General features: G+C 35.2%; 15 protein-coding genes, 2 long non-coding RNA genes and 1 pseudogene across 31 annotated transcripts in view; 7 read left to right on the top strand and 11 right to left on the bottom strand.

The window, feature by feature from the left end:
- Positions 1-5,376: 5,376 nt before the first annotated feature.
- LOC113724666 (dirigent protein 22-like) lies at positions 5,377-5,892 on the bottom strand. The gene has a single exon (XM_027247546.1). It carries the CDS (start codon positions 5,890-5,892, stop codon positions 5,377-5,379), a length of 516 nt encoding a protein of 171 aa, XP_027103347.1.
- Positions 5,893-18,169: 12,277 nt separating this feature from the next.
- On the bottom strand, positions 18,170-18,973 carry LOC113723734 (dirigent protein-like). The gene has a single exon (XM_027246709.2). It carries the CDS (start codon positions 18,940-18,942, stop codon positions 18,376-18,378), a length of 567 nt encoding a protein of 188 aa, XP_027102510.1. The 5' UTR covers positions 18,943-18,973; the 3' UTR covers positions 18,170-18,375.
- A 6,020-nt stretch (positions 18,974-24,993) lies between these two features.
- On the top strand, positions 24,994-26,142 carry LOC113724667 (uncharacterized). The gene has a single exon (XM_027247547.1). The coding sequence runs from the start codon at positions 24,994-24,996 to the stop codon at positions 26,140-26,142; it is 1,149 nt and encodes a 382-aa protein (XP_027103348.1).
- Positions 26,143-26,196: 54 nt separating this feature from the next.
- On the top strand, positions 26,197-27,636 carry LOC113724668 (uncharacterized). Its single transcript, XM_027247548.1, has one exon. It carries the CDS (start codon positions 26,197-26,199, stop codon positions 27,634-27,636), a length of 1,440 nt encoding a protein of 479 aa, XP_027103349.1.
- A 5,726-nt stretch (positions 27,637-33,362) lies between these two features.
- LOC113724669 (dirigent protein 23-like) lies at positions 33,363-33,950 on the bottom strand. The gene has a single exon (XM_027247549.1). It carries the CDS (start codon positions 33,948-33,950, stop codon positions 33,363-33,365), a length of 588 nt encoding a protein of 195 aa, XP_027103350.1.
- Positions 33,951-37,468: 3,518 nt separating this feature from the next.
- Positions 37,469-38,398, top strand: LOC113723735 (short chain aldehyde dehydrogenase 1-like; annotated as a pseudogene).
- Positions 38,399-38,695: 297 nt separating this feature from the next.
- On the bottom strand, positions 38,696-40,768 carry LOC113723736 (cathecol O-methyltransferase 1-like). The gene is made up of 2 exons (XM_027246710.2): positions 40,132-40,768; positions 38,696-39,177 (listed from the first exon to the last, which is right to left on the bottom strand). The coding sequence occupies exons 1-2, from the start codon at positions 40,695-40,697 to the stop codon at positions 38,874-38,876; spliced, it is 870 nt and encodes a 289-aa protein (XP_027102511.1). The 5' UTR covers positions 40,698-40,768; the 3' UTR covers positions 38,696-38,873.
- Positions 40,769-46,393: 5,625 nt separating this feature from the next.
- LOC113723771 (dirigent protein 22-like) lies at positions 46,394-47,218 on the bottom strand. Its single transcript, XM_027246747.2, has one exon. The coding sequence runs from the start codon at positions 47,154-47,156 to the stop codon at positions 46,566-46,568; it is 591 nt and encodes a 196-aa protein (XP_027102548.1). The 5' UTR covers positions 47,157-47,218; the 3' UTR covers positions 46,394-46,565.
- An 18,279-nt stretch (positions 47,219-65,497) lies between these two features.
- On the top strand, positions 65,498-67,438 carry LOC113727888 (transcription factor MYB61-like). The gene is made up of 3 exons (XM_027252276.2): positions 65,498-65,757; positions 65,865-65,994; positions 66,092-67,438. The coding sequence occupies exons 1-3, from the start codon at positions 65,625-65,627 to the stop codon at positions 67,203-67,205; spliced, it is 1,377 nt and encodes a 458-aa protein (XP_027108077.1). The 5' UTR covers positions 65,498-65,624; the 3' UTR covers positions 67,206-67,438.
- Positions 67,439-71,486: 4,048 nt separating this feature from the next.
- LOC113727854 (uncharacterized) lies at positions 71,487-71,947 on the bottom strand. Its single transcript, XR_003457910.2, has 2 exons — positions 71,815-71,947; positions 71,487-71,645 (listed from the first exon to the last, which is right to left on the bottom strand). It is a non-coding gene; the product is annotated as an uncharacterized lncRNA (long non-coding RNA).
- Positions 71,948-73,126: 1,179 nt separating this feature from the next.
- Positions 73,127-78,953, bottom strand: LOC113727889 (pectin acetylesterase 12). Its single transcript, XM_027252278.2, has 12 exons — positions 78,326-78,953; positions 77,190-77,272; positions 76,575-76,704; positions 76,372-76,445; positions 75,795-75,881; positions 75,583-75,707; positions 75,413-75,473; positions 74,825-74,878; positions 74,645-74,722; positions 74,433-74,538; positions 74,199-74,344; positions 73,127-73,498 (listed from the first exon to the last, which is right to left on the bottom strand). Exons 1-12 carry the CDS (start codon positions 78,543-78,545, stop codon positions 73,391-73,393), a joined length of 1,272 nt encoding a protein of 423 aa, XP_027108079.1. The 5' UTR covers positions 78,546-78,953; the 3' UTR covers positions 73,127-73,390.
- Positions 78,954-96,297: 17,344 nt separating this feature from the next.
- Positions 96,298-99,891, bottom strand: LOC113727890 (protein NRT1/ PTR FAMILY 4.3). Of its 2 annotated transcripts, none has more exons than XM_027252279.2 (6): positions 99,757-99,891; positions 99,559-99,637; positions 99,222-99,439; positions 98,515-98,937; positions 97,621-97,748; positions 96,298-97,510 (listed from the first exon to the last, which is right to left on the bottom strand). In XM_027252279.2, exons 1-6 carry the CDS (start codon positions 99,757-99,759, stop codon positions 96,505-96,507), a joined length of 1,857 nt encoding a protein of 618 aa, XP_027108080.1. In that variant the 5' UTR covers positions 99,760-99,891; the 3' UTR covers positions 96,298-96,504. The 2 variants fall into 2 exon arrangements, with proteins under 2 accessions (XP_027108080.1, XP_027108081.1); XM_027252280.2 differs by having other exon boundaries at positions 99,559-99,670.
- A 3,891-nt stretch (positions 99,892-103,782) lies between these two features.
- LOC140036050 (uncharacterized) lies at positions 103,783-105,508 on the bottom strand. The gene is made up of 2 exons (XR_011839945.1): positions 104,777-105,508; positions 103,783-104,336 (listed from the first exon to the last, which is right to left on the bottom strand). It is a non-coding gene; the product is annotated as an uncharacterized lncRNA (long non-coding RNA).
- Positions 105,509-110,771: 5,263 nt separating this feature from the next.
- On the top strand, positions 110,772-118,059 carry LOC113727891 (flap endonuclease 1). 2 transcript variants are annotated; one of them, XM_027252283.2, is made up of 19 exons: positions 110,772-110,853; positions 110,959-111,075; positions 111,184-111,242; positions 111,458-111,517; positions 111,622-111,675; positions 111,783-111,831; positions 111,986-112,033; positions 112,730-112,795; positions 112,929-112,979; positions 113,200-113,319; positions 113,383-113,467; positions 114,102-114,183; positions 114,439-114,553; positions 114,644-114,700; positions 114,791-114,837; positions 114,914-114,968; positions 115,553-115,741; positions 116,817-116,950; positions 117,798-118,059. In XM_027252283.2, exons 1-17 carry the CDS (start codon positions 110,842-110,844, stop codon positions 115,724-115,726), a joined length of 1,251 nt encoding a protein of 416 aa, XP_027108084.1. In that variant the 5' UTR covers positions 110,772-110,841; the 3' UTR covers positions 115,727-115,741; positions 116,817-116,950; positions 117,798-118,059. The 2 variants fall into 2 exon arrangements, with proteins under 2 accessions (XP_027108084.1, XP_027108085.1); XM_027252284.2 differs by lacking the exon at positions 115,553-115,741.
- A 4,232-nt stretch (positions 118,060-122,291) lies between these two features.
- On the bottom strand, positions 122,292-127,136 carry LOC113723732 (uncharacterized). Of its 6 annotated transcripts, none has more exons than XM_072076407.1 (6): positions 126,849-127,132; positions 126,208-126,323; positions 125,833-125,913; positions 124,594-124,725; positions 122,976-123,084; positions 122,292-122,754 (listed from the first exon to the last, which is right to left on the bottom strand). In XM_072076407.1, exons 2-6 carry the CDS (start codon positions 126,308-126,310, stop codon positions 122,565-122,567), a joined length of 615 nt encoding a protein of 204 aa, XP_071932508.1. In that variant the 5' UTR covers positions 126,311-126,323; positions 126,849-127,132; the 3' UTR covers positions 122,292-122,564. The 6 variants fall into 6 exon arrangements, 5 of the variants coding, with proteins under 5 accessions (XP_071932508.1, XP_071932510.1, XP_071932506.1 ...); XM_072076409.1 differs by having other exon boundaries at positions 122,292-122,764; positions 126,849-127,128; XM_072076405.1 differs by having other exon boundaries at positions 122,292-123,084.
- A 1,326-nt stretch (positions 127,137-128,462) lies between these two features.
- Positions 128,463-131,439, top strand: LOC113727893 (probable (S)-N-methylcoclaurine 3'-hydroxylase isozyme 2). Its single transcript, XM_027252288.2, has 2 exons — positions 128,463-129,424; positions 130,656-131,439. The coding sequence occupies exons 1-2, from the start codon at positions 128,546-128,548 to the stop codon at positions 131,265-131,267; spliced, it is 1,491 nt and encodes a 496-aa protein (XP_027108089.1). The 5' UTR covers positions 128,463-128,545; the 3' UTR covers positions 131,268-131,439.
- On the bottom strand, positions 130,609-140,407 carry LOC113727892 (membrane-bound O-acyltransferase gup1-like). 8 transcript variants are annotated; one of them, XR_011839654.1, is made up of 21 exons: positions 140,163-140,406; positions 139,980-140,035; positions 139,007-139,188; positions 138,861-138,909; positions 138,180-138,283; positions 138,003-138,067; positions 137,145-137,215; positions 136,791-136,850; positions 136,568-136,681; positions 136,023-136,147; positions 135,875-135,926; positions 134,609-134,671; positions 134,324-134,433; positions 134,122-134,214; positions 133,957-134,038; positions 133,484-133,561; positions 132,744-132,819; positions 132,620-132,669; positions 132,472-132,530; positions 132,112-132,382; positions 130,609-131,219 (listed from the first exon to the last, which is right to left on the bottom strand). XR_011839654.1 is itself a non-coding variant. In XM_027252287.2 (20 exons), exons 1-19 carry the CDS (start codon positions 140,263-140,265, stop codon positions 132,474-132,476), a joined length of 1,590 nt encoding a protein of 529 aa, XP_027108088.1. In that variant the 5' UTR covers positions 140,266-140,405; the 3' UTR covers positions 130,609-131,219; positions 132,472-132,473. The 8 variants fall into 8 exon arrangements, 1 of the variants encoding a protein (XP_027108088.1); XR_011839658.1 differs by adding an exon at positions 139,331-139,473 and having other exon boundaries at positions 132,112-132,530; positions 140,163-140,242; XR_003457934.2 differs by having other exon boundaries at positions 132,112-132,530; positions 140,163-140,405.
- A 626-nt stretch (positions 140,408-141,033) lies between these two features.
- Positions 141,034-142,464, top strand: part of LOC113727894 (nuclear pore complex protein NUP98A-like) — an 8,325-nt gene continuing 6,894 nt past the window's right edge. The window contains exons 1-3 of the mRNA XM_072076411.1: positions 141,034-141,317; positions 141,666-141,974; positions 142,111-142,362. Coding sequence (XP_071932512.1) covers positions 141,287-141,317; positions 141,666-141,974; positions 142,111-142,362 — 592 coding nt within the window. The 5' untranslated portion in view covers positions 141,034-141,286. The remainder of the gene's footprint in view (positions 141,318-141,665; positions 141,975-142,110; positions 142,363-142,464) is intronic.

Consider the following 142,464-nt stretch of genomic DNA (forward strand, 5'->3'; position numbering starts at 1 on the left):
CAGACCTTCCATTTTCTGGTTGTTCTCCTCGAGTTCCGTTCGCAGCTCCTCGCGAAGCTGCTACTGTTGGTGGTGTGAAGCCTGCAGACTCTCTATAACCTCCTGGAGCTTGGAATCTTGTTTCTTGATCTGTTCTTCCAGAGTCTTGAACCTGGTACTCTCCGCCATTGCTGTTCAATTCCAAGGATTCGACAAGCTCTGATACCACTTGTCAGGCTCCTACGACCATAACCCTAAATTGGAGAAGGGAGAAAAGCTCAGAGGAGCTTCGTGAGAGAAGACTAAGAGGAGTTGCAGAGAGTAAGAGAAATAGAGAGAGAAAGTAGAAAAGAGGGAAAATGCAATTGTTATTCTCTGATAGTTCCTCCGCCAATCAATTGTGTACAAATAGGATGAATTAACTACCGCTACCCAATTTCTGTTACAATCCACGTGACTCCCCTAACTAACTCAGCCTTCCCTACGACACCGTTCCACTTATCCCCTTTAATTCCTATCATTTCACAAAACATCATCGCTGCACTACAATTATTCCCCAAACGTCACTGTTACAATGTATCCTAATTTTAGCTTATTTCTTCTGTCCTGACAAAATGCTTCCTTTCTGCTCTAGTTACCGGCTTTACCGTACCATGTTCTGCTTTTAATTTGCAGTATTTAGCCACTTAGAATTGTTTCAGGAACAATGAAATTAGCAGCATTATGGATCTATACACTATAAAAATTTTTTAAAAAGATAACGTAAAAGCCATTAAAGATACAGACAACATATAAAGCTAATAATGAAGAGATCTAGAATATTTTTACTCTTAATAACCGATTTGTTGATTTCCTTTTTCTGCTGCAAAGTTGAAAACCCAATCTTCTTAAATCCGCTTCTTCGTTATGTATTCCCAAAAGAAGAAAACCTTACATTAAAGAAAACGGAAAAAAAGGTGTGCGATGGGAGAATTTGTTGATACTCCAGTGGTAGAGATTCTAGGGGAGACGGGGCATCACCGCATCAGACGAGCGTCGGCTGCTGATAGGGATAAAAGAGTGTGCTTGTTTTCAATAAATTAGGTAGGAATAGATCAAAGAGGTCACAAGTTCACAAGTTCGAGTCTCCGCTCCGCTGGATTCCTCTGCACACTTAACGTGTTCGGGTCAGAATGGGGTGCCGGATCCGAATCACAGGAAATTAATCGGGCCCCATAAAGATTGATCCGAACACTTCTGTGTCGATAAAAAAAAAAAAAAGATTAAAGAGGTGCTTTGACACCACCTTAGATTTTTTTCCGAGTTTGAAAGGGTGCAATATTAATTATGAGGTGCTGATCACAGTGAGTTTGTTTGGATAGAGAGAATTTGGTTTGCAAAATTTATTCTCACAAATCCCAATCACCCTTTTATCTTTCCAATCACCTTTTTATCTCACATATATCACATCACAAAAAATGCTACAGTAAATATCTCAAATAAATCATCCAAATAAACTCTTATCCAAACAAACTCAGTGTTATGCTCATGCATTTGCCTTCTCTGAAAAACTTTTCTGACTCCACCATTGACCAAGACTTATGCTCAATTCAAGTTCAAATGTGAACCCAATTCCCCAAATGCATACAACCACTCCCCTTCTCTCTCTCTCCTAACACCAGGTCTGTGGGGTTCTCATCGGATTGACAATGCCGCCCTTTTACCATTGGCTGGGCCTTTTGGAGTTTCTAAGGTGCTAATGTGTGTTAATTAGGCCTCGTTTTCTAGGTTGGCGGGCTCTTCCCCCAACCCTCACCTTAGAACCAGAACAAGGGCAAGCGCTGCTTCTTTTTAATCCTTTTCTACATTTTACAGCACGGGTAACGCAAAAACAAGTGCATATCAGACATATTATTGGAAAAATAAAACGTTGGCCCATATCAACGAACGTTTGCATGATGCTGAAGCTGTTTGCGGCCCTGAAAAAACAGAACCGAAAGCTTTTATTAGCTGCAGTGGTTTCACGTCTCTCAGTTTCTCTTGTTGCTTCATCTTGGTGGTGCATTTGTACAACTTGCTGATCACCAAATTTCACTTAACATATTTCATGAGTGGAACATTTCAATTCAATCTGCCATCTAAGTCCAACCATTCAGTTTTCCTTTACGTTTAGCATCAATGTGGTTCCCAGGGTGTCTGCTGATTTTTTGTTTCCACATGGTCAAGGTGATAGTCAAAAAGTATAAGCTCGTTTTCCACAGGGGAAGACCGGAAGAGACATGCAAGTCGTCTCACTTACCGTGTCTTCTTTACTTTCAGTGTATGTGCAGCTGCTAAAGGAATTGTTTTATGCATCATTAGTTGAAAATTCACATTAAAAATGTAGGTAGGATTGTAATTTATTCATAAATTTTTATCTACTTGTATCATTAACACATTATTCAACTACTTTTTTACCTCACACACATCATATAAAAAAAGTGTTACAATATTTTTTTTTGAAAAATTATCCCAAATAATTTACTATCCAAACACACTAATCTAAGCATAAGCAAACTTATATCTCTTTCAATTGCCTGTCCATGTGATAACTATTCTTTAATTTTTTTTCCTAGTAAAAGGATATATACATATATATATATATATATGTGGAAAGCATCATTAATTATTTCTTGCTTACATTGAGATAGGGAGGGATATTTGTTCTTCATCTAATATATAGAAGAGCGACAATATTTCCATTTTCTTGGCTAAATTACTTATAACCTCCTGTAGTTTTGCATAATACTGGATGACCCAATTAAGGTTTCAAAATAGCCATATGAAAAACCCTTATGTGATTTTGTGTTAATTAAGTGAAAAATGGACGGAATGCATAATCAGTTACGGCGATTATACAAGGCACACTCCAAAAGTGCACGTGATGAAATCATACTATATACTTAACCCTATGATTTATATAAATATTGACTTTATTCCTTTGTGATTTTTGCACTTATCGACGTAATCCCCTTATAATTTTACATAAAATGATTAAGCCATTGTTTGAGTTTTCATTTAAGTAAGGGCGTTATTGGTATTTTAACTAATGACAATGGATATGTTATTCTCGGTCAAGTTTTCACTTTGCATAAAACTATAGAAGAATGAAATGAATATTTTAAAAAATTAGAGAATCGTGTGACAATAAGTGAAACTATAAGGAGATTATTTGTAATTTTTTTTTGGTCTGATAGGAAATAGTTTAGGAGATGTGAGGACCCACTTCCTTTTATGGTCAAGGCAGTACCACTAGAGCACACATCTTTTGCTAACTCATGTACAACTGGTTGCCACCAACAATGGACACTTTTGGAAGGTTCTCCAACCATGCAGTTCTCCAAAAGTCAAAAGGGGCTTCTTTTGTAATTTTGATTTTGATTTTACTTTTGTAAATGCTATGCGTTGAATTCTTCTTTATAATCTCTCTTAATTTACGATTCAATTAAACCCTTTCCCAGTATTTACAGACTCTGAAGTACTAATTCATCTACATGACTGGTCCGGTCCGACTTTATTTCTTGTCACCAGATCCAAAACTCCTTGGGCTCAGCCTAGTATCGTTTCATGGGGCTCAGGGTCAACTGTCAATGGGCAATCACTCATCAGCCATGTTAAGTAGGCCGAACATCAGCCAGTCACCGTTGTTGGGCTTTCCCACTAATCATGTCCTGGATGTCAAAGTGAGTTTTGTGACCCTCTTTTGATAGGTCTTGCTTACTTTACCACCATAGTTTTCGTTACATGGTCAGCGTATATAATATTTCATGTTATAATTTTATGGTCAGCGTATATATAATATTTCATGTTATCTATACAAAACTTGAGGTTTAAATTCAAATCAAAATTAATTATCATGTATTCATACCTAATAATATATAAACTGCCAATGTATGAAAGATAAATCATTTTTTTAAGAGATAATTTCATAAACCTCCCATGAGATTTTTGAAAATCTCACTAGCCTCTCTTGAAATTTGTAAAATTACACAAATCTCCCCTGAGATTAAAGTTTTTGATAACAAAATTAGTCTAATTAGAAAAAGTAATATTAAAATAGTACTTTAAGAAGAGAGATGAAACTTTTATTTCATAAATACCCGTTACGCATATATATAAGTTGTATTTGTAAAAGAAAAAAATAATAATTAAAAGTTAGAAACAATTAATACACACATTTTACCGTTCAAAAAAGTTCACATTTAATAAATTAAACAACATAAATAAGTAATAAAATTATACTAATGATCACAAGATTCAGCAAAATAAACTAGTCATCTCTTTTAATATGATATTTGCTATGATTCTTATAATTTTAAACTGAAAAATTTTTGAATTCATACTGATATGTAACTGTGTGATGGTTACCAGGGCGTGGTGCATCCATTGATCGGCTGTAATATGGAGACTAGGCCACTATCATTTCCTCCTTTGGGTGAGTTAACTTCTAATGGCCAAATGACAAGTGTTAATTTGTCGATCAGTATAGTGAACTCGTCCACTTTAGCTTAAATGTTTTACTACCTTCTTCTTCAGACTTGACCTTCCACCAAGGTCTTTTTCTCATCTTCAGGTCCAACATCAGTTAAATTGATCCATTAAAGCATTTACTCCTCCTCCTGCCAGGTACTTAATTCTTTCCTCACGTATGAGATTGACTATGCTGGCTTTTCCATGCTCATTGGCCGGGCCGTAATTCCGAGTTGCTGTATGTTTAAGGCATTACTGCATATAATGCTTCTTTTACTTCCTCTCCTTGTTAACTTACATAGTCACACTTGGTGTTTCTGGGATGTCCAGGTCACTAGTGTGTTGCTGAATGTACAAGTCCTGTAAAGATAGAAAACGATAAGTTTTTGGTCGTAAATTTATTAATATTCTCTAGGAACGATATGGTGATAATAATCCGACAAATTTTGTTCTGAACATTGCAGTAGTAGCTACCATCTAAAGTCCCAAACTCAGTATTCTTTATGTGGAGAATCTGTATAGCGTAGATGTTGTTCCCAGAGCATCGGTCTTTTGTATTACTAATTGATTTTGTTGAAGGTGTTTGTCCGAGAGCAATATCTTGAAACATAGCTGACTTTGCTGATGAGGGGAAGGGAAAAGCAAATTATCTTGCTTGATTACTCAGGACTACAAAGTTGACAGCATGAGCATCTTCCACCAATTATTTGGTTCGTCTTCAGTTGAAAGATCAAATTGAAAAACAAAAAAATAAGATAAAAATAAAGCAATTATCTCTTGCAATCTCCCCTTCATGTGACAATTTTTTTTTTATTGTTCTTAGAGAGTCTTCAATAGGAGATATTTAATCTGGCCCCGGGTTGGCAAGCTTAGCATTTGGTCTTTCGAATGAGATAAAAATTTCTCCAATTAATAGTGTACAACCACAACGTTGTACTCAACGATATCATCCGCCGTGGTAGCATTGACAAAGTAAGTCTTGGCGGTAGCAATTCCCCGTGCCAACCGGAAAACACCGGTGCCACCAACGATGGACATTTCTCGGATGCTATGCAATCCTGCATTTCTTCCAAGGAGGCTCAGGGTGCTTCCTCTGTACTTCCCTGCTGTGAAGTAGTAATTCATGTACATGGCTAGTCCGACTTCGTTCTGGTCAGCGGATGCATAAATGCCTTGTGCTCGACCTAGTAGCGTTGAGTTCAGTTCAGGACCAACCGTCATTGGGTCATCCGCCGTATTAATTAGGCCGAACATTGTGGGCGATGCCAGTTTGGCACCGGCCGCGGTCACCGCCGTTGGGCTTTTTCCGCTAACGGTGTCGTGGAAGTAGAAATGAAGTCTTGTTACCTTCTCTTTTGTCCGGTCGAGCTTATGGAACCACTCATCAACTCCTTCGTGGCCTTGAGCAACCCCATGAACGTCCATCGGTCCGTCTAAGCCTACCAGGAGTAAGCAAAGCATGACAGCTTGAATTTGCTTCTGCATTTTAAATCAATCACATATGCTCTCGTTCTCTTTTGATTAGAGAAATTTCTAATTTTGTGATGAATTTTAAAAAAATTTTATAAAAGAGGTGATTTTGATACTGAGCTTGCATTTCACGAATGCAAGATTAGAATAGAGCTCGCATTCGGGGAATGCGAGCTCATTCCGCAAATGCGAGCTCTAATTTAATTTTTTTAACTAGCTCCCCCGGAGCTCTCTAGCAGCCTCTATATTCGTCAAAAAAGAAAGGAGCTCCTGGGTCAGAGAATGAATTCCACTTCCCTGATTAGCACCAATCGTCATGAACTGGAAAGGCTAGCTCAGACGATGGCTAGGCCCCTGTTAGCACCAAAAGCGTTAGGGGGCCCGCACTGGAGGCATCAGAGACTTCAATGTTAGTTTTCTTGAACTGCAAATCTTCCAAAAAGAAAAAAAAATTACACTTGACTCTATTTCTTTCTTTCGGGCAGGCAAAGCAAAGAAACGAAGCTGACTATCATGAATGGATGTCCGAGCTTGAGAATTTTTTCCAGAAAATAGTAAGAGCTAAATGCGAGCTCCTAAATGTTTTTTTAAAAAAATTTTGCAAATAACTCGCATTTGATAAATTTGTCCTCCAAAAATTGTATTTAACTTTTTTGTTAGATTTCGCATTTATAAGTATGACTTTCAGAAAATTAAATTTAAACTTGTTAGGAAAAAAATTTAAAATGAAATTTACGAAATTTAAAATGAAATTCAAACTTAATATAATTTACTATACATGTATAATTCTTTTATAATAAAAAAAAATTGGTAATTGTACGGTTGGAAATACTTATTTTATTATAATACATTTAAATGGGAGAAAAAGTACACATGCATAGTTCTATTTGTTACTTTTCATTATTATTATTATTATTTTTTTTGCTTGCAGGTGCTTATTGTAGCAGAAACTAGTACCACATTAAGGGCGTTGAGCTGGGTTATCTCCCTACTACTGAACCATAGGCACGTTTTGCAAAAAGCCCAGGAAGAGATTGACTCTTCTGTTGGTAAAGAGAGATGGGTAGAAGAATCTGATATCAAGAATTTAGTCTACCTACGGGCCATTGTCAAAGAGACAATGCGACTACATCCACCAGCACCTGTACCTATGCCACGCCAAGCCGACGAAGACTGTAACGTAGCCTTGTCTTGGCACTCATCCAGCTCTCAGTGAGCTCGCATTCGTGGAATGCGAAGACCTCTATTTGCAAAATACACTCTAAGAACCGTTCTCGTTGTAAAATTCTTTTTTTTTCCATCTAAACTAAGAATTCACCCCTTTTGATTATGGTCTGCACTACTATCTGTTGTTTGTGATACTATCGGAATAATTTGGGAAGACATAACTGGGGAAAGAAGGGTCCTCTGTATAAAAGCGGTGGCAATTTTTGGCAATGAGTGCATGACAAGACAGCACGACAAGACAAGACGACACGATCCGAAATTAGGTTTGTTTTAGTGTGACCGGACTTTAATGGATCATTATTGGTTAAAGTGATAAAGAGCTTACTTTATGATAATAATCAAACACTATAGATGGCATATTGACTATTTAGTAAAAACTAACAACGATCAAATATGGTTTAAAGATTTCAATTACAAGTTTTAAAAATTCACATGTTTTATATCTTATATGAAACTATCTGATCGTGTTTTTAAAAGGTTGATTGGACCTTATTTTCTAGAGAGTTTCTAAAACAAAATATTTACTTTAGTAGCTTTTTAAGATGTGATATATAGTAAAATCTCAATAAGTTAATACTTAATAACCTCTATTAAATGATAATTTTCTCAATCTTAACTTGGGCGAACGAGTTCTACTAATAATTTTGATAAAATAATAAGATTATAATTTTTTTTTTCAAAAACCTTACATAATCTTTGACCCCATTCATATCATAAATTAATAATTTACTAAAATTACATACCATATTTTCATAAAACATGAGTTGTTGATTTATGAACATCTTTTAAACGGGAAACCATAATTTAATAATGAGGTATGTAAGAAAACTTTGTGTTTATTTATATAAGAACGTTCTTTTTGTCATTTATATACATAATGTAAATCTGACTCATTGTATGCATTCAATGAAATAGAAGTGGAATCTATCATTTAATATTTTCCAGTGCTTTTTACCTCTTCATAATACAAAAATGATATCCGTTACTTAGGTACATTGACAACATCACTAGAATTAAATTATACTTGCAAATCAAGTAGATATGGATTGGTTTATATTTCTTAGACTTTTAGTCTCTTTTATTAATAGAATAACTCATAATTTTTATAAAGTAAAATAAAATTTAAGTTAATTAAATGAGTGTTTCGTTGAGTTATAAGTACATTTGATAAATTAATAAGTTATTAATTTATCGATTAATTAATACCTCTTTAAATTAATAGAATTTGAACAGTCCCAAAGCTATTAATTTATAGAGATTTTACTGTATGTGAAATAAAAGGTGATTGAAAATGTGTACAAGGAATATTCATAGAAAATGGAGAAGTTTTTCAAAAAAATATCAATCAAAATAGGCTGACTTTATAACTTATATTATACATTTAAAACCTTCATCATCTATTTTTTTTAATGTTTTAAAAATTTTAAATTTTGTGTTGACTATATATTACAAAAAATGTATTGTGTGTTTTAATAACAACAACATTGAATCGATTACATGATCAAATGGGTTAAAATGAGTGATTAAAATGATATAGTGTTTCTAACATGGGTCAATAGGTTGATTTGAGAAAATAATGTGTCATATTAAAACTATTTTAATCGTATAGAGTATTTAACCTGGAGGATAGAGGCATTCATGTTCATGCATCTCGAGAAATCATCGCAGATCCTCGCAGATATGCATTCAAGCATGTTCCAAAATAATTAGAGAGAGAGAGAGATAGAATAAAAGTAAGAAAAAATTGAATTTTATTCCGGGCTAGTTTGTTCTGATCTTGCCTCGCTTGCGTACATGTATAGATGCATGAAAAGAAGAGAGTTGTGGCAACATTTTAGCTTAAGTTTCTGCGGACTGACTCCACTTTAAGGAAGTGTGCCGAGCCTTGCAGATATACAGTAATAGGAATCCTCTGCGTGACCTTATGGAGATCATCCATCATATTCTTATGTACATTTTTTCTTTTTCACTTGGAGGACAAACCCTAGTTGCATGGATAACATCCTAGATGGTGAAATTCACTAAATCCTTACAGAAAGCCGGCCTTACGGAATCTGGTGGTCACCGAAGCAAAAAAGGGGGCTGAACTGAAGATGAGTCCTATATATATGGACACTGTTGCATTGACGAGGAGTCACTGTAACTCACAAAATGAGTGGCTAACGTGGTTTCCAAATATAGGGTTTAATCTATTGTTACAGGTTTTACTAGGGATAAAATTGTGATGTTGAATATAATACAACCAATACTAGGTTTTTTCTATAAAATAAATGAGTTTCATAATTTATGTAATTTACTCTTTAAATAACGCTTTTTTTTTTTTGCTCTTTCTTGAAACCTTTTTCTCTCTCTTTGTGTTTTTCTTTTCCCTCTAAATTCTCTTTCTATTTTTTGTTGTTGCTATTTTCTTATAATTTTCCATTGTTGAATTCAAATCTTTGAGGAGTGTTAGTTTAAGAAATCAATTAGTGTTGGATTCGCTAAGATGGTTGAGGAAAATTTTAAAAAAAGGGTAGCACAACCAAAAAGTGAAGAAAAATCTTGTTTTTACCTGTTTTACTGATTTATGGTGAACTATGATTTTTCTCCGTATTTGATAGGCTTTTTGCTATGTGGATCTTTAAGTAAATTCAAATTGGATATATAACTACTCGGTTTTTGGTTGAACTAATATAATCAACCAATTCAATTTGAGTTTAAAGTCTTGGTTTTAACGGATATTCGAGCTCTACTTGGCTCGATATCACCCCTATTCCCTATTCGTAACCTTATAGAGATCATCCATCACTATTAGGATTACAGATGTACTTTTTCGTTTCTTTTTTCTCTTGGAGGCCAAACCCTAGTTGCATGGATAACATCTTAAATGGGTGAAATCCACTAAACTCATCTTACCGAATCCGATGGTCATTGAAAAAGAGGGCCGAAGCTGAGTCCCATACATAAATACACACACATATATATATAAGAGTAAATGTTATATATATTGATGATATATACATTATTACCATTTGTATAGTGTCATTCACACTATCACTACTAGAGCTGTTAAGCGAAACGAGTAGCTCGATAGCTCGTTAAGGCTCGGCTCGATAAGGCTCGAGCTCGGCTCGTTAATTTCAATTAACGAGCCGAGCTCGAGCTCGACAAATACTCGTTTAGTTATCGAGCCGAGTAGGCTCGAACTCGATTCTTTATCGAGTAGCTGCTCGGTTGAGCTCGACAAAGAAGGGTATTTGTGTCATTTTAGCGGTCAACAGGTAGAAATTTGGACTAGGGTTGATATTGCATCGTCTCATACTCTCATTCTTCATTTCTGCCTCTCCCTCTCCGCTGCACCCCTCAAGGCCGCAACCAGTTACCCACAGGCCACAGCCGCACCCACAGCCGCACCCACAGCCCCGCAACGCTGCAGCTCCGCAACACCGCACCCAGTAACCCACAGCTCCGCAACACCCAGCACCCAGCAACCCCGCAGCCTCGCAACACCGCAACCCGCAACCAGTAACCCACAGCCGCACCCACAGCCCCGCAACGCCGCAGCTCCGCAACCCCGCAGCCCCGCAGCCCAGCAAGGCAGCAACCCCTGCAGCCCCGCAACACCGCAACCCCGCAGCCCGCAACCCCACAACACCGTAACCCCGCACTCCACAGCAAGCCGCACTCCACAGCAAGCCGCACTCCATAGCCGCAACCCACCGCAACCTCTGCCTCCACTGCCGCCCACAGCCTCTGTTTTCTGACATTAACAACCCCGTCCACGGCCAGGGCCAAAAACCAGTCCAATTTGACTGGTTTCTCTAATCCTTCGTGATTTCTGGTAAGTCTCGTCTCTTTTCGTAGGTTAATTATACTGAATGACAAGAGTTCATTCTTGTCTCTTTTCTGGTTTTAGGTTTCATTGTTGCTTACGCTTCAAAAACTTAACATGTGATGTGAGAAGGACTTAAAGGTCTGGTGACCGTCTTCTACTTGCAAGGCTTTTAAGGATTTTGCATAATTTCTGTAATTTCTGTAATTTGCATAATCAATAATGACCCGTAATTTCTGTTCTGTACTAGTTAATTTTTTAATTTTGTAATGTTTTTACATTCCAAAACGGATAGCTTATGCAATTTCAGAAAGAAGACCGTTGTCTTGAAAATCCAATTTAAGTTTGATACGCACAGACGTTATATTACACTTCAATTTTCTCTTTTTAATGTTTTTGACTGTATTAATTATGAAGAATCCAAAAATTTTGTCATTCAAATGCCAAGTTGGGTAGCATCATGTTATATGGGACTGTTATGTTAGTGCTTCAAAGCTAAAGCTGCCAAATTTGGTTTCCAATTAAGAGTTTTCATCTTAGAATTTAACCTCAACTCTGCAAAGCCTCTCTAAAGGGTGGTTCATTTTTTACTCACAAAGCCTTACGGACTTAATTTGGACAGCATACTTCTTTTTTTTGGGTAAATTTTTGATCTTTTGAATGAAACATGTCAATGTTCGTGAGCTAACTGTTGCACTATCACAGGGATTGATTGGCCTTTCATTTCATTTCATTTCAATTTCAAAGTGTTTGATTAGTTTGATATTTTCGTCTTGGGGCCATTTATGTGTGTGTGTGAATTGAGTTAAATGAATTATTGAATGAATAATATAGGCACTGGCTGCATAGAGGGATGTTTGATTTTCTTTTTTTTTTCTTTTTTGTTTTGCTGTTTTCCTTTTCTTTTGCTTCCCATCGAGGGATCCACAAGGCAGAAGCTAAACCTTGCCATGGGTGCACGACCACGTGAGAATGAGGATGGGATGATTTGGCAATTTTTTGTTCATGGCATTGCGCCTGCATCACAGGCTGGCACCATTTACTTCTCTAGATAATTTCTCTATAGATGAAAATACTTCTCTGTCTACCTTTCTTCTTTTCCTCTTTTTTCAGGAGAAATGGAGAGTTAACTAATCTTATATGTAGAGATTTATTCTGAATTCAGGTCTAATTGGCCACTAATATTGGATTCTAAAATTGTTTGTTATTTGTTGCATAAATGGTACTTCAGGTTTTATTGCTAATTTGGATTCATGCATTTGTAGAAATGGCGAAAAGCAAGCTGAAAATAGTTATTAAATATCATATGGACTTGACTGCATATATTCCTGCATATGTTCCTTATGGACTTGACTCAAGTATATTTTTCCTTTTAAATAATAGGTATGTACAGTCACCAAGGATCGTCAACAAGTCCTATTATGGAGGTTGAAAATGAAGCTGTCGAACAAGAACTTGAGGTGGAGTCTAATGCTGATGAGATGAGTGAAGAAGAGCTGGACTTAGATCACTTAGATCAGCTGAATGAAGGAACAGAAACAGGGGAAAAAGGTGCTGTTGAAGGAGCAAATCCGTTTGAAAAAAAACAACGGAAAAAGAAGTCAACAATCTGGGAGGATATGACTATAGTGAAACAGCCTGATGGAACATTGAAAGTGCAGTGTAATCACTGCAAAGAACTATTTGTCAAAAATCCATCTGGAGCTACTTCTCAACACAAGCGTCATCTCAAAAATTGCCTACAAAAGAGGCTGGCTGGTTGTACTTTTTCTTGTCTGGTGTTTGAAGTTGGACAATTTTTAAGCTATGTAGCAGTGTTTTACATGGTTATTTGGTTGTAGTTTGTGCGTTTATTTGGCTGGACAAAACCTGTTATGGTATATTGGCTCTTATGAATGTTGTCTCATATGGAATTAGACTGTAGTTTGTGTATTTGTTGACTGCAGCTCCTGGAGTTTGTGTTGTATGGATCATGGATGTTATGGTCTTATTTGTCTTGGATGAAATGTGGTTAGAGTTTGTGTATTGTTGAATGTGAATGGCATTGGTTGCCAATCCTAATATTTTTTGTTGATTTTGGATAGCCTAAATCTGGATATGCTGGAGCAGGACTTCGTAATAACTGATTGTTGAATTTTGAAATCGAGCCTCAAAATCGAGTCTCGAGCTTCGAACTCGAGTCTAAAATCGAGCCTCGAGCCTCGAACTCGAGCCTTGAGCTCGGATAGATATTTCGAGCTCGAGCTCGAGCTCGTCCGAGCCTGGCTCGTTTGTGATAAACGAGTCGAGCTCGAGCTCGAGTTCGAGTCCCATTCCCCTTTTTTCGAGTCGAGTTCGAGTGCATATTATGGCTCGTTAGCGCTAACGAGCGAGCTCGAGCTTGGCTCGAATTCGTCACGAGTCGAGCTCGGCGTTCAGATACTCGGCTCGACTCGGCTCGATTAACAGCACTAATCACTACATGCAAGATTAATTCTATAAATAACAATATTGTGTAGTCTATGTAATTCTAATATATACAAAATTGGGAATTCAGACGGACACACTATTTGTCTATTTCTTCCCCTTCAATTCCTTTCCTTTATTAGGTCTTAGTAGGTGTAAAGTTGTGAACTTTAGGCCTTGAATGATTGCGTATTTTTGTCATTTTGCCGCATATTGATAACAATGTGTGTGTGTGTGTGTGTATGTTTTTTTTTTTTTTTTTTTTAAAAAATTTGTGGTGCCGTTGAACGGAACTAGTTGTATCACTCTGAATGGTGCTTGTGTTTATCTTTCTCTCTCATTCTTAACTGGGCCTTCATTTCCTTAGTTTTTCCTTGTCCTCCCCTTCTTATTTTCTCTATCCTTCCGAATTGACATAAGGTCTTAAGTGAAATCATTTCATAGTGGTGATGAATTGGAAATTGTAGTTATTAAATCTGGCCGGAGAAGAACTTGACAAAAGAATTGGATCAACGTGTTACTGGTCCAATAATTTGTGTTACATCTTTTTGTTTCATGAGTATCAATATAATTTTCACCTTTTACATTAGTCATGTCTTACCAAAAAGCATGCTTAGACAGGAAATAGTTTTTGTATTGTTTTATAGAATCAAATTATGTATAAATATTCGGTCTCATTTGAATTGCTATTTTTTGAAATGTTTGTAAAAAAAAAAATGTAATATAACGATTTGATGTATGTAAAATAAAAAAGTAATTTAAAAATATGGTCATGAAAAATATACCATTTTTTTTTAAAAAAAAATTTGTATGAGATTTCATTCGATGAAAAACATAATTGCTTATGCACAAGAGGACCCGTGTTCTGGCCTCTTCCATGAAATTGAATATTCTCCCAAACACCACCCATCAACCCACCGGGTTGCTGCAAATCCTGCCCGTGTTGTATAAAAAGAAATACTGGAAAAGTTACGGGCATGGATGTATAATTCCATTCTTCTATTCCCCTTTTTGAACAACTCTGCAGACGTTCTCTTTTACTGTCATCGCCGTCCTGATTCTTCCGCCAGTTAATCAATTCTTTTATCTTCCTATTTCCAAGTTTTTATCTTTTGCTTTCTTCCTCTATCCTACAAAGTCGCAAACAAAAAAAATTTTTAACTCTTTGTCTTAAAACAAGAATAGGCCTTTTAGTCTACAGTTTTTTTGGGTTTTCCTTGAAACCTCTTTCTCTCTTAGTGTTTTTCATTTCCCGTTAGATTGTCCTTCTTTTGGTCTTGCTATTTGCTAATATTTTTGCAGATATACCATTGTGTTAGTTTGAGAAATCAATTAGCGTTGGATTTTGCAAAGAGATTTGATAACAAATTTTGGCTTTTATCTCAAAACTAATTATGAGTGGAGTGGTCCAAAATCTCAACGCTCCCCCTCATATTCATTTAGGTATGTTCCAAAATAATAAAAACAAAAAAAAAAAAGAAAATAAAAGAACAAAATTATATTCAGTCCTGGCTATTGTGTTCTGACTTTGCTTTGCTGGCCTAGATGTTTAGAGCTACTACCCTGCTGATTACTAGGTAGATGCATGGAGAGAAAAGGCAAGTGGGAGTATTTTAGTTTAAGTTTCTGCCGACTAATTCCACTTTAATGGACGTGCCGAGCCTTGAAGATATGCAACTAGAAATCTGTCCCTGTGACCTTACCGAGATCATCCATCATTTTTTCCTTTTCACTTGTAGTTGGATGGATAACATCCTAGATGGGTGAAAATGTGAAATCCACTGAATCTTCTTATAAAGCTGACCTTACTGAATCTGGCGGTCATTGAGAAAAGGGGCTGAAGATCAATTTAATATGTTTTCATAGTAGATACTATTGAGAAGATGAATGCATGTCTTTTAGCAATAAAAGAAAAATAACAGCAAGTTATATATGGTCTCATAAGTCATAAATATTTAAGGCATAATGTCACTACCCTCACTTACTTTATTGCAAAAGGTACCTTCTGAAAAAATATAATGGAAGCTGATCAGGTTGTATGGAAATATGCAAAAAAAATGGTTTGTTTACAAAGACCATGAAAGCAGTTCAACAACATTGAGCTAAAGTTGAGTGGTCCAATGTGGCGTCGAAGAAACCTTTTATCCCCCGATTTGCCTTTATTCTTTGGTTACTTTTACAGTGGCAAACTCAACACTAGAAGCAGATTGAAGAAATGGGGAGTGGTAAATGATGATTCTTGTGCATTTTGCTGCAATGACAAAGAAGCATGTGATCATCTTTTCTTTGCCTATCCAGTTACTTTCCATATATGGAAGCTGATTCAGAGCTTAATTGTTGTTAATTTACAGAGGTTCCTCTCCATAGGTTAGTGAGATGCATTGGCATTGTTTGCACTCCACTAGAAGCTAATGAGATTATCATTGGCACTACGGTATACTATATATGGTGGGCTAGATATCAAAAGATATTCAATAGTATGCATCAGAATTGTGAAAAAGATTGTCTCACAGATCCAAACTGTGGCCATGAACTAGAGAGGTGTAAGGAAAAACAAGGAGAACTGGGAACTCAGCTTAGCCTGAAGTTTTGACCAGTGCATTTTTCTCTAATTTTGTATCTTCTTCTGATTTTGTTTATATAGAGAATTCTAGTTTACTGATTGTATAGTTTGTTATGGTTGCACTACAGGAGTGGTAACTCAATGAATTCCTTGTGTATGTGCTTATTGCTATATCAATAAAATTTTCTTTTATTAAAGAAATTCTACTATAATTAAATAACAAATAATTGGCTAGAATAAAGGTACGATATCGTTTAACAATATAACTTATTTAGTACTAATGACAGATTCTTTGTTGTTATAAAGAATTTTATATCTTAAAAACACCCGGAGCCCAGAGGTAAACATGTGCATTCATATGGAGAACGCATCGCAAATTCTCGCATATATTCCTTCCATCTTATTGAAAGTATCGTACTTTCTATTTTGAAATATTTCAAAATTTTTATCATATTAAAAAAATCAAAATACTTTTTAATTTCTTCTTCCAATACAATCCCTTTCTTTCGTCTGCGTGTTATCATTGAAGTTTTGAATTTGTTGGAATAAGATTGGAAAGATAAGAATAAACATCACAGTCAAACCATCATCGTTAAAAAGTTAAATTTTTGAAACATGACAAACAAATTGGGACAAATGGAGTATGAATTTACATATATTCCACAATAATAAAACAAAAATTGAGAAAATAAAAGAAAAAAAATGTATTGGGTCCTGGCTATTTTGTTCTGGTTTTGCTTTGCTTGCCTACATATTTAGGTATGATGTGGAACATGTGGCGAATGCGTTTTGGAGCAAAAGGAATAGTGCGAAGAAGAGTCGCGGACGGAGCTGAAGGTCGGACAACACCCAGCGCCAATCTTGGCCGTCTGGTACTCATTTTAAAAGCGAAGATTCCATTCTATTTGTCAACGTAATCGTCCAAGGCTATTGCTTTTATACTCCTCAATTGTAAAATACTGCCTTGGAGAATCACTACTGCCATCTCGTTTTATTTTATGTGGAGACTGCACCACAAGCAGCTCGCCGAAGTAGAGATTATGCCGCAAGCAATATTTCCTCAATGAAAGCAAAAAAGCAAACAGTGTGATTATGGATGATTATCAAGCAATGGCCAGCGGAAATATTTTATCAAACAGTCACAAAATTAAGAAAGTTCATAAATAACAGCTCAAACCAAACTTGAAGGCAATTTTTTTTTCCTTTGAACCTCGCTCCTCTCCCCTATACCCTCCCTATATACCCCAGACCTGCTAGTTAGCATTCGAACCCTGATCTAATCTACTAGGTTGGAGTTCAATTCCCTAGTCACTAGCCCTCATGACTAGTGGTTCAAACTTGGAGGTAAAAGTTTATACTAGTATTCATACTGATGCGCAACTATGAGATGGTGATCACGGCATGGTGTATGCATTAATCGGCTGTAATATGGAGACCAGGCCAGGGTCATTGCCTCTTTGTGGTGTTTTTAACTTTTAACAGCCGAATGACTAGTGTTTGCTGCTTGGAAAACAGTACCTTTGTGTAATACGTATATCGATCACTATACTAAACTAGTCCACTTTAGCTTGAATGTTTTACCATCCTTTTCTTCAGACTCCACCGACTCGACCTTTCACCAAGGCTTTTTTCTCATCTTACGGTCCAATATCAGTGAAATTGAACCATTAAAGCATTTAGTCCTTCTTCTGCTGTACCTAATTCTTTTCTCGCGTACAAGATTGACTATGCTGCCCTTTCCATGCTCATTGGTTGGGCCATAATTCCGAGTTGCTAAATGTTTAAGCATTACTGCATATAATGGCATTCCCTTGAGCCATACCTTCATACTTCATTCAAACCAGAGGAAGTTTATTGAATTTTAACCAAGAATTGTATACATTTGAGATTGAAAGAAGCATAGTGTATACGGTAGAGCTTGATGCTTTTAACAATCGTAATTGACTAAATTGTAAAAGTAGTTTTATTCTTTACTAAACTTAATCATGGGTTATTGTATCCTTTATTCCTTTGTGTTGATATAGAATTTGATATATGATATGATATTTATCAAAAGATCATTGTAGGAGAATAGGACATGAAGGTTAGTTAAAATAATTTCCGCCATCAATATTATTTAACTATGGCTTTCAAATAAATAAAATATACTAAAATAATTACTACAAATACTTAGCATGGCAAATATATAAAAAGAAAAAGGGCACAAACAAGCAACTCATATATCATTGAGCACAACATCAAGAAAACAATTACAGTGCAAACTTTTACCGATACATTGTAATACTTGCTCTTTAAGATCTAAGACTTATTGAATTGGGGTACAAAGGAAACACAGTCACACAGGCTTGAAAGAAAACGAAAAGGCTGAAAGCACGTAATTGTACTAGTTAAATCACTCCCAGCACTCATGCAACTTAATATCCACTCGTAGCCGGAAGAAATAATTTCCCTCGTATGCATCAGTCGTCAAAATGGCAATGCCTCTAGCCATGAAGAAGTCACCAGTTCCGCTTGTTATCGAAACAATCCTAGTCTGGTCTACAATCGGATCAGGACCAGCAAAGTTAAGGGTACCCTTGTGTTCTGTGGAATTGAAGACGAAGGAGAAGGAAAGCCAAGCAGAAAATGCACTTAGCTGATCGTATACGTACATGCCCTGTGCTCTTCCCACTGGAGTCGAATGCAGATTGTTGTCTAAAGTGATGGGGTCGTCGAAAACCACCAGGTATCCAAAGTCGAAAGGTCCTGAAAATTCTGCTCTGTTACCCCAGTCGGGCGCCGCTACTATGGCTGAAGTTGCATTGTCCCTATTATGGCCCTTGTATAGGATATCGTGGAAGTAAAATGAGAGCTCTTTGCAGGGACGTCCACGACGATGAGTTTTGTAGCCGTGACTGGTGGTGAAAATAGATAAAAGGAGGCAAAGAAAGAGAGCCAGGATGAGGGTTCTTACCGCCATTGCTGTTCACCTTTTGCTTGAGCTTCTGACGAACGACTGACTGATGAAGATCTATCACCATTTCCTCTCCTTTTTATAGTGCAAGTGTTACTTTGATTACTAACACTTTTTTTTTTTAAAAGGCAATAAACAACATTTCATTAAATTTGCACAAATGGCAGAACTTACATAAATTATGCATACAGATACAAGCAAATCTGAAAAACAAATACTAGATACTACATATTTGAAAAATTTATAGAATATTACACTTTGAAATTTCAAAAATATCAAAAGATAAATTGAGTTAATAACACTTTGCTTCCTGAATTCTAGAAGTAGTCACACGTTGCTACCTCAACTTTAACAAATACACTTCACCTCCCCCAGAACTAGTAAACCTTCATAATCTGAACGCTATGCAAAAAAGTGAGCATTATGACAAGATTGCCATTTTGTTGCTGAAATTATTTGTAGCAACTATTATTGCCTTTCTCTTGCCCAAAAAAGAGAAACTTTTAATTTAACCTCTTTTTTTCCTCTAAATTTAAAAAGTAAGGCATATTGCACTTTGTAACAATTTTAGTTAAGTATTTAATATTTGACAAACCAAAAATAACAAGAATGTTATTTTAATAGTTTAAATAAACTAATATAATAAAAATTAGTTTTCAAGAATAACAAGTTTACTAGTATTTTATTATTTTAAAAAATTTCTAACTCTATTTGTTGGTATTACTATGCTATTTATCCTTATTGTGGGTTTCAAAGTCTAATAAATTGAACATAGTATATATAAAAGTGAAGATTAATACAATAGAAAAAATTTTTAGGATGATAAACTAAATGTAAACTTTTTTCAACTTTTATCAATTTGATATTTTTGTATAGTAGATACCGTTGACAAAATGCATGTCTTTTAGCAATAAAAGGAAAATAATAGCAAGTTGTACATGGTCTCATAAATATTTTGAGCAATAATGCCAATGCACTGGCTTTTTTTTCCCCATTTCTACTTTAACTAGGGTAAATTGTATATTTTTATAGTTAACGTATCCCACCATTAAAAAAAAAGTGACTATCTCCAAATTTTAATGGGTTTAAGTGTCAATAGCCTGTCCTGTTCAAAAGCGCCAATCGTCCATATTGCTATCATTTTCCTCAACCTGCCACTACCAGCCAATAAAAATTATTTAGGTTTTTGCAAAAATAATATGGTAGATAGAACAACAGATTATGGATCTAATTGCAGAGACTCAACAATAATGCTAACTGAAATTAAAAATAAAAACTTCTGGAGTCTAGAGGTAAACGTGCATGTGCATATGCATGTGGAGAACGCAAGTCGCGGATCCTCGCACATATGCATTTAGGTATGTTCCAAAAGAATAAAACAAAAAAGAGAGAAAAAAAATAATGTATTTAGTCCTGGCTATTTTGTTCTGATTTCGCTTTGCTTGTCTACATGTAACATGGTTAGGAAGATGCATGGAAAGAAGGGTATGCATTTAGCTATATTCCAAAAGAATAAAACAAAAAAGAGAGAAAAAAAAAAGGACAAAAAATAATGTATTTAGCCCTGTCTATTTTGTTCTGATTTTGCTTTGCTTGTCTGCATGTAACATGTTTAGGTAGATGCATGGAAAGAAGGATAGTGGCAATATTTTAGTTTTAAGTTTCTACGAACCAATTCCATTTTAATGAATTTGCCAAGCCTTGCAGATAAACTTACAGTAGAAATCTGTCCCCGCGTCGTGACGGATGAGATCATCGATCGATCATTATTAGGATTACAGATGTACTACATTTTTTTTTTTCACTTCTAGTTGGATGGAAAACATCCCAGAATCAGATGGGTGAAAATGTGAAATTCACAAGATCTTCATACAAAGCTGTTCTTACTGAATCTGGCGGTCATTGAGAAAGGGCTGAAGTCTTCAAAATTTTGGTGGCTCTTGTTCTCCTAATATTTTGTCAATGTCAGACTTTGCATTTTTTGTTTTCTTTTGGCTTTAACTTTAAGGGAAGAACTGCGAATATCTGCTTTAGCCTTTAAGAAGTGGGAGCTTGCTTATCTTTTTGATTTGCATGGTTTAAATTTTTAAAACCCTTTATCATCTTCCCTTGCCTGGCTTAATTTCATGGAGAAATATGTATATCCCAAGATTCATGCTAGAAAGCTGTTACCCTCTTTGCTTTCCTGTACTTTTTCCACACTTTCTGATGCTCGTAGAGTGTGTGCTAGCCAGTTTGATTAAAAAAAAAAAAAAAAAAACGAAAGCTGCTTGGCTAATTTGTTTTCCCTTGTCATTCATCCCTTAAAATAAGGCAAACAATGTAAGGAAAAAAGTATACGTCTTGTCTATTATCGTTTTGTAAAAACAAGGGATAATCTCTTGACCTGACATTGACAGTGTTGGTGGCCGAATCTTAAGAATAGTTGTTTATTGATAGCTGTCCGTGTCCCCATTCCCCATTGCGTTGGTGAACTTTGCATTTCGATTTGGGAAAATTTAGAAACCCAAGGGAGGTTTCTGACATTCCCACTATCATCTCCCAAAGTTTTCAAAATATCAAAAACTTCTCCTAAAATATCAATATAGCAAAATATTGTGTGACATTGGATTAGGGGACGACTAATTAGCGAGAAAAAATTGCTCTGTACGGTTGGCCTAAACAGCTAGCAAACAAGGAAAGATTAAATTACATGCAGAATGTAAAATCCGTCCTGTCATTTACTGCCCAATTTTTAGGCGAAGATTCCATGGATTTTTTTAACCCGTAATCGGCCAAGGCTCCTACTCTCGTTCTCCTCTGCCAACCACTGCCAGCCAATTACATTGCCTTAGAGAGTCACCATGGCCATTTTATTTTATAGATTCCTTTTCTGCCGTATACTGTTCAGTTTGTTTTTATATCTCACACCGAAAATTTTATTAGAAGTTTCTTCTCTTGGTGGTTATAGATATGGTGGACTTAAATGAGTTTAAATATGTTAAATGCATTAGTCCAAAAACCATATGTATTGGTCCACGAGGGTTTTAAGAGGTTTATGCCTCAATTTAAGAGAGGTTTTGATACACATCGAACCAAAAAAGTAAGTTATGGACCATGGGCCATTAAGTATTTTGTGTTATTTAATCTCTTTTGTATTTTCTGTTTTAGGTGTTTTTCGGTCTAAGAATTATTTTCTAGATTTTTTGTACTCTTTCTTTTATACTCTCTTTTTCTTATAGTAAATTTGCTACTCCTTCACCTGTAAACATAGGTCAATTTGTCCGAACCACATAAAATTCTTCATCTTTCTATTTATTTTATTTGATTTGTTATTATTTTTATTGGGTTGTCAAGAATCATATTTTCTTGTTGGTCAATTTTTTGGAACTAGACCTAACAAATTGGTATCAGATTTCAGATTTTGAGTTATTGATGACAATAATAGACTATCAATATCAAATATGGGATATTGATTTAGTGCTACAAAGAGTGAAGAAAAATTTTCCATTGGAGTTCAATCGGATTTTTGAAGAAGAGTTATTTGAATCGTTGGAACTCGTTGAGGGTTTTAAGAAAAAGATGGAACAAGATTACTATGTTCATATTTTTTTAGCCCGTTGAGATCTATTGAATCTTTTGTGAGTTTTGACTTGTTGGGACCTATTAAACCTTCTGCATCTTGGTTCGTTGGTGGCTCGTTGGGGTCTGTTGAAACTTTGATAATTCGTTGAGATCCGTTGAAATTTTTATAAAGAATGTGGAGCTTGTTTGCCATTTGTCTACTATTTATCGATGTTAGATACACGCTAAGGTGGATATTTGTTGAATGTGTCTTTGTATCTTATATTGAAAATTTTACAAAGAAATCTCTTATCTTGATAGTTATAAATATGGTGGATTTAAATGAATTTAAGTGTGTCAAGAGCATCAACTCAAATGCCGTATGTACCAAACCAAGAGAGTTTTAGGGCCCATGCCCTAATCTAAGAGAGGTTTTAGTTAGGTATCAACCTAGTTTGATTACAAGTTAAGATGGAGTTCGTCAAAAACTCATTTTCATGAGGGAAGAGAAAGTGAGGAGTTTCATTTGATTCCTAGCATACTTCATAATCGCAGTGCATGAGCAAGCTCTTAGGAAATGCTTATCTATCCTTAGCAGAAAGATAAACTATAAGGAAAAAAAAAGGTAAAAAGCAAAATTGGCTTGAGCAACTTGGCAGAAACTGAAAAAAAAAAAAACTAAAACAGAAACTGCGAGCGATGAATTCATTCACTTGCCTTTTCTTATTACATTGTTCTTGATTCAAAGAGAAATGAACAACATTTCAATTTGGAGAGTAGCAAGTGATGTCTCACTGTCTCCATTGTTTTAGACGATCAATAGTGAAGAACTACAACGTTGTACTCAGTAATGATATCCATGGTGGTCTCATTATAAAAATAAGTCTTGGTGGTAACAAGTTGATAGGGATATAATTATGCATTTTATTTGTGGTTATTTGGTCTTAATTGTGGCAGTTTAGTATGCAAAGTATTGGATTTCTGCTCATAATTAGTATTTGTGTTAATTACAGGCAATTAGTGTTAAAAGTGACAAAAGGGAGGCAAAATCCATAAGACTCTTGCTTCTAAGGCGTGCCCATGCCAGACAACACAGAGCTGCTTGAAAAAGCCGGATCGCGGGCCCAAGCCCTGGAACAACCATTCTGATTGGAAGATACCTTTTTACCATGCGTGAGATCAGGAAACCTTAAAAACAAGAAGTCTTTTGGCAACAAACAACTAAGAAAGTAAGAAAAAGGAATCCTTTTGGTAAACACAGGAGAATTGGAAACCAATTGGAATTGGAAAGCAAGTGCCGCGAAGACCTTTAAGTAGCAGAGGAAATAGAATTCGAAGAGAACTTTTGGTAACAATCCAACGGGGGAATAAAGGAAGCAAATTGTTTGAAAAAACCCACCTATTATTTCGGCTAGCAAAAAGGACGCGACGGCGCAAACAATAAAAAGAAGACAGCAATAGACTAGGAGGATTATCTTCTGTCTTGGACTTGTCTTTTTTTTTTTTTTTCTCTTGTCCTCTGGAACGCAAGTAGTGAGTGGCGGCCCATACCTTTTACTACTTCCTCAATCAACAAAAACTCCATGAAAACTCCAAATTGCTTCATGATTATGTGGCAAGACTAGTTCTTTTATCTAGTTGAGCAATAAATCAAGGATTGGAGCACCATAACTGTGAGATCGTTTTAATTGTTTTATTTTTAATTTATATGTTCATGGGTATTTGATTATTCTCTTTTTTTCCCTGAGTTATTATTGTTTAGATTTATTGGATAATTAAGCCTGTTATTCGATTGTCTAAATAATTGATAGCCAATTAAGATGTTGGCGCGTAGCCTTTAAACATCTTGATTAATGGCAAACGAGACAACTTCACCGCCTAGCAAGCGGTCTAATTTGGATCGTGGGGATAATTAATCTAGCCTAAATAAACCCGCATGTGTGTTTGTCATCTAGAATTGGGTCTTTCTAATTCCTAATGCTGTGGCTACATTAAATCCTGTGAGCGTTTCTGGGGTTGTCTAGTCACAAGAGGGTAGTTTATGAGCGTCTCTTGACTACCATAAAATTAAGAAAAGATTGGTGGTTGGGCGCGTCGCTTGACCACTATAACCAGTTTATTCGTGAGTATATGAATTGTCCCGTGTATCTGTGATCAGTTGTGTGCTTCGGTGCCAAGATTAATTCCTTAACTAGGTTGTTTTAATTAATTGTTATTTGTGTAATTTGGTTCCTGCTATCTTACTCAACTTTAAATTTCAGTTTTTATTCCTTTTTAATTAGTTGGTACTACTGCTAAAAAACCCCCCATTTTTCTGTGTGATTTGCCTACCTGTTCCCTGAAAAAACGACCCTACTCACCACTATACTCATTCAGTGTTGGTAGTAGGTCTAATATAAATTTTATTTTTGGTGATTTGACACCCATCAAATTTTAGCACCGTTGCCGGGGAATGGTGTTTTAAGTGACTTATTGCACAGGTTTTAGTTTTTATTTTTATTTTTATTTTATTTTATGCATCGATCTTCTCGTACAGGAGAATTAGAATTTGATCCAGAAATCGAAAAGACTGCAAGAAGGTTGACCAATGAGGCAAAGTTGCATAAGCAACAAGATTCAACGTCACCTTCAGAATCTGAGCAAGAGTTTGTTTCCAGTGATTCATCAAGTGAATCTGAAAAGGAAGAAGTGCATATTCCCCAAGTAGCAATGGCAGCCCCAAAGACTTTGAGGGAGTTGGCAACTCCCAACGCGAACCAACAGCCATTATGCATTACATTTCCTAACACGGAAGAGGCATTTGAGCTTAAATATGGTCTTATTCACTTACTTCCTACTTTTCGTGGTATTGCAGGTGAAGACCCACACAAACACTTGAAAGAATTTCATGTGCTGTGCTCCACAATGAAACCTCAAGAAGCCACTGAGGACCAGATCAAGTTGAGAGCGTTCCCTTTCTCTTTGGCAGATAAGGCTAAAGATTGGTTATTTTACCTGCCATTTGGATCCATCACTACGTGGAAAGAATTGAAGAGAAGATTCCTTGAGAAATTTTTCCCTGCCTCTAGAGCTGCCAATATAAGGAAAGAAATATGTGGAGTTAGGCAGACGAATGGGGAGATTCTATATGAGTACTGGGAGCACTTTAAACAACTATGTGCCAGCTGCCCGCATCATCAAATCCCTGACCAACTCTTAATACAATATTTCTACGAGGGATTATCACCCATGGATAGGAGCATGTTAGATGCAGCCAGTGGCGGTGCTCTAGTTAACAAGACCACAGACCAAGCCACGTTATTGATCTCCACCATGGCTGAAAATTTCCAACAATTTGGAGTGAGAGCTGATGAATCAATAAGAAGGGTCAATGAAGTGAATCACTCTGACTTAGAGAGTAAACTGTCTGAGCTTACCTCTCTGGTGCGTCAAATGGCAAGGGGGCAATTACAATCTGTGAAGACTTGTAGTATCTGTGCTGCTCCCGGACACATGACTGACATGTGCCCAATTCTCCAGGAGGATTCACCTGAACAAGCCAACATAGTGGGAGATTTTTCTGGACCACCTCCACGAAGGAATGATCCTTTTGCACCCACTTACAATCCAGGGTGGCGAAATCATCTTAACTTTAGCTATGCTTCAAAACCCCCTGGCTTTTAACAACATTTCCAGCCACGGCCACCAGTGCAACAACCATCCACTTCCAATTCAAACATGTCTCTTGAAGATATGGTGAAGTCACTGGCCCAAAGCACGAGTCAATTACAGCAAGAGACTCAAAGATCTCAACAGGAGTCTCACAGATTTCAACAAGAGACTCGTGCTAGCATTAGGAATTTGAAAGCACAGATGTCTCAATTGGCAACTTCTATGAGCAACCTGGAAAATAGCAATAGAGGAAAGTTACCATCTCAAGTAATTCCTAATCCCAAGGAGAATGCCAGTGTAATGCAATTACGGAGTGGCAAGGAGGTACAGTGTCCTAGGCGTGCCCACGCCAGAGAAGAAGAAGTGCTCAGGAAGGTGGAAGAGGAAGATGAGAAACAATCCTCTGAAATCTCAAAGAAAGTTGACATTCCTCCTCCTTTTCCTGGCAGGTTTACAAAAGCTAAAAAGGAAGAATCTGAGCAAGAGATTTTGGACACTTTCAGGAAAGTGGAGATTAATATTCCTTTGTTGGATGCTATTAGGCAATTGCCTAAATATGCTAAATTTTTGAAGGGCTTATGCACTAATCGCAATAAGTTGAGTCTGGATGACAAGGTGAAGGTGGGGGAGAATGTCTCAGCGATGTTTCAAAGGAAGTTGCCCCTGAAATGCAAAGATCCGGGTATGTTTACTATACCATGCATAATTGGCAATCAAAGAATTGAAAAAAGCACGCTTGACTTAGGTGCTTCAATAAATGTCATGCCTCTTTCAATTTTTAAAGTTTTGAATTTAGGACCCCTCAAAGAAACTAGGGTAATCATTCAACTAGCAGATAGGTCTAATGTCTACCCTGATGGCCTAGTTGAAGATGTTCTAGTAAAGGTCAATGAATTCATTTTTCTAACGAATTTTTATATTGTTGATATGAATGATGAATACTCTACTGATTCAGCAGTGATTCTTTTGGGTAGACCCTTCATGAGTACAGCAAGAACTAAAATAGATGTACATGAAGGGACTTTATCTGTGGAATTTGATGGAGAGAAGGTCACTTTCAATATTTTTGATGCAATGAAGCATCTTGTGGATACTGAGTCTGTAAATTTTGTTGGCATGACTAACACCATTGTGCAAGAGAATTTTGAACAGAATTTCATGGGGGACAAGTTGGACTTTGTCTTACAACAAGGCAAGACCAATTTGGAAGTGGACGACATGGAGGAGAAGGAAGTCAAAGAAGCTATCATGTCCTTACATTCACTACATCCGCTTCCAGGCAGGTTTGAAAATTCTTTTCTACCATTACCCACTTCTAATGAAAGGATTTTACCTTCTGTTCAACAGGCACCTAATGTGAAATTGAAGGAACTGCCCGAGCATTTGAAATATGCTTACTTGGGAGATAACAAGACTTTGCCTGTAATCATTGCCAATGATTTAACTGCGTTGCAAGAAGAAAGGCTCTTACGGGTCTTACGGGAATTTAAACCAGCAATTGGATGAACGTTAGCAGACATCAAAGGCATCAATCCATCCATTTGCCTGCATCACATCCTTTTGGAGTCGGACGTAAAACCCGTGAGAGAGCATCAACGCAAGCTCAATCCCGCAATGAAGGAGGTGGTGATGAAAGAGATTCTCAAATTCTTAGAATTAGGAATTATTTTTCCTATTTTTGACAGCCAGTGGATAAGTCCAGTCCATGTTGTTCCCAAGAAAACTGGAATCACGTTGGTGAAAAATGAAAAGAATGAGTTAGTGCCAATGAGATTGCAAAATGGGTGGAGAATGTGCATTAACTTTAGGAAGTTAAATGCCGCAACTCGGAAAGACCACTTTTCACTCCCATTTATTGATGAAATGCTTGAGAGGTTGGCAGGTAAGTGTTTCTTTTGCTTTTTAGATGGTTACTCTGGATATTATCAAATTATTGTTGCTCAGGAGGACCAACATAAAACCACTTTTACCTGCCCTTTTGGAACTTTTGCATATCGCCATATGCCTTTTGGTTTGTATAATGCTCCTGGAACATTTCAAAAATGCATGATGAGTATTTTCTCTGATATGATTGATAATTGCATTGAAATTTTCATGGATGATTTTACAGTATACGGTGATTCTTTTGATCAGTGCCTAGACCATTTAACAAAGGTTTTGAAAAGATGCATTGAAACAAACGTGGTTCTTAATTATGAAAAATGTCATTTCATGGTTAAGGAATGCATAGTTTTGGGCCATGTTGTTTCATCAAAGGGTATTGAGGTAGATAAGGCTAAAATTGATTTGATCACTAGTCTACCTTACCCTACTAATGTCAAGGATATTCATAGTTTTCTAGGCCATGCAGGTTTTTACTGGCGTTTCATAAAAGATTTTTCAAAAATTGCTCAACCATTGTCTCGCCTGCTTCAAAAGGAGGTGCCATTCAACTTTGGAGATGATTGCAAATTGTCCTTTGACACACTCAATGGTATGTTGACCATGGCACCAATCATCCAACCCCCAAACTGGAAGCTATCCTTTGAACTCATGTGTGACGCCAGTCAGTATGCCGTAGGAGCTGTGCTTGGACAGTGGAGTGGGAAGTGTAGTCACGTGATATACTATGCGTCAAAAACATTGACATCAACTCAATGCAACTACACCACCACGGAGAAGGAGCTTCTAGCCATTGTTTTCGCTTTTGAGAAATTTAGATCATATCTATTGGGATCAAAAGTAACGGTTTACTCTGATCATGCAGCTTTAAAGTATCTCTTGTCAAAAAAGGAGTCCAAGCCAAGACTCATTCGTTGGGTGCTCTTGCTGCAAGAATTTGATTGGGAGATCAAGGATCAGAAAGGAGTGGATAATTCAGTAGCTGACCATTTGATTAGGTTGATAAGAGAAGAGGAAGCAGTTCCCATATCTGAGGTATTTCCTGATGAACATTTTTTCTATCTCAAAGGTAAGGAACCTTGGCATGCAGATATTGTGAACTTTTTGATCAGTCATAAATTCCCTATTAGCATGAGTAAGAGTAAGAAGGATAAGATAATCCATGATTCTCGATACTATATTTGGGACGAGCCATATCTGTGGAAAATAGGCTCTGATCAAGTTATTCGTAGATATATACCTGAAAGTGAAATTCCTTCTATCCTTACTCATTGTCATAATTATGCATGTGGTGGCCATTTTAGGCCTAAGAGAACTGCTAGAAAAATGCTTGATTGTGGCTTCTATTGGGAAACATTGTTTCATGATACTTATGCATTTTGTAAAAGTTGTGAAAAATGTCAAAAATTTGGAAGTTTGTCTCATAGGGATGAAATGTCTCAAGTGCCTATGTTATTTTGTGAAGTGTTTGATGTTTGGGATATGGACTTTATGGGACCTTTTCCTAGCTCTTTTGGATTTTTGTATATTTTGTTAGCAGTTGACTATGTATCGAAATGGGTAGAAGTAAAGGCTACCCGGACTAATGATTCTCAAGTTGTTGTAGGATTTCTCAAATCCCACATTTTTAGTAGGTTCGAGGTGCCAAGAGCCATCATCAGTGATCAAGGTACCCATTTCTGCAATCGCACCATTGCAGCTCTCATGAGAAAATATGGAATGCACCATCGTGTGAGTACAACATATCATCCTCAAACCAATGGGCAAGTTGAAGTCTCCAATCGAGAGATCAAGAGCGTATTGGAGAAAACGGTTAATCCCAACCGTAAGGATTGGAGCTTGCGATTGGATGATGCTTTGTGGGCATATCGAACCGCGTATAAAACGCCCATTGGAATGTCCCCATATAGGTTGATGTTTGGTAAGATGTGTCATTTACTTGTGGCTATTGAGCATCGTGCATTCTGGGCAGTCAAGCAATACAATTTCCATGCGGATAGAGATGGCAAAGAGAGAAAGCTCCAACTTCAGGAGTTGGAGGAAATTCGTCTTGAAGCATATGACAATGCACGTTTGTACAAAGAGCGTACCAAGCAGTTTCATGACCGCCTATTGTGTGTGAAACACTTTTTCCCAGAACAAAAGGTACTCTTGTTCAATTCACGGTTGAAATTCATGCCAGGTAAGTTAAAATCCCGTTGGATTGGACTATATGTGGTAGTCAATATTTTTCCCAATGGTGTGGTTGAAATCCAAAGTTTAGAGACTAATAAGAGTTTTACGGTTAATGGTCATCGTTTAAAATCGTTTATTGATATTTCAGACATTGGCACTGTGGAAGAGGTACACTTGATAGATCCTATCTATGTCTAATTGCTCACTGTGGAGTCGTCTAGCCAAAGTCGTTAAAGAAAGGCGTTTCTTGGGAGGCAACCCAAGGCCTCCATTTTTTTTGTTATTGTTCTCTTTCGTTTTTCGTTGATTTTGGGTTGTTTTGCTTCATTGCAAGTGTTCTTTTTGGTGTTGGACAGGAGACTTGGATTTACAAGGCATGCCCACGCCTTATAAGTGATGGTCTTGAACACCGTAGAAATGCTTGGGCAGAAGACTCTGCCTTGTAAGGCATGGGCACGCCTTACAGCAACTCTAGTCCACTCTGGGGACACAGGCTTGGATTGAAGACTTCCGCTTCCATCTGAAGCAACGCTACACCACACCACCGTCAGAGGCTCCACGCTGCCAGTCCCTGACACGTCCTCTACCATGGTGTTTTGCTGCAGTTTTTTTTCATTCAGGGAAGTTTCTTTTGCTCCCTTCACTTGACTTCAACTTTTCGTTCTTACATTGAGGACAATGTAGACTTTAGGTGTGGGGGGAGTAGTCTAGCTTTTCCTTCTTACTGCTTTTCCTTCTTCTCTAAATAAAAAAAAAAAAAAGAAAACCTTTACCATACCTTTTGAATTTTTATGGTTAGCCCTGATAAGTAATGGCTAGATTTTCAAATTTAACTATTGTTACGGTTTTAGATGATAATATGTTAAGTAGGAGATGATAAAATTTTAGGATGTCTCTCTGGTAAATATTTGAAATTTTGTGACTCTAGCAATTTCTTTTGGTTAACTTTTCTAGGCATTGTAAATATTTGTCTGACATTTTTGTGTGAACTGGTTCAACTATTAATTTTAGTTCTCCATGTTAAGAAAATGAAGCAGGCTTGCATGATTTTAATTTTACTTGGGTGTTTATTTGTGAATAATAGTTGGCTATACTTCGCTGGTTATCATTGACTAGTAACCAGGGGTTTTCACCTAAAGTGTCGATTTTCGCGTCAAAAAGCAACGATAACTATGAGTATGTGGTCTTTAAGCGGTTAAAGTTGAGTAATCGGACTCCTTCATTGGAGAGATGTCGGAGTTCGCGTCAAAAGACTTGAATGGCTCAAGACTAAGCACTTATTTCAAGAAAAAAAAAGAGAAAAAAGAAGGAAAAAGAAAAAAAATGAAAAAAAATGAGAAAGAAAAAAAAAAAGAGTGTACGAGCATGAAGGTATGTGAATAATTGTATTGCCTGCGGATCCATGAGTCTTTATGTTGAGATTTTGCTTAATAGTTGGACCAGTTATTGAGAAAATGTTGGTTGGATATTTTCTACTCTTAGATTAGTTAGTCTGGATTTGAAAGAGTCATTGGTTTCAAAGGCTAGTTAGAGAGTTATCTCGTAAAATTTGTCATCAGTACTTGACAGTTATCTAAAATATACATTAGCAATAGTTGCTTTGATTAATAGCCATTGTTTTGAATTCAACTGCTGCAAAATGTTTGCTCGCTTGATTGTGTATTTAAAGTTTGAAATGCTTGAGGACAAGCATTGTTTTGGTGTGGGGGAATTTGATAGGGATATAATTATGCATTTTATTTGTGGTTATTTGGTCTTAATTTTGGCAGTTTAGTATGCAAAGTATTGGATTTCTACTCATAATTAGTATTTGTGTTAATTACAGGCAATTAGTGTTAAAAGTGACAAAAGAGAGACAAAATCCAGAAGACTCTTGCTTCTAAGGCGTGCCCACATCAGACAACACAGAGTTGCGTGAAAAAGCTGGATCGCGGGCCCAAGCCCTGGAACAACCATTCTGATTGGAAGATACCTTTTTACCATGCGTGAGATCAGGAAACCTTAAAAACAAGAAGTCTTTTGACAACAAACAACTAAGAAAGTAAGAAAAATGAATCCTTTTGGTAAACACAGGAGAATTGGAAACCAATTAGAATTGGAAAACAAGTGCCGCGAAGACCTTTAAGTAGCAGAGGAAATAGAATTCGAAGAAAACTTTTGGTAACAATCCAACGGGGGAATACAGGAAGCAAATTGTTTGAAAAAACCCACCTATTATTTCGGCTAGCAAAAAGGAAGCGGCGGCGCAAACAATAAAAAGAAGACAGCAATAGACTGGGGGGATTATCTTCTATCTTGGACTTGTCTCTTTGTTTTTTTTTTTTTTCTCTTTTTCCTCTGGAACGCAAGTAGTGAGTGGCGGCCGATACCTTTTACTACTTTTTCAATCAACAAAAACTCCATGAAAACTCCAAATTACTTCATGATTATGTGGCAAGGCTAGTTCTTTTATCTAGTTGAGGAATAAATCAAGGATTGGAGCACCATAACTGTGAAATCATTTTAATTGTTTTATTTTTAATTTATATGTTCATGGGTATTTGATTATTCTCTATTTTTTCCCGAGTTATTATTGTTTAGATTTATTGGATAATTAGGCCTGTTATTCGATTGTCTAAATAATTGATAGCCAATTAAGATGTTGGCACGTAGCCTTTAAACATCTTGATTAGTGGCAAACGAGACAACTTCACCGCCTCGCAAGCGGTCTAATTTGGATCGTGGGGATAATTAATCTAACATAAATAAATCCGCATGTGTGTTTGTCATCTAGAATTGGGTCTTTCTAATTCCTAATGTTGTGGCTACATTAAATCCTGTGAGCGTTTCTGGGGTTGTCTAGTCACAAGAGGGTAGTTTATGAGCGTCTCTTGACTACCATAAAATTAAGGAAAGATTGGTGGTTAGGCGCGTCGCTTGACCACTATAACCAGTTTATTCGTGAGTATATGAATTGTCCCGTGTATCTGTGATCAGTTGTGTGCTTCGGTGCCAAGATTAATTCCTTGACTAGGTTGTTTTGATTAATTGTTATTTGTGTAATTTGGTTCCTGCTATTTTACTCAACTTTAAATTTCAGTTTTTATTCTTTTTTAATTAGTTGGTACTACTGCTAAAAAACCCCCCCCCCCCATTTTCCTGTGTGATTTGCCTACCTGTTCCCTGAGGAGACGACCTTACTCACCACTATATTCATTCAGTTTTGGTAGTAAGTCTAATATAAATTTTATTTTTGGTGGTTTGACACCCATCACAAGTCCGCGCGCCAATCGGAAAACCCCGGTGCCGCCAACGATGGAGAATTCGTCGACGTTATACAATTCAACGTCTCTTCCGAGCATGTTCAGAGTGCTTCCTTTGTACTCTCCCGCTGTGAAGCAGAAATTCATGTACATGATTAGTCCTATTTCGCTCAGGTCAGCGCAGGAATAAATGCCTTGGGCTCGACCCACTATCGTCGAATTCGGCTCAGGACCAACTGTGAGGGGGTCATCAGCTACGTTAACTAGTCCGAACAGTGTGGGGGATGTCGAAGTCGTGTTGGCTCGGGCCACGGTGACCGCCGTTGGGTTTCTCCCACTAACCGAGTCATGGATATAGAAATGGAGCTTTGTCACCTTCTTTTTTGCCCCGCCCAGCTTACTGAACCACTCATCAACTGCTTCGGGGCCTTGTGCAATGCCACGAGCTGTTGCCACGGCTACGCCTGTCAGAAGGAGGAGGAGGAAGCAATGCATGACAGCATGAGCAATTTGCTTTGCCATTTCTTCTGTCTAGTAACCCTCTGCTTTTCTTTATTACTTTGATCTCCCTCTACATGCAAAGAGGTGATAATATTTGTTCGTCTGGAGGGTTTGAATTAGGGAAAGAGGTTTCTCTATATATAGTTGTTCCAAATTGCCAACTCAACAAGGAGGGGCACATATTACATGTAGAGAGTACACAAGGGATCCTGTCATCTGGTACCCAAAGTTTGGATGAAGATTCATGCATAATTTTCTCTGAGCGGTAGCTGGCAAAATGCGTTTGCACCATTCTCCTCTGCCCAGAGAGCGCTTGCCACTACCAGCCACGTAATTTGAAGAATCACTCCCTATCTTGTTTTATCTTCTGTCCACGATCTCTGCAATCCTATTCGTCTATTTCTTTCTCACACTTTTTTTCCTTTACTGTCGGCAATCCAAGGTAAATATGTTGACAACAGTTAGAGGAGGCAAACTTGCGATTATATCAAATATTTTAGACATTCTATACCATATTAAGCGGACATTTTTCAAGAGGGAGGAGGCGATGGCTCCCGCTGGTCCTATTTCCCTGCCACGGTATGAACTTGAAACAAAATATTGATCATAAGAAAAGATGAAAGCTGATAGAAGTTAATATGATAGTTGATGGCTAAGGTCCTGTTTGATAACCTAATTCATCATTTAAATTTAATAGATTCAGATCTTAACATATTCAAACCGTTTGATAACAAAAAATTGAATATTTGAATTAATTAAGTGGTATTAAATTTTTTAGACAAAACTTGTTTCCAAAATTAAGTGATAAAAATATTTACTTATCACTGAATGTGATATACACTCAAATGTATCAGATTTAATACTCAACAATTCAATAATTTAATGGATTCAAACTTGATATTTTAGATTTTACACTTTAATTTTTCAGACTTAAGTTTTATCAAACGCACCCTAACTCTAGAAACGGCAAAATGGATTCATATTCGCTTATCCATCCCACGCAAACCAGGATTTGGATGACTGCAATAAACTTACCGAGTTTAAATGGATAATTCATCTAAATCCACTTATGTTGATAAATTTAAATAGATTATTCATATCACCCATATATATCCACTTGTTACAAAAATAGATGCAAATGTTATATTTCAGTCAAGTGAAAACCGAACCTTATGGGACCACTTGCTGTTCCTTTTCAGATTTCCCCCTGGTCCGTTTCCATTTTAGTAAAATTTTATCTTAGTCTAATTATTAATGCATTATTTTAAAAATTATCTTAGTCTTTACGCCTTCTTGCTATGTTTTCCTTCTCTCTTTCATATGCTCTCATAGAAATTGCCGGTTGATGGCACATTTTCAGGAATTAAGAAGAGAGTATATTATCGTACAATATAAACCTAATTTTTCATTTGTTTTTATTATTATTTTATTTTGGAACAGTGGTTTCTATTGTTTGTCTTGGTATCTAGAGAGGGGATTATAGATGGCTAAATCTAGACCCTTACAATCTAATCCACACTCCTAATACATTAATAACTAATACCATGAGCATTGTTAACTTGTACCATTACTGTTAAAAGTTGTACCAGGTTTGAATTTAATGGAGGGTAGAATTTTTACTAATAAATCTTTTACACCATAGAAATGAGAACAATCACAATAATTTCTTAATCTAATTGGTAGAAGGTTGGGATAAATTATGAGTTTTGAGAATTAGAAAATTTTCATAACATTCTTTTTAGTAATACATTCTAATCAATTTTCATGAATTCTTAATTTAATTAATAGGAATAAAATACGGTAGAAATGAGGTGTGAAAAAAATTTTCAAATTGCCAAGCATTATTGGAATATTAAGAAAATGACTAAAAAAATAGTGCACAAAAACAGAATGTAAGAGACCCAGAAAAGAAAAACACATACAAAAATAAAAAGACACAAAAGTACAATGCACAGACACTACTAGTTATAGGACTAGTAAATGGTTAAATGGATAGATTATGGTTTTGCATTATCCATTTGAATCCTATCCATTTATATCTATTTATTAAACGGTTATATTTGGATTGGATCAATCTAATCCACTATCCATTAGATCCATTTATCAATCATATATTCATTTTGCCACTTATAGTTAATTCTTTGGTACGATTTTTACTAAAATAAAACACTTAGTGAGACCAAAAATAAAACTTTACAGAGTAATGTTAAAGTTATCAACGTAAAAAACAAAAAACAAAAAAAAAAAAAACCCGTAAAAGTTACCAACAGAAAAACGCCTTACTCTTGCTTTATGCATACTCTATATCTACTACTATAGACTGAGTATGGATAAGGTGAATAATGAAATGTTTTTCAATTAGAATCATATTTTTGTGTTTGGAACTGCACCCTGCTATTCTCACATGGAATATGAAATTTTTTCTGGTCATTAGTACAAAACACTGGAAACTGAATACAATTTTTTTATCCCTTTCACCAAACAATTGAGCTCACCAAGAGGGGCACTTTTTTTTTATTTCTTCACAATATTCTCTCGGGACTAGCAAAGGATTATCAAATTGTAGCAGGTTGCAGGCATATACCTGCCCTTACTAGTCTAATCATAGTCAAGGGACAAGTTGTCTCTATTCTCCACGTTACTGTTGTATACATCGAGACGGACTCAATTTACCAAATAAGCTAACCCAAAATGATTAATTCAGCGCATGAAAGCCTGCTATCTTACTTAGGAACAAGGGGCAGAGACGGTCATTAAAAGGACTGTCCCTGCATAGTTCATGATCAGAATTTGATTATAAAAGATTATATAATTCAAATTACATTTTGTATCTCAATTTTCATAACGTGTGTGAAACTCATATAATTTTGTTATAAAGTTACACGTTATAAAAACAAAGTTATGTCGTGCACAAATAAAGTTATGCGATATGTAAAATACACAAAACCGCCAGTTGCAACTGTTCCTGCCCGTGGTCCCTTACTTAGAACTTTTTTTTTTTTTTTTTTTTGTTTTACGTCAGCCACTTGCACTAATATTGGATAAATTGGTACTAACCGAAAGTTAGAACAATACAAGAGGATGGTTTAAACCGATGCTTTTTAAACTCTGGCAAGTTGATTGTGTGATTTCGGTTTTTTTTTGGGTTCAACCAGGCCAATATGTTGGTTCACCGATTTATTAGTTTTTATAAGAAAAAAATGAAAAATATTACTATTTATTAACTGCATATTCATTTAATTAGTTTTAGCCTAATTCCCGATCAAACAGGACAAATATTTATTTAATTAGTCCCTTTGGGTTAGGACCTTCGATTTTATAAACACATTTTGATCAAGATGAATGAGTCTCCTCTGAAAGTACTTGGTGGATGTCTAGTGGCAGTTCTTTCGCTTCTCCAATTATGAAGAGGTAAGTAAAAATGAATATGTCGAATATATCATCATTAAAGACTATGTTGTAAGCTTTTCCCTGAACATTTGAGCAGTAGACCAATTCTGTTGCCATAGAAGTCACGAATATCTAGCTAATATTCCTGTTTCAACAGGTTAGAAGGCAAAGTTGCTGTGATTACGGGCGGTGCAAGTGGTATTGGCGAATGCACTGCGAGGCTGTTTGCCAAGCATGGTGCTAAGGTCATCATTGCTGATGTCCAAGATGATCTTGGCGACTCCATATGCAAAGAAATCGATTCCATAGAATCCTTTTCTTATCTCCACTGCGATGTAACAAATGAATCTGATGTCAAAAACGTGGTGGACACCGCGATTTCCAAACATGGAAAGCTTGATATAATGTTCGGTAATGCGGGGATTGCAGGAAATGCTGATCCATCAATCATGGGTGGAGCTGATTATGACAACTTTAGAAAAGTCATTGACGTTAATGTGTTTGGCGCATTTCTATGTGCCAAACATGCTTCTAGGCAATGGTCCCTGCCAAGAGAGGAAGCATTCTTTTTACTTCTAGTATTTGTTCGGTCACATCTGGCGATGCCTCGCATGCTTATACTGCGTCTAAGCATGCGGTGATAGGGCTGACCAAGAACTTGTGCGTCGAGTTGGGGCAGTATGGGATCAGAGTGAACTGTATTTCTCCATTTACGGTCGCCACTCCGGCGCTGCTGAATACTATGGGAATGAAGGAGAAGAAGGAAGCAGAGGAATTCATGTGTGGTATTGCCAACTTGAAAGAGACCACCTTCGAGGCGGATGATATTGCAGAAGCTGCATTGTACCTTGCCTGTGATGAATCCAAGTATGTTAGTGGGCTAAACCTTGTAGTTGATGGTGGATACAGCACAACCAACACTGCTATGAAGGAAGGCATCAAGAAACTCATTGTTTCTTGAATTGAATTTTAGTGCCATTTTGTTGTTGCCCCAACTCTTCCTTTTGAATTTCCAATAATAAATCAAATTAAGTGTTAAGATGGAGTTCAGGCATTTTATTTTTGAAAAAGGAAAATCAAATCAGGTATTAAACAAAGTACCACTTTGTTGTTGCCCTGTTTTTCCGATTGTTTTAGGATTATTTATGTTAATTCATGAAAAATGCATTGTATCACTCACCACATATATATATATATATATATATTTTTTTTTTGTGCTTTGCCTTGTTCTTTTTATCAACCTTTTATTTCAATTGGTTCCGCAATATTTTTTTCCTCATTCTTCTATATGTATATGTAAATCGTAGAATGAACGTTAAATGAATTGACACAAATACCCCATTATACTAATAAAAAATAATAAATTTGACCGCAAATTTTGATGGAATAACTATTAATATACCACTTCTGTCAGTTGGGTGCATAATTTGAAACTAAAAATTGTTTAGTGACCAAAAGTATACTATCGCTCAATTTCTTATGAGCTGTTTTGCTGAGTGACAACGCAGCTTAATCTCACCTACCAACTTTCTTGAAAAATTATTGGTGATTCACCTATGGCGCATTTTCAATGACATTTGGCAGGTCAAAATTGATCCCCCTTATAGAAGGGTACTTTGACACAATCTTGTGGAGGGACATTCCAAGCCCACCACCAACATCAACTAATGTCTGAAGGTTCTCAAAACCTTTATATTGATGAAGCAGTTCTTTCATTGTTATAACTGTAGGACCAACCATGCCCTTATTGAATAGATCAGTAAACCTGGGATCCCTGCTACAATAGTCAAATACATGTGTACCATGGACTCTACTGAATGGAATTCCTCCTTCAAGCACAGCATTCCCCAGTTCATACCTAGAATGAAAGCTGAATGTGAGGAACCAACAAATTGCAACCGTATGAATTTTCACATATCAGATTGGATTTTGCTAGAAAAGTTTATTGATGCAGCTTGTTACTCCTTCTGTCTCATTCAAAATATTATACTTTCTTGCGAGTCTATCCCAACACTTCACATACCTTAAACGGTAAACAAATTTTTCTTCCTTCAATATGTGTAATCTTTAGCACAAGTCTAACTGTAATATATGGGTCTGATGAATCTAGGTTACTTATCCTGCAACAAATGTTCTACCTGTTTGGTGTTCCTTTCCAAAAGATTAATAACACATTTAGATGTTTAACAGTCTGAGGAGTGAGGATATCTGACTCAACTCAACCACCACAGTCCACAGTCCACACGTATAGACTTCAGAAAGAAGATTGGAGATATGGAATGGAGGGAGTTAGCCTCCTTTTGGATGGTGTGATTAATAGACAGGAGTTTTTTGCAAAAACATTAATGTATCACTTCTGGATGGGCGTGTAAGGTGATATATCAAAGGTGTTTCAAAATCTTGTTTGGGGAAAACGTGTTTTCGAAATGTCCAAACTCCAAAACAAGCTTACCTGAAACGTTTTATGGAGCCTTGTTTATTCAGGGGAAGAGGGGCTCCTACAGGCATCAATCACAATTTGTTTTTCATATTGTTGTATCAGTGTTTATAATACTTGTGTTACAGTTTACATCCTATCATGCAATTGGGACGGATGATTTTAGAAGCTCGAATCCTATCAGGCTTGTTATGGTTTAAAGATATCAGGTTTTAATAGTACTACTACTTTGTCTCATCTAAGTATGCGATCAATTTACTGAAAGATTCCGCATTCAATACTCCAAAATCCAGAACCAACAGACCTGGGAATACTCATTGGAAAAAAAAAACTAAAATTTATTTACAGAAACACTACCAAGCATTTAGGTCTTACCAGCAGTCCATCAGGACTTTATCTTGAACAAGCTCCAGGGTCGGCGCAAGTGAGTTTCCCTCCTCATCGGGTACAAAATATTCGCCGACTGGAGACAACCCGTAAACTCTTTCATATCCAACATCATTTTTGCCACCAGCACCGCCGTCTGCAACCTCGACAACGTCGCAACTGAGCAGCGAGTGGCTACTCAACAACTGAAGCATCCTGTCAAGCATGGAAGATGCATCAGGATTTTTGGTCTTGAGCAACACGGATGCGATTTTTGAAGGTGACAGTTTTGCTCCTGGGCCGGCTTTGGCTATTATTTCAAACAACTTTAGCTTGACTGCGGTGTATAAAACCATGCTGAGTGATGCTGAGGTGATCAGCTGCATGGCATAGGAGAAATGGTCCGGCTGCTTTCCTTCTTTCACATTTCCATAGGCTAATGGTGACAATGATGATTTCAGTTGGGTTTTTTCTGAATTCTCCATTTTAACTGATTTTGGATTTCTACTAGCTTTCGACTTTATATATGGAAGCGCTCCATAGACTATGCCACTATGGGTTTTCTCCCCCTCCATATCCAATTTTTCTTTTCCTCTCTATTACCATAGCGAGATGGTCTGAACATTTGATGTATATTTTACTTGGAGACGAGAATCATTGCTTCTGGATTAACGGTCGGAATATAGGAAGTCGACAAATTTGTTCCACGTTTCCTGAACAGTTGTATGCTGTGTAGCTTTCAATATTGCAAGTTGAAGTGTGAGTTAACTTTGGATAGTTTCAGATCATTCAAGTTTAATAATGTTATCTATAATGTCCACCTCATAAGCATGCAATTATGTTAGATAGGTTTTTGGTTCTTTCTAAGTGGTATCATGCTAATTTGCAGAGTGAAATACAACAACTAATACGGTAGTGTATTTTGATGGACCTGAGCAGAATTAATTCTTTAATAGCAAAAATTTTTTTGTGTGTGTAATATAGGCATAGACTCTGTGTGTGCATGTATATATTATTGCGTTTGTACATCGTTTAACTTGTACATGTTAATGGTAGTTGGTACCATTTATTTCCCGCTGGCTTTTCATTTCCTAGATAGCTTGAAGTTGATTTGTAATTTGCAAGTGATATATATATATATACACCAATAATTGAATTGCTTGTACGGTAGATAAGCTTCATGATATGTTTCATTATTCCGTTCATGGTTCTTATAGATTCAAGATTAATGTGATCAAATTACCCTCTTTTTACGACTAACTTTGGCAAAGACTTCTTCATGGGACTCATGTGATTCTAATTTATACTGCATAATAGTGGGCAGGAGATTGAAATCGGTTTACTCAAAGAAAATTTCATGAATTTCACCCCTAACCCTAATTCAACTGAAACATTCATCTGAAATAACATGTCGGACTGAACTTTTTGGCTATCTAATTAAGTGCTCTCTTTTTCTTTCTTATTTTTTTCCCTTCTGGCTATATATTAAGAACTTAATTATAATGTAATATTTCTAAGTATATTAATTACTACTACTATATACTTAGTGTTATATTTTGTAGCAAAGCAAAATGATTGTGAGGCTCTGGTGTATCTGCACGGGATAAGTCAGAACTGAGGAGGCAGCAAGCAGAAGCAGAAGAAGGCAGTCAGGGAGTGATAAATCATAAATGATAATTAGCCGCTTAGCTGAAAATGGATGGCTTGTTTTAGCTGGTAAATTTCTTCACATGCCAAACTTGCCCTTTTTTATCGACTTATGAATATGAGTTAGGCTTTTTTTTTTTTTTTTTTACTTTTTGCAAGTGGGCTGCCGGGTTCTGTCAGCCCGGCAGCCAGTCAAAGAAAACATTTGAAAAAAAAAATTTTTTTGTGTCAGGTGTGCCGGGCTATGTCAGCCGGCACCAATAGATTGATACCACACTCCTATCAAAACCCTAAATGCCCGACTTTTCTTTTTTTTTTTTGGCCAATATTTTAAGTAATTAGCCCTACTTAGTTTACAACTAATTAATTGACAACGAATCTCTTCGGCACCAACTGCCTAATGGCTTTTGATCATACAACGAATTGAAGTCTAAGTTGATTTTGTAAATTTATGTATTTTTCAAATTCTAAATTAGTTGAATTAAGGTTTGCTCTAAATTCAACCTCCAAAACATGCAACCATCTTAGTCATGATTTTTTTTTTTTTTGGTCTTTTTAAAATGAACTTATGCGGATTTTGGAGAATGATGTTGTATAACAGACAAATTTGTTAGCCAAATGGAAAAGACTTTGACAATGGTCTTAGAGGGCTCAAGCACAGTAAACACATCAAAGTATCCATGATACCAGAGGCTTAAGCAGTATTACACTAATTTGGAGAGTGAAGTTGAACAAATAAAAAGTAATTTCTTTAAGGGCCTAACTGCTATAATTTTATATCTGGGAGGGCTTAATTGAGATTCACATACTAAAATTTTCATACATTTCATATCTGGGTGCTGGATGCTCCTCTTTTCTTCCTAAATTGACATTTTCATTTTCTTAAAGTATAGTTGCCAGCTCGTGCTTGCTGTTCAATTCCCTCAATGTTTTTATAAATCGTCAACCAAGTTGGCAGTTGGTGGTGTGATCTTGTCGTTACTTCATTTGGTAGGGAGTGGGGAAACTAATATTACAACAAATGGTAGGCGATTATGGTGGTATCCCCTCTTAAGAATTAATATTTTTCTTCATGATTAATTTAGTTCATCCACTATATTAATAATTTAGTTATCCTGTTTGGAACTGTAATACTGAATTTGGCCTACACACAAAGGCTATAGCGATATAATAAGAAACGTGATAATGCATGTGAGGCATGGTATATCGTACATGAATCATAGAAATCAAGCCCTAGCCAAATTCATAACTCTCTTACAGGGTTTGAGTTTTGGCAAGATTTGTGTAACATCCAATCCATTAACATATCTACTTACACCTTATCAAATTAAAATAGAAATGGTTGAGTTTCTCTGTGTCAAAAAACTACACATGCATAGCATTTTAGCTGGCCATATTTCATTTGATATTTAGTGTCAAAAACTTCAAAGATTTCATTTGATACACTCGGGGATCAAATGTTCTTCTTACTCTATGAAATAAGGATCATAGCAAAGATTAGGTGAAGTACTTGCTGAACCATATGGGCGGCATGATCGGACTTTTTTGCCCCCTTCTAATGGAATAACGAGTCATCATTTCAACTAAGAGCATTGTTACTTTGTATTTCCCAATACAAATCCACTACAGAAAAGAAAAGCACTAAGGTTGATGAATTTTTGCAAATGAAAACATTAATTGTACCCTCTAAACTTTGAGATATGCCCTCTTTTTCCACAATTTTGCCATAAATAGTTTTCTAATACAAGTACTAAAGCGTATTGGTTCATTCACCTAAAAGTTAAAAAGTGATCCCACAAAAAACACAGGAGAAAAACTTTTAGCTTCCGTTTGGATTGATGGATTTGAATTTTATGATGAATATGTTGCAATATATTTGAAATGACTGTATTTGAAATCCACATTAACTATATATAAATAACTTGTTTGGATAAGAATTTATGCAAGGCAAAGGATTTCTAAATTAATAAGACAATTGGGGTAGAAATCAAAATACTTAAAAGTTAAGGGGCTAACATAAAATTGTAGTTTTTTGGTTCATACTCAGGCATGTGATCCTCAAAACCCTAAATCGAAGCTTTGAGCTTTCACAATCGCATACTTGCTTCCATGCCAACAGCCCTTTCACAATCTTTTTATGCCCCGTCTTTTTTCTTATTCCTTTCTATTCTATCTTTTCTTTTTTCACAAATTTTTTAGGGGAAAAAACAAAACAAAAAAAGAAACTTTAAAGAGAACTAGCAGGAGCAACCCATGCCGCCACGGAAGCAGCAGTAGGCTAGCACAGGCGATGCCACAACAATGACACTCATATGGAACAGAATAGCTGGCCTAGGGCTGTAAACGAGTCGAGTCGAGTCGAGATTTGGACTAATCGAGCCGAGTCTCGACTAAATTTTATCAAACTCAAACTCGAACTCGAACTCGACGAGTCGGCAATTTTAAAGTTTGAGCTCGAAAAAAATTAAAAAAATTATTTTATTTTTTAAAAAATAAATAAAATAATATTTTTTTCTTAATAAATAATAAAATATTAAGGATATATATGTAATTTTACTATTAAAATAAGAAAATAAAAATATATATACACTTAAAATAAAAAAATAAAAAATATTATATATATATACTCGAACTCGCGAGTCGGCTCGCAAATTAACGAGCTTAATATTTTGAGCTCGAGTTCGAGCGCGACTCGAGCTTGACTCGAGCAGCTCGTGAGTGACTCGATTCGTTTGCAGCCCTAAGCTGGCCCCGGTTATAGTGTTGATCATTTTCTTTTCTTCGAACCAGGACAGAAACAGTTTATAGACTAGAGAACAAAGAGACGTGAAGAGATAGATTTCTTTCTTTTTTTTTTCAATGATAACACTTGTATAACTTAAGCTATCCTAATCTAGGGAAGGGGGAGCCGACGGGAAACCCTATCAGAGAAAGCCATTTAAAATGGCAACCACAATTAAGTGGCAATTATATGGTGGAAGGTAAGGTTGAACCCTTGACCTCCAACCTATAATTAAAGTCTCCGTGGTAACCAATGGATTTCAATTGATATGTTTTGGGCAAATTTCAGATACTCCCAATTTTTAATACTTGAAGGATTGATGGATTTCAAATCCAAATTCATTCTTAGTTATCCAAACAACGTGAGTGTTGGTTTTTTGGGGGTATAAACTAAGAAACAACACTTTAATGTTGCAAAAAAAACTTATAAGAGACTTGTATTGAAGGTGGAAAATGAGTTTGTATTCTACATTCATCAACTCACTATTTATAGTGATTACATGAAACAAACTAGCAAAATATTCAACTAACAATTATCCTAAAAATCTCAACAAAATATAATCTTCGTCTACTAGCAAATCTTAGCTCAAATATTTGTTAACAAACCAACATGATTTTTGGTTAACAAATATCCTTATTTTTCTAATAACTAAATTATTTTGATATCAAACATAATCTGATAAAATCTGTAGGAAAAATTGACATATCTCAACAGTGACGGATTTAGGAAGAGGATTTGAAATCAAATCCACCCAAATCCCTCCATCCAAACACACCCTTTATGATTTTGTAAATCCAAATATGTTGCACATGCATATTTGCGTGCTTGGTCTTAAAGTTTTTATCTCCTCCTCTTCTTCCTCTCCTTTCTTTCTTCTTCTCCTTCTCCTTCTTCTTTCTTGGAGAGTAAGATTAGTTATATGCTTAACAAGATCATTTTCTCCGCCTCCCATCCTTCTTGGTTCTTCGGATTTTTTGATGCGTCATGTTGTCCTTACATTTCAACGTCAGACTTTGCAATTTTGTTTTCTGCTTGTTAGGGGAAAAACTAGGAAATGGGGCAGGAACGGTTGTCAAAAACAATCGTTCCTAAAGGTTCACGGCCATAAAGGTTCACGGCCACGATGTGGTCTCAAAAATTTGTGCGGCTCAAATTACAGCATGTAACTCGATTTTCACGCTATGTGTGGGGCCCACAAAAAATTGTTCTAAAGTTATTCCATGTGTAAAGAAAGTTACGCGATGTGCAAAAAATGTTACGCACTGTTGGAAAATGCACAAACCGGCACAAACTGTTGCACCTGCAACCGTTTGTGCCCCATGTCCGAAAAACTACAACATCTGCTTTGAGAAGTGGGACCTTGGTTATCTTTTTTTATTTGCATGGGTCAAATTCAAAAATCCTTTTTCAGCTACCTTTGCTTGGCTTAATGCATGGAGAAATATTTTCAATAATAATAAAAAAAAGAAATGCATGGAGAAATATGTCCATGTGATTCATGCTAGAAAAGTGTTTCCCTTTTGCTTTCCTATACTTTTACCAAAACACCAAAAAAATGAATAAATAAATAAAATGGTTGTTTGGCTAATGCGTCTTTTCTTGTCATTCATCTCTTAAATTAAGGCAAACAATATAACAGAAATTGCACAGCATGGCTTTCTCTCTGAAAACACAGAGAAATTGTCTATTATGTTTTTGTAAAACGAGGATTAAAAAAGAAAGAAAATAAAAAACGACAATGCAAAACGCAAAAGTTGTTTGACTAATTTGTCTTCTCTTTTGTCACATTCATCTCTTAAATTAAGGAAAACAACCTAATTAGCAAACTTGTACACCACAGCCTTCACTTGAAAATCTCTTGTATTCTCAATTCAAACAAGGATTAATCACTTCACAAACTCAGGAAAAAGGGTTCAAAAGAGAAGTTCATCACTTAACATAGGACCAACATAGAACTAAAAGAGACAAAAGGGAAGGAAAAAAAAAAAAAAGAAATTTCCCAAAGACATGAATATCAATAATGTACAACCACAAGGTTGTACTCAACAATAGCATCAAAGTTGGCAGAATTTTGAAAATAAGTTTTTGCAGTAGCAATTCCCCGTGCCAACCGGAAAACACCAGTGCCGCCAACGATGGACATTTCCCTAGTTTTCTGGTCGACGGCATTTCTTCCGACGAGGGTCAGAGTGCTTCCCTTATGCTCTCCGGTCGTGAAGTGGTAATTCACGTACATAGCCAGTCCGAGTTCGTTTTGGTCAGTGGAGGCATAAAAGCCTTGGGCTTTACCCAACACCGTTGAAGTAATCTCAGGACCGGCCGTCAATGGGTCATCGAACATCACAACCAGGCCGAAATATGTCGGCGATGACGTGAAAGTCGTGTTGGCGCTGGCCACCCTTACTGCTGTTGGGCTCTTTCCACCAACCGTGTCGTGGAAGTAAAAATGAAATTTTGTCACCTTCTCTTTTGCCCTGCCCAGCTTATGGAACCACTCATCAACTGATTCTTCTTGGCCGCCTTGGGCAGTATTGCCATCAACCACGGCCACGGCTATTATCAGGATCAAGCAAATGAGCAAGAAGGCTTGAATTTGCTTCGCCATTCTCAATCGATTCAATCCCTTCTCTTTGTCCTAATCTTCTCTACTTTTTGATTGGGATGAGTAAAGTGGAAAGAAAAGGGTGATATATATAGTTGGTCTAAGTTACTACCCAGCTTGGAAATTGACAAAACACAAATTGGAGAATACACAATGCATCCTGTCATTTAGTACCCAAGTTTTAGGTGAAGATTCCGTTCTTCTTCTTCTTCTTCTTTTACTTTTTTTTTTTTAAGGTGTACGGGCTATAGTTTCTTTAGACGTTTGTGAACAGTTCTGGCAAGCCCGTGAATATCAATCAGTTTCACTTCAAGTTTATTTCCAGCCAGGGGCAGATTTAAAGTGGGGGCACGGCCCACTGTCTTCCTTAAATTCCTATAATACAACTATAATTTTGATATAATTTTAAAGGTGCCTCCAAAATTTTTTTTAGAAAAAATGTGAAAAATGGGTCACAAAATTTATATCATTCACTTTCCTCCTCTAGTTCCTATTTTCCCACCAACAGGCCTAAGTACCAATTATATCAGTCATTCCTTTTGGTCTCCACTCCCTAAGTTCCCTTTACTCCTGTGGTTCCCTATTTTCCTTCACAATCGGCTCCTCTTCTTCCACACTCAAGCTAACTACTTTTTCTTTTTATCACTTCGTCCAACTATCATTTACTTCATTTGTCCCCACTCCCCAATTTCCCTTTTCTCATCTGGCTCTCGGTTGTCCCCACTCCCCAACATACCTAGGAGAGCCATTTTTTTTTCCACAACCAAAGCTTGTTACTCTTTTTTTTATCACTTCATCCTATTTAGATATTGCACCAGAATCAATTGATTTTCTAGAACTTGGATCCGCCACATTTTGCAACTCTTTTCACCAACTTTAGGAGACCATCAAAATCAGGTTCTAAACAATTACTTATTATTATTATTATTTTAAATTTGTTTGCAAATATATTTCTAGAGCATGAGACTATTACTGTTTTAAAGAAATTTGAAAATTGATTAGTTAATATAATAACTAATAAATGGGTTATTTGATAAATATTTTAACTTGTGAAACGGTGATTTTATGCATGAGACTTTTTTTTTATTTAAAAAATTAGAAAAAGAGTAGATAAAAAATTTTAGTGTTATTTTTGCCCCCACTAAGATTTTTTTTCTGGCTCCGCCCCTGTTTCCAGCCATCCTCCGCCAAGAAATCTGTCATCAACTAATCACCCAAAGTTTTTGCTATTTAGTTTTCCTCTACCTACTATTGTTCTCCTCTACCTACCACTACCCCTACTATTACAAAGTTACCTACAAACATCGCCATCCAACATAACTAGGTTAGGGCAAAAAATATCAATGGTGACTGAACTATTGGTTGGATCAAATTTTAATCATTAAATATTTTTTCATCACAAATTGACTATTAAACTAACTAATTGGTACGCTCATGATCATTGCGTTGATTAATACTCTTAATTTATGAAATAAGTAGAACACGTGGCAATGTGCAGGGGCAGTTTTGTCAATCACTTTCGCGATTAAGAGCAAAACTATTTCACGTGTTCTACTTATTTCATAGATTAAGAGCATAAATCATTGATCATGGGTGTACTAGTTAGTTAATTTAATTGCCAACTTCTGATGAAAATTTTTTTGATAGCCAAAACTTGATTCAACCAATAGTTTAGTAGCTGTCGAGATTTTTTGCCTCTATGGTTACTATGTAGGTTTTTCTTTTCTTTTCTTTTCTTTTTTTTTTTACCTTTGCAAAATACTTCACTAGGGAATCAGGCGGCCATTTCGTTTCATAACATTCTGTGGATAAAAGTCTTTTTTTGAAGGGCATGCTATTTTGCTATATTTTTTTTCAAAAGGTATCTCATCACAGAGATAGGAAACAGAATAAGCATCTAATTGGAGAGACTAACACATAATGTTCCCCAAAATGAAGAACAAGTGGAGAAAGCATCCTAGATATGATTGCGATTGTAAGGTATGGTCAAAAGAAAATAAAAGCCAAAAAAGTAGTTTCTCCTGGCAATTTTTCTCGTCATGCATGCGCTGCATGGTTGCTTAGAAACTGCTCTTGCTCGGCCATTGTTATTATTGATGCATGGACCAAAAAAGGCAAACCAACTATTAGATGCTCCAGATAAGAATCTAGAGTTCATTAAATTCATATGCTCTCCAAATTAGATTGTAGGATCCTTATTTGATCAATTGGCAATATCAAGTCAAAGACCAATTGTTATGTAGTGGCCCGACTTCCTGTTTGAATTGCTATTTTTAAAAGTTTTTGTAAAAAATATATTGTAACGATTTGATGTATGTGAGTTAAAAAGGTGATTGAAAAATATGTTTATGAAAAATATAAAAATTTTCTGCACCAAATCATAATCCAAACATGGCTGGACCAGAAATGTTGACTTCTTGTGTCATTAATTTCTGTGAAACTAAGTGCTAGTTTGCAACTTTGGTTTTGTATTCAATCATTTCTAATACACACCCAATTATATGTGTTTGGATGGGATATTATTTAAAATATTATTTGGAATGAAAACTGTCACAAGATGTATTTACAATACACACCCAATTATATGTATTTGTAATGTAGTGTATATGAAATAAAAAGATGATTAAAAAGATTAAAAAAAAAGTGTGTTGAAAAATATGTTTGTGATGCAAGTAAATTATTTTTGGCCAAATAATTGCTACCCAAATATTGTTCTTTTTTATGGACAATTCGTATGCTAAAGTTACCAAATATTGCTATATTGCACCTTAACTTTTTACTAGAAAACAGCTTGGCGCTGGTAAAGATACCAATTTATTTCGGATCGTACACTGTAGCGCAACATCATTGAAAGTAACGAATAATATATATGTGCTTTTACTCAAAGGCGTTCTTAATTCCTTCTCGATATTGGGAATTGGTATCAACAATTTAAAATGATCAAGTACACATAATTTTGTTTGTTTGTTTGTTTTCATTCACAATGTGAGTGATTAAATACCGCGACTGCGGCAAATTTTTTTTTTTTCTAAAAAAATAATCTTTGCCACATCCAAAGTTGAAATTAGGGGGAAAAAAAATTTCCTCGCGGCAACTGGGACATAAATAAAAAAATTTTATCCAAAACATCGTGACACATAATTTAAAAAAATAAAAATGATATTTCATGGTTGCCGCATTTGACATATGTAACAACGTACCCTAGGTGAGGAAGTGATTCCCATATTGAAACGCCAAAAATTAATGTGATGTTTTCTTGGACCTTTCTGTACTTAACTGTTATTTTTAATCTATGAAATGCTTGATTATTTAAAGTTTTTTCATTTGGAGCATAGCATATTGGTTGGTTGATTTATTTATTCAGTAAAAGGTTTCATCTATATATATATAAACTACTCTTCTTTTTTTTTTTTGTCGACACAGGGGTATCCGGGTCAATCCTTATGGGGCCGACTAATCCCCTGCGGCCCGAGCCCGACGCCATAACCCGACCCAAGCACGATAAGTGCGCGGAAGAATCCAGCAAAGCATGACTCAAACTTGGGATCTAATGGTCACCGGTGAAAGCTGCTACCGCTGGATCATTCACGCGGAGCTATATAAACTACTCGTTCAGTTTCAATTGTAGTTTACGACTTTTGTTGTTAACTGCATGTGTAGTTGGTTTATGTCCTTGGTTGGACATACAACATTTATATCAATCTTATTTTTAATCAATGGAATCTTTAATGACTTCAAGTTTTGTGAGCCCTTTTGTAGCTAATTAACTTTGTCTGTTCAGCATGTGCTGCTGATTGTTGGCTTATTTAATTCAATGAAACGAGTGAACATTGAGTTTATTTAGTGCAAAAGTTGGCCTTTAAATTATATGCATAGCAGAGTTGGACTTTTTAATATTTTATTAATTTTGTAGATTCTTTATTATTTATCCTATTTACTGACAGTTGTGAAAATACATACATCCTATGATTTTTTGTTTCTTGTTTTAATTTAGAATGTTTGTCCCCTTTTTCCTTGTGTGGTGCTGTGAAACAATCAGCCTATGTAACAGTTTAATATATCTCTGTAAATATATGTAAGCTTATTAATATCCAGATATTACAGCTTTTATTATTCATTCATCTTGTTAGCTGAAGAATTTTATTATTCAATCACGGACCAGGGTGTTGTAGCCTTGGCTGCTACATTGCCGTTCTTGGGCTTCACAATTTATTGGGTGACTAATGAATTCAACCCAATTTTTACGTTGACTTTGATGTGTTGCAACTTTGTATCTAGAGATGTCAATGGGTTAAGTTCGGGTCGAAATTACAAATTCCAGACCTGAACCCAGTTTATATTAAGAGAGTCAGACTCAACCCGTATATCGGACGGGTCTTGACCTTAGAAGCCTGGAATTGGGTTCGACGGGTCTGGGTTGGACCCAGATCTACCTCGAAAAGAAAATATCCAAACTTAAACATTTTAAAATTAAATCCAAAACTAATTACGAAACCAATCTCCAAATTTAAACAAATCAAATTATTTAACTAAATCACAAATAACTCGCATTAGTCAATCCAAAATTAATCACAAATCAATCTACAAAGTCATTACTAAACTATTAATTTAGTACTGTAAAAGCATATATTTAGAAATATTTATATTTTATAATTATTAATATATTATTCAGGTCCGAGTCGGATACAGGTCGAAATCCTGTATTCCGTATCTAACCCATTTTTTGTTAGAGTAAATGGGTACGGATCCGAATCCGGGTATCGGAATTATTTTTCAACCCAAATCCGTGAAAATTTATCAGATTCAGGTCGATTTCAGATCCCAAGCCCGACCCGTTGACACCTCTATTTGTACCGTACCTTTCTTCTTGGATGATTACCGGAAATCTACAGTGGTCGGAGCAATGGACAAATAAATTACAATCAACAATATCACAAACTGACCCACAGTATCACGATGCTCCTTTCTTGGGCTTAAAAATTCAGTGGCTACTTAATTAACTTCAAAACTGAATTCACTTTTAATTTTGAAATTAAGTGGTAGTTATTTTAAGCAAATACATCTCTTTATATCAGATTGTTAAAGTGCTTCTTCAATTGTTAGGTGCCTTTTCAACCATTACGTGCCTCCTACTTCTCTATGAATACAAATCATCTTCCGAATAGTGAATTTTATTCAATTGGATTATTCTTCGAACCTTGCTTTAGCCTGGAGGTAATTTAGCAAATTTTGTTGTTTATTAAAGTGAAAACCCTCCAAAGTCTACACAAGTAGTCTATTATTTTATAGCTTTTGTTGTCAAACAAATATCAGATACACTCCCTCCTCCTGTGGTTAAACGCTTTTTAAGATACCCCTTACATTTGAAAAATGTCCATTTACATCCCTTGTGCTTTAAATTTTAGTGGGAAATAGATGATGAGGGCATACTCCATTGGTGGAGATTTCACTATATGCGCTCTGATAGTACGATTATTTATTCAGTTTAGTGATACGAGGCCTTAATAACAGTTTTCTTTCAATAATGCCCCTAAATGAACATTTGCAATCTGTAAAAATGTTTGCAAACGCTTCTCTAGTAACCTATTTTGAGCCATTTTCATTGATTGCAAACCTTATCATATCAAAGAAAATCGTTACTAGGACTCCATCATATCACTAGAATCAAAATAAGAGTAAATCTTATATATACTGACTGGATTCATGACATGTGCGCAAAAATTGAATTTTAAATTCAAAGTTTACATAATTGTCATTTATCTAACGCTGATAGTGTAGAAAAGATTAATCCATCAAATAATCAGTCACGCCGTTGAAACTTGTACAATAAAATCTCAGTTAGTGAAGTGTGTTGATATCTATTTTACACTTAAATACAAAGTACAATAGGTCCATGCAGACATTTCAGAGTACAAGGAAGGTACCCTAAAAGTTGCTTAACCACAAGGATATATGAGAAATTTGCCATTATCTTTATCAACATGAGACAATCCTCGTTCAAACACTAATCGGACGTGAGGCATCGGACGTTGTATTGCCATTAACAATATGCTTCCAAGTAATAAATTGGATCGAACTGTTATGTATCTGCACCTCATGGAACTCTTGTACAGTGCAGGGAAAAAAATCAACAACTTGTTGTGATAATATTGCATAATGATATCTACCACTGATCTTTGTGCTATTTGATTCATTCTCCTTTTTGAGTCACTTGATTAAATAAATAAAACGAGGCCGCCTTCAATTTCTAGGCCAGACTCTGCACGTTCTCTCACAGAAAAGCCCAAGGGGCCTTCTTCTTTGAACAAAAGGTGATTCTGGTGATTAACATGGACCTTTGTTCACGTTGGCTTAAGAAGCCTGTCATCTCGTTTCACTTTGATCAAGAATCAAGACAGGCTTTTCTTTTCTTTTGATTCTTTTTTTTTTCCCCATGGGGGAGAAGGCCCATAATGGTTAAGGCCCCAAAAAACATTTACTAGTTCACAATGGCGGAAATTTTGGAAACCAGAAAGAATTCTTAACTCGCTAAAAAAATTAGAATAAATCTTATATATTAGTGTACAGATTTTTTAACGTTGAATCTATGACATACGTGTAAAAATTAAATTTCAAATTTAAATTTTGTGTAATTGTCAGTCATCCAAAACAAGATTGACAGAATATACGCTGCCAGTGTATAAAAGATTAATCCAAAAAAATTAACTTTTCTAGATAATGTTTGTTAAAAGAAATTTTCTTGTAAGGTTTAGGGTTTTATTTGAACTGTCTGTGAGAAATTTTATTGTGAATATCTTCTCAACTGTAGTGATTAAAATTGATCACTTTACGGCACACAAAATGCGTTCTCGTATCATTTTACCTCACAAGACGCATACAAAATGTATTCCTGTATCATATTATGATGAAGTACTAAAAGGATCAAAGGAAGGCTATATTCCTAACTATTCTTGAAATGTGTAATTATCTTTATAACAAAATAAAAAAAACACTCTTAGAAATTTTTAAAAAAGAAATTGATCTTATGATACACACAGCACTGACAATTCACCCAAACAACCATATGTTGGGATTGTTGTGAACAGTTGATGGCCTCGTTGATCGAGACTCTAGAAAGTAGAAACCAAGAACAGCTTGCTTTAGCCTGCATAATTCGGAGAATGGTTCTAATTAAGAACTGTACATGATGGAATGTCAAATGGGCTTTGGCGAGATAGATTTAACTTGGAGTGTTTTTCTTCTTTTTTTTTTTTTTTCTTTGAACTGAAATAAAGGAGAAGGATTTTGGGGGGGGGGGGGGGGGGGGGGGGAAGGAAAAAGAAAAAGAGAGAAAAACAGTGAATGGAAAAGAAACAGCAATGGATGGGGTGGTTGAGACACATGGAAGAGTGAAATTATAGAGGATATCCTTCTAATTGAACTGACAGGAAATGGATTAGATGTTAAGTGTCTCTAATAATGTCCCTCGAACTCTCTCCTCCTCTAATAAAAAATTATCATCATGACACACTGGCCCAATGAGAACTTGACGAATTTTATAGCATTGCACTGATTGACAAGACTCGACTCAACAGTCGTCCCTCATTAAGAATCTCAAACAGTCATTTTGGGGCATAAGCACACCCCCCAAAAATTTGTAAAAGGGTTATCATTTAAATGTAGAGAAGAAAGTTCTGCATCATTTGCCACTACAAAGCAAAAAAGCAAACTGTAATTATGCAAAGTTGGGAGACAAAGGTTGTATTTCAACGACATAACTTTTGGTAATTGATGTACTTAAGTTAAAGGCCTCCTAAGCTTTTGATAGGAGAGTAGATGAAAGTCGTCTTAACCAAGACCCTTATTATTATAATGCATGTTTCCTTCTTCTTAAAGTCAATCCCCATCATATATATTCTGTTCTTGCTATTCCAAGTGAGGATGTAACGGTAAGCCCACAAAAACAATTAAGCAATGAGATGTGATTAACAGCTAGAGATTGCAGTGTTTTAACTGCTAATGATTGTTTCTAGATTTTTTTTTTTAAAGTTTCTATATATAGTAAGCAAGGTCAAGTGAAGCTAATGTGTTTATATCGTCATCACTCACATTTGACAAGACAGAAGATAATTAAGTTTAGTTGCGGTATAACCAACACTTACATGATATCCATGTGGTTATGTTTCCTGCAAGTGTTAATGGTCCAGATTAATAGATGTATTAAGGTCATCTCAGATGGACCCTGCCCTAAAGTCTTTCAATTTCAATGTTCCCCACGAGCAATGTGGTGTGTTTCCACAATTCTCCTCTTTTTATTTTTGCATGCTCTATTTCTAGGTTAATTAGACTGCAAGACGGGAGTTTTTCACCTTAATCTTTTTCTTCTCTTAAAAAAATTATCACAAAGAATGTACTATTTCAACCATGTAAGCTAAGTAAAAGGACTAATTTATCTTTACCTTTGCATTTGATGCGTTTATTTTCTTAAAGCTCTGTTTTACCTTTTAGGGGTGATTAATTGAAGGAGATCGAGCATCGTGGATGGCCTAAAATCCACTGCTTCAATGTCATTATAAGAGCAATTCAAGTAAAAAAGTACTCAAAATCTTTTGCGAAGCAATCAAGTATGCTAATAAAGACTAAGCATAAAGTGTAATCCCATTGTTTGAGATATTGTTGCTCTTTCTTGTCAATTAGTTGTCCTGTGCACTTAAAGAGTGTTGAGATTAGATGGGCATTGAGAATAACGAAAAGTGGCACTTCCACTTATTCAATGACACTTAGATTATGTTCCCTCCATTTCAAATCACTAATCGAGTATGAAATTTTCAGTCTCTATTTTTACCTTCTTGATATTCCATGGAACCAACAAAAATATATATCACATCATCGTCTCTATGTCTCTCTTTTGCGTTGTAAATTTGTTTTACTTTTTTTTTCCTACTTTTGTGATCTCATCATCATAGAACTTACTCATTAAGTGTGTCATAAATGATATTGTGGCCTGTCCTAGATATTTATTGTTGTCTAATGGTCACCATCTAGCTTTCAGTGTCTTGAGATCAGTTGGGAAATGCAAAAGAATAATCTAAGCAAAAAAGTTTTTTTTTACACAAAACTAATCTAACTAAGCAATTAAGGATGGGTGTTTCTTGGTTACAAGGCGATGGCTTATTCAACCCTTTATTCACATATTCAGTACCATTTCGTCACAAGCAAAGGAGACGAGAGCATTGCAACCACTTGATTATGGAAATCTGTGTACTGCATCATCACAAATTAGATGAACGATTATATCCTCCAGTTTCCATCTCCTTGTATAACTTGGAGAGAAAAAGGCAGTTTAAGCTTATTTTATTAGACATATTGAGAATTACAAAATCTTGAAATTTTGACAGTAAAACTTATGTTAAAAGTAAAAACTAGCATAAATCTTTAATACTACGTAATTGAGATAGATGGCTCGTGCCTGAATTTTGCAATACTTTCAGTGGTATCTTACTTTGTGATGAAATGAAATAACTAATCCTAGAATTTTTTTTTTTTTTTTTGGAACTTCGAAAAGAGAGAAAGTGTTCAGATGAGTGTACATCAAAGTACATCATATCATAGATCCTAGGATATACAAGGACTCCAAAGTTGACATTTGTTTCCCTTTTCTCCCCGTTCAAATTGAAAAGGAAAGTCGCATGTTGAATACAAAATGAACACCATAAAAACAGGCAGCAGCTACCCTTTTCGCCGTTTATTATTTTGTCTTTCTTTCCGTTTTTTTTTTTTTAATCGACAGGCAGGATATAGGTTATTTTGTTGAATATTAGATCTTATTCTGCATGCAGTTCACGTAGAACAATAATTGACCTGAAGAAAGGGTTTGGTTCTTGCATTATTTTGACATAAACATATAATGTACAGAACGGACGCCCCAAAGCTTTTTGTATACATAGTTTTTCTGGAAAAATCACATAATTCCCAGCACAGAAGTTTTGGTAATAAAACCAGGAGTTTGCATTTTATAGGTCATCAAGGTTAAATATCCTTAAACAATACCCTTTAGACAAAGGATAATCAGCAAGGTTTGGTAGAAGGCAAATACTAAGGAAGGTTGATTAAAATTTTTATATCTTGTAAAGGAAAATTGTCACCATAAGATATTTTTCTGTACTAACAACTGTTTGGATGGCCTGTTGTTGGCCTATTTTAGAAAAAAAAAATTTGTTTAAAAACGTTATTAGCAATAACACTCTGAAAACACCACAAGTTTTAAAAAATAAATAAATAAAAGTACATTAAATCGGCCACCAAAGGTGGTGGATGGCGGAGGTTGTTGATGGTGGGTGACAAGGGAGGATGAAGGTAATTTTTTAGGCAATAGAGGATACTTTGAGTATTTTGGACAAACAAAATGCATTTTGGATGAGCACCAATATTTTTATTAAAAAAAATATAGTAAGTCGCACTCTATTTTTAGATAAACACTTAAAAAATACAACATCCAAACAAACTCTCACTATGAATTTTTAATACTAAATCATGACTGCTTTTACTATCCTAGGTCATAAACAATTTATAAAAGGATTCGTCTAACGTGTGTTCAGTGAACACATGTTAAGATAGAATTCAGATGTTACTCTTTTGAAAAGTAAAGTTAAATTGTAATTGTATATGATTATACGAGAGGGTAATAATTTTTGTTATGCCTATTCACAAAGTACGTTAAGTTTAATTTAGGTATATGAAGGAGTGCCACTACGTACTCACTATAATAACCCTTTATAAAAATATTGACTTAATTTTACTAGGTTTGGCTAACAAGTGTTGGGTGAGCACTCCTTAAGAGAGGGCTCGTGTATTAATTTTTCTAAAAAAGTAAAGTTGATGTAGAAAAGCATCTAAGTGTAGAAATATAATAAATATGAATGAAATGCATTCAAATAATATAAGTGTATTATTATTTGAATAGGTGTCATAAAAAAAAGTTATATTATTATCATCAACACATTTTTATGACAGAAATTCATAAACTTCAGCATACATCATGTTAAATTAACATACTATATTAAATTTTAAACTCTGGTAGAGTCATAGTACCTGTATGATAGAAATTCAACATTTTTATGAAGGGTTGTGTAAAGAGTTGGATTAAAGTTATATTTTACTAGAATATAAAGTTAAGGTACATTGGGTATCGAATTTTTAGAATTCTCATACCAAACCCTAACGCATTAACAAGCAATCATCTAATCAGATTAACCATTGAGTCGAGTACCATCGGGTATCGAGTTTTATCCTATCCGCTGCCATCCCTAAAATGAACAAATTAAGAATATATATTCCCTTTTGGGTTGGTCTCGTAAAAAATTTACGCTTAACAGTTTCAACTGTTTCCAAGGTTTATTGGTGGAGATATGATTATACTCCTAAGCCAGCAATCTGAAAAAGGTTTGTCTGAGATTAGGGCGTGCACAAATTCTTTGTTTCAAATGTATAACCAATTCCTCCAGCACAAAAATCATCTGGCTCCATTTGCTAGCTTCATTTTTTCTGAAGACTTGATACATAGCTCTTTTGCTAGTGGGAAAAGCAAACCAACAAAAATAATGAATTCGGCTTCTGAATTCACAATTATGTGCCGATTGTATATAACTTATTTCTAATTAAACATTGTTTTAAGCATTAATTTCTTAGTAAAGCTATTGTAATGCCTGGGGAAAAGTTGGATTGGATGATAAGGTAAAAGAGATTATAGGTAAGAAATCCTAAATTCAAAACCTCTTACTTATACGGAAAAAAAAGAGACTATCATAATGCTTTGAAGTTGTAGACTCTATGGGAGAAGGGTAAAATTAGTTATTAGTACAATCATTCTTGAATAGTGCAGCTTTGGTTGAACACAACATAATGTTCACGACAAGCTGCTTATATAATTCTGTAACGTAGGTGTTATATTGAGTTACTGCTTGTGTGAGCCTGTATATGTTAATCTTGAGTTATTGCTTATGTGAGTTTGTGTCTGTCAATCGCATCTGAGTTACGTAACTTTCTCCAATCATTATATTTATAGCTTCTGTCTTCTTGACACATTTTGGACCTTGAATAATAAGGGACGGTTGTACGTCCATGCCCTTAATCCAGACCTTATAGGCCAAAACTGTCCAAAGCTTTGCTAATTGGGAAGATACGAGAATCAAGTTCGAGTACCACATGAGATGAACCGAATCAAAGGCGGTACTGCAATCCAGTTTTGTCCGTCTTCTCTTGCCTAAAAATAATGGCATGAATGATCGACTATAGTCCTTGCAATATTGGCCACATGATTCAAAGTTTCAATCTCGAGACAAGAGTTTAGATGAGCCAAAACTGTTGCACTGAGGCCTCGTTTTGTGGATAAGAATGCATCATCGATGGAACCGTTTCTATTCTCGTACATAGTACAGCTATACTTCGGTCATCGCAGAAAGATTGACTTCTTGATTGTGGGTTGCTTTTGTGGCCAGTTGGAAGTTCATCAATAATTTCCGTGGCCACAACATGAAAGGACATGTTTGCTGGGTATAATGATTATTTCCTCAAAATAAAGTTCCAAACCAATCGCTATGAACCCATTGCTTTTAAGATTTTTCTTCTGAGTAAAGGGGTATAATGTTAGGCAAAAACAAGTCTTACGGATTGATTCTGTACAATGTCTGACACCATATATTCAAGAAGCTGTGTAAAATCGCGAAATTCAAGAGACAAAAGGATTTTCTGAATTGGGATTTTTACCCCAGCTACAAAAGCTGCTGATTGTAGTATATTCAAAGGTTCCTCTATACAAAGAAGAAGCATTTGTGTGGTTGAAATTAAATGTTATGAATGACAAGTCCCGAAAAAAGATTGCTGCAAATCTGAGCAAACAATACTTAATTTCAAGCTTCTAAGATGTATATATATATATATATATATGCTTGTATTGAAGATGGAAAATACTTGTCCAATTATAGGTGCGAACCATATCTGATACTATCAGAAGTACCACTTAGGAGACCATAAACCTAAAAGAACAGGCAACCCCATATCTCTTCAGAAGTGGCTCTCTCCTTAAATGGCTTCTTCTTGTTTCTATCATAAGTTAACTTAGAGATGGCACCGACATGAAGCAGTACCACATGTTCTTGTACAAAGCCTCACAAAGTCACACATCCTTTTCTCTTTCTTTTTTTTGTGGGTTTTCTATGCAGTCTTCATTAATTGCGAGGATAAATTTGAGATCCTGTTCTCTGGCTGCAGATAAGCATAGGGACCACAGGCCTAATAGCATTTAGTCTCCTGTGATAACATGCATCCAACCCTAAAGAAATCCCAGCTCAGCAACTTGCATTAGAAATAATGCACACATTAGCTAACAATACAAATTAGTTCTTGGATTGGACCATTCCCAGAAGCATCCTGTTGCCACCAATTAATGTCTCTAAGACCTTCTGATTAGTAGTATAATGTTGCCGGTGTTGAAAGCAACTGCACAGTGATGAGCAATTCTAATCGTGAGCAAGCTTCTTTTGGAGCATTCACACGCAGATCAAATTTGCTAAAGTTTGTTACTCAGTGCACGCACTTGTGATCATATGCATAAATTTACAGGTAATTTTAATCAGGAGGGTTTATCGGATATTCTATTGGATGGAGTTCGTGTAGATGAGTCAAAAATTAACAAAAATCTTAACACCTAAACACATCATGCGGCTTTGAAGTTTGAGATGAGAACAAAGTAAGAGGTTTTCAAGAGTTGAGGTTAATTAGGATTGACAAACGTGGATGGATGAATCATTTTCTTGGACATAATTCAATGTTACTTTGCCACTAAAACAATAAAAATGAAGGCATCCCTTCCCCTCAAGAACGGATTAGGAGGTCCCTCTCCTTCAATTCCTTGTACTTGGGCAGGTGTCAGTATCAAGAATATGGTGCATTTCCTTTTAACAAAAGTTTTGGGGTCATAATCAAGTTTATTTCAAGTCTCGGACAGTATGATTGAAAAGCAGAAAGACATTCACTGCCAGAAATTCTGGCATGACAGTATCTTAACCATACAAAAACGTCTTCCTAAATGTTGTTGCAATTCAATTATATAACTATATATTAATTGTAAGAATCCTCCTTTGATTGTTAACTAATTAACTTGGCTTCCAATCAACAAAAACATATATACTGGAATGTTCTTCTAATGATAAATGTCTGTACAAACACATATACTATACGATACGGAAACTGAGGTACATCACAGCAGAGCAAATCATGGCGGCAGTATTTTATCTTGTGGAAGTAAATAAAATCATGCATGTATTGGTATCCATAGTTGACTTGAAGAAACAGCTCATACATCTCCTATGGAGATAGACTCATGATGAGGTGCGGAGATTACATGTATCTCCTTATGGGGTCACAGAAATTAATATTCGTTTCTTTTTGATGGGATGTTCTAATTAGGACATGGCTAAGGTCAAGCCTCCATGAACCTTCATAATATTTTGTAGCAAGGAGACAAGCCTAGCCTGAACAGAAAGATTCAATTAAACAAGGAATCACTTATGATTATTTATTTGTATTGATTGGAACCAAGAATATCGATCAACAAGGGCTGTATTCAAACTTAAGAATCGAGCTCCATGTCTGACCAAAAGAAAACAAATAATTTAGATCCTTGACAATAGGAACAAAAAAGAAAAAAGAAATACTTACTAGCTAGAGATTCTTTGATAATTAAACCCTTTAGACACGTAACTTCCACATAGGCGACCGAGGAACATAAACAAGAAAAAAAGAAACAATACAAATTAAGTTTCCATGAATTGCTTGTAGGCATACAATCAATAAAGATTAAGCGTCATTAAAATTGGTAATGACAAGTCAAGATCAAGATGTATCGATCGACAAGTCTAACCATTAGCTAGCAGCTAAGACTCACGACCCGAAAATTATTGTTGTGTTAAACCTGGACTAGGTTGGTCAATTTCAGCTGTTGTTAGCGTCTACCCTAGAGGCTACCTGAGTTTATATTCAAAATTAATTAGGGAAGTCAATAATTATTTAAACCGGTAATTAGCTGCTAAACATCAAACAGGCCAGGCTCGATAAGTTTTTGCCCAGAAGTTTTCTACTTCATTTACACATTTAATATGATTTTTTGCACTTTTATTTTGTTTTAGTAATTACGTTAAATTTGGCTCTAATTAAACCAACTGGCTAATAAAAGATGGCCCGCCAGTGGGCAACATGGCTGACTATAACTTAAAACTCTTGCCTAAGGGATTTGATGCTAGCCTGGGCCATGAAAATCAAACTACATTTTCGAGCAAGATTTGCTACTAAGATAGGCAGTAAGTCTAACATGTCGACCACAAAAAAAGTAAACTAAAAGATTGGGAAAAAGGTGAAAGTAAAAAAAAAATGAAAGGAGGTAAAGTAAGTTCTAATTGAAAAACTAATTAACAAATTAAGCGAGATTGTCAACTCAAGGATGTAAAAGTAACTTTCGTTAGCCAAAAATGGATGGGGGGCCATACATTGGATTTGATAAACAATTATAGTGAAACATTATGCAAATATACTAAAAACTATGGACAAAGCTTTTCAAAATGAGAAAGATTTTTATACACCGTCGATGTATAAATTTTTTTTTTATATACTAATAGATTTAGATCATAGTACATAACATGAATTTAAATTTGAAATTCAAAACATATATATATATATATATATATATGCCATATATCCATAATTGTTAGTGTAAAAAAATCATTACAACATTTGTATATAAAAAGTTAATCCTTTCAAAAGAGGAAACCACCGACTGATTCCTTAGTTTGTTTCTTTTTCTTTTGTTAAGTAACTGGCCCCGAAATTTCACCATGGCTTATTCCAAAGACTAATAAAACTAGAAAGTTTTAGTGTAAAACAGTTTTAGCCTTTTTTTTTTTTTTTTGGCCCTTATGCTGTATTTTTTTAATTGGTTAATAATTGATAAATTTGACTAGGACAAAATTCCAAAGCCACACTACAGAACAATTGAGAAAGAGGCTGCCTTTTTCTACTAGTGCTGACCCCAAATATGAGAGATGGTCCCATAGTCGGCAGAGATTAGAACCACTGTATGCGTATTCCTTCACAGTTCAGTTTACAAGCTACATCTGAGGGAAAATGATACTTATTACTGCCTATAAAGGTCATGATATTGGGGTCACCACATGCATACCTGCATTTACAGCGTATGACTTGTATACCTATGCAACCCGAACTTCACAACAAGAAGAATTTCCCACTAATAGTTACAAGAAATTTGGTTTATACAGATGTACCAACAATCTTTCACACTTGTATCAAAACCAATCTTTTATGTACAATTAAGAGTAAAAAAATTTAGTATCATATCTCTTTTGGAACAAGAAGATTTTAATTAGTGAACGGATCAACTACTATTATTCATGTGTACACTTCGTTTCCACCAAAGATGAACTAAATGTGATCAATTTGCGAGACTTCTTTGTCTCTGTGCCCTGAAGTTGCTAACCAAATCTCTAGAGCATTTGAAGAACTCGCAAAGACACATATCTTTCCAAAATTTTAAAGAAGCCCGCACATGAATTTAAGCTAAAATCCGTATTGAGATTTGAGCTTTTTACCTAATTTAGATGCAAATGATTCAATGGTTATTCAGAAATATTCCGATGAAACTAGAAATGATTTCCTGTAACAATTAAATAGCTCCCACGATAATTACTCAATGAACCAAAACTACATTGCCTAGAAGAAGAAAGATGGATACTAGTCATATCGATTCATTTTTCCACCAAAATAAGAGAGGTAAGAGAGGGTGCATCCAATTTATTTCTGCCCTTCTGATTCATAATTTTCTGAGAAAACGAACTTTTGGAATATAACCCAATTATCCTCTCAATTAAAGGGGGAGGTTTTTTTTTTTTTTTTGGGGGGGGGGGGGGGGGGTGGGGGCGCCGGTTCTTGAAATATAGTATTAACTTTATTTTGTCTGTATTCTAAGGTTCGAGTAATATATTCTCTCTATTCAAAAGAAGACACAGCTACATTATTGTGATTGTCGGCTGTGCTTATACGTGTAAATTAATTAGTCTACACATGATTAGTGACAGAGAAGAAAATTTTCCTCATTGCCAAAAAAAATAATCCTTCCCAATTAAAAAAACTCCATAATCAATCATGGATTGCAGAGTTGTTTCTTATTAATCTATAATCCCTTTGATTCTTTCTAAGCAGATAAAATGATTTAGGGAGTTGGTAGACTTAAGAGCATTTTTCAAGAACACAAGATACCTTCTCCACCTCTATATTTAAGGGTATAAACTAAGTAGTCGTTCTGGTTTCTTTTTTTTTTATTTTGAAACAAAAAAATTACACTTTTCCGGCCGTTATAGTCGTGGGAGACATATAGGGGCAGTGAAAGGCACTTGCTCTTCAAGATTTTGAAACTTTTACATCTTTGGTCAGAAAAAGAAGATATTCGCATGCACTCCTAATTAAGAAAAATGTTGCGGTCATCCTCTAAAAAGATTTTCGAAATGTATTCCAAGCATCTGTTTTTTTTCATATCCCAATTCTTGCTTCGCGAGGGCAATATTTGTATTTCTCTAAAATTACTGACTCTAGATAATCAAGAGAAGGGAAAATTGGAGTAAATTTCAAAAGCCAACTGGCGTAGAAACTGTTAAAGAAAAGGAAACAGAAGTATCAGTTGTTTTTTTTGTGGATTGTCAAACATGAAAGACAAGAGAATATCTTCTGTGGAAGGCATTTGAGATCATTAACGTGTTGCAGATTACCATAATAGAAAGCTTTAACTAATCTTGGGGTTTTCTTATCTCCATGAACATACAACCCTTTCAATGCTTTGTGACTTTTTTTGTCTGTCAGAATCTTGGCAAAAATTTGGTTGAAAAGAGTGGTTACTTGAAAGATGAAACAAACTCAAAAGGGGTCTCATTGTATCCTATAAAAAGTCAGATGTGTCAATATGACAGCTTGTTTCAAATATGTGAACTTGTACCATCAAATACTTTTAATTACTGATTAGGCATCTGTTTAGTCAATTAATTACACAAGTTTATATCATGAATTCATTCTTTTCCACCCAATAAATATCTGTCTATACCCCACAAGTGCTGTCAAAGTCATTAATTTTGCAAACCAAAGTGATGAGACATATGCAAGTCACATATATTGGAGCTCCATTTCACGTTGGTAGAAAATTAAGCCAAAATGAATTTTTTAAAATCAATATACTGTAATCTTAAAATTTTGCTTCTGAAAGCCTGAATGTGACCTCCTTTTTAAGGCTCCTCCCTTTCAATTTGATTCCCGACCAGGCTACCATTTCGTTTTCTAGGCCTCTTTTTTTTTTTTCATCATCCAAAACAAACAACTCTCTCCAACCCCTTCACCCCTTCTCCCTCCAGCAATATTACTGCTAAAGTTACACTAAATATGGGAAGGCATTCTTGTTGCTATAAGCAGAAGCTAAGGAAAGGCCTGTGGTCTCCTGAAGAAGATGAAAAACTCATAAAACACATAAACAAATACGGCCATGGCTGTTGGAGCTCAGTTCCTAAACTTGCAGGTATGGGCGGTCGTCTCCCACCGGATTTCATTTATACAAATGCAAAAGAGAAATGCACTGTTTGCTGTTTTTTTTTTTTAAATCTCTTTTTGGGGATAACTTTGCAGGACTTCAAAGATGTGGGAAGAGCTGCAGGTTAAGGTGGATCAACTACTTGAGGCCTGATTTGAAAAGAGGGACATTTTCTTTAGAGGAGGAGAATTTGATAATTGAATTGCATGCAGTTCTTGGCAACAGGTAATTTTATTTGTCTTCTGCATTATTACCATGCATTAGTCTGAGGACTATATTCCTACTTTATTATATTCAATGGCCTTTTTTGTGCTTTGTTCAGATGGTCCCAGATAGCGGCGAAGTTACCTGGAAGAACTGATAATGAAATCAAGAATCTTTGGAATTCTTCAATCAAGAAAAAGCTTAGGCAAAGAGGTATTGACCCCAACACTCACCAGCCGATCCCTGAGGCTGAAAATGAAGAGAAAGGATCAGCAACAAGCAAAAATAATGAGAAAACATCCGAAGGATCAAATGATCAACTGAATTATGGTGAAGCTGCTGCTGAGAGTTCTGAACAGAAAATGGCCGTAGAAAAGCCAAAGCCATCTTCAGCTGTGACTGTGGACCGCTATCCGTTAATAGAAAGCAACTGTAATAATATGACAACAACACCCCCACCGACGCATGAGTTCTTCTTGAATAGGTTTCTTACAAGTCATGAAAGCTCCAACTCCAGTTCCAAGCCTCCTGACTTGCAGGACTATTTCTCTTTTCAACAGTTGAATTACGGATCATCGACGAACATTGGGCTTTCCATGAATCCAAATGCTTCTTCCTTCTTCAATTTAACAACCTCCAGGTCTGCTGAAATGGTTTCTGATCAGTTCAATTCTGCCATGTCAAATTCGATTATGAGCGCGCCTTCGGCACGTATGAAGCCATCCATAAGCCTTCCATCAGAAAATAATTCACTGGGTAATTTTAATGTGAACAAATTCCCGAGCTGGGATGCTTGCGCAATCAGTGCTAACAATGGTAGCACCAGCAATGCAAGCAGCAGTAGTATTGAATTGCAAAGCAACTGTTCATTCTTCGACAACAATGGCTTTTCCTGGGGAGCGGCTGATTGTGGAAAAGCTGAGAAAGATGTAGTCCATATGCACTCATCGGTAGGCGACACGGAAGATATTAAGTGGACTGAATATCTTCAGGCCCCATTTTTACTAAGTAATAGTGCTGCTGCAACAATTCAAAATCAAACGGCGCAAGATATTTACAGTGCCGAGACAAAATCAGGGATAAGTTTTACGGCGCCCGAAGGATCAGTGAGTACTACGACAAGTTGGCTTCAGAACCACCACCATCAGCAGCAACCGACAATTCAGGCTGTTGCTGAACTATATAATAAGCATTTCCAAAGACTTCCTGCTGCTTTTGGTCAATTTTCTTAGCTTCCCAATTCAATTTTGGAGGAGCTACTAATTAAAACAGGTGTGCGCTATAGAGTCCAGTCCTCTCTATTCTTATTCTGTAAATAGGTCTATACAATCATAGGAAAAGCAAATTTATGCCTGTTCATCTTCATCTTCTGTGTTATGAGTTCTTGATTCTAGAACAAGTCTTCTTCTCTTTTTTTTTTTTTTGTTAATTATTTTTAATTACCCTCTTATTCCGTGCTTTATTATTTTAATTTGGAATTACAGGTTGTAATTTTGTCTGTCAAACAATAATTATTCTGTCTGTAAAAACAACAATCAATGGCTTTCCTATTCCTTTTCAGTTTTAACCGTTGTAACCACTTCTTGTTAATTCTCCTATTCGACCTTAAAAGAAAAAAAAAATTTATTCTTTCCAAGATAGTGACTATCTCTGATGACATGCTTACCTAAATCCTTTTGGGTTTTCTGAGAAGTTGTTCCTTCATTGCTTTTTTGACATTAGTAACTAGTACTATTTATCTAGTACGGCTACATATATAGATAGATATCTCTTTCAGTATTGGCCCTTTATGATAAGGTACTATGGCTGAAAGAAAGAAGGGGCATAAATGCTTTTCTCGAACGCAAGATTCAAGGTACCCCTCATTTTTTTCCATTAATTGGTTGTCTATGAGGCTACGGTTGTCTCCTGCAGATGGGGATGGTTTCCACTTTTTTACAGTCTTTAAGTCACTTCTCCTCCCTATGTGGGCTGGATGGGTTGTTTTGAAGGCAAGAAATTATATTGTCTGCCTCTGATTTTCCATCTAAAACAGCCTACTTGGAAGAAGAAATGTGAATTTGATAGGTTGGGATGCAAGAAAAGATGGCACTTTCCTATAGAAAGCTGGAAAGAGAAACCCCACAACGCAAAGAGCTGTCAAACTACTGTTAGTCAATATATATATGTATATATAAAAGGAAAACGACTTTCAACCTTATAAAAGCCATAAGTTCCACGTCCAATTATACTTTTCATAGGGTACTAAATGTGACTCGAGAATCGGTCATCAGCTTTTCAAGAATTTCCAATTCAATATATATATATATATATATATATATATCCAATCCAATGCAAGGAGCTGACAAATTCATATCCTAAATTATTTGCAAACCACAATTTTGAAGAGGTGTGCACTGGACTCTGATGAGGTACTTTGTGGAAGTGTGGTGTGGGGAGACACTTCAAGGATTCAAGGACTATTTTAGAAGGTAATGTATTATTGGTTGCGTAGGAGCTCAAAAGAGGCCATAACCGGAATGCAATTCTATTAATACGGATACTGATTGACATGTCCTATAGGGGTCTAAACCTTTACTACTTCTGGGAGGTACACATGAAGAGGGGACCCTTGATGACACAACTTGATGCTGATATTTCAGGAAGATAAGGGAGTGGAAAGGAAAAATTCCATCTTTTCTTGGAAGCAAAGAACGTGACAGAATCGAAAAATAGGCAAAAGAGAAGGAGAGGGCGCTGCCAGCCTAACGATGGTTACATTTCTATCAAGGAGAGAGTGCTCACATTTCCTAGTTCTCATTGAACAGAAGCTCCCAACTTTTGGCTATTGTGGCTTATTACCCTTTTCCCACTAAAGCTCAAGCCATCTTATCTCCCTCTCCCTCTCCCTCACACTGGTTGGTTAGAATTATTGGTTTACACCGAGATGTGTACATAGTGTGGACTGTGGAGTCCATCTTTCATTTTCACCATTCCTGAAAGCAAATCAATTCAAACTCCCGTTTTCTGAAGTGGACTGCAGCATGCATTGCAGGGGACCATCCTACATTCCCATCCCAGGCCCCTTTTCCTCTTTAGAAAGTTACAACTCCTGCTGTGCTACTCTTACTTGAGGAAAAGCACACGGATAAGCCGCCTGAATCCTCCCTCCCTCAGGAGGCGAGCACTCGAGCACGAGCACGAGCACGAGCACGGCCATTAATTTAGTCGAAAATTTTTCTATTCTAACTTTCATGAGCACGGTAATTAATTAAATTAGTCAGAGGCGACGGTGAAGTTTTTTATTCTAACTTTTAAAGCTTAATAAACGAGGCGTGTAACGCGTCAATAATTTGTGACCAAGATCAGCTACATCATATCGTCTGATAAATTTTTCTCGCCAAATTTTATTTTGATGTTGCATTTATACACAGAACAGAACCCTGACTGAAGCTTCGGCGTGGCGTCGACCCACACTTCATCAATGCAATTATTTCTAATGCATTGGAGGCCTGAATCGATAAGGCCCCTGATCCAAAAGTACATGACTAGCAGACAATTTAATCTTGGAACATCTACCCGGGGAACTACCAAATAATTATCAGAGAAAATTTCAGCCATGGAAGCCCAGGATTTGAAGAATCAAGAAAGCCCCATCGAAAATCATGAATGAAACCACACATGAAACTATGTATGGTGGGGTAATGAGCCACAGTCACCTTCGTGTGTGCCCACGTGCACGCACAAATGGGTAGCCCCCTCCTGTGTTAATTCAATATATACATGTCTCATTGGCGGTATCTTCTTCTTTCTTGCAACAAGCCATACGGAGCTATGTAATTGTATATACTTGTTGCAGCTATGAATGCATGTGAACCAAATTATTGAGCCCTTCTATTTTGGACCCACAGTTCTTTTAAGACAGAAGGAAACAAAAAAAAAATTTATAAAATTGAAATGGGATTCTTGATCGAAGAGGGATCATGAGATGAGATGGCAACAAAGTGAATGCAAGTTCTGTTTTGAAAACTCAGGATTGAACTTTTCAAATGCAATATTTTTCTTCAGATAAAGTTTAATAAAACACAAAAGGAATCATATGATTGATAAGCTGTGGATGAGTAAAGAACTGAAGGCAGGCATGAAGGGAAAAAAAAATGAAAATGATAGTGACAATAATGGTGGAGACCGTTGCAATGATGATGGAGGTGATTAAATTCTGGCATATTTTATCATTTTGATATTCCATTCTGGATGACAAACCAACTAACAGGCGAAGCATATACAGCCAGTCTGCTGAGGAGAAGAATTCTTAAATACATAAAGATGCAGCAATTGCTAGCCATTGAAGCCATCAAGAAAAAGAGGTGCTCATTTTCACAATGTAAATTTTCTAGCCTCCTCATATTTCATGGTCCCCGGACCAACTTATATCAAAGAATGAATGTGTCAAATTAGTGATAAATCAATGAAATGTCTGCTTCAGATTCTTTCTTTTTTTCTTTTTTTTTTTTTTTTTTTGGGTGAAGAAGTTGATCGTTGTCTTGACAATTATGGACAACTGAAATTAAATTGCACGTTATTTGTAAATGTCTCATTTTGCACTTGGCAAAGAAAAGACGTCTTGGGGATAAGGGTAGGTCATACAGAGAGAAAAGTCATGTACGGACACTAGGCATCAAAATTGTGAACAGGAATGTTGGATGGATCGACCTTAAAGGTTGACTCTGGTAATAGTAATTTGTTCTGTGCCACCTAAAAAATTAATTATCTATTACTGTTGGAATTCTTCCCATTGTTGGGTTGAAGATTCAAATCCTGATCTCGCAATTGAGAACGAGAAGGATCTCTGTACCACTCAATCCATTCTTATCCGATATAAGATTAATTAGTCGAGTTATTTTTTGCATATAATTGAAGATGTATTAGTATTTTATGACTGAAAAGGGTTCTTAGAATTCTCTCAAAAATGTCAAATTCAGGATTCGAATCTTGGTACTGGAAAGGGCTCTTAGAATTCTCTCGAAAATGTCAGATTCAGGATTCAATCTTGGCACGACAGTTGTCGTGAAAAAGATGTCAACATGGTTGGAAGGTCAAAAAAAAAGAAGTACAAAATCAATTAGTCAAGTAATCGGGGATATGAGGGAAACAAGAATTATAGCTCGCCCTGCTCTATCCTGTGCCATCACGTCTTGAATCTTTTTACTTTTCATTCCACTTTTTTAACTCCAACTATTCAAGAAACTGGAAGAATTTGTATGCAATGACGTCTTGATGTAATTGACTAAAAGCGCCGAATTTGAGGCTGCCGGCGTTAATATTTAGGCCCTGCACAATAATGCCTCGTTGGCGTACATGCCTTAGTCCTAGAAACATTTCGGTAATGGGAAACTATTGCAGTGAAAAGGTTTCTTTCTGTCCTAAGCTGTGGGACTTTCCTTAGTTTCTCCCAAAAAAAAAAAAGCCATAAACTGGACCCCTGCATGCTATTTGCTCTAATGGCTGCTAGAACCCAAGAGGTTTATTACAAATTTTGCTGCCCAAAAAAAAAAAAAAAAGGCTGTAATTTGAGGAACAAAATCCTGTCCGATTCCATATTGATTTGCTCATGTAAACCGTAGATTGCGACAATCTTCTCTTCCATTTTTTCAACTATGTTTTTGCAGGGTTTACCTGCACAAGTTTATTCCCTGAACACAAGTTGTAATATGAAATTAGACATTATTATACAGTAGCATGACATTAAAAACTACAGAGTTGTACCATTATTAGCAAAAAATAATGGAGTGAATGAATACTTCATCTCACAATTTCTAATCAGAATCAAGATAACAGACATGATGACTTAGGAGACCCTACCTTTCTTGTGCATTATTTCTTCCAATTAATGAATTTTAGATGCCAAAAACCATCAATCAAACATGGAATCCCGCAAGGACATGCTCTTCTGTAGTTTGCTTGTATCTCCTTTCCTCCTAGTACTAATTTCTTCAACAAAAAAAAACAAATGCTTTTAGAAAATTAATTTAATCAATTCTGATTTACAAAAGTCCAAATCGTGCAGTCTTCTGCAACCACTCAACTTGGCTTGCTGGCTTTACTTATCCTCCTCCGTTAGATAATACCACTATTTAGTCAAGTCTTCTTCCTCCCAATTCATAATAAACCACATACAAGATTGAAGCAGCAAGTTTCTTTTTAAATATAGAGAAGGGCATTCTACAATGATATCAGACCTAAAAAAATGAGTAGCCTACTGTCTGAGTTGCCTCGAAACCACATTGTAGGGCTACCAATCTAAAATAGCACTATCTTATTTCTGCAATTGTTTAAGTGTTGAAAATGGTAAAATGCGTTGATAATGCAAGTAAGTCAGTGTATGTAAATAAGGTGCAATCCAAACACATTAGGTGTTTTCAGGGTAAAAAAAAAATGGTGTTTCCAATACTATAAAATTGTATTGAAAAGTTTTCAGTACTAAGAAATACAAAATCACTACTATTCCTTAAAGGGTAAAATTTATAATCCCTAATGATGAATTGCACTTGTGGAGGAGTATTCATTGATTCTTTTGGCGTTCCCGCTAATTGGGCATTAGAGTATTGATTGTCTTGAGTAACTTAAAAGAGTCAAAGGCACAGAATCAACTGATAAATAGTTCTAGAAACCTCAGCGTTAAACTTGAGGCAGAACCTCTGCCAAACTCTCATTTGCTATTTGATCATGGGTGTCAGATATTAGTACATATTTTTTAGGGGCTTTTCCTGTCACAAAAGGATAAACTTGTTGACAATTAGTAATTCTAGGAAAAAAAAATTGGATTTGACATCATGTCATGGCATATTAAGATTTTATCAAACATAGAATTTTGATTCAATTCCAGCTTCAAAACATGCATTTGTAATCCCAATTCAAAATCGACAAGAGACTACAGTTTGTTGCATCAAAACTGTCAGCAGGCACAGTTAGTCCATAATGGTGATGCCCTGTTGAATCCTCCTCTTGTATTCTTCATTACCATCCTAAAGTAAGCCTGTTTAAGCAAAATAAGAGCTACTCACAGTAAACTGCTGATTGATATGGAGATTAAAGGAAAGATGCCAGACCAAGAAGGTGGCGAAGCCGGTACCTGTTGGATCCTCATGAAAAGTGAAAATCCAGGGAAAACTAATGCAGAAATGAACCACCCCCAAATATTACTTGCATTTAGCCAATTCATGTGAAACAAGTAAATCTTGTCTCTCATTTCATTTCCTGTGCGAGTAAGTGTGACGTACATCCACCCTTGTAACTTACTCACCTATTGGTATCTTTATTGTCTACATGGCGATACACAAATCTAAGGCTGTAACTAATAAATGGGAGGTGAAATTTCTCACCAAGATGATTATATCAATTGAACTAATTTGATAATCTCAATGAGCGAGCATCTGGCCTATTTGAAAACCAGGTTGTGACATGTTTTATCACATGGATATGCACAGTCGATAGCCTTGATGCCTGTCCGATCAAAATACCAATCTCCAACAGCAAGTGCAATGCCCTGCATGATTTAGAACATCAGTTGAACAAAACCCTTTTAAAATTTTTACTAAACAAGAATGGTAATGCCCGCAACAGATCTCAGTCAGAGGAAAAGTGAAAAGGTAAAAGATACTGCAGATGTACGTAAATATGAAAATCATGGAGCATGTAACGTATGCAAAGTAATTAGCTAAGCAAGACAGAGAAGTCTATGAGCCCAATCTCCTACTTCCGATGAACCAGCAATAAAATCATCGATGTGACTCCTGATTTAATTGAGGAAACTCGTCACCCCATGCTCATAGATACTGTTCACTTAGCGTCCTCCAAATTGCTGCACTAGTGTTACACTTGGGATAATAACTTTCATCTCATGGTTCCTGATTTTCAGATTCAACCGTAAGTATCACAATCAGATTAGAAATAATCTTCTGGAGAGTCATTACTATGAAATTAAGCCCTTCCTGCAAATATTTTCATTAGACTACATAAATGTGATTCAATTTCACCAAGTTATCATTCATATGTTCATCTTTTCTCTCTGCTATACTTAATCTTAAAGTCGGTTAATACATTGAGTATGACACGTGCTATTGTTATCTTATCCAAGTCATTCCAAAATGCGACTTCAGTCTAATGCAAGCATTTTCATCGCAGCAAATGAGTCAAAAAAGTGGATGCCATAATAAGACCTAAAAAGTTAGTAGCCAATAGCATACCTTGTTGCCAATAGCAGGAGAGTCATCTGCAAACCATGTATCCTGCCTCTCTGATTGGCAATGAGCAAAGCAGGAATTTATGAACAACCCATTTTGTCCGGACATTGCAAAGCTTCTCACGGAATTTAGCATACGAATCCTAAAAGCTGCTAACAAAGAACATTGAATTAGTATTCAACCCTGCATCTCCAAAGCATCTAAAGCAGCTTCAGTAACTCAGTTGACAGAGGTTACCTTGCAGGAATCGGATCTGTGAAGCAGAACATTTTGCATGGTTCAGTTTACAGTCATGCCAAGTTCCATGAGGATCGGCTGCAGGAGGAGCTAAGCTAGCCTGGACCTGAATAAAAAAAAAATGAGAATGCCAAATAATTAATTTCTCATTCCCATCATTCAGAAAAATCTGCACCTAGCACAAGAAATACTCATGACAGAGGTTACATTACCTGCCATGAATCATAGGCAGCATTAAGAATAAAAAGAGGAGTTTTTACGTTGTCAATCAGGTTCTGAGGGAAGAAGCACTGAAAAAGAAAACGAAAATCAACTGTGAACTTGGAAACATGAAAATTCTCTAGTATAACAGCATTGCCACAATTGTGGCAGTAAAGATGAAAAAGACTTACTGAAGTTGGATCCCGATATCTAGTACACATACTTGGCAGGTTCTTGGCAACACCCTGGCAAAAAACGGAAGACCATTAGCTGAGTCAGTTTAACAATGAAACCAAGAACATAACTTCAGAGTGTGATCTAAACAGGACTTGTTCCTGATGTTTTATGTTTGTTGGAGTTATTTTCACAGAAACTTGCCACAAAGATGCAGAGTCTGAAAAGTCGACAGCCTTCTTTTTTTCATCACTCAACTTATGCATGCAAAATTTTTTGACTCAGCTTAATGTGTTTTACAACCAATTTGAATTTAACTTTTGACTTGTGCAAAATATGATACATATAAGTCCCTCCAAACAAACAGTAATGTTCCACGTTTCTACCAACCATCCTCTTCGAAAGCTTTAACCAAAATTATCTCCTCAAGGATGGGAGAAACAGATATGTAGCCCTAACAACTTCTATTAAACATTACAACAGGTATTGCAAACAAGAAACTGTGAAAATGTTCAATATTCTACCAGAAGCATAAGAAGAATGAAACTTTCTTAAGATGCTAGTCTTAAAGGAAATGATCAAGAAATGTTTCATTTCAAAAATACCTGCAAGTTAACCACGCCAGCAAAGAAGTTCCTCATGCTGTGCCCACCAGATACATCAATCCTACAAAAACACAATATCCAATAAAGAATTTAAGAAAACCTAATAGCTGCAGAGATGAGAAAATGGAACTTTGACACAAGAAAAGAGTGAATCAAGAAATTGACATTACGAATCCATAAACAATCCAGCATCGCTCAGGCACTTCACTTTAGTACTTGATGGAAACAACTCACGGAATTCATCACAGTGCAATATAGAAGCTAGACCACCAGCAGAGCATCCTGAAAGAAGGGCCTAAAACATAACTAAGAATTAGAAAATATAGAAGACCATAGGATATCAGAAAGGAATGTGCAATAAGATAACATTCCAAATCAATACCCTGTCAGCAGAGTGCATTCCCTTTGACATCAAATCTTCCATTGCAGCACGCCAAATTCGTTGCCCTCTAAACTGCAGCTGTGCAACCTGAATGAAGATAAGATTGTTACTAGTATAAATTACGAACGTCCACCCACTTGTACGATAAACTGAAGAAAGAATGATTACACGATTCCTGTCACAAGAAGAATGTTTAAACCATGTAGCATGAAAAGCCCCAAAAGGGGAGTAAACTTCATTTGGCTTAAAATCAACGATGCGAGCAATTCTCCAAGTCAAACACACAAGGTGCCTTCAATAGCAGTGGTTAACGAACTCCTCTCTCTGGTTAGTCAGCAAGCTCATAGTAATGAAATATAGGGTGAACATTGCTTGTAAAGGGAGTCCAGGGCAAACATTTTAGGTACTTTATGCATTAGAAAATGATTAGCAGAAAGCAAGTCACAGTGGGAATACCAAGTACGTCAGTGTAATTTCAAAACTTAGTTTTTTGTTCTAGTTCATTGATTTACTTGAGTAGTCCGCACATGTAGCAATATTGAAGAAAAAAAATTTGAAGACAAACATGCGATCACACCTTATCTTCACCCTCCCCTGCGAAAGAAGCTCCATCACAATAACGAACCTTTATTCTGTTCCAATTAAAAAAGTCTGCAAATGAACCAATTAGTAAGAACCATGCAACAACATGTAATCCATGGAATGTAAAGCAAGGACAAAGAAACATAGTAGAGAATACAAAGCAGTAAGTATATCCCGTGCAAAATTTTGGGTGAAAACCTGGATTTTCTTCTGGTTTATTGCTGAGTATTCCTGTAAAAGGTATCTGCTTTTCCATATGTGTTGAAGATCCACGTCTTGTTGTTTTCCTGTAAACACATGATCTAATGGAGTTGCACCATCCTCCACCCTGCCACAAAATCTTGAAAATTCAGAATGTGGTCTAACCACAGTGTCAACTTGCCGGGATTATTGCAGCATACAACCAACTAAGCACCCAAGATCCCAGAAAACAACTAAAGAATAATAACAAAGAATTTGCTGCTCTTGTTTTTTTGAGTGAAAGATGAGTGTACAGTTATACAACCCTAGCTTGCTGGAGAACACTAAATAATTGTAACTGAAAATGGGTACCACAATATTTTGGATAATTCGAGTAACTGGGAAGAAGATGGAGACAGTAAAACAGTCGGGAAAAAACACAATTAAAGCATAAGTCTAGTTTAGAAAACAGAAGATACCGCACAACCTGATGGAGTCTATTTTAGGCTGATAAACTAAATTATTTGTAATTGAGACAAACAAAATCAACAGAAATAAACATTTATAGACCTGAAATTTTAACATTTTTAGGAATCCATATTACTGTATCTAAATATAAGATGTCTGACGAACCTCCAATTGAATAAGCCAACTGTTTGCCCCTGATCCAAATCCGCGATGAATGTGATAACCGGGTAGTGTTCCATCCAAGCACACTGCAAGAGTGAAATACAAGAAAATTCTTCCCAGTCAAGTTGCTAATGCTACAAAGAACCTTCTTCTCAAGAAGTGCTTTAACACGTTCTCCAAAACTGAACCTCAGTTTCAGTAATAAATGTACAATATATTTCCAACGGTAAAGATTTTAATCTTCAAATTTTCAAGTTTTGGATTGCTGAATTATTCCAAATAATATTTCGCTTGCATCATAAACACTTGTTCCAATCCACCTTTTTATATTTCCAATTATTTTTTTATCTTACATACATTACATCACAAAAAGTACTACAGTAATTATTTTAAATAATATTTCAAATAATACTCTGTCCAAACACAGATTGATATCCGCCCACTGTTTATGAAAACAGCCCAAAATCAAATTTCAAGAAATTACGAAACGTGTTCAAAATGAATACGTATAGTCCAACAACAGAACCATGGATGTGAATAATGACATCTATCTGCTCACCAGTCACCATCATCTCATCTACAACCGAGACTCATATCTTGAAATTCGTCATGGTAATAGTAATAAATAAACAAGAAGACAAAAACCTCTTCATCATGTCACTTTACTAACTTTCGAGCCAAAACAAGTGGAAAATCATATCAACAAAGGAAAAACAGATTTTGAGACCAATAATAACAAAAATAACAAATAACAAATAACAAATGAAAACAGATTTTGAGACCAATAATCTGGAAAGAAAGAATCACATTACAATAACCTGACTTAAGATGGATAATCTAGCAGATAATAGCAAAGTCGGAGATCTAGAAAACATATCTACTTACCCAAGAAGAAAAATCCTAACTGGGAAAGAATAATAAGAATGCATTATTGCATTAATCAATTTCAGCTTATAGCATATATGCTTGAGGAAAGAAACCAACAATCAATCCATCACAAATATGAATAAGGACATATTTAAATGTAAAAACAGGAAAGTTTCTTGCTTATACTCAATTAAGACTTCCAAACCAGAGAAGCAAGGATAAAAACATAATCTAAGAAAGAAAATAAAAAACCATAGCAAGGAAACTTGTACCAGCCCCTTGAGCAGCAGCTCCTCGAATAAGGGTAAGGCCAACCATAAGAGGCTTAGGAGCAGCATAACCATAGCCAGACTCCAGGAATGATGATAAATTCTCAGTTCTGTTGTAAAACAGCTCATCAAATTCAAAACTTTCTACACCCCACCCGCTAAAACCAAGACCAACAACAAATATCACCACACCCCACAATCCCATGAGCTGCTGATTCCCCATGGCTCTAACTCTCAAGCTCTAAAACTCTTTCTTTTTTCGTTTTCTGAACTACCCAAATCTTGTAAAATAAATAAATTTAAAGAAATGGTTTTAGCAAACTTCTGTGTTTTTTTTTTTTTTTTTGCTACTTTGCTTTACAATTTGGAGCTCTAAATGTCGAAATTTATGTACCAATCACAATGACAAATGTGTCATGTATTGGGAAAAGATTTTGACAATCTTTTTACAAGGAAAGAATAAGAAGATAATTTATAGTAAAATTTTCCACCTTCCAGGACAGGGGAGGTGGGGAGAAGGGACGGGAGGACAGAGATTTGGTATGTGCTGTTGGGGGCTTGGGGGGGGGGGGGGTGCTGGCGCCAGGGGTGGGTGTATGCCTGCAAGGATCTAAGGAAGAATGACTATGCACAGGGGAGTGAGCAGTGGAGATATGTTTTGTGGGGCTAGAAAAAAAATTTTAACTATTTGTGCATGAGAATAATTTTTTGATGTTCTAAGAGTGTAAAGTGAAGACAAGAATATTTAGGGAAGGTTTTTTAATTTCATCTTTGCCCATTTGAGGTGGTAAAAAATTTCAATTAAATACTTGAAAATTATGATACCTTATAATTTGGCCCCCCAGACAAGAAGGCTGAGAGTGAAATTGGACCTAACTTATAAATTTAGTTGTTATTATTATTAAATGTCTATTGGAGAAATATGACTTTATGGAATTTCCTTGTTTGAAGTGAAAAGGAATACCTTTACGTTATTTTATTACCACAACGTTTAGTAAGAATACCACATGCAATGAAAAAGTGCTAAATGTGCCGATTTAAGTCCGTCTTTAAATTCTGAAATTTCAACGAAATTTCAACCTTAACCACTAAATCAAAACCTTCTTGACTAAATTAAAGAACTTTTACATATAACAGTCCCAATGAACTTTAATGAAACCACTATAATGAAACCTTTGACGAACTCTATTATTTCCTTACTTTGGTTCTTTTTTTTTTTTTGGTTGCTAAATTTATACTCACGGCTTTGACATGAGGAATAGGAAAGTTTATTACTACAGAACCTCTTTGGGTTGGGAGAAAAATGTAGGACTTCTTATTGTCGTTTGATGGGGCGAATGAGGCGATGTAACATACTAATTTTGTTCTTCGACACTCGAAATATGGTATTCTAAGGGGGATTCAACTGGACCTATAAGAGATCGACGGGAACTGAATCACCATCGGATCGCACCTGTAACAATTAATGGGAGACAAGATTTGAACCCTTAACTCCCATCTCACAAAATCTAAAAGGCTTGATGGTGGCCAGCTCCTGTGTTAGGAGTTGGTTGTATAACATACTAATTACTTGCCAAAATATTAAAGAAGTCATGGGGCGTCATTTTGTTTCACATTCCGTGGTCAATTAGTGCGTCTTTGAATTGAAAATTTAAACTCAAGTAGATTCGCTTGAGTTATAAATGCATCATTACATATGACAGCTGTATAAATACGAAGCAGACGAGAGAAAAGACAATTTATGGACAGAGGATTCACAATCCCTATCTAGCCTTCCTATTTTCTCATCTCCCCTATTTCCCTTTTGTTTTCTGCCTTCCTCAAAAAATTAAAACTATTTTGACAATATGCAAAGTAAAGTATATTATAAGAGCAATGTTGGTGCAATATTGCCATTCACAAATACAGAGTTTTCTTTTCTTTTCGTTTTTTTTTTGTGAGAATCGTAATAGAATTTTACAAAAATTAATTCTGTACATTTATGTTAAATTAACTTGTAGTTTTGTTATTTCTAGTGCATATTTATTTTGCAATTAGTGCATATTTCTATGATGTAAGTAAATCAAATCACGTCGATTTTCAGCAATCTCGTGAATAAAATTCGCTTTTTATTCCCCACATGGAAAGTAATCGGGGGTTACCTATTCGGCCGTCATATGACCGCAAAAAGACAAGTGAACCCCCTTAAAAAGACAAGTCCTTAGTCATCCGTGTATTGCTCAAATACACATCAAAAGGTGCTGGAGAAGGCTTGGTTAAGTCGAAAGGTAAGAGATTCTGGGTTCAAATCCTCTCGCCCATCATATAAAAATATTGGCTTTCAATTTTGATAGATAATTAGATGCTACATGGAAAACCATTTCCAAACAATTTTTAAATATACTTTCCGACCATCATTTTAGTTTTTAGTAATTATTTTATCTCACAAATATCATATACATCATATAAAAAAGTGATACAATAAATTAAAAAAAGTTATCGAAAATTATTTTCAATCTTAACGCACTCGTCATTCTAGTGGAGCATATGAAGCATGGATGACATCATCGTCTTTCTTTTGCAAGAACCAGAAAAATCAATATCAGAGAGGGAGAGAGAAAAAAAAAAAAAAAAAAAAGGCAGAAATTGAGCGGTGGCAGTGTAAGTGGGATAAAGGGGCACGAAATGCAGCTAGCTAGCTGTCCGATCTGGAAAGGACCTCATGATTATTATCACCACAAATTGCCGTCACACCACCATTTTGATTTTGATATTCACGTTATCATGAATTTTTGTGATTGATATGCTACTAGTACATGTTAAGAGTCGGGTCTAAGGGGTATTTCGGAATTATCCACACTAAACCCTTTAACAGGGCAGAGTTTCCCGTCCTAAAGATACTCAGTAATGGTAACACGTGGAAGTCGAACTTGAGACCTTACTCTAACTATAGACGATCAGTCCCAGCAGACCTACTCATGGGGGCCTTCTATTTATAATCAATTTGATAATTTATTTTGGCTCATTTGATAGTAATTTATGGACATCTTACGTACAAGAAATTTAGATTTAAGTTTTACGATTAAATGCATGAAACATATATAAGATTTTATTATCAATAGTTAGATAAGCGATTTATTTGGAAGGAAGGAATAAATTGGATAATTTGGAAGGTGGGAGTATAAACGGAGATCTCAAATTTGAGCGCGCTACGAATTTCCGATTCTCAGCATGATATATCCCCACTTTTTGGCTGGATAACCTTTTAATTCCCGCGCCCATAAAATGTGATGCGGTGTTGGTTTACATTTTCCACAAATCTTAAAGCCTGTCTGGACTGTTGGTTTTAGAAAATTTTATAGAAAAATGTACTGTAACAATTGGATATATGTAAGATAAGAAAGTGATACAAAAATGTGTTCACCAAAATCATAAATTTTTTTTTTTTTTCAGAAAATGACGAGCGAAAATTGCCCGTGCCGGAGGGACGGCGTTCTAGCTCCTAAAAAGCTGAAACAGCAGAAGCATGTGTCGTGTTTTTGTGTTTCTCCGTGACTTGCGGTTTCGGTTGTAGTTATTGTTGTCACATGAATTTTTCTTTCTCCTTTAATTGCAAAGCAAACCAAACTTACGGGTGGCTTTAAGACTAAGAATCCGTTTGGATTGTTAATTTTTTGAAATTTTGTAAAAAAAAAATTAAAATAATTTGATGTATACGAGATAAAAATATATTTATAAAAAATGTAAAAAAATTTTAATAAAAAATTTAATGAGTTACGTGAGACTTAGTTCAACTTATGAACAAATGAGTTTTGCTTTTAACATTTTAACAAAAAATAAGTAAATAAAAACTTACAACCAGATAATTAACGCTCCTTTTCCTTTTAAGTTCTACGAAATATTTGATAGATATTTATGAAAAGTTCTAGAATAATTGTAAGAGTCGAGTTGAAATGAGGTGGGTAGTGGATGAATTGCAACAAAATGTTCAATTTTCGTCTATTATGGATGCAAATCACGATCAAATTAGGATGGAAATTTGGATTGAATGTGCTCAGATTGATGATTATTTGTAACAAATTTATTTGCTTGCATCGCAAATTTATTTTTTTTTATCTTTTTTAATCACATATATATTTTATTATAAAAAGTGCTATAATATTTATTTCAAAAAAATCGTCTATGACATACTTAGTTGACATTTATATTAAAGTGAGATGCATGGGAGATGATGAGTCGATTTCGACGAATTGTGGCCAATTGAATTGAGATTTTTGAGAGTTGCGACAAGTTTTCCAAACTACAAACCGATGGAGTGTATGGTTCCTATGTTTTTGAATCAAAATTATTGTTCCTTCTCCAAGAAATGCATATTATGGGGGAAGGCGTGAGCAACATAAAGTATTCAGTTGACAATTTGTAATATTTTAGTAGTATTACGTTACATTCACGATTTTACCCAAAAATAATAATAATAAAAAAGAGCACAAAGATCCCACAATTATTGAAGTAATACAAACAAACTACAATTGAACAATAGTATAAACTATATCACAAATTGCCTACAAATCAAATCATGGAGTAAATACTAACATAAAGTTTTAAAAAAAAAAAGTTGCAAATATATAGAGACTTGAACTAAACCTCTCGAATTTTGCAAAGCTTTTTTTCCCTTCTAAGTATTGGAATAATGACTCAATCGGTCCAATTGATTGATAACCTGGTCAACTCGAGAATCTTCTAGCCTCGGGGATTTAATCATTAGATTTGAAGGAGAAAATTGAAAAGCAACTTAGTTCAATCCTCATGTTTTCTTTCGTCAGCTGTGATGAGCATTGCCCTTGAAAAGTAATTAATTAATGAACTTTGGGGAGGGGGCAACATTTATTAGATACAGAGTGAAATGATTCGCAGTTTGTCCTCAAATTTGGCCAACAAGACCTGAATTATCGTCGTTGCTGCTGCCCCCACAACTCTACGTTAAATGACTTATCTGATGACAGATAATTCACTACGTAAATCAGATCATTTTCATTTGCTTTTTTTCGATAAAAAAAAAAGATAATTTTATGCCAGTATCTACACTAATGACAGCAAGTAGATCAAATATGATGCAGATATATATATATATATATATATATATCAATATCAAATTATACAAAATTTAGATTTAACTTCCTGATTTTATTTTTGAGATCTTCCAAATCCTTAAAATCATCAATTGAAAAAAGACGGAAAAAAAAAAAGATTCTCACAAGAATATTTTAGGATGAAATTAAACTCTCACTAAAAAAATTTAGGAAAGAAGAATGTTTCAGTAGAAAATCCTAAGAGTGAATAATTTCCCACTAAAAAATCTTAAAAGAGAATTTAGTTAAAGAAAGAAAATAAAACTAGTAAAAGAGCCTCCTCCTACAAGGAAAATACCAAATTTGTTACGAAACAATTTAAAGTATGAATGTCCCTTTGTATTTTCAAGAGAATTAATTCATGATTTATGACTATATTATGTATAAAAGTTACAATCCATAAATCTACTCAGAGAAACTGTTTCATAAGTTTTTTCATATTCTTGTAATAGTAAGTGTTTAATAGGATTGATGTTCCTTTAATCTTGTAGTACTTATATAGAGGTATATTGACACATTTTGGAAGGACCTTTGATTAGTTGGAATAATAAGAAGATCATTCTTCATTCCTCTACTCATTTCTCTAATATTTCAATTCCTATTATAGTAGTTCATTTTATTAGTTTTACAACAGGTTATCAGCACGAGTCTCTACTTTTGAGCAAAAAGTGAAAACGGAGACTGTACATTGAACAAAAGTGAAATAGGAGATTTTGCCAAAATTCTGCCTGTATTTCTTCAAGTAACTTCTGAGATAAATTTCTGACCCACAAATTTATTTCAATTTCTTATCACTAATATTTGAATTATCGCAAAATACAAGTACCTACTGTTGAGTAACCACTAAATACAAACATATATTGTTTGACATTTTTTAGGTAATATTTCTCCTTTTAATTCTACTTATTTATCTTTATAATTATTTGTTATAAATACTTATATTCTGATGCATTGAGTTTTAGAGATGCTATTAGAGAAAATCAATTATGTTTGAGGATTCATTTGTCCTTTGAAATACTTAAAGAAAAAAAATTCGATCACTTAAAGATGGTCGTTCTTTAACGAAAATATTTGGTTACTAGAAGATGGTCATTATTTCAAAAGCCTGGTATGATAAATTTATTTGTGGCTACAAGAACATAATTATACAATTTTCAGAATTACTTCTCAGTTGAAATTGTGTCGAGAAAATTTTACTCATAAACTATATTGAAAATGATACTATCCACAATTAATTTCTTGAATATGTTCACGTAGTAACAATATTAAGAGAAATTTTGAGAAGTATTTTGTACTTATTGCATGCTAATTCTAGTCCATTCCCAGAAGTGAATACGACTAAATTTCAATTTATTAGTTATAGTTGTTGACATGACTATGATTTTGGTAAATATATATTTTATCATGATAAGAGAAAAAGTTACCACTTAAAGTGGGAAAATAATGATAAGGACAAGAAAATAAGAATTCTGAAGATAAATGTCCCGAAGTACATTTGACGAATCAAAATTATAATATCATCTTCACATGGCCAATTTCTTTAAACACTCTGAAGGTTTATGATGATTAATTCAATTAACTTTTCTTCCTGAAGAAGAAATGGATGTTAAATATTTGGAATCAAAGGATTTTGGTGATGATATTTGTCCCATCAAAATTATGATGACAATAATATGTGTTTCGTTAATAAATGCTACTATATACACTATTTTCCAACAAAAGAGACAAACACAATCAGCAGTAGTGCTTAAGTGATTGAAAACTCTAGAAGAGCCACTGTTATATTTCTCCCAGTAGGATAAAAGTTTATGATAAATAAAGCACTATTTTTTATCATGTCTCAAAAAATTTATTGAATTTGAATATCCGTCGAAATGGATATCAAATTGAGATATTAATTGAGACAATAATAGAGACCACATTTACAAATCAAGTGAAATAAAGGTTAATTATATCATAATAATCATTCGAGAGAGAAATGGTTATCGATATAGTTGTCTTCATTCTTATTTTGATTTATAATCATCAATTGCAGTAAACCAAAAGTTTACTGATCCTAATGTATATGTGATTTGACAAAAGTGAGAATATTTGAGAGTCGACAAGTATTTATACATACTCCCTTTATATTATATATGGCTCCAAAAAAATTTAAAATTTATGTTGGGTATGAATCACCTTTCACGATTAAATATCATAAAATATTGATAGGTGATCTATTGAATGATTTATTTATTCTAATGAATTACGATTCTCGATATTAGGGGGAGGAAAAGATCAATCGAAAGGAAATCATTTTAAAAAAATTGAATTTTATCGATTCTCATACAAAATAATGTGAACTAGAAGTTCAAGAAATTATTCATTTGCAGAAAACTGCAAACCAATTGTTAGATATATTATCGACTTCAGAAGAGTCATTAAACCAACTATTCCTGCAGGAAATACCTTGATTAAAATTGATGTTCCTGAAAGACATACTCAAGTGTTACAAATAAATTTAAGGCCGGCCTATCTAAATAAGGTATAAATTGATTTCAAATATCTTCGGAAATTAAATGTCATGACAAAATTCAATCTCTTGAAGAGGTCCCTCCTGAAGAGCCAACTCCTAAAGAGGACGAAATCATAGAAAATTTAATTGGAGCCTAATAAAATGTAACACTTGATATTATAAAAGTTGATGAGAATCATAAATCTAAATCGATTGATGAATGTCGGTATAGAAATGATTGGTCAAAGTGAAAAGATACGATCCAATTTGAATTGGAATCACTGGTTAAAATAAAAGTTTTTGGACCTGTAGTCCAAACACTTGAAAGTGTAAAGCTAGTAGAAGATAAATCGGTATTTGTGAGAAAAAGAAATGAGAAAAATAAAATTGTGAGGTATAAGGCAAGACTTGCACCATAAGGATTTTCATAAAGGTCTGGATTTGATTATGATGAAATGTATTCACCTGTAATGGATACTATCATATTTATATATCTTGTGAGTTTTGCAGTACATGAAAAACTAGATATGCGTCTAATGGACGTCGTTACTGCATATTTTTATGAAAATCTTGAAAATGATATTTATATGAGAATTTCCGAAGGATTCAATATACCTAAAGTATGCAAATCAAATTCTAAAGATATTTATTCTATTAAATTGTAAAAGTTTTTGTATGGATTCAAACAATTTGGACATATGTGGTATAACCGCTTCAATGAATGTTTAGCTAAAGAAGATCATAAAAATGATTCAATATGTCCATGTGTTTTTGTCAAAAAAAAAAAATCAAAATTTATGATCATTGTTATATATGTCGATGATCTAAATTTGATTGGAACTCCTGCAGAGATTCAAAATAATATTGAATATTTGAAGAAGGAATTTGATATCAAAAATTTTGGAAAAATAAAATTCCCTGGTTTACAAATTGAACATTCGAAAAGTGAATTTTTTGTCCACCAAACTGCATATACCCAAAAGTTATTAAAGCGATTTTATATGGATAAAACATATACATTAAGTACTCAAATGATCGTCAGATCATTAGATCCTAATAAGAATCCTTTTAGACCGCAAGAGAAATATGAAGAGACACTTGGTCTTGAAGTACCATATCTCAGTGCAATTGAAGAATATTGGAATGCGACGATTAAAAGATCTCAAATGATGTTTGCATCAGGGGGAGAAATTAATACACAGGAATAGTGTATTCTTTTTTCTTCACTAGGATTTTTGTCCCGATGAATTTTTCTCTAATAAGGTTTTAACGAGACATATTTTTTGTGTAATAGACATCCAAGGAGGAGTGTTATGAAACAATTTAAAGTGTGGATGTCCCTTTGTATTCCTAATAGGATTAATTCATGATTTATGGATATATTATATATAGAAATTACAATCTATAAATCTACTCATGTAGTAGAGAAACCGTTTCATAAGTTTTTTCATATTCTTGTAATAGTGGGTGTTTAATAGGATTAATGTTCCTTTAATCTTGTAGTATCTATATATAGAGGTACATTGACACCCTTTGGAAGGACCTTTGATTAGTTGGAATAATAAGAAGATCATTCTTCATTCCTCTGCTTATTTTTCTAATATTTCAATTCCTATTATAGTAATTCATTTTATTAGTTTTACAACAAAATTGTCTAATTTCTCTCCCATGTAGAGTCAAGTGAGATATTAGTTGGAAGAATTTTAAAAAGAAGAAGAAAGGTTTAGTTCTAGAGAGAAGGAAGAAAATTTCCCACTTGCTCTTTTAAAGGAGCTAATTTCTCCCATTTACTTTCAATTGGCTATCATATTCCAAAAATTTCTTTAGCTTAGACTTCTTAGCATGCTTTGATTTCTTACGTTTACTATCATTTGACCGTCATAGTCCAAAAATTTCTCTAACTAGACTTCTTGGTACACTTTGATTTCTTCCCTTTACTGTCAATTGACTATCATATTCCAAAAATTTCTTCAACTAGACTTCTTAGTATACTTTGATTTCTTCCCGTTACTGTCAATTGACTATCATATTCCAAAAATTTCTTTAACTATCACTTTTGGGTAATAGACTCCGTCATCGCTTTTGCATATATATAAATGGCATAATTTTTTTTAAACCTCTCAAATTAAAATTTCCACCTGTACACGATATGAATCGATGCTGGATTTTCTGTGTTATCTCAAAATCAGTCTTGTACGTCTCATATTTTGTAATGTGCACGCCCTTGCACAAATATCTTCAATATCTTCGCCCGCCCCTTGCGGAGAAAAGGGCAGGGCACTATTCATGACAAACACAAAAGCAGGGCACCATTGCATTCAGGGACAAAATATTTACATTCCGTGCTTGGTCTATCTAAAATAGTAGATGTTACCCTTGAACTTTCTAACCCCTATTTAATTTACCCCGTCTGATTCTTGGTCTTTTCCCACAAACAAAAGATGAAATCCTTTGGTAAACTCGTCAATCCTAAAGTAAATTTCTGTTTTATAGAATAAAATGGGAATCAATGGCCCTTAGCCTGTTGGCCACTTAAATGTCTTGGCGGGGCTAGAGGTCAAGTCAAGCGTTCCATCATTGCTTCTCGTGACTTGCAACTGATAGGTGGTCTCTCCAAATTCAAATTAAACGGACGTGTGATGCACTCATTTGATTTAATAGTAGTTCAATTCTCATCGATTCTCTTTAGTTCAGTTGAATCATTCGTTAAATAGATTAGTGTAGAAGTAAAACAGATAGTAATGTAAAAATTATTGATTAGCAGAAAAAAATAAAAAGAATAAAGTGGGTACAAGATAACCCTCTTTTTCCTTTCCTTTCGAAGAGTGCAAAGACAAAGGAAAAGAGAATGGACCAGGAGTGATAGCTAGATAAAATTTTTTTGATAGTGTAAGTGGCAACCCATCCCCTTTTTTTTTTTTTTTTTTTTTTTGTCAATACAGAAAGTATCCAACTTTACTGGACTAATCTTCTTGTGTTTGTGCATCCCGCCTCCCAAAAATACATAATATGATATGAGAGGTAATTCGAACACTCTACCTCAGGACCTAAAGAGACTATTCCGAGACCATCGGAACCAACTCCAAGGTACTGCAGCTCATCCTCTCGCTTAGACAAATTTATGCCTTGGTAGAAAAGAAAAACAACCGAACCAATTGGAAGGAGTATTAAATAGTAATAATATAACAGAACAGAAAATGTATTTTTACCGAATATCTTTCTGCTCTTGATATGCTTAGTTTTATCCTGCCGACAAACACAATAGTTAGGCCAATGCTACATGATTTAAGCATCCAGAAACCTGTGGCATGAGCTCATTCTCGAGTTTAAAACTATCATGACTTCCATAAAGAAGCTGGACCGATCGAAATAAACAAAAAGCACTTTCCTTTTCATGGATGTTTAGTCTTTAAGGCTTTTGAGCTGTACAACTTTGTTCTTGTTCCCATGGAGAGGGGGTTCTTGTTCCCATGGAGAGGCCCCCTCGATAGCTACCGTAGTCCCATTAGTCAATAGCAAAATGGATTGCATGAGATATTCGAATACATAAAATTGAAATTATTTCACGTTTGCATCATAAATACATTTTCCAACCCACCTTTTGATATTCAAAATCACCTATTTACCTCACATACATCACATCACAAAAAGTACTATAGTACTTATTCTAAATAATATTTCAAATAATACTCTATCCAAACAAATTGTTTGAATTGCTATTTTTAAAAGTTTTTTTCGATTGTTCACTTATTAACGGTACAGAAACTTTAGATGTTCTCGTATTACCAACAAAGGAAATTTTAAGTAATCCCTTTGTTGGAAAGAAAAAAACTTTTTTTTTTACATTGTAAATTCATTTTCAATTTTTTTTTTACCACCTTCATATCACAAGTAGTGCTCTAGTATTATTCTACAAAAAAAAGTTCTAAATAATCTTCTATACAAACGCACTATTCATTATTCATATTATTTGCAAGAACAAAATTAGATATTTAAGCAGAGTTTTTCGAAATTAACTAAACATTTTTCTAAGTTTATAGCAAATAATATCAAACACCGTGACAAATTATAATACTATATTCATCCCGAAACTGATAAAACCTAATAGTGTGCCCATATTATTTCGTTAGGTTTTGTTTTGCGTCAAACAAGTAGTTGGTATTGGTAATGAAGTGACACAATTCATGTCGTCAAAATCACGAAAAGCAACCACTAATGCACTACTGCTGAGTCAAAATGTGAAATTATACTTGCACCCCCTTTTTGATCTAATATCAAAGTTACAAAGGGAAATAAAGGTTATCTTTGTTGCATTTACAAATAATTGCCTAAAAAAGGATAGGTTTATTCTTCTAGGCATCCTTTTTTTTTTAATGAGAAAAGAAGAAAGAGAGAACAACACAAAATATAGAATATACTAATAAAACGGCCTACACATATTGGTTCAGTTGGTAAAAATATGTCAGTTCCTCATAAAAGATCGTATATTCAAATTTTGTTGCTGATGTGAGAATTGTAATATTGATAAGTAATCTATAAGTATTTTTATAAGTGACTTATAGTTTCAAGAAATATAATCTAAGGGTATGTTCTACTGTGGTGGTGGTGGTTGGAGTTCAAACCATCTAAATTTTCAACTAAAACAAGTAGAATATACTAGTCTTATAAAAGTAGAACTGTTAAATAAACTAACAACTTGTGAGCTCAGCTTGACTCGAATCATATGAGTTCGAGTTTGGCTCGTTTGTTTAATAAACAAGCCGAGGTCAAGCATCAAATTAGGCTCATTTCTAAATGAGTCAACTTGGTTCGACTCGCAAATAGTTCATTTTAAGTTCGTCTAGACTCGTTTATGCATTTATTCAAGGTGGTATTACTAATTTTTCTTAATAAATATGTAGATTTATCTTGTCTTGATTGTTTAGGATTTTGTTTTGTTTAAATATTAGGAATCTCCTTATATTTGGTGAAAATTTTCTCATTCAATATGCAAATTAAATTGGTTATATTTTTGGAATTTCAATATTATATAAGATATTTAAACACATTTAGGTTTTTTTTTTGAGTTCAAGCACATCTGAGCTCGGCTCATTCGTGTCATATAAATCGAGCTGGGGATAATTTTAATGAACTAAATGCGAACACAATTTTTGACTCGTTACATAAATGAGCCAATAACTTAATGACCCCATCTTGAATGCCAAAAGTTCGACTCAACTCGATCCGTTAACATCTCTACTTAGACCGGCTCTACGTGAGAGTGACTCAGAAAATGAGTGTTGTGACTTGTGAAAAAAAAAGGGAAAAAAAGGAGAAGAGTGCTGTGACTTGTGAGGAATGAATTGCTTGAGGACCCGGCCGAAGGAATTCGTGGTCCCATAGTCACATGCATTTTGATTACTTTTTTTTTGGGCGTCATATTATGTGGGTCTGTCTCCGTCATCGCAGTGGTTTACACTTCGGACTGTTGTCGTCCACTCGTCCTTATTGATTTTTTAATGGGGCAGTAGTCTCCGCTGTTTTATTAATCTGAATGAAAGAAATTAGTCAGCAAAAGACATCGACGTCATACGTAAAATGGGATACAATAATGAGATTCTGGATCATGTGATTTGTCAACGTCGGTGAAGTTATTCTTTGACCAATTAAAAATTACAACAAAATTATTAAGGATTAATCTTCGAGCTCTTGTACACCGACAATATATATATACTTTCATTATTGAATGTATAACAAATAATTTAAATTTAAATTTAAAATTTAAATTTTGCATATGGATCATACATTCAAATTTAAAATCGATCATTAAAATTTACTCAATTATTAATTGGCTTTATTTGAATTATAAATTTTCTCCAAAAAATTTTGATTTTTTATAAATATATTTATTAATTATCTGTTTACCTCACATATATCAAATCGGTACAATATATTTTTCTACACAAAAGGAAAATAAAACTCAGTGAATCAGCACAGCTTTAACCATTTTGCACAACAACATTTGTTTTCCAACTCGCCGCCTCTTAACTTTTATGTTTTTTTTCAAAAAAAATCTATAACCGGCAAAATATTAATATGTTCGGAATGAGTAACCTTCTTTTTTTTTTTTTTTTTTTTTTAAATGATGAACTTAAAAATTTATCCCCTGCCAAGAAAGGCGTCACTTCTAGTTACATGCTAACAATGATTATCCGTGAAGAAACACCTATGCCAGTTTGTATAGCCGACAAAGGACATGCAATTTTGAAGTGGAGGTCTCAAAAAAGTAGGAGGCTGGAACCTAAAAATAACAAGATGATGCTTCTGAGAAAACATTCCTAATTTTTTTTTTGTCAATCGAAACTTGTCTATTTTACGCCTACTCCTACTCTAACCTATACTAAAGGGGAGGGATTAACTGGACAATGGGAGAATCGACAGAGACTAAATTACTATCGGATCAGATAGGTATACTACGCACCTGTATGAATTTAAACCATTTAAAGTGACAAACACATATAATGGCAAGTGATGAGAGGCTACGGTGGTGGCCAACAGTTGATTACAAAAAAGTTACATCAAAGAGTACAGATGATGATCATTGGAGGAACTTAGGGGGCGTTTGGTAAGAGGGTATCGGATTCGGGGAATGGAATGAACCCCATAAATGGTGTTTGGTTCACTGGAATGGGAATTGAAATCTTGGAATGATTTCTAAAAATTTGGTGTTTCTCCATTCCCTAATATTTTGGTGGGTTTTGTCCGATTCCCAACTTTGATTCCAAGAAACAAATCCAATTACATATTATAATTATACAATGATATAATTAATATTTATATATATTATATATATTATATATTATAATATATACATATATATAATATATTATAATTATAATATTAGTACATTATATAAATATATATTATATTTATATAATATATATAAATTTATTAATATTATGTAATAATATATTTATAATATATATATATATGTATATTTAATAAATGCATATTATATGTGCATATGATTATAATATACACATGTATATAATATTAATAAATTATATAATTATATTTATTATTTTAAATACAATAATATATAATAATTACTATATCTAATATTAATATGCATTATACTTATATAAAATATGAGTACAATTAATATTTATATATTATATAATTATAATTATGTACATATATATAATATATTATAATTATAATATTAGTACATTATATAAATATATATTATAATTATTCAGTTAAATATAATTATATTTATATAATATATATATAAATTTATTAATATTATGTAATAATATATTTATAATATATATGTATATTTATAAATGCATATTATATGTGCATATGATTATAATATACACATGTATATAACATTAATAAATTATATAATTATATTTATATTTATATTTATTATCTTAAATACAATAATATATAATAATTACTATATCTAATATTAATATACATTATACTTATATAAAATATGAGTACAATTAATATTTATATATTATATAATTATAATTATGTATTTATTTTATAGCGTTTGTATAATTATAATTAATTATGTATATAACATTTAATTTAATTAGTTACAAACTTATAATAATGATGTTATTGTATTATATAATTATATATTATAATTATTTAGTTAAATATAATTATACTTATATAATATATATTATAAATTTATTAATGTTATATAATATTATATTTATAATATATATGTATATTTATAAATGTATATTATATGTGCATATAATTATAATATATACATGTATGTAATATTAATAAGTTATATAATTATAATAATAATTATTTTAAATATAATAATATATAATAATAACTATATTTAATATGTAATATATATTATATTTATATAAAATATTAGTATAATTAATATTTGTATATATTATATAATTATATAATTATATATTTATATTTAATTATATATATAATATTTAATTGAATTAGTTACAAATTTATAATGATAATATTATTATCTAAATTTACTAATACATTTATACTAATATATTTACTAATACATTTATACTAATATATTTAATTAGTGAAAATTTCTTATATCTTATTTACAAAGAGCCAATAATTATCATTTACGATGTGGTTTATAATATATTTATTATATTCCATTCCGAAAGAGTCGACGAACCAAACATCAACTATAGTAATGATACACATTCCAGGTACTTGAACCAAACAAATATATTGGAATGAATGACCTCATTCCAAACCCAAGATATCCGATTCCGAATCCAAATCCGATTCCGACGTGCGAACCAAACGCCCCCTTAGTCACATGGTATATGTAATGTTACACTGCCTTTGCTATATAAAAATGAATCAAATAAAAGGCAAGATAATGATAGGAAATTTTTTTTATTACATCATAAATACGTCTTTAATCATATTATGTCACATACATTATATTAATAAAAATCGCAACATTGTTGTTTTAAAGAAAATTTTCTAATAATCTTATATCCAAACACTTGAGAGCATAACAATCTAAAATCAGATGAACATGCATGTTGCTTGATACCCCATATGGGTAAGAAATTCACCAAGAAATAATTAAAGGTCTCCCAACTCTCATGTTAGATTCCAAAAGGAAACCAAAAAAAAAAAAAAAATTACAAATTCATATTAAAGCCAGCAATACCTGTATAAAGACTTGCCACATTTAGGTCGAATAGAACTGGCCTAGGGCAACGTATTCAATTTTGAGCTTCTTGTTTTCATTTTTTTTTTGGGTCAAATTGTCATTTGTATTCATAAATATTTGAAATCTTACATCAGTAAGTACATTAATGGCAATGGCCGAGCAAAGACCCTAAGGTAATATATAGGATGCAGTAATAGTGAATTAAATTAAATGAAAGTTATGCCTGGTGGATGTGATTACAATAGGAATTAGTGGATGAAAGCCCAACAGGTATCATAGAGTTGGATCTGAACATAATTCAATCCATTTGACATAGACAAGAAATTAATATGGGAGGGATCAACTGTACGAGCTCACACAGACAAAATCAAGAAGCATGCTTGGATTAAGTATTACTCCTCTGAAATTTATTAACAATGTTCCATTAATTCTCGGGTGCTTTTCAGGTCCATCTCTGTGGCTAATTTATGGCTTTTCTGTCGGTGGAATCCGAATGTCTCACATGATTTACCCTTCACAGGAATCACAACAGCGAACAATTTGTTTTTTTTTGTTTTTTGTGTGTGTGTGTGTGTAAGCAAGAGGACTCGAACCTGAGACCTCATGCTTACACTCTTTCCTCTCGTACTGCCCAACCCATCCCTCCCCTCACAGCGAACAATTGCTTGTTTGCTGCTGATAAGGAAACTTAGACTTTATTTGATAATTTAGTTTAGTACTTAAATTTAAAGGGTTCAGATTTTAACATGTTCATGGAAACTTAGACTTGTTTGATAATTTAATTTAGTACTTAAATTTAAAGGATTCAGATTTTAACATGTTCAGATGAACATGTGTTCAGATGAACATGTGTTCAGATGCGTTTGATAACAAAAATAGAATATATGAATTTATGAAGTGACACTGAATTTTCTAAATAAATTTATTTCAAAAAATAAGTGCTAAGTTATTATTCACTTATTACTTAACGTGATATATATTCAAATATATCATATTTAATACTCACCAATTTAGTAGTAAATTAATGAATTTAGAATGCATATTTCAATTTCAGTTTTATCAAATACACCTTAGTGTATTGCATTGAGTGGCTTTGTTTATAGCAAAAGTTCATGAAGCCCATTGATTAGTTGTTAAACATATGCACCTTTATGTATTGGGTCAAGCACCCAAGCACCTTGGAGCAAATGAATTTGGGTATACCACCGAATATGGGACAAAGGTTTGTTTCCAATCAGCCCTTACTACTTCTCGTTGGGCCAACACAGATAAAAAGAGAGTTCGCAGCATTTCAATCATCACAATTCAGGCTTCCAAATCCTGCAAGTCCGTGCTAATTGAGCCACTCCTGAATCTCAACTCTTTTTGAGTTTTAATAGCCAAATTCCAGACAATGAAATTGGGCCATTGAGTTACAAAAAGTATTTTCAATTTTCCTTGAAGTTCAAAATGAACGGTAAAGTTTTTTTTTTTTTTTTTCCCACTCTCAATAAGAAACCAATTCAAGGATCAAGAACACTGGAACAAAATTTGATGTTTTAGAGGCCAAATATAAAAACTTGCAAGTGATCAAACAAGAATAAAACTTGCGGGAAAACCGCACAACTTTGCAATTTGTATGATTTGCTCTTAAGTAGTACAAAGTTCCATTAATTAAATTAAATGGGATATCCTGGTCAAATCCTCAAACAACCACTTTTCCAAAAATCTAATTATGGCCCTAAATATATGTCAACAAGCATACAATCAAAACATACCCCAGAAAAGAAAAACCCAAAAAAAAAAAAGAAGAAAAAGAGAAAAAAAAATTTTCAACATCTTTAGACCTCCTTCAAATTTTTAAGCAACTATATGTACTACGGCATCTTCTGCCATTGTCCCGTGCCACATTTCACCAAATTATTTAGCTCTTGCCGTTGGCCTCTTCAGTACTTTTTTCATCATTGCCAACGATTCCATTTCCATTTGTTGCTGTTGTTCTTGTCTTCCTGGCTTCATTCTGATCAGCCTGATCATCAGGTTCCTTGAACAATGGCACACCGCTTGCAGACAAAGATTGGGGCGCACACATAGCGTTAGTGCTCCAGCATATACCATCTGCACTGCTGGAGACATTTTCCTGTTTGTACTTGTACCATGAAGCCCAGTACAGATAATTGAAGAAATTGAGGAGGCTCAGAATGGCCAAGAACCAAAAGAAATAATCCAAATGGTTCTCGTCCAAAAGCTTCCCATCTAACCATCCACGTTTGCTATGTGTTGTCCTCCTCGTAACAGAGTTGATGATATCCACGAAAATACTGCTCAAGAAATACCCGAAGGACTGTGTTAGCCATGTAAATGATGTGGACAGCGATCTCATCCCCACTGGCGCCTCTTTGTAGAAAAATTCCAGCAATCCCACGAGAGTAAACATGTCTGCAATGCCGAAAATCCCATATTGAAATGACAGCCAAACCACATGTACGGGCTTCCCGTATGTCAGGTCGTGGTTTTTCCTCTTGACTTCAACAAATCCAGCTACGGTCATTGAGACTACTGAGAGAACTAGCCCGACCCCGACACGCTGAAGCTGCGTGACCCCGGATGGATGGTTGGTGATCTTTCGGGCGAATGGGACGAAGAAGAATTCGTAGATGGGGATCAGGATGCTTATGAAAACCAGGGGAATCACGGGAACTGATGGTGCGGGTACTTCAAAGGAGCCGAGGACACGGTTCATGTAATAGCCTTGTGTGACTGAGAAGGTTTGGAGTTGCGCCATACATGTGTTCAAGATGATTGTGCTGGCTATGATTGGCAGCATTCTTGTCAGAACCTTAACCTCTTCGACTTGGGTAACTGTGCAAACTGTCCAGGGCGCTGGCTTGGTATTGCTGTCACGAAGTATTGCCGCCTTGTCGAGCCACCTGATTCGATCAATAAAATCAAGAAACCATCATATGTTTAGATAAACCTTAGAGGGAATACATACATATATATCAGGCTTGCTAGATTTAGCATCAGGCATTAATCTGACCTGAATTGTTCAGTGTGCTGAATCTTTTGATCTGTTGAAATTGATGATTCTTTGTCCTCTGGCTCGTAAAGTTCTTCGGGGCTACTTGGATGTTGCAAGCTTCGGTTTTTAATTGCCACAACTATAACCTGTAACGCCAAGAGAAGTCAATTTTTCACTTAAACATGACATAGCCCAGAAACCAATTAATTCCCTTTTGCGCTTCAAATTGTGGCATTTCTTTAAAAATTAAAATTTTATCTTTTTCCGATTTTCTTCAAGTGAATGAATGAGGAATAACTTTTGAAAAGAAAATTGTGGTCCTCAATGAAAAGTGTATCTTAAAAGGGCAAAGAAAAAAAAATAATCATTACGGTCAAGTAGCATGTATAACATTAATAGTCATACATACCCAATTGTGGATTTTCAGTCATGCTTGGCTAATCTTAGAAAGAAATATGCCAATTGGCCATAGCAACTCCTCACTTTAATTAGCTGTTAATGCAAAATACCAGCAGTATATTTTAGCCTTTAGGAATAAGATATCCATGTCTTCACAGTACCATCCTTTAGAATTTAGAAATACTAGCATTTTACAAATACGTCAATGCGAATTACTAGCATATTTTATCCTTTAGAAATCCATGTCATGCACAGCTCAAAGGCTCAAATGATGAACAAAATTTTAACATTCAATTACTAATTGGTGCAAACATGAAACAGACTAAAAATTCAAGGATTGCATATGCAATTAAAGGTCAGACTGGAAACTGTAATCAAGAAGTTAGACCCCCTTTCTTTTTTTTTCAAAATGTGGGGCCGAATTCAAGAAATAGTACGATCAGACTTGAAAAATATCTACTATGAACTGATTGATTGCATAGAATTGTCATGATTCAAAGGACAAAGAAGGACCTGTATAACTCTTAGGAGGGGGCTATCTCCTGGAAGTTGAAGGCGGTAGAAAGGCTTGCCCAACACAAGAAAAATAAAACCAACAAGGGTTGCAAGGAGGGATATCAGAAATCCAGGCCACCAATGTCTGTTAGTAGCCACCCAAACAATGATTGTGACTCCAATTGTTGCTCCCAAGGTAGAGCTGAGTAATAGAAAGTTGAAATAAGTGGCAAGAGCTTTGGATTCCTTTGGATCTTTCTGATTAAACTGGTCCGCACCTAGGGCAGGAAGAGCGCCCCTTACCCCACCTGTGCCCATTGCTACCAAAGAAAGTGATGCATAGAACATCACTGCTACTCTACCTGCTAAACAACTTGACTTCCCGCAAGGGCTTGGCTGCAAATCCTTGTAACGAGCTTGAACCGTCATCAGCAATAAAGCCTGCAGATATTAGAAACGTAGAAGTACATTGGACTTAAATGTCTAGTCAAGTTAATTTATCGTTGGATTAAGCAACAATTTTGCATGGCGCAAATGAAGTAATTATATACGTCCAGTTTGTTTGTGTTGTTGAAACTTACTAATCTCTTAAATTCTTAATTTTAAGGAATCATAATTAGTCTCTGAGAGGAAATTAGAGTTGAATGGTTAGTGCTGATCATGTCAATTATCAATATGAAGCAATCAATGTCTTATGAAGAGGTATTAGAATGGTAGAAACATACCGCTAATTCAAATACTCCAAAAATCAAACAAGTTTTGAACCGGTTTATGTACGTGTCCGAGATAAAGCCACCAAAAATGGAAAGCAGGTAAGTTGAACCCATGAGGTTGGTGACAGTGTTGGCTGCTGCAGACACCTTGAAATACATTTGGAGTTGGAAGTACAAGACGAAGCTCACCATGTTCGCAACAAAACCCATGTTCTCCAATGACACCAAGGCTACATTATTGTTAAAACGACACTTAAAAAATTAGTAAAAAACATAGGTCGATCGATAACACAAACCAATTAAGGTTGTCCTAGCTGTAATTGATCGCTATCCCAACTCCCATGCGTACCATAAACAAACGAGGCAGCTCTAAATCCCCCTTTCCCTTTCATGTTCGATGAATCTTGATCAGACTTCATAGCATCCTCCTGTACAGATCACATGACACAACACAGAGAAAACTATGCGATTAAGATGATTAATATCCGATCATTTAACGATGGCATTCGTGTCCCTCATTAGAGATTGGAAGGAGAAGAAGACTCACCATGGCTGCTAGGACTTGGTTGAGTTTTTTCACTTAGCAGTTAGAGAGAGACCAACTGCTGGTGGGATTTGTGGTGATGGTGTTGGCAGGAGGGAAATGCATGTGTTTTTGAACGTATGCTAACTTATAATAAGGCTAAAGGGAGCTTTGTATATAACGTTCGAGTTGGACGTGCATCAAAGTGATTGCTAGCTAGCTCTTCCTTGTTTTCACATTCTCTCCAGTCTTTTCTTTCTTTTTCTTTCTTTTTTATTTCTCTCTCTCCATGTTCACGATTCTTTGTTCATGATTAAGATATGGCTGGCAGCTGAGCTAAGTCCGTTGGTTCACTTTCACAAGAGGCCTCAGTGGAAAAGGGAGATAGATATGTGGGATGTGGGCACTAGCCACCAATTACAGTTGTTTGTTTGATACCCCATATCAGGTATCTTTTTTTTTTTTTAAATGCTTTCATTCAAATAAAGGGATTTCTTTTAATTTATTTTTCTCTGAAACATTCTCTATTTGGTCAAATTTAGGTCCATCTTCGTCTAAATCAATAGTAGCATTCAACTGAACAGTGAATAAATCTAACAGTCTTCGATTTGTTCAAGTTTTTTTTTTCTCATTTTGCACTTGTCAAATTAATATTGTCACCTCCAAATTCATAAATGGTGAACAATCTTATGTATAGTCATAATTGTAAGAATGTCCTGATAAAGATCGCAAAATTGTATGGTCGGATGATCTCTCCAAGATCTCTCAGTACATAAACTGGATCTGATTTCGATGAAGAATTGATGGCCTAACATGAAGGAACCAATCCCTTTCCATACTCATGTTTGTTCAGCAATCCCTTTCTCTCCATTTCTGCTTGGTTTGATATTTTGAAGTCAAAAGATCTTGTCTTCGATCACAAGAAAATGACTTGTTTAAATTTTGTGTATAAACCGTAACAACTTCTCCCCGAAGTGTAAAAGTATTTTACACAAGTTCTTTTTACGTTTCTTGCACTAATTTCAAAATTTAAGAAAATCTCTTTGGATTGGCCTATTTTTCACAAACTAGATTTTCAAATATAATGTTACAGTAATACATAAACAAAACAATTCTAAAAGTATCTAATCCATACAATATATTAAAAACAATTCACAACTATATATAAAAAAAAAAAAATTCTATCACCCTTTTCTTCTTCCACCTATCACCACCACCACTTGCCGCCACCGTCACTACCACCTCGTCCCTTCTCTTCTCTTCTCTCCTTCCCCTTCCCCTTCCTTTTCCTCCCCCTCCTCCTTCCCGCCCCTCCTTTCCTCACCTCACCTCAATCTGGCTGCGATCTAGTCATGACTAGATGCAGATCTGGTTGGTTGGGACAAGATTTGCATCTAGTCACTACTAGATAAGATCAGAATGAGGGAAGAGGAAGGAAGAGAGGTGGGATTTGCGGGGAAGAGGAAGGGGGGAGGGAGAGAGAAGAGAGAGGAGAAGGGGTTAGTAGCTGTGATAGGAGGTGGTGATATTATTTTTTATTTTTAAAAAATACTCCAAAAGAAATATAAATTCTAAAAGTACCCCAAAATACATCTCCACAACACCTCTAAAAACACTTTAATAACATACAATAAAAGTTTTTCACATGTATTGTTACAGTAAAATTTTTTAAAAATGTTCTAAAAAACAACTAATCCATGCATCCATACGGGGCCTATACATAACAACAAAAAAAAACACACACACACAATTTCATGCGCACATATATACTTATTTGCACATATGCACAGATGAAACAAAATGTATACATATTTGCCCTTCAATGACTTGTGTAGAATCACAATAATATTAACATTTTCAGGTCCCTATTGACTTCCACTCATAGTCTCATTCCTCTCCTGTGCATGTTTGGATTACAGTTTTCTAGAGAAAATTTTTTACGTTTTTTGTAAATATATTTTTCAATCACATTTTACCTCACATTTCCCGATCAAATAATTGTTACAATATATGTTTCTATAAAAACTCGTAAAAATTTTTCCTTTTTCTTTCAATGCTATAGTACTAGGACTAGACAGAAAGATTTTTGGCCTAGTGGAGTGAGATGCGTGCACATAATTTAAATCTCTATTTATGTAGGAACCATACCTGTGTGCCAAAACGACACCTATGTGCGGACAAGGTTAGGGATGGATGAAACATGAGACCCGTTACTGTCAATAATTACTCAAACATTTGAATGAAGGTAAAGTGAGTATGATATATGACCAACAACTATTGGGTGTTCTAGACCATCCCAAAACCATCTTTCATTATTTGATATTGGGACCTTTGAAAGATCAACAAAACAAACAAGAAAAAAAATAAGAAAATTAAAATAACAAATCTTGTTTTGTTCTTCATCCGCGTGATCCCACCAAAGGATATAAGATTACATCCTTTTTCTTCGTATATTAATCTAAACTAATCCTAAATGCTTGCAAGTGAGTGTTACATCTTTGCCATTGCAACAAATTAAGCTAATATATAATCTCTAAATTTTCTCAAGGTTTGAACATTAGGCGACACATGACTTGTATCTCAATATTTTCAATCCATTGTGCTTTGAATTTGAAAAGAGTATTTTGATCTCTAACACTCAATTATTAGAGAATTTAGTCAGTTGATCATGAGATAAAATAATTGAGGCCTAATTAAAAAAAAAAAAATCTTGCACTCCTTGTAAAATGAACATTTTATCTTCTACTACTAAACTTTGTTGGCCTTTTGCGGGAGTTTCTGGCTATTACTGCAAAGCTACTTGGCAAACTTTGATTGCTTCCGGGATACCATCAACTTTTGCAGCAGGTTGAATCTTGAATTTATATGCTCAACATTACTTTTCTTCTTAGATTTGAATACCAAGTATTAATCATAGGATGGTGATTATGACATTTTGTGGGTTTAGTGGGAAGGTTGATGCCTAATTTTGTATGGTGGCTTTGTGATCAACAAGCTATCTTTTTGGTAACCAGAATAATTTTAATATCAGGACCCCCCTACTAAAGATATGTCCAAAAAAGACTTGGAAAGGTTTCTAATTGAAGTCAAAAGGAGAACAATAGCTGGACATCGACCAAATAATTGAAGAACTAGACCCGCGATGCAAGATGCACACATGCAATTCATTTAACCCGGTAAAACGACATCTTGTATACCTACGCACGGGTTCTCAACCTGTTGGGATCCAAACGCGGAATATACGACTAGCAAATTTCCTAACACAACTCTATTAATCCGTCAGTCTACGTTCGGCCTCTTGAAAATTTTCTCCTGTTTCATGCCATGTAAGTAGCAAGTCTTGAAATTCTTCATCAGATATAGTATTCCGGTCTTTGTGGCTTGCCCCAGTAGCCAAGTTAAACTTGAATTGATTGCCTTATCCAGATTGTGGAGGAAGGGATCGTTGTAGTAGGGACATTTAAGTGCAATGGATTTAGCACCTTTAGCGCCCACCTCTACATGGGATGTCTATTGTCACAAAAGCTATTCCCTAAAGAAGTTGTTTGGGGCCAAAACATGAGCACATACAGGAAAAAGCTAATGAAATGAAAGGATGGAGAACTAAAGTTGCTCTTCTTCTCTCATCACTCTGGACCACCTTCAACCTAAAATGGATGTGGTCTTAACCTTTCCTGTATTAACAAATCAAATTATTATCCATTCGTGCAACTATGCAAGTTGAGCAGTCTCTTTCTTGGGCAAACAGGAAAAAAAGGGCTCTCCTGTAATCACAGGTATACATGCACCTCCTTTTTGTTAGGATGATGCTGATCGATGTTCATCTTCTTCTTAAACTAATAAATGCAGTAATCCACAAATCCCATTCAATGGATCTTTGTGATTTCGAATCTAAGGAAGTTGAGATATTGAGGTCAATAGCTATTTGGTGCTTCAATAATTCAAACTCATATATATTTCTAGAACTTAAATTACGACACATTGCACACGTTGTAGTTTTTTAACCCTTCATTATGACAGTGTAAAACAAGATTATAAGGACGAAATCAATTATAAGATAATAGCTATGTGAGATAAAAAGGTAATTGGGAATGCGTTAATGGAAAACGCAAAAATTTTCTAGGGAAAAATGGCTTTCCAAACAAAGCTAAGTCGTGTCAAAACATGCATGAGTGAAAACTATGTTGTATACAATTGAAAGCAATGACAACATATAAATGAGCAGATGCAGCCATAGCATTGTGAGTTCCATATATGCCAGAATGATGGAATCTGCCTCTTGTGACTCAGTTAAGGACAATCTCACTCTCAGCCCTTATTGATATCGTCATCACATAGGTGCTGGAGTTCTTGGTCATGCTCTAATCTGCTTGATTTTCACATAGAAAAGCATATTTCATAGGTTTATTTACTTCAGTTATATCATCAGACATTTGGGGTGGATGACCTGTCTTTTGTGCAAATGGTCAGATGGAACAATGTACATTCAGGCAGCTACTGCAATTCTTGCAGGTACTAAGGTAGTTGGATGTAGCTTTAGTGATAAATGTGCAAAACAAAAACGGTCTGCTATAACAGATAATCCAACTCACTGACATGTACACCTGCAATTATATATGATAAAAAAGTTTTAGGCATTTATTTGCTTTGACATCTGTACCTGGATCTTGAAACTGCAATTCTATATAAAAAGTGCTGTCAAAACAGAATCAGATGCCTCTTTTATCGAGCAGCTTTTACACATTGAAGTAAAGAAGATCTTTAAAATCATCATTGCCAATTCATGATCTGGTGCAATGACTAACATGTTATTTGTCTATTCAACATTGTACATTTCTAATTGGATTGGCATATAATTCGACAAAATCTTACAGATCAAAATCTTTGTTAATTTTTAGTGAAAAATCAAGTTGTGCAGAAATGTAAGACTTGAATATTCTGGTCATCAACAATGGTAGACTATTAAAACGGAAAAGATAATTAAACTGTTGATCCAGGATTCCACCTTAAGAAAGAAAACCTGAATATCATTAGGATCTAGTACCTGATGAACCTTTTCATGCCTTTTACTTTTCAGAAAGCAATCCACAACCAGCTTGCTCTTTGCTTCTTTTTCAATTCTCTGAGTCATTCTTTTTTTTTATTCCCCTCTTCGGAGTTCTGTCGGTTGGAGGAAGTTGGATTATCTATTTCTCTGCAAACTTGTGCATCTCGAAAAGAAAAAACCAAAATGGGAAAATATGGTTCTGATCAAGGAACTTTTACTGCGCCGGAAAGAAGTATTTTGTGTCAGACCTTAAAAACCAATTGTGACAATCAAAGAGACAAAACTGAGCTACCCAGAATCAATCTCAGACTTGAGCAAATGTAAAATGAGACAGTCTATCTGCAGAAGGCACTTTCAAGTCAGATTTGTTCTCTCTCACTGCCATTCTAAACTATGAACCTGGAAAAAGTACACACACACACACACATATTCCTGAATTTGTTTTTATGAAGAATGCTGTCAACAAAACCGAGTACAAGATATATAAAAATCCAAGCAAATTAAAACTTAGTTTTTAAGCCATGCAGAAAATCGAAAAAGAAAGAAATGAAAAACCAATGGATATGAGGTTGCAGAATAATGGTTGATTACAGTTTTTAACAATGAGGAGCACATCAGGGGATGGAATAAGGATTAGCTGCACCATGGTAAAGAAAAAAGAATTTCGCTCGTTAGTTTTTTCCATCGCAAATCCTCTCAAGAAGTTGGACCCATCAATCTAGTGCATAAACATCTAGCACAACAATGATCTTAATCCGGTAAAGAATTCCATATCCTATCATGTGGTCCAACAATAGTAGTTGTTTTTTTTAAGTAGTAGTACTTCTTCTTCACCCCACTAACATGCGCAGACATCCCCACTCTAGTGATGCATCTTATTATAGCTTAGCACGTTTTAACTTTCTTTCTGTGTTTCCTCATCCAGAATCCACCATGATTTTAAGAGATTGAAGGCCACAAGATTTCGAAATTTCATTGCCCTCACTTTCCACTAACTTTATCTTTATCAACACAATTGATCAAATAATGGGCTTTCCTCCTGTAGCTGCACAAACTTTTGAAATTAATATTGCTCCCTGCGGTCATAAGATTTCCTAGTGACATGCTTATAATTGGTTCCTAATCATGAATAATTTCCATATAAACTTTTGCTTCTGTTCTTTTTCTCACTAACAAATCTTGACAGGTGGGACGAGGACACTTGCATCAATAATGGTCATTGTTACAGTGATCAATTCTGAATAGACAGTAAGAAAATGCCAAGAAAATTAGGCAACATATCACTGTATTTAAGAACATCATGGTAGTCAGATTCTCAATAATAGAAGGTCACATGAATGCATTAAAAACAACAAGATCAATTTGGCAATTAGCTATGAAACTAATATCAGTCGACTATGACTTGATACAATACATTGACAGACCTAGAAAAACAGGTGCGGGAAGTGTGTGAAGAAATTAAGGATCAGGGCTCAGCACAGCACATTTAATTTTTTTTCCTCCCAAATCATAAATGAACTCTGTAGCTCCAAGTAATGGCATACTTGTTGGATTTATCCCATATCGTTTCGACTTAGTTATACGTGTGACCTCACCCTTGAGTTAGCGTTTGAGGTGGAAAGGCCCAATAACACCTAATACTCCTATCAGAGTTCAATTACAACAACTTCTTCTCCCGATAAAGAGTCCAATAACTCCTTCCAATTAAGATCCAAGTGTAAATAATCCACAATTCACAAAGGAAAAATGTGCAAAAATGAAGAATGTATAGAGAGGTATATGTTTTCATACACATACAATTTAATGACGACACTCATAACGTTCGATGCTGATAGCCGATAGGTGACATGAATTTCTACAAGATGGCATACTTTGGCAAAATGAAATAGACATGACAAGAGGAGTATCTGGCACTCCTAAGACCGAAAAGGAAGAAAAGATTGGAATAAAGGTGATCAGAGAGCACATGGAGATTCCAAGCATATGAAAGCTGGTTCATATTTTGGGAGAAGAAAAAAGAACTAATTCAATTACATGCGAGAGGAAATGAGCACAGTTTATAAAAGCTGATTCATCTCTTGGCCATCCTTGTAAAGCATTCTCTCTTTTAAGTACTGATTCAGAACATATAGTTGATGTAACCTTGTACTCGACCCAGTTCAGAAAAGTGCAACAAGGCCATCAGATAAACACATGAATTTCTTTTATTCTTCAGAAAGATGGGGCTACTGCCCTCCCTGCTGTGATTTTGCTTCTCACTGCCGTGATTTTGCTTCTTACATATTTTGCCTTTCTCAGCTTTTGATCACCTCTACTATGTATTAATCTGTGTTGCCAAAGAGAACCGGAATAAAGAATCTCTCCCCTCCCAGTGCTTTACCATGCTCTGATAACATTTGTTAGTCAATTAGTTGAACGAACTTTCTGTCCCTTTCTCTTCGAACATATGTGTAGCAATTGGAGTAGATCTTAATTTCAGTATGAAATATGCCTTAACAGGTTCTCTTATTTAGACCTAGGGGAGGTGAAAGAAGAGGGTGTTTTCTGTGGACTTGGAGGCCTCTTTGACCTTGAGTTCCAAGGGTAAAATTATCTGTCCCTCGACTAAAGATTGGTTCTTTCGAACATCAAACATCTATATGAACCTTCGACGCTTCTCAAAAATCAAAGTAGAAGAAGAAGAAGAAATTCGCACCTATAAGTTAGCAGCTACCCGAGTAGAATTTTTTTCTTTTCACCGCAGATATATAAAATCTTACTGGATCATTCCTGATTTACTAAGTTTTCTTTAGTTGCTGAGTGGAGCTAATCCTATGGACATCTTGATCACTTGATCAACATAACTTCAAGTTTATTTAGCAAATCAACCATGTTAGAAATTGGGAAAAGTTGACCAGGCAACTTGTGGAGCTCACAATTATTTGAAACTTTCCATTTGGATACAATAGATCCTGTAAACTTGTAGTCAACTTAGAATGGCATGAATCGTCCCCATTTAGGACAGGAATATGAATTTTTTTGGAGTATATCCCATTCGCAAACCACGTAGCTTTCTGAACCTGTTCCCTTTAACTTGTTTTCAAAGAATTGTTTGCAGCCTTATTGTACCAGTACTTTGAGATCAGACTGATTGCAGATGAAGGCCGGTACAAATGTAAAACTGTTTTGACTTTAATTTACCATACTCCCATAATCTTTCCCCTTCCATAACAAATTAACTACAATCTGCATTACTAACCAGGGGGTTGCTTTTTTTTTTTTTAAGAAAGAAAAAAAAGGCCTTACCGAGGGCCATTGCTGTACTGTGTATTTACTACGTCTAAGGAATCTCTCTCAACTCATGATGCTCTTGGTAGGTTTATATGCTGTACAGAGTCTCGCCGAAAGAAAGTTAAAACCCAAACCAGTAAAAGGTGCCATTCTCCTATTGAATCATTTTTTTTTCTTAATATTTTTTTATCCATCGTTTTCGCCTGTCAGTTGCTATGGTTTAAAAAAGGCCCAAGAGCTGAGCTGCAAGTCCATGCAAAGACACTGATCTACCAAGTCACGCAGCACAGCCAAACACATTTGATTTGCCTGCTAATGTCTATGTTGTCATCCAAAAGATTAACATGGGATGGGAGATTAAAGTCCCTCTTGAATGTATCCACATTGTATTCTACCATCCATAAGAACTGAAGACATAAGCAGGGTTTATTTTCGAGAGCAGATCCTCTGTCCAATATTTTGTGTCCAATTTCCTGTCTAATGTGAAACTACGTAGTTTCACTTATTATATTTGCTGATATGACAACTAAAAATAGGTGGCTGTTTGGCTGCCTTATACTTCTTTTTCTTTCTTCTTTTTTGAGTTTCCTTTGTTTACACAACTTTATTACAATTCTCATCTTTTTTAAAACAAAGTATCAAGGATTTCAAATACAAAAGAATATTTAAAAAAGATGGGAATTGTAACAAAGTTGTGTAAACAAAGAAAACTCAAAAAAGAAGAAAGAAAAAGAAGTATAAGACAGCCAAACAGCCACCTATTTTTAGTTGCCATATCAGCAGATATAATAAGTAAAACTACGTAGTTTCACATTGGACAGGAAATTGGACACAAAATATTGGACAAAGGATCTGCTCTCTTTATTTTCTCCTCCTCATCCTTCTCAATTTTATGAGTATGCAAGTCTAGACCTCCAGGACAGTTGACAAAAAGAACCTAAAACTACTCCCTACCGCAGCTCTCTATTGCAGATCAGTAATGCCATGCAAAACTTTGCATTCTATTGCATAATAATGCAAAGAATGCTCATTAAATTAGAAAAACTTTGGAATAGATTGCCAACTGAACTCAACTCAAAGCATTTTTTTCCAAGAATCAGACCTAGACAAAAATTTTTGCTAACAAATGGTATCAAGGTAAAAAGCAGATAAATTTCAAGGCCAAGACTTCAAGAGAAACCCTTTTTTAACCTATATCTATTCCTTTTAAGGTAAGGCAAAGGGTTGGATTGGACGGTAATGTGGGGGAAATTCTTACCTATAAAAAAAAAGGAGAGGAATGAGATTTAAGGGGCGGAGAAGGGGAAGGAGATTAGAACTTAGAATCTTTAAATCTTGAAATTTTAACCTTCATCACCAGATCAAAGTCTTGCTTTTTAAAACAAATGTTGATAATTATTCAAACAAAACACGTCTGTGACATGAAAACTGTCATGATACCGCTTGCCTGCAGATTGGGCTTGTTGTCCTTAGTTCGGCCTATTATTACCACTTGGAGTCCTCATTCAGCCAAGAGACCAGACGCTACCATACACTAAAAACAGGCCTCTGTCAGACATGGACCGGCCGAATGAAATAGAGCACCACGAAAAAGGAAAAACAGCCGAGTTAACGCATCATATGAATGAATGAATTAGGTATTTTTGAAAATTTTAATTATAGGGATAAATATAATTAACTTTTATTGTAGATAATTAAGTGTTCTTAAGATGTTTTTGAGGGTGTTTTCGATGATTGATTTGTTTTAAAAACAACCAAAGGATGTTTGTTTGTTGATCATCTTCCACATTGCATGAATAAAATTTCATGCTATTTTACTTGACCGCCTTCCTCATGTGAAATGTAATTCATCTTGAAAAAAAAAAATCAAACTCTTAATAAAATATTTTTCTACATTTAAGACTTGGCCCCTACCCAAGAATCCGGACTCCAGCATTGGTATTGCTTTATCCGGGGCTATGTTTGGTTTTCTACATTTTGCGCTCATGTGAAATCTTAAGAACTCTCCTTTCCTTGTTTCCAAGATGACACTACTATTATTCTCTTTGTCCAAAATAAGGATGGACACACATAAAATTTAGAGATAAGGAGATGTAATAATGATAGATCATAAGCGGATTAGTACTTAATTAATATCTTTTGAGTTTTTCTAACCCGTGCCCTACAAATACCCGTTAATACACATAATATTCACCTAAATTATCATATATATATATATATACACATACTAATAATTATGATCATTTTTTATATTTATATATATTTTTTATTTAATTTTACCTACCATTCCTTGTATTTATTTACTTCCCTTAATTAATATTATATTTTAAAAAATATAACATATAAAATATATTTTAACGGACACTCGATGGACAGACCGATATTTTTTACTTTCAAACTCATATTTTCTAACTTTCCTATTTTCCCAAACCTAATATTATCGAGTAAATGTCTTAGGTAACTTTAGTAAATGAATGTTTCTAGTACTCCAACAAATCACTTAAAATGCTTCAATAAAAAAATAATCACTTAAAAAAAAAAGTTAGAAAGGAGAAGTGGAACCCGGGCTACTAATTAGTAATTAGAGACCAATAAGTCAAGATTAATCAGAGCCGGTCAATGGCGGGTCGGGGAAAGAATTCAAGTCGGTCAAAACCGGCAGCACCGGAAACTGACCCGTTGGCCACGTATAAAAGGCTAAAGAGGCGGGAAGAGTTTCCTTAAAAACCCTACCTTTCAGGAGTCACTCAGCAGAGGATTTCTCCCAATTTTCATCCCAATTTCTGGCACACATGGGCATAAAGGTTGTATGTCGATCTAATTTCTGTCAATGTATTCTGCGAATTGATTTCTTAATTTTGCTTCATAACTTTCTGTTTCCTAATTTTTCCTTTGAATTGTTTGCTTAGGGTTTAACGAAGCTTTTAGCGGATAATGCTCCGAAGGCGATGAAAGAGCATAAATTCGAAAGCTTCTTCGGCCGAAAAATCGCCATTGACGCCAGCATGAGCATTTATCAGTTCCTTGTTCGTACACTAGCTACCCCCATTTTTGTTGTTTCTTGGTCTGTGGATATATATGCATTTGGCTAAGCTTAAAGCCTTAAACTTGCCGTGTAATTAATGAAACTGTAGATTGTCGTTGGGCGAAGCGGCACTGAAATGCTTACTAATGAAGCTGGAGAAGTTACTAGGTAACTCACATTTTACATTTTTTTGGGACAATAATGTGCCGAAAACAGAAAATTAGCAAATTAGCAAAATATGCAGAGAGAGGTCTTTGGAAAAAATTTTTTTTTTTCTGTCGTTCATGCTAAATATTTGTTGAATTTTACTCTTAAACAAAAGTTTACCAGTCTTTGGTAGTTATAACTGTTTGTTGATGTGGTTTTGCGTTCTGTGTTTTAAGTCATTTGGTAGGAATGTTCACGCGGACAATTAGGCTTTTGGAAGCTGGAATTAAGCCAGTGTAATTTGTTAATCTTCTCCTTACTGATTTTTGTGTTTCTTTTGTTTTATTTGGTCAGAAGTTTATTACATATGCTAAAACTTGTTATTGCCTTCAAATTTTAGCTATGTGTTCGATGGTAAGCCACCAGATTTGAAGAAACAAGAGCTTGCTAAACGGTATATTGTATTATACTGTTATTCATGTTGCTTGTGAAGTTTTTTTTTTTTTGAATGAATGCTCCCTCCCGGAAATCAAAATTTGTGACTCTGATATGGATATGCAGTTTTTCTAAGAGGGCAGATGCAACGGAGGATCTAGATGAGGCTGTGGAGGTTAACATAACAGAACTATAATTTTGCCTCCAATCACCCTGCCAAAGAAAAAAGAAAAAAATTCTTGACTTTTATACTTTGCCCTTTTCATAGCATCATTCTAGTATCTTGTCGTTTTAAGAGCTGAATTCTCCCCCACAATTTCTTCTTGCAGACTGGCAACAAGGAAGACATTGAGAAATTCAGTAAGAGGACAGTAAAGGTGGGCTATTAACATTTTATGGTTGTTATATGGTGTAGAACGGTGTTGTCAATCTGTACTTATTTGGTCTTTGATCATTCTGCTGTTTATGAAAGTTTCCAACCCTTTTCTCTGGCAGCCTATAGCAGAGATAGTAATAAACAAAAGAAAAAAAGGAAGATTAAATACAGAAATCATTCTTCAGTTTCACAATTCAATGCATTTGTTAGAAAATGCCAAGCTTTAGATGAGGTTGTAGTCACTGTTGAATCCAGGGAATGAAATATTGATTTATTGGGTTCAATAGCCGAAGTTCAATTTGCATAGATTAATTGTTTTTGAAAATCCCAATGAGTAATAAATGCATAAAGCCCTTCCACCATACTGTTCACTGTTGAGATTAGACAGGTTGTCACAGAGGAAAGTGTATACACTTCTGATAATATAAATTGCGAGTGTACAACAGTATTGTGTACCTACAGAAACTATTGAAGTTAGAAGCTCCTGTACACAATTCTCAGAGTTAAATCGATATTCAGTATCAATAAGAGCTAACCAATTCTTCAATTAGGTGCTTATGCATCTATTTTTAGGGTTAACAGATGATATTTGTAATTGCTGATATTCTTGTCCTTTCTTTTAAAACAAGAAGATCTAAACTCCTTGAAGTATATAGTTAAGCATGTTATCAGTTTCATGTTGATTTTGGTTGTGTAGGTTACAAAACAACATAATGAGGACTGCAGGAAACTCCTTAGACTTATGGGAGTACCTGTGATTGAGGTGAGCCAGTGAAACAAAATATTTCTTCTCTAAATTGATGCCTGCCAGTTGCATATATGTGCTGACTTTTCTCCTAAGAGCACGACAAGTTATATCTTTGACTATAGTGCCTTCCACTCTGTTGTTATGTCAGGCCACTTCAGAAGCAGAGGCACAATGTGCTGCACTTTGCAAATCAGGAAAGGCAAGTATCTTGGTCTTAATGGTGGTCTCACAGCTTGCACCAACATAAAATCTTTGGGAGTTAGTTTTCTTTGATTGTGTCCTTCCAATATATCCATTTGTATATTGCTTCCTTCGAATATATCCATGTGAACACCTTACATGGAAATGATTAGAAGGAACAAGGAATTAATGCTCCCTTTGTTATGAGATTGGAAAGATCATACATCTGTGAATGTCAGGTTTATGCTGTGGCCTCTGAAGACATGGATTCCTTAACTTTTGGAGCTCCAAAGTTTCTTCGACATCTAATGGACCCTAGCTCCAAAAAAATCCCTGTGATGGAATTTGAAATTTCCAAGGTATCAGAATCCCGCTTTACAAATTTTCAACATTGAGACATCAACTGATGTACTTCTCTACAGGTTTTGGAGGAGTTGAACTTTACCATGGATCAATTTATAGACTTGTGCATTCTTTGTGGATGTGATTATTGTGACAGTATTAGAGGTAATGCACATTTCACTGATACCATCATTGTCAGGCTTCACACATCTCATTGATACCATCATTGTCAGGCTTCTTAGAATTTTTAAATTAAAATCTGGGTTTCTTCTGTTTGTTTTGAAAAACACATCAGAAAGGAAAGCTTAACATACTTCAGACAAAGAATTTTTGCTGGAAACATGAATTCATGAATGTGACTGGGAGGTTTTGACCTAATGAATGTTTTGACATCACAACTTGCACCTCTAATTCATGTATCTTGACATGAATGTGACTGGGAAGTGTTTGCTGGAAACATATGCATGTAGGAAGATGGATATTTTCTGGTTTGCGCACTCTAATCTTTCTCTTGCTGTAGTAACATCAGTTTTAAAATGCTTTTGTTGTTGCCAAACTATGGAAAATCCATACTGTGGGAAATGGGCATATCTTTCCTAGAATTTGTCTTAGTTTAAAGGGAAATGTGCACAAGAATTCAACTGAGAAGTTTGTAGATTTTTGTTTAGCTTTCTTTTTCTTCATCTTTCTTTTCAATAATTTCACATGGATATCTAATATATGAGCATGTTGTGTGCATCCCTGGGCTATCTAGGAGCAAAATTGCATACTTATATTGGGCTGATTTTCAATGCATCAGGTATTGGTGGCCAGACAGCCTTAAAGCTCATTCGCCAACATGGCTCAATAGAGAGCGTAATCGAGAACATAAACAGAGAAAGGTACATATTTATATTGTCACTTGAAACTTGTCAAATTGTGGTTTCAGGAAAAGCGGAAAGCCAGGAGAATATGTTATCTAGATTTTGGATCTTAAGATATAGTTCTCATTTCCTAGATCTCAAAGTTTGATGTTCTTCATTTGCATCATGTTCCTTAGTTGACTGCCTTTCACTTCTTCCTGCATTCAATTTACAAGCGGTTGCATTTGACTTTGCATATGCACTTGAAGTTCAATTTCACCTGTTATGTTTCAGATACCAAATCCCAGATGATTGGCCATATCAAGAAGCTAGGAAGCTCTTCAAAGAACCAGAAGTTGTCACAGATGAAAACCAACTTGATTTCAAGTGGAATGCTCCAGATGAAGAAGTGATTTACTTCAATTAACAATTATAGATTGGTCATTATTGTCGTATATATCTATTTATTGATCAGCTTAGGGATTATCTTTGGTTTCAGGGACTTATAAACTTTTTGGTAAAAGAAAATGGGTTCAGCATCGACAGAGTTACAAAGGTATGCTTATGATGAGAATTTGGTTGCTTATGTTTGAATTCAGTCTTCAGAATTTGTGTACATTACAAACTCAAATGTTGATTTATTCAGTCAATAGAAAAGATCAAGGCAGCAAAGAACAAGTCTTCGCAGGGGAGGTATGGAACTGACTGACTGATTGGTGATATTGTTGCTTTAGTGAAATCATGACTCATTATTGTCTTTCTTGAGCAGATTAGAATCATTCTTCAAACCAGTTGCTAACACATCAGCGCCTCTTAAAAGAAAGGTATTATTCGGCGTTGAGACCATTTGTCTGTTGCTTGTTGTCCATGTAAGACCTTCATTTGGCAGTCCCACAATATTTTTCGATAAAGAAAATCATGCGCTGGCAAACTCAATGTGATGTTGTCCTTGTTTTGTCCTTTATTCTTCTGCTCCTCGTGTGGCTGTATGAGCATGTTTAACTTTGGTCTCCTAATACTTTTGCTTAAGATACTTGGTATTGATGCTCGACATCAGAGTGCTGCACTTACTGGAATTAATTTGGAGTAATAGTAAACAAAATACCTCAAAACAGTCGTTAGGGATCATAATTAATATACTAATTGAAAGTTTTATATCTTTTATATGTATTACCTCAAGTTGGTCTGATATAACATACCTAGAAACTAAAAGCCCAAGAATCCAGTACTTTATTCTGCAGACCACCTTTTGAGATCATAGTGAATCATTCTTTGATTATACTTGCCTCTCTTCATTGCTTCTTCAAAAAAGCTGAAAATTAGATATTTTGTTTGAGAGTTTTTCTTCGGATTGTAATGTCATGAGTTTACTGTTGGTTACAGTAATCTCTTATGTACTGGTTCACAGGAAACCAAGTGCATCCTTGGATCTCCTAAGTCTCAAGTCAATCTTAAGATGATTTTTGGGAAAGCAACTCTGAAACACCGGCCCAGGGTCATTGGCCGCTTTGGCCTGCCAACTCCGAATATTGGCTCAAAGCAGTCATTGCTTTTAGCAGGAGTTGGCTTCTTCGGCACGTGAACCTGAAAAACCTTGGTGAACTTAGCTCTTGACTATTCTCTATCTTTATTTTTAATCTATAAATAATTTCTGAAATTATGTTCAAGTAAATCATATTTGTGGTCAATATACTAGTACTGATTGCTATAGAACATACTGAGTTGTAACTTGCATAATAGATGATCTGCTTGTTAGATTTAGGAATTTTATGAGGAGAGAACTTAGAGTTGTAAGTTTGAGGCCAAGGTGGGGCAGAATAGTGGGCAGTTGTATTATTCAGGAGCTGACATTTAGGAAACAAAAAGGGAATGAATCATCAAGAGAGAAAACTATACAGGTACAAGACTCACATTTTCTAGTTGAAATTTGTGGTTGAGTAGAGGCTTGCGCTCATTGGCCAGCTCTCTGCATCACTTGTGGAGTTAAGGACAAACTTGAAGGAATCTCAATTTTCTCTTGAAAGGCTAAATGTCAACCTGGTAATAGCCTTTAGTTCATCTGCAAATCAAATTTCTTTTGCAGTTTCAGTTGGGAGAAGCCAGACACTTTATGCTGGATACCAGTCTCTTTTGTTGCCAATTTTCCACTCATTGACTGATTGATCCTCGTTCTTGATATTCTTGAAATAAAACAATCGCAGGCGGTAGAATGACTTGAAGGAAGCCCATTGTAGTGCACAGATAGATTTGAACAACTATGGTTGCAAATTCTTGAGCATTTTAATCAGGATTTTGATTCTGACATTTGAGAGAGTTGTTGCTAGGCGGTAACTACCCATCAGATAGTATTCCATCCTTTATTTAGTGCGGCCAATTCTGGCCTTATGGTTTTTGGAAACAGTGGCTCTATCTTTGGAATTTCTATCAAGTGTTCTTGTAAGTTGTGGGACATGTATTTTTTGTAGCCATGAAATTGACATATGGGAATCTGAATGCTGAAAATTTCTTTTTCTATCCCTTAAGTTTGATAATTTCTGTGTTGACTTTACCAAAACATACAAAATACCGTCCTCAGTATGAAATGATCGCCAATTTGTTTCACCTTATGAAAAATTTTCCTGTTTATCTTTTCAAGGCTATTCATTTGCTTTCATTTCCCAACTTGATCACAGGAAGCAGCGGAGAAAATTGAAAAGGAGAATACAAATAAGAAGTCGAAGTCTGGTGGTGGAAAGAAGAAGAAATAAGTCATTTTTTTCCTTTGAAGTGCCAAATTGGTTGGTGGAGCCAGTTCTATGCTGGCAAGGTAAACTTGTTTACAACAATGAACATTAGTAATTATTTCTTTTTTGTTGCTTCTTAAATTTGTCATATCTTTGCAATGAGCAACCTCTCGGTAGAAATGTGAGTGTGCTACTGTAGAAACATCTTAAATCTATTGTTTAACTAGAATACGTATACATATCTTTGCATGATTTATTCAGAAAAGTAATTAGTATACTTAATAGCTTTAACTGGAGAGTTCAAATTGTGGGTCTATGGAAATTGGAACGTGTGTGATTTCTTTTAAGATGCTGTTTAAGTGACAATAAACTTAACTGGATAGAGTTTAGACATGATGACCGTGAAAAATTAGGATCTAAATGGATCCTGGTATACATTTCTTGGATAGCTGGTGAAATACAAATGAAAGATCAAACTATCAAGTCCAAAAATTCGTGTAATGTCATGCTTCTTGATGAAGCTTTTTGCGTCATGCCTTCTTGTCTGCACTTAATTATCATATCTGCTGTTGTGCTTTCCACTTACCATGTGAATTACACCAATCTCTTCTTTCCTTCCATGTACTCGAAAATAATATCCTTTCCTGTTAATTCCTCTCTGTGCAAGCATGCTTGGTTCAGAGCATTCTTCATCATTGGCCGATACTTGCAGTAGTCTTTGTGTTATTGCAATTTGTAGTTCAAGATATTCCACTTTAGGCTCTCATTTCTATAGGATTGGACTGAACTTATTATCATGATTTGGCCCACAATTTTTTCTGTTTTTTTTTTTGTGTTTGTGTGTGTGTGTGTTGTTGGGCCGGGGGGGGGGGGGGGTGTTGTTTGGGTGGTGTTGGAATTTTCCATTTTACTGTGATTTGGTTTCTGCAGGTGAGGAATTTCCAGATGCCGCAACAAACTTGGGATTTCCAGATGGTGCGACAAACTTGTGTTTCTTCTTGTGCTGAAAATGTCCGTCAATGAGATGTGTAATATGACTGCAGGATGATGTGTCTCTGGATTGGTAGACCATTTTGTCATCTTGGCTTTAATTCTAGTGTACAGTTGTTCACGATGTCAGAGAATTTCGTCCTCTAACTGCTAGTCCTTTTGAATATCTATTGAGAATTGAGCTCTATAAATTTTCATACCAGGAAGGCAGTTGCTGTAGCCATGTTAAAGACAAAATGATTTGCTCGCCAAAATATGCAACTCCTAGGTTACGAATGGAGAAATGGCATGGTCCTTGCACGTGGCTTCTTCGCAAGGTCAATGCGCACAAGTCCAGGAGTCTTCCAAATTTTTGTTAATTAGTAATCTAATAACACTAAGAATTTAATGCAAGTCAGGCATCGATTTGTCTGCAAAAGATTCTCTTCACTCGTACCAATTAGCTTCGTCTGTTGTTATGCACACGGGCTCCATGGGTTAAGACTGGCTAAGGCGGATAACAAAAGGAGAGCATGGCCATGGAATAGGAGAGTTAGCAATAAATTCCAGGTGCCTGCTTTTAATTTCCTTGGACTACGATCACTTCCTAATTGTCACGATCTGCGGCTCCATCACACGGAAGACAATCTGAAAGCAGTCACTCCTTAAGGTACAAGACCTTATGAGCTCCTTCAACTCAATTGTCAATCGAACCACCACGGGTACTTTGGTGGGGGGAAGTTTTAGATGAAGTTGGTAATTAGCGTATTCAACCTGGGGAAGGAGGTGAGATGATTGATGTTCATATGTCGGGTTACACTTCAGCATTTCATGAGAATGATACGTACGTACTTGCGGTAATTCTCTCTCTGGATACATATTGGCTTCTGATGCTGCTGCCATTGAACACTGATGTCTTAGGTCTAGAGTGTAGATAAGCCAGCACTTCTTTGTTCTGATCTATTGCTATCTGATACTATTTGATAAAGAGGGTGCAATTATCGGCTTTTGCCCATTAAATAGAATGAAAATATGAGTGCAGCATCTTTTGTTCATCTCCTAAAGTCCAAACCGCAAAACGATCTTCTCATGTTTTCCATTAGCAGCTGCAGCCAGTTTGAGAAAGATACTGAACAGGAGAAAATATCCATGCCAAGGACCCAATATCCTTCCTGGTGGATATTCTAAGCGGACGCCCTACTAGACGTGACCCCTGTGTCGAAGGGTCTGCCAAAGATGGAAGGCCTTATCAGTTAACATCACATTTTCTTGAGTTGCATATGAAACATACTCTTCCATCCATCATTACCCAGAACAGGTGAAGGGATGTATGCTTGGTTAACAAATGGCCGTCAGGAGTAACAAAAAAATAACCCCAAAATCCCCACTATCTACCTTCAGCACCGTAGATGCATGGATCTCCGAACACACAAACAGTTCATCATACTCAATCCTACCACCGAGGAAATAGTTGAGATACTCACCCCACTTCGAACTCGAATTTATGCAGTCTTTTCCCACCCCTCCCTATATCAACCCTTTGTGCCATATGTGGTAATATTCAAGAAGGAGCCGTGCAATTCAAGTTTCTCAATCTGGGATTAGATTCTTGCTGAAGAAAGCTTCGATCAACTCGTGCAAGTTCACACCAACCCCGGCTTAAAACTATGCTGTGAGGTGAGTCCAACTCTAATCTTCTTCTATTTAATCTCTTGGTCGATGATTGCTGAGTTGAGGCATGCCACATATTTAGATCCTAATATTAAAATTTATGTGCACCATGTTTTATACATTAAAAATAAGGGATAATTTCACAAACCTCCCCTGAAGTTTTTAATAATTATAGAGAACTCCCTTCAAATTTTAAAAATTACATATGCCTCCCCTACTTTTACTGTTTAGCAACAACTAGTTTTGTAAGCCTCGCGCAACGCGTGAGGTTGCCCCCAGCTTGTGTTGATCTAATTTAATTGATGGTAGGTAGTTTGGGGTAAAACATTTGGGTTGTCAAAATGTGGTGAACTGTGGCAGACTATCATGTGCGGTGGCAAGATTGGTTTTGTTTGTGAATGCATGGGTGCCATATATTTTTATTGAAATTGACACTTGGTAGTTTGGTTCATAGTTGTGTGACAACTATTATGTTATATGATTTTTTTGTGAATTGACGTGGAGGTTTTGTTCTATAAGAATGTGGAATGTCTTGTTAAAGGATGTGGGTGGGTGGTTGTTCATTTTCTTCTCAAGTATTTTGATGATAGGTTTTTCTAATAGTTGGTAAGAATATAACAGTATTGTAGTAGTATATTTATAAAAGAATTATTTTGATATAGGAGTTTTGGCGTAGTGGTTTGCAAGTTTATAAATTTTTTTTTTTTTTTTTTTTTTGCATTAGTATGGAGATGAATTGTGCGTCTATTAATCAATTAAATGATAATATGTATGCCTGGGTTATTCGGATTGTGGTGGTAGAAAAAAGCCTTATTCGACATGCTCATTATATGCGACGTAGATATCAGCATTATGTTTTTGCTGATAATTTGGTAAGCAAGAATTGTTTTTTTTTTTTACTTTATTTTATTTGTGTTTATGTTTAAGACTTACGAAATTTTTGTTTGTAGGGTGATCGGATTCAAGCGATTGTCTATTTAAATGATGTCTATGTCTTAGACGAGTCTAGAAAGGCGGCGAGCCAGGGAATGAACCTTGCTAATAAAACTTCCATACTCTGCAACCATGGAGTAAAGGCCAATCTCGACTGTTGCAACTTTCTTTACTTTTTACTCTAGCATTTGAATTCTGAAATATGACTCAGCTTCATAATTACAAGATTCATTTCTTAATGTTTTCATTTGATTTTCTGCAACAGTTTGCTTATGATATTTGGATTGTTTCTTTCATTCTTTCGTTTTTTGGCGATACTATAGGTAACAGTTGTTTGGTCAAGGCAGTCTATATACTCGCTACATACTCCATACATATTGTGATAGCTATCAAATAAGATAGAAGATTCAGCTATGTTTAAACATTTCCATGCTAGTTAGCTTCTAGAGGACGAGGTTTCAATTGCTTACGATAAGGCACACAGTGATAAAGTAATTCTAGTGTTCCAAAAGTATTTGATCAACAAAAAAAAGTTCCTAAAAGCAATTTTTGACATAGGATGAATGTTAATCAAGAAAAACTTTGTGTTATACATTTTCAATATTTTTTGTTCTCAAAGCAATGACCAACGTGTAATCATCAATGTAGGTCAATCATAGACAGGATTTCTTTGTATACGATATTTTTTGTGGAGTTTGTGTGTTTAGAGAAAGAAGTAAGCTGTCTAATAAGTACTTTCACATTGTTTTCTATTTTTTCCCGTGATAATGCAACATATAATTGATCATGTGAAAATACAGGTTCTTTTAGATATAAGCCAATGTAATCTAACGTCTGTCTTTGTGTTTTGTTAATTGTCATTGCAAAACATAATCTTAAAGGGAATTGAATTCTTTTAAAGGGAACGGAGCAAAGTTCATCATCTGAACATTTTAAAGGAATACGAGGTATGAAAACTGACTTATCTGTAAATGAGCCAAAAGAAATATCTGCTTGAATGACATTATTTCCAAACTCTTTGCATATAAGTCACGTGCCATTTGAAAGTCCTTCACTTGGTTTTATATTTCGGATTAACATAACAGGACAGTTTTCTTTCAGTTTTAATTCATGTGGAGGCAATCCTTTTGGTGTAAGTGTGTTCAGAAAATCTTGGTTTTCTAGTTGGTGTGATGCATCAAGAGTTTCATCAAAACTTAGATATGTTTTCCGAGGACCTGGGAATTTGTCGATTAGCATATCATTGATTTCATGAACAAAATCGTTTCGTGTCATTAAGATAGCTCTATTAACAATGGAGGATGGATTATTGTTGAATGCCTCCATATCTGGGAATACCATACTCACTAAAGTCTCTACTGATGAAGCTTCATCTATAAAGGGTACATTCATTGGTGTTGGGATCTTGACTTCATTCATATGATTTGATAGCTCTGTCATTACCAATTCGAAGCAAAAAATTGCTGAAATTTTTATCGGAACAAGCTCGCATATTTCCCGTAGCTTCAGTTTTGTTAATTGTTGCCATATAGGTGACATGACTAAGCTTGCATTCATAATATCTTTCTTATAGCCTTGTGTCACAACTGGTAATGTTTGCCGAAAATCTCCTCCGAAAACCACAGTTTTACCACCAAATAACGCATCGCAACCAATGACATCTTTCATCATTTCATCAAAGCGTTCGATTGATTTTTGTTTTGCCATACTTGCTTCATTCCATATAATAAGTTGTGCATCTCTAATTAACTGTGCATTGTGCAATTGTAGTTTGCTTTCCAACGTGACAACTTTGGAATCATCATCATGTAGAGGTACCTTAAATCGCGAGTGTGTAGTACGACCTCCATGTAAAATTGAAGCTGCAACGCCTGAAGTTGCGGTTGCAAGTGCTATACCACCTGTTGATCTTATTTTAGCAAGAAGAGCTCGATACAAAAATGTTTTCCCTGTACCTCCTGGTCCATCTACAAAAAATGATGTTAAGCTACTATTTATAATGGCATTTAAGATCTGTTCATAGGCATTGCTCTGATTCTTGTTTAATTGATCAATTGCCGGAAGATCATTCTCATCTACAGGTATATTTCTCTCAGTTTCTATATCTTTTGCTACTACTTCTTGCTAAGATTGTTGGATTTGTGGTGTGTTCAACTGATAATCAGCCAAACTTTTTTCCATTGATTGTAAGTAGTTGTCAATGCATTGTAGCACTTTCACTTCTACAAGATGAATTGGGATTGAAGAATCTCGCTTTATATCTTCAGATAGAAAGTCTTGAAATTGTAGCCATAGTTGAGCAGGGTTCCTTGGACTGCAATAAACTAAGATAGCATCAAATAATTGACGCAATGAATTTGGCATTTGATATAGAACTGCTTCTGATAAACATAGCTCGCTGCATTATCTGTTTGTAATAGTCCCATCATATCCGCAGCTTCACGGAATGAAGTACAAGCATGTCCATTCATAGTTCTTAAATCTAGGAATGAAGTCGGTTTCCTTACATGCATCAATAACATTCGTAAATAATACCTTTCTCCTTCTGATAGATGCGCACCTAAAATGCGGCCAATCACTTTCCTTTGCTTACGTTCCTTCCAAATTTTTGATTGCTGGTTCCATTTGAAATATTCAGGAAATTCTGCATATACACAATTCAAATTCTTTGCATAGTTGTCGTACTTGTTCATGAGAAAAAACTCTGTTAGCATGGTTTTTTGTAAAGCTCGATTTTTTAGAACACTATGGAGAGAGCTTTTTTTGGAACTGTTACTGGTTGTTTATTCTCTAAATGTACTTGTAAAGTCATGACAGATAGATGTATTTGATTCAAATCAAAGCCAAAAATTCGCCACATTGCCTCAGGAGGGGATACCCATCTTGCGGCAACATAATTTTTTTATTTCATCTATAGTGCTACTTGTCTCAATATCACTCAACTGATACAAAACTCTATCATACTTCTTGTATATATATTTATATATATACTTGACAGCTTGAATTGTGGAGCATATCTCAACATTAATATGGCAATTAAATTTTGCTAAGAGGTAAGCATTATAACGTACTACCCAACGATTATCAAGATAATGGCCATGTATCTTAACTTTGTTCTTGTCATTTTGTCGACGATATACTGGATATGAGTTGGTTGTATGTATTGTTGACTCACAGAATTGCTTGGGATACTTGTCTTTGCAACCGATATGCTTACGCATACAAGCACATGTAGAATTCATAGCACCACAAGGACCATGCATCATGTGTTTAACAATGAGACCATGTAAAAATTCATGCTAATTCATATCAGGCAACTCAGCACAAACAATTCAGTCATAAGCTTCAGGAGAATACATCTTACTTCCTTGTTTTAGAATAATCAAGAAGTGAGCATGTGGCAGACCTCGTTTTTGGAACTCAATAACATACGTGTATGCTGCTACCTTTCCAAAAATATTCTTCTTGAATAGTTCATTTTTTAATTGTTCCAATTTTGCTCTGAATACACGAGAAATTAAATCAGGCCGATTCTCAACTTTTTCAGTTTGAAGAAGGAAACGTTTAATTTTAGGCCAGTTTCGATTACATGTCATTGTTAAGAAGATGTCTGGTTTTCCATATTGTTGGACCAATGACATTGCATCCATGTAACGACGCTTCATATCATGAGATCCTCCAATGAATGATCCTGGAAGAACTATTCTTTTTCCAACATTGGAAGACGAAGATTCTCCCTGCGAGAGACTATCAATAAGGCCTTGATATAATTTTGTTCGAAGCCGCGTTTGATTATCATTCTGTCTATAGAAATCCAACCTTGTTGATTCAATTTTGACATACATATCTACAACATATTGCTGTAGCAATCTCCCTATATGCAATAGCATAGATTGGTCGTTCTCTCTAATTTGTAGTCTGTAACAATAGTACTCTCTACAAGAGACCATATTGCGCTTTCGCTTGTTCTTTCAAATTGCTGGCCAATAGTAGTTAGGCACAAGTAAGGTTTAGTTTTATAATACAGTATCATTTAAAAGTAATAAAAAAATTAGAGTAAGAAATAAATGAAGTAAATAATTTGCTTAATTAGTATAAGAAAATCCTATATAAACTTATCGAAAAATATAGAACATAGCATAGAGTTAATTACCTGAATTCTCAGCATTCATTAATTGGTTTGGTGTTGTCCCAGCACTTGGAGTTAGCTTTAGTTCTTCCTCGCAAGAAGTTGCTTGGCATGCATTTGAATTTCGTGGAATACGTTTTATGCCTTGATGCCAACCTGGTTCACCACTTGCAAAAACGAGTAGATATTGTAATAGATCATAATAACTAAAGTAATGTTTGATAATTTGAGTTTTTTCATTTTTTCCATAAACTTGGATATGCTTTGACGTCATTTGTTCACTATCACAATTATCTGTCCAAACGGCACCAACTTGCGATATAGTTGGTTTGTTGAATACTTTTTGATCCACTGAAGGGCTAGATTCTAATATTATTTTATAATTTTCTATGCTTGGTAAATTTTGAAGGCCTTGAAAAAATGCAGAATAAGGATTAATCTTCAAGATTTCCTCAAGTTTGGTAATTAGGCTCTATTGAAATCTAGTAGAGATGGATAACCGATTTACTGTTTCATGATCAGTATAAAAAACATATAGTTGCACATTCCTTGCCTTTTCACCATCATTAGGAATTAATTGATTTATAAAGTGGTACATTTTGGCCTTGGATTCTAAAGGTATATATTTCATTATAAGACTGATTCAATGATTTGTCACAATTCACCCCAATAGATGTGAATGCAAACATATTATTGTAACTTCTAACGCAGTTGCGAAATTCAACAGCCTCTTTAGAATCCTCAAGGTACAACATCATCAGTTCTCTTGGCATTTCAGTTGGGAGTAACTGGATCTCACCAGAAGAACAACAAAATCTAGGTGGTTCTAGATGAAATTTCTTTGCTTTACATGCTGGCAATCTGGAATATCAGGTAATATATCAGGTTCAGTGGCAATAATTCTCAATGGATCCATTGCTAATCTCTTACGTCGCCTCTGTCTTGTAGCATCCTGTTGAGCTAACTGATATGTTTTGTCTGGTGGCATAGATAGAACATTACTATCAGTAATGATAGGTATCGAGCATGTATCTCTTGAATAATTAGCAACACTGCTCTTAGAAGTTGATGCTAAAACTGTTGATTCTACATTCATTCCTTTTACACATTCATGCATTCCTCTGACGGATGTTTCTGCACAATCTTCTTTTGTTCTGTAATCACTTACATGACTGATAAAACTACCTTTTGAATGTGAATAGGTTGCTATAACATACTGCTCGTCTTGATTGTTTATTCCTTCAGTGTTCATGCTAACCTTACTTTTATATCTCAATTCCATAGTTGAACGGCTATTGAAAGACTCTTTGATGGACACACGAAATTGTGTTGTAGCAGCAGTACCTATTCAGAGGAATAAATATTTCATTGATCTTTGTATTAGCATAATTGATATCTTTAAAACTTGGCACTCCTCATACCAATCGTAGCCTAACAGAACTTGGACAAATTAGCTAAAGTAGCAGTATTATTAGAAGGGTGTGACAGAGAGTCTTTTTTCTAGTTTATTTAGTCATCTTCACCAAATAGACCAGGATGACTGATATATAAATTGATATAACATGGGTGTCCTTACTGTGCACAGCTCACATATGGTAAATGCATTTATAGTCATAGCACACATGGCTTGATATTTACCAGAATTATCCATGGTACTCGCATTGGCACGTCGTTCCCGTCTTCTTGCATTCTTCCCTCTATAGGCTTCTTCTAAGTTTGCATATTTCGGTCGGCGACCCATTAAAAAAGCTTAGCTATACATAAGTAAGAAGATTTCAATAAAAATGCATGCCCAATGAAATTAGTAGTAGAAAGGCAATTAATAAACAAATGAAAGGTACTTGTACGTCTAATATGCCAGTAAGAATCATCACATATTCATTAACATGGTTCACTGAAGTATTATAATCGTGTAAACATTTCGACTCATTAAGCCTTTCAGTATAAAGACAAAACTACGAAAACGTAAAAATAAACCACAGACCTCACCTTGCAAAATCAGACAATGAAAGTTTTCAATTGGGAAAAAAGGTTGCCTATGAGGGAAAAAAAATACGACAAAGTGGCAAAGGTTTAAGCAAAGAATGGTGCGTAAAAAATCAAGAAAATCGAATACATGCATGGCATAGTAACTGAAATATAAGTGCTATGTAGAGGCAGTTAGCGTAAAAGAAGCACTATGTTCTTATATACAACACGACGGCATCACTGAATTATGAGTAAAGTCAGAGCAAGAAGTAGAAAGTAGGAGTACAAAGGAACAATAATAAAAGACTCACTCTTGCAGCTAACAGAAAAACACTGGCATGACCTAAAGAATCCAGAGAAGGCTTTGTATAGAATGATAGTCTTCTAGTATGCTGCTAAATATATATCTTTCGAGTTGGGATTTCTACAGGAATGATAGTCTTCTAGTATACTGCTAAATATATATCTTTCGAGTTGGGATTTCTACAGGTTAGTGAGTACACAAATGCACCGCACGAAAAAGCAAGAGAAGATTACACGTAGCTTATAAACTTAGTGAGTACACAAATGCACCGCAAAAAAAAACAAGAGATGAGTACACAAATGCACCGCAAGAAAAAGCAAGAGAAGATTACACGTAGCTTATAAACTTAGTGAGTACACAAATGCACCGCAAGAAAAAACAAGAGAAGATTACACGTAGCTTATAAACTATGCATGATGCAGTATAGGTGTCCGTGATATGAGCAGTTTACAACTGAGTGCAAAGTTCCCTCATGGCACCGCAGACAAACAGCAAATTGGTAGGAATAAGAGGAAACACGCCAGCGAAGAAACACGCGGACAGAAGCAAATTCCCAGCAAAGCCACTACCACTGAATGACAAACGACCAAAATGCCCCTCAAGCTCACACAAATAACAGTATAACCGGACCATAAGGCACTGTTCACAATCCCAACTCTCACTTTTAATATAGTAAGGATATAAGTCCAACAATTTAGATTTTTTCACAAAATTTCTAAATTACCCTTTAGACTAACAAAAATATAGTATACTCAATTATTTTTTTTCACACTTTGCACAAATCAACAAACCTAATTCCTAACAATCATCCAAGCATAAGTTTTAAAACCAAAATAGTCATCTAAAGGATCCCAAATTACATATACAGTATCAATACTTGCTACGTAAAACACACACACACACACACACACACAAACCCTATTGACAATCAATTTTATACTCCAAAATCAAATATCAATGCTCAAATATCTTTTCAATACAAATTAATCTGACTTAGAACCGCTATTACAACCCTTCTATGGTTTTGAAAATATTAATATCTCAAAAATAGAGAATAAATCCTTCCTCCACAATAAAATCATAATAAAAATTTCTAATCCAATGAAGGAAATCCTTATGTAATTATTGACAGTTTATAAAATTTTTTCTTGACAACGAACAAAATATGATAAATTCAACATCTTTAGTTCTTCTTCCCATTTCAATCATCAATTTCATTATTTATTTCTCTATCATTGCGAGTCTCTTTATTCCCTTCTAACTTAACACATAATCTGATTCCTCTGTTGATTTTATAATTTCAATTTGCTAATATCTACAAAATTGAAGATAATAAAAAGAGGTTATATTAACTAAAAAAGAAAGGAGTGAAAATAGACAAGAAACAGAAAAATAGATTTTTTTTGGGGTTTGTAAATTTATTGCCTTAAATTTAAAATTTTCTACCAAGTAGAGGGCATTATAGGTATTTTACTATCTCAAGAGAGGTAAGTGTAATTTTTTAAACCTGAGGGGAGCCGAGTGAAATTGTCAAAAACATCAAGGGAGGTTTCTGAAATTATCCCTAAAAATAATTAATTCGTTAAAAAATTGAGGGAGTATCAATACTGATACAGTTGTACAACCGCTACTTGTATTATAGAGCACACCAATAGCGATAAGGATCATAGGCTTGCGATTCTTGAAGGAAGGGAAAGAACCTTCATGGATTCAACTGCTAATTCCTTCATATTCCTTCCTCTTTTCCTTCTACCGCCTCTCTTCTGGCTCATCCTAAATTACATCAAAAGTAGAAACCAATCTCTTCCTCCCGGCCCAAAGCCATGGCCGATTGTTGGAAATCTCCCACAAATAGGAAGCAAGCCTCACGTTGCATTAGCCCAACTAGCCCAAGATTACGGCCCATTGATCTCCCTCCGGCTAGGGAGTCAACTTGTGGTTGTTGGGTCAACCCCGGCAGCGGCCACCGAAATCCTCAAGACCCATGATCGGATACTCTCCGGCCGGCACGTCCCACATGTTTCATACGCCAAGAGTCCCCTCATGAACTATGTTTCAGTCGGCTGGACTTATGAGTGCACAGACCAATGGAAGTTTTTACGTACACTTTGTAAAAGTGAAATTCTGGGTGCAAAAGTGATCGAAAACCAGTCCCATTTGAGAGAGCAAAAGGCGAATGAGTTGGTCCAGTTTTTGGTTTCAAAGGAAGGCCAGAGGATCACGATTGCAGAAGTTGTATTTGTTTCTGTATTCAATTTCTTGGGACAAATTTTTTTCTCCAAGGACTTCTTAAGTTATGATGAGGTAGAAAATGGTGGTGGAATGAGTGAGCTTATAAGGGAAGTCATGGAGCTGTGGACTGCCCCAAATATATCAGACCTGTATCCAGTTTTAGGTGGACTGGACCTCCAGAGATTGAGCAAGAAGGCTAGTGTATGTCACAACAAAATCTGCAGTGCATGGCAAGAGATCATTAGAGAGAGAAGAGGGAAGAAATACCAAGATTCAACGAGGCAGAAAGATTTCTTGGATGTGTTGCTTCAGAATGATTTCTCAGACGATCAGATTAATTACTTGCACCTGGTAAGAACTCTCTTTCCTTCCTCTCTTTCTCTTTATCTGGTCAACAACATTAAAAAATAGGGATAATTTCAGAGACCCCCCCTGAGGTTTACAATAATTGCAGTCACCTCCCCTTAATTTTTAAAATTACATCTACCTCCCCTACTTGTACTATTTAGGTAACTACGTAGACACGATATACTACATTTCTCTTCAAAAATCCTAATATACCCTTATTGACATAACAACAAAGAGAAAAGGTTAGTTTAATCATGTACAATTTCTTTTTCTAAAACCACCGCAAATTTGCCACCATACCAAGCCAATCGAGCAAACTATTATTTATAACTCAGTCTTCATTTCAAGTGATTTTAACAATATTTGCAGCCTTTGAATCATTTTGCATCCCAAAGGCTTTCACTAAAACCTACGAGATCAAATATAACCCCACTTAAAAAAATCTAAAAGCTTGCTTATAAATTTTTCAACCTCCTAGCAATAGCTAATCTAGAAAATTTGCACATGCTGCGTATATCTAGTTTCACTAGCATATATATTGCCAATATATCAAAGATTAATTCATCTTGTAGATCAAGACATCAATCTAAACTCTGGAGTCAAAAAGTATATAACTAGCGTTCACTCACGAAAGTATTAATATTAATGGTTTTGTTTGGATAGAGACTTATTTGCCAAAATTTATTTGCTTACATCATCATTACAATTTTCAATACACTTTTTTATCTTCCCAATTACCTTTTTATCTCACATACATCACATCACAAAAAGTGCTACAGTAAAAATATCTCAAATAATTTACAATCCAAACAGAATTAACATTTCATCACATGTTCCACTAAGGTTTAACATTCCGCCTTGTATGCATTATCAATTTGCACGGATATGTCCCAATTGATGTAATGAAATGCAGTTTCCTATGCACCCCCCCCCCCCCCCCCCAAAAAAAACCAAAAAAAAAAAAATGGAAACCTATTACAACTCTTCAGGTTTAATTTTTCGCACATGCCATTCTATTCAAAGTTCAGTGGATAGTTATTACTCCAACATAAGTGAATTTGTCTTATAAGATGGATGGAAAAGAAATTATTTGATTTTTTTTCTTTTTAAGTCATGACATACATTATTGAGAGAAACGAATAATATGTCAATAAGAATGGCATATGAATGGGACAGAAGACTACTGCTTTTCAAATCAGCCTTGGAGGATTTAATTTTATATCTGGTGGGACAGGAACTGTTTGCTGCAGGGTCAGATACTAGCACCTCCACGGTTGAATGGGCGATGGCCGAATTATTAAGGAATCCCAAGTTCTTAGACATGATTCGGCAAGAACTTGATCAGATAGAATTCTCAGGGGAAAATTTGATAAAGGAATCAGGCTTAACCAGGCTTCCTTACCTACAAGCATGTGTTAAAGAAATCTTGAGATTACACCCTCCCGCCCCATTGCTTCTCCCCCGTCGTGCCACGGAAACATGTCAAGTTATGAACTACACTATCCCAATGGGGACTGAAGTTTTGGTGAACGTATGGGCCATTGGAAGAGATCCCAACATCTGGGAAGATCCATCAAGCTTCAATCCAGAGAGGTTTCTCAGTTGTGACTTGGATTTCAAAGGGAATGACTTTGAATTCTTGCCTTTTGGTGCTGGAAGGAGGATGTGTCCTGGATTGCCTATGGCAGCTAGGCAAGTATGCTTGACCTTGGCTTCTTTGATTTATCATTTTGAGTGGTCTCTCCCAGACAACATGCTACCTCAACACATGGACATGAGTGAAAAATTTGGAATAACACTGCAAAAGGAGCAGCCTTTGGTCATTATGCTGAGCAGCAGAAAATGAAAATCAGTGAACAGAATAATTTACAGTAGCATTTTCATCATTATATGCAAGAAAATGGACTGTAATTTGTGTACACAGTTTGGAGGTTGTCGGAGTTTCAGTAAGTTCACTGTCCATTGCAGAATTACTATCTCTATGATGTAAAATTAAGTGTCACGTTATTGCTGTGCCAGCCAGGAACAACAATTTTATGTACCAAAGTAACAAGAAGAATAACAACAAAGAAAATTGACTGATTCAGAAATTTCTTCACAAAACCAAATACTATCATTAAGCACCGAGTGAAATATATATAGGCACGTAGATGAACAAAGATGGGAAACGAACCATCAAGAACAAACGTGGCTTCGTAATTGCCATCATTCAATGCACATGACACACCATTGTCATCTTACTGCATCATTCTCAATCCCATAACCCGTGAAAAGATTTGGTATTCAACCTTTTTTTATATGCAAGCAGATATAAAGAACGTAAGAGTAATTCTAACATTTGAATCAACCACGTTTGTAATTCTATTTTTTTTCCATTTTGACATTCGCCTGAGCTCCTAGAATTTAGATTTCTCCCAATCAAAAAAGTCATGGCATGGATCATCTATCTATTAGTCTCCGTAGGGTCCAAATTCTGAATTTTGAAGCACAAGACATGTATCAACACCCACTGGCAACATTTGTATATTTTTGAGACATTTGAATGAACAGAATTGTTTTCATCATCCAAGCCAAGTATATACAGAAAATTTCACACAATGTTATTAATGATAAAACCCAAAAAAAACCTGGACAGATTAGTATAAATGTGAACCGACCCCAATAAAATACAGTAGGATGCGAAGGCTCACGTTTCTATCCAAGTACAAGCAGAATGGAACTGGTCAATATAATATCTACCGGAAAACATCAAGGCAGGCAAACAGCATTGTCTAATCAGCTTCAGACGCCAAAAAGCCTCAACTGTAAAGACATCTCGTACAAGGTAGTTATCATCTGCTATAACACTAGGAAGAGTTTGTTCGCCTTCATGATGAATAGATCAGGGAATGTTCTTTCACAGTGCTAGGTTACTGACTTCTCACAATGATGGCCCAACAGCCCTTCCCAGCTTCTCTCTACCTAAAACTCCCCTTCCCAGAGAAACCAAACTTTGATACCAACATTAGGCAGTAGAACATCAGAAATTTTATGATGGGCAAGAATTTAACCTTTACATCGTTGACTTTTTAAGCCGCTTTTGCTGAGAATCAGATATGTGGAACATAAGCTGCAATTACCAGTTGACAGGTTAGTTATACTCTTTGTATGAAGGATTTAAGTCAAGCTTAATAACCAAATATTCATAAGTTTCTTTACCTTAGTCCCAATATAGAAGCTAATGAACATGCCACCAAATGTAGGTAATCCTGCATTATCAGAACATACCAATTAAAGTTGGCACTGTGATGTCTCAAACAAGATTAGACAGAAAAGCATTAACCTTCTTTATGGAGAAACCCAGAAATCAACCAATTAATGCCTGATGGCCCAATGACAAATCCAACAAGATTCGCCACCTGCAGAACACAATTTAAAACTTCTGTTGCAGGCTTTTCACGTAGCAAAAGCTTATAATTCCAAAGGCAAAATATTAGAAGACAATAGTACACAGCTAGGAGAGTAAATCAAAGTCATTTGACATAAGGTGCTGGATGAACCAATCATACAACAGTCTAACAGTATTCATCGTAACTCTCATGATGAATATTCATTGGGATTAGTCACAGAAGACTTGATCTAATCAGACCGGTAACTTGTATTACAAACCTAATGAAAGTCAAATGTCTTAATATTTGGAAGTGAAGCAAGTAGTTTAGCATGTGTTACAAATCTATTGTTGAGACAAATGAGGTAAACGTCATACATACATTACCAGGAAAAAAGAAAGAAGCCCAAAAGAGACGGAAACCATGCACAGGAGCAGAGGTTAGAGTAAGCAATTGTACCATTTCAGAGATTTTGAGGGAAAAATACTGCCCTACAATAACAGTGTAAGATAGTTTCATCTACCATCCTTCTCTCTCATCTACCATCCTTCTCTCTCTTCTCACAGTAATCCAAGTTTGATAGCTAAATAATCAACAATTTCAACACAATTCACATAATGTAAAGCACCATCAGTATAAATTTTGTGTAATAACATACTACTTTAGCTCAAGCACGAACGAGGAGAAAACAGACCATGAGACAAGTGATGGTAACAGCACCAGCAACTGCATTAAGTTCGCGTAACAAGAATTCCCCAAAAACACTCTGCACCTGGTGACAGAGAATATGAAGCTTGAGACGACAAATCACGAAAAAAAGTTGCTTCCTAATTCCATCACAGTCCTTTTTCTTAGTCTCATAATGCTTCCAGAATGGAAAAGTAAATGTGATCTGACATGATATCATTTCTTGTGAATGAGATAAAGTATTTAATTACTCTAGAGGCTACTTTTTAGTTTGTTTAATATAACATCTCCCTTTGCTGAATAGTATGTCTTACGGTAATTATGCTGATACTTTCAAATACTCTTGATTTGCAAGGCTGGAAGCTAGTCCAGTCTTGTGTCACAAAGATAATAAGGAAGTTTAGAATCAAAGACGGTAATACTGTTCTCCTCAATTCAAATGGTTATTGCACAATTGAGTTTTGCAGAAAATTCTCACACCTTAAAAGTGTTAGCTGCTGACTTAACAAGAATCTCTGGTATGAAGAATAGACAAGTCAACCATGCCCAGGAAAGAAGTTTCCTGGATCCAAAGATGATTATCAGTCACAGGGGAAAGGTCAAAAGACACAAATGATAACTTGCAAAACATTAAAGAAGTAATACCACTCTAAATCATGCCATATGGCTACAAATGTGAAGACAACCCAAACATTTAGCAGCTTTCTTTGAGCACCTCCAAGGGGAATATACATGTACCTTTAAGCATAAGCCAAGTACTATATCAGCCCAGAGAGAGAGAGAGAGAGAGAGAGAGAGAGAGAGAGAGAGAGAGTACAATAAAAAAATAAACAGCAAAGCCATCTACCTCACAAGCCACTTGTTGTAGGAAGCATGCCAATTTTTCCAAAAAGTCTCAAGATTGTAACAATTATTTAAGCACCTTGGCATATTCTCAGGGGCCTCAATGCCACTGATCTACATGGATATCATAGCAAAGTAGAAAACCATGAGGCCAAGAATATATCATAATTGAAAATGCTAAAAGGTCTAGATCTATGTTCTTTAAATATCCCCATACAAGAACAACATGAGGCATCAGCTATGAAGAAACATATATGCAGGCATATACGTATTAGCTTCACAAACGTACCAGTGACCAGAATCGAAAATATCGCCACAGGAGAAAGAATTTCAGCCACATGAAGTTAAGGACCTGCTAGTAGAAGTGCAGATTGTCAGACATGTTGCAGTTAGAAGATAAAAGATCTAAGCTTCTGAAATATCACTCAGCAGGAGGATTAGACAAATTTTGCAAAGAGGAAATATGAAAAACTTTCAGGAAGCAGCACTCTGTTTGGCTTCAAAGTAACAAATCAAAGACTAAAGCACTCTCTATAAGTCATCCATGAATGTTATAATGGCTATGCTAACCGTTGACTCTGATTAGTTTCAGCATTGTCACATTGTAACCTAGAAATCAAAATCATATTGAGGCTTCCACCACTAGGTGAGTAAAGCAACCCACCGAGGGAATAATTAAAAAGTACATAAACCGGACCATGGATTCATTTCCTTCACCATATTGTATAAATTTAGCTATCACAAAAAGCAACCAGAAACAACATAATTACTGAACCTTCTTTTATCTCTTGCATAACACAATTACAGGATGACTTATTTGCCACATTGCTATTCCAGCTAAGGAGTAACATTTGCGATTCTTGCACTACTTAAAGAACCTTGGCCCTTTGAAGGATGACGCCATATCTGAGCTGGGCATGTTATGGGAATTGGTAATTGAAATGACCGAAATGTTGAACAATAATGCTCTGATATTACAATAGCTCTTAAAGTATCACCAATTGTGATCTTTTAAAACTTGCATCCACTTATTGATGTAATGGACAATATCCTGATATGTCAAACATGTGGTTGATAAACTTTGAAGATAAGTTTGATGTATGTTTTTTAGGAGTTTACATTATATTTGGAAGCAAAAGTACAGGTTGATAATACAAATTGATATTGGTCTTTATAGACCTTGCTTGGAAATGAATAATATAATTAGGTCTGGTTCAAATCCAAAAAAGCATAAAATCATTCATCACAGTTACCATTTAAACATTTGAAAACTTTGTTACTGATTTTTTGTTGGCATCCTTAGCATTTCATGTCCATAGTTTCAAAAACCCCTTAAGCTTGTATATGATTTCCAATTTATATCCAGCATGCACCCGAAATACCCATCAAACTTACTAACCTTTTGTCTTACAATGAGGTCACTGTTTCTAGGAAAAGAAGTCCACATATTCTTTTGTAGTATGATAATAGAACAACATGGTATCAGATAACAAGTAGACAATTCATTAATTCTCACATCATCAGAACCATAATTACAATAGATATCAGCACTTACCCCGTAACCAATGATAAAGTTGTCCATAGGAGTTAACTGTTTCCACATACCACTAAGAAGCGAAATCAAAAAATACAATCAGACATATACCATTGAATAAAATTGAATAACAGAAGTATCGCCATCCTTAATCGTGCAAACCACTAACCTGATGGCAAAAGCATTGTAGTAAAAGAAATGTGTCATTAGTTCCATCAGGAAAAGGCTTAGAATCCACCGGAATCCATACCATACCACTTGTTTAGATGAGTAATTCTTTTGAGGAGTATCCAACTGAAATAACAATATATCATGTTAGGATCCTGCAAATCATAAACTTCATGTTGATTTATGAATCCTCCAAAAGACATATTTCATATGATTCGCAAGTTGAGGTACATTCCAATTACAAGTAGGGAATGCCAATAAAAATCTGTGAATGTCAGATAAGAGTTAAAAATGGAATGTGGGCTTTTTTTACTTTCAAATTAATTTCTAGGAGTCTAGCCATTACAGACTACTCATTTCGCAATCTGCACTCGAATGATATATTGCCATGACAGCAAAAGACAATAACTAATTAAGTTAGAATGAGATAATGCAATATATAGCATGTTAAGGAGGAATAGTAATTATAATCCACCAAAAATAAATGCTTGCAACAAGCTAAGAGAAAAAGACAATTTAAATGAAAACCACATTAAAATCACCAACCTGTGAAGCAAATGCATTAAAGCTAATAATTGGTCCAGCAATATAAAGAGGTGCATACACCAGATAACACAAGTACACAGCAAAAGAGAATTTGTCATTCTGTACACTTCTCTCCTGACAAAGATGGAAAGAAATTCAAAACAATATTCATTTTTAAAAAAAATCTTGACCACAGCTGTACCACAGATGAGTGTATAACAACTCAAGCAAAACAGTAGAAGACCTGTAATGACATATAGCATATCTTTCCGGATGTACAAGTACTGCAACGTTGGATGTGCTTCTGTCATGACCAGCAAATCAAAAATTAAAAAGGAACTCTTTTGAACCTTGACAACATATCTAACTAAATGAGAACCTAATACAAGAGGCATTATCACTTCAATATAGGTGAAAGACTTGACAAACTTTACTCGACTTTAGATGTAAAGTTACATAAATGTTACCCCCACCCACTGCATTGGAGAGGCGCCTGGGTAGTGGGCCACCTAAAAACTACAAAATGCCAATCGCTACATAGACAATCTAGGCAATGAAATAGAGAAACATCATATATCCGTGACTCCAAAACATGCACCTCTTGATCAAATCGATTATTTTGGTCCATCCAGTGGTAGTCATAACCATAGCTTATCATGCGCAATACAACTGGCAAGAGAATGAACAAAGAAACGTTAAAAATTAAACTAAAGAAAGGAATCAATTTTCCATTTACAAATTTGTGGAAGCCATAACTTGAAAGAATTAAAAATGTAAAATTAACAGCAATCATGAAATAAACATTTTCCTCTCTAGAATCTGTCTCAAACTAAAAACTCTATCATTGAAAAAAAAAAAAAAAAAACTCTTAGGCCCTTCAAAATTTCAGATAGCAGCTTGAATAAAAGAATGTATTTGCATGCAGACCCCCTCCCTCAAAAAATCACTCTTCAGTCTTCATAAAACACATAATTAGTTGTGTGCTTCTATGAGATTAATGCATCACCTAGAAGACAGTGCTTAAACTGTGATAGCATTCTTATCTTTACTAAATGTTATAATAAGGACAAGAAGATAATCGAGTAGTCAATAGAGCAGCCAAAAAACTAGAGTATGGCTATTTACGAATTCAATTGCTCAATCTGTTGTCTACCTTTGAGGTTCAATTTCAAAATTATTGACCTTAAAGAAGCATCACAAACCTACTTTTTGAAGCTAAGATAATTGAGTTCTACCTCCAATGATAGGTCAGTAAAACATGTTAAAAGAGTGTGCCCAAATTGAGCATTGATACCAACCAATCCAGTCTGGTTTCAATACATTAAACTGATATATGCAGGATCATGTTTCCTTGACACATTAATCATCACTTGATTTTGTTAACAAGGTAGAAAAAAAAAAGAAGAAAATACTAGTAATTGGTTTCAGTTTCAAATAGAAAAGGGAAAGCACATACCAAAGTTAAAGCAGATATGCCATCTAAAGGTACCACGAAAGTTGTCCAGGAAAGCCCAATGTTGCCTGTTCATGAGAACCACCGCCATAAGACAGTTCAGTAGCTAAATATACCTTCACTGGATTAAAGTGACTATTTTAAATCCTATGGAACTTGAAAGTGAACAATGCTACTCACCCAAAACTGGAGAATTGATATCCTCCATATACACGATTACAGACCAGAAATGATAAATTGAAAGTCCAAAGCAAGTACGAGAAGTATTTTGTCCTGCCAAATATCTGCAAAAGTGAATATCTGGTAAACAAGAACTGTATCAGAAGACTCATGTTAAGCTCAATGCCTTTTTGAAGAGTGCACCATCAAAGCATGAATACCAATTCTGAAAAACTCTGTATGTTATATCATAATATGAATAGTAAACAACATCAACTAAAATGAAAATACTCTTTCAAAAGAAAGTAAGACATTTTCGTGTGTTCCTTCATAAAAGAATTATTGACATAGAGAGCTAAAGTGAAGAAGTAAACATCATTTATGCAAAAGTGACTTCCTACGTTCCTAAGAAAGAGAATTAAAAGTGCAAACATTTGAGTTACTTTAACTAGCAGAAAATTCAAAATTTCTACAGAAAATAAAATCCATAATGCAATGTTTTAAATCCCAGCAAAATAAAGCACTGGTTCAAACATAAATATTTGAAATGGCATAGCTCCAGCAGTACATAATTATCATTAAAACTAAAAATTATGAGGATGCACTATCTTGGGAACCGTAATTGCTGAATAACGGAAACACAAAAACTGTATACACCTTCATATGAAGAAGTTCAATGGAATACAACATTTGACGACATACCTTGACAAGCAAAAAATTGGCTGAAGCAATGGTGAGAATAAATATGATGCTACATGGCAAAAGAAATTCAAAATGTCAGAAAGGAGAACCAATATTTCCACAGCATGTAGCATAGGTATCAATATTGCCATAAATAAGGAACATACCAAGCTCCGTGTAGATATGATAAGTATGCCAAAGAAATTAGGAGCCAAACATATGCCATGCCTTTCGCCCTTAAACAACGGTAGGTTCTCAATACATTAGCTACAAGTGTAAAAATTCCAAAAACTACAGTAAGAATTTGTAGATTCCCTCGAAAGTTCCTCCACTGGGCATCAGAGGCATCCTGAAGAGGAAAAAGAGCAAAGGTGAAGCCTACATTAGGCAAAGAAACTTTTAATTTAACTGTTGAAGTGTATTAACAGGGAGGCAATGGAATAAGCACAGAAATAAAACATATGAAATAGATTTCTAGAAAATTTTCCTACCTGCAGAAGAATAATGATTTACTGACAACAACTTCAAAAGTCAAATTATGATAACTTGAACTCTACATTGCAACCTTACAACTCCTCATTCACCAAACTTGAATCATCTAGGTAATCATCCAAGTCCATTTCACTTTCAAGCTCTAATTTAAGCCAACAGGGGAAAAAAAGTGAGATTGATATTTTGTCACAACTCAACACCAAAACCTCAGGACTCGAGCATGACTTAGATAATTTAAATATAAGTCCTTGAGAACAACATTTGTTTACACAATTAATTCAATTACTCAACGCTCAATACTAAAATTTGAGTTCAAGCTTTGCTTAGGGCCCCAACAAAACATTCAAAGAGATCGTTTTCATGCTGCAGCACAAACAGACGCACATAATAATCAGCCAGAGCTAGAAACCAAACTTAATGAGATCAAAATAGTCAAGATAAGCTCAATGCTTGGATCAGCTCAGTACTAAGCCAACAACACAGATATTTAAACAAAAAAAAAAAAAAGAAAACTTAGCTGATCATAGTTCATGCAAAATGCTTTTGAATGCCACGATAGAAAACTCAAAAAACACAAAAATAGTAAGCTGTTGCACTAAAAAAGGATTACTCTAACCCAAAAAAAATAAAAAACTAAAATTTGCATACATTTAGGCGATTAGCGATCCAGCCAGGACGTAAACCATAAAGCTTGGTATAGTAATCTGCAATTACAAATCAACCATATCAGTAAAAGAAAAATGTGTAAATAGCGCAGGCGATGAATTAAAGTAATTTTGCAAATAAGCTCGACATAAATAGAGAAATGGGGGAGGGGGGAGAGTAAAGCACCATGGGAGAGTTGGAGAGAGCGACGGATGACAAAAGCGTAGAAGGCAACGGCATAAACAATCAGAAATGCAAGCTCTCTTCGCCGCCAATTGCTCTCCGTCATCGTATTTTTATTGGACCGGAATTAATTCCAGCGCCGGAAAAATTCTAAGATCGCTCGGAAGAATCTCAAACGCCGGAGATTGTTTTTTGTTCAAGTTGTTTTCAAACGTCAAAACTTTGCAAATTGCTGCAACGACGACGTTCTTATGACTCAGAGTTCAGGTGATGGAATAAGTGTGGGATAATTTCATAAACCTCCCTTGAGGTTTTTCATAATATAACTTGTCTCCACTGAATTTTTCAAAATCTCATTTAAATCCCTTAAATTGACATATCTCGTAACATTTTAAGTCATTTGAAGGAAATACAAAAAAATAAAACTTTTGTATTACCCATGATTTTTGTCATCTCACCACATCCCGACATCGGTAAATATGAACCATTGTTAGATATTAATTTATTTTTTTAATCTACATATTTTAGTTTCAAATTTTATTTTATTTTATTTTTGGTTAAATAGTTATTAACAGCAAGGGTAATGTTATTAATTTGTTATATTTGATAGGAATATTTAGTCTGGTCAAGTTGATAGGAATGATAAGTAAAATTTTAAAAATTTTAGAAATGCTGAATGATATTGTAGAAATCAAAGGGAAGGTTTCTGAAATTATCTTAAGAAGTACTTATTTAAGTGCAAATATATACGATGTCGTTTTCTCCTTTAAATATTAAATTAATATTTAATAACGAATTGGGAGATTTGGCGCGTAGAAGTTGGCTTTCAAAGTAAGCTACTGGGTAGCGTTGTCCAAACCGCTTAGCCTGAATTTAAAGCTAACCTATACTGCAGAACTCTTCACCGTCTCTATATATAGGGAAGAGAAGAAGAATCCGGTGGAAGGGACCCATTTCATCACCAGATTCTTGTCAACGTCTCTACCCTTTTTCCTACAACACAAAAGAAGAATATGAATATCCCACCAGTTTCTTGAATCCCTCAAGTATCTCTCTCTCTCTCTTTTTTATCACGTTGTTTGATCAACTTTCTTGTCAAGAGCCTTTTCATACGAGAATCAAACAAGATGTTCAATTCTTCTCCAACAACATATTATTGTAAGTTCTCTCTCCCTCTTTTTAAATTCTTGTTGTGTTTCTGCTCTTCTATCGTGTAATTGTAAGTTAAAAAGGGATGTATAATTTTTTTTGTACTTTCTTGCATTCGGCGTTGTTTACCCAAGAATCTGCCAAGTATCTTCTTCTTTTTTTACTTGTTCTGATTCCGTCTTCGTTGTTCTTCAATGCCTTTACAACAAAGACTAATTACTTGGTGGTTTTTCGTTTCCTTTTCTTTTCTTTTTTTTTTTTCTCTTGAATGAATTCCGGAGGATTGAAAAATCCCTGCTTTACGTACTTCACTCCTATCTTGACTAATTACTTGGTTTGTTTTTCTCTAATCAACAGCATTCGGATTCGGCCAATCGGCAAGTGCTGCCAGCCCTTTTGGGTGTCAATCAGGTTTTGGGGCAAACACGGACTTAAGCAATTCGAACCCTTTTGCGCCAAGTGGTGCAACTCCTTTCGCTGCATCAACAGGGGCAACCATGTTTGCTGGAAATTCGACGACAGGGGCAGGTGCATTCAGCCAGCCTGCTATTAGCAGCACCCCATTTGGGTCTGCTTCAGTATTTGGGCAAACCACAGGATCATATGCTACTGCAACTGCTTGTGTTAGCGCATCAACAGGGCTAGCTACGCCGTCCGCAAATTCAGCAGGAAAGAAAAGAAAATAAAAATCTGCTTTGTTTTTACATCTTATTATTCTTGCTAATGCGATTTCTGTTCCTTTAATTTATCGCTTAAAGAAAGATTAATTATTTGTTTTGTGTGTTTCTGTTCCTCTGAAGAACAGGATTCGGCCAGTGGACCAACAGCAGCCCTTCTGGGTCTCAATCAGTATTTAGGCAGGGTAGCAACTCATGCAACAATAACTTTTGTGGCACTGCTGCAACCCCTTTTGCTACATCAACAGGGGGAAGCATGTTTTCTGGGAATTCAAACGGTGCATTTGGAGCATCATCCTTTGCTTTTGGAAGTTCAGCATCATCCACAACTGCTCCTTTCTCAACCACCTTTGAAACTTCAGCCTTGCCTTCTACGGGTCAGTATTTTTGTAAGAATACATGTTTTATTACGGAATTTTCATTGTTAATTGAATATGAACTAGCGGGCTGTTTTATGTTTGAATGGTCACTGTTAATTA

Source organism: Coffea arabica, chromosome 2c, assembly GCF_036785885.1.
Source record: "Coffea arabica cultivar ET-39 chromosome 2c, Coffea Arabica ET-39 HiFi, whole genome shotgun sequence".
In the NCBI taxonomy this organism is placed as follows: Eukaryota; Viridiplantae; Streptophyta; class Magnoliopsida; order Gentianales; family Rubiaceae; genus Coffea; species Coffea arabica.

Coding starts and splice junctions, on each gene's coding strand:
- LOC113724666 (XM_027247546.1), bottom strand. CDS start 5,892: ATGGACGTTCATGGGGTTGCTCAAGGCCACGAAGGAGTTGATGAGTGG.
- LOC113723734 (XM_027246709.2), bottom strand. CDS start 18,942: ATGGCGGTAAGAACCCTCATCCTGGCTCTCTTTCTTTGCCTCCTTTTA.
- LOC113724667 (XM_027247547.1), top strand. CDS start 24,994: ATGCATCGATCTTCTCGTACAGGAGAATTAGAATTTGATCCAGAAATC.
- LOC113724668 (XM_027247548.1), top strand. CDS start 26,197: ATGTCTCTTGAAGATATGGTGAAGTCACTGGCCCAAAGCACGAGTCAA.
- LOC113724669 (XM_027247549.1), bottom strand. CDS start 33,950: ATGGCAAAGCAAATTGCTCATGCTGTCATGCATTGCTTCCTCCTCCTC.
- LOC113723736 (XM_027246710.2), bottom strand. CDS start 40,697: ATGGAGGGGGAGAAAACCCATAGTGGCATAGTCTATGGAGCGCTTCCA. Junction 39,178..40,131: donor AAAGTCCTGATGGACTGCTG/GTAAGACCTAAA, acceptor CTTTCATTCTAG/GTATGAACTGGGGAATGCTG.
- LOC113723771 (XM_027246747.2), bottom strand. CDS start 47,156: ATGGCGAAGCAAATTCAAGCCTTCTTGCTCATTTGCTTGATCCTGATA.
- LOC113727888 (XM_027252276.2), top strand. CDS start 65,625: ATGGGAAGGCATTCTTGTTGCTATAAGCAGAAGCTAAGGAAAGGCCTG. Junction 65,758..65,864: donor CTCAGTTCCTAAACTTGCAG/GTATGGGCGGTC, acceptor ATAACTTTGCAG/GACTTCAAAGATGTGGGAAG. Junction 65,995..66,091: donor CATGCAGTTCTTGGCAACAG/GTAATTTTATTT, acceptor TGCTTTGTTCAG/ATGGTCCCAGATAGCGGCGA.
- LOC113727889 (XM_027252278.2), bottom strand. CDS start 78,545: ATGGGGAATCAGCAGCTCATGGGATTGTGGGGTGTGGTGATATTTGTT. Junction 75,882..76,371: donor CAGGGGAGGGTGAAGATAAG/GTGTGATCGCAT, acceptor ATCTTCATTCAG/GTTGCACAGCTGCAGTTTAG. Junction 74,879..75,412: donor CTGGCGTGGTTAACTTGCAG/GTATTTTTGAAA, acceptor GTTTTTTGCCAG/GGTGTTGCCAAGAACCTGCC.
- LOC113727890 (XM_027252279.2), bottom strand. Junction 99,440..99,558: donor AGCTGCCTCGTTTGTTTATG/GTACGCATGGGA, acceptor ACAATAATGTAG/CCTTGGTGTCATTGGAGAAC. Junction 97,749..98,514: donor CCCTCCTAAGAGTTATACAG/GTCCTTCTTTGT, acceptor TTGGCGTTACAG/GTTATAGTTGTGGCAATTAA.
- LOC113727891 (XM_027252283.2), top strand. Junction 111,676..111,782: donor AAACAAGAGCTTGCTAAACG/GTATATTGTATT, acceptor ATGGATATGCAG/TTTTTCTAAGAGGGCAGATG. Junction 114,701..114,790: donor GCATCGACAGAGTTACAAAG/GTATGCTTATGA, acceptor TGATTTATTCAG/TCAATAGAAAAGATCAAGGC.
- LOC113723732 (XM_072076405.1), bottom strand. CDS start 126,310: ATGGGTCGCCGACCGAAATATGCAAACTTAGAAGAAGCCTATAGAGGG. Junction 125,914..126,207: donor GAGTACCATGGATAATTCTG/GTAAATATCAAG, acceptor TCCTCTGAATAG/GTACTGCTGCTACAACACAA. Junction 123,085..124,593: donor AATGAATGCTGAGAATTCAG/GTAATTAACTCT, acceptor GTGTATATGCAG/AATTTCCTGAATATTTCAAA.
- LOC113727893 (XM_027252288.2), top strand. CDS start 128,546: ATGGATTCAACTGCTAATTCCTTCATATTCCTTCCTCTTTTCCTTCTA. Junction 129,425..130,655: donor AGATTAATTACTTGCACCTG/GTAAGAACTCTC, acceptor CTGGTGGGACAG/GAACTGTTTGCTGCAGGGTC.
- LOC113727892 (XM_027252287.2), bottom strand. CDS start 140,265: ATGACGGAGAGCAATTGGCGGCGAAGAGAGCTTGCATTTCTGATTGTT. Junction 135,927..136,022: donor TACAATGCTTTTGCCATCAG/GTTAGTGGTTTG, acceptor TTCGCTTCTTAG/TGGTATGTGGAAACAGTTAA. Junction 134,434..134,608: donor ATTTTCGATTCTGGTCACTG/GTACGTTTGTGA, acceptor ATATCCATGTAG/ATCAGTGGCATTGAGGCCCC.